Below are 144,179 nucleotides of genomic sequence, written 5' to 3' on the forward strand. Positions count from 1 at the left end.
CTAGACAAGAATACACTAGAGAAATAAGAACATGTTTTTTTTTTTGTTGTTGTTTGTTTGTTTGTTTGTTTTTGCAGGGAATAGATTTCTGTTAAATGAATGGACACATTTCTCTATGTTTTGGGAGCTCTTCCACTATCTTTGAGTGCCAATAGAAGCAATGCTTGTCTCTGCAAAGTAAATCAAATGTGCTTTATCAAATTAGTCCAAGGAGATTAACCAGCAGTAGAATGAGTGGGAGGTGACATTAGGCTGAGTTGTAGTTTGCAAGTTAACACTTTCTTTCTGTTATTTTTTACAGGGGTAAATGGCCAATTGATTTTGGAATATTTATGACAATCTTCATTCCCAACTATGGAGAGCCCTATCAAGTCTGAAAGGGGAAAGAAGTAAGATTGGAGTTAAAGGGGAAGGAGAAGAAATGCATCACCCCAGAGAGAAACCTGAAGGAATTACACTGAGAAAATTACAGAAAGGTATGTTTGCTTATTGAGAAAAAAATGTTTTATTTTCTCCTTGGAAGGGACAAATGTGTGAGAAGGGATATACTCCAATCCATATGAAGTAAGTGCTTACAGATGCAATTTAGAAGTACAGAATGTTAAAGGTGGCAGGGTGCTTAGACATGGTATGGTTTATCTATGCTTAGTAGACAAGGTAACCGAGGTCCTCAGAGAAGTGATCTCAAGAGAGAGAGAGACAAAAATTGAATCGTCATTTCCTGGATTTCTTTTAGAAACCTGGAAATCATCCTTGTTTCCTTTTTCTCCATCAGCAGTATTTTAGTTCATTGGTAAGCTCTGCAATTTGTATTTCCCAACCTACTTGTGGCTCCCACATTCTATCCTAAAGCCTCTCAAGTTCAGAATGCCACCCTACACTCCTCTTTCTCTGTACTCCAGCCATACCAGCCTCTTTTCAATTCCTTAAACCTGCCTGCCTCTGTCTCACCACAGGTCCTTTGCATATGCTGTTTCCTCCACTTCCTTGTTCACTGGCCATACATTCTCTGCTGATTCTCGCACCCAGTGCATCTTAAACGTCTCTTCTCCATAGAGGCTAGCCCTAAAACATTTTATATTTACTTTCCTACTTGGTCCTATCAACATATACTTAATGTTTTTAACTTATTATAACATCCAAGTGTTTCAGTCTGCTCTGCTACAATAGTTTGCTAAATAGCAAAATAATTATTATGACCATATAATTTGTTGTGCAAACCCAGATATGTCAGAGGTAGAAAATGGTACTATTAATAATTATGCCATGACTATAGACTTAAGATAAAACAAGCTGGTTCTGTAGCTAGGTAGCTGTAATGATACTTTGGTATGGAAGTAGGTTTTTTTCATATTTGATTTGTTTTCTTAGGCAAAGAGAGACAGAATAATCGCAATGGAATTTAAAACTTCATTATAAAGGGAAAAAATTACAAGCTTCTCTGTTGCATAGAAATGCTTCAGTTCTATTTTAGGGCTAAAAGGCTTTAGGGAAAGGTAAAGGCACTAAAAAAAATGCCTGCATCTGGTTCTCTTACTCCAAACTGCCAGGTTTGGTGGTGCATACCTGTAATCCTAGCAGGCTGAGGAAGGAGTATCAAGAGGTCAAAGATGGTCTCAGCAAAAAAAAAATAGGGCTGGAGATGTGGCTTAGTGGTCAGGTGTCCCGAGTTTATTCCCTGGTACCCCCCCGCAAATAAAAAAATACTCCAAAGTACCTTGTTTAGGACACCCAAGTTATCAACAAAGTACAAATTATGATTGCTCTTGTTACAAATTTATATAGGGTTTGAGTGATATGCACTAATTTTTTTATTTTTCTTATAATTCTTGCTATTGTGCTGTCCAGTTTTGTAGGATAAAAGGTTCTTTAGGAAGCAATAAATTGAGCCATAGCAACAATGTGCAAATCATACATAAATACATAATACAGTGCTATAATTTGTATCTGGAATGTCTTGCAAAGGCCCATATGTTAAAGACACGTTCCCTACCCTGGTGCTGTTGAGAAGTAGTGAAAAACTTACGAGGTGAGGCCTAGTGGGTGGCCTGACAATCATGAACTGGAATCACCGTAACTATGAGCCAAATAAACCTTTTCTCTTTATAAGCTGATTATCTTAGGTATTTGTTATATTAACAGAAAGCTTACAAACCCAACATGTAAGATAATTTTACCTATATTTGTTTATCTTTCTGTGAGATTAAGGAATTTTAAAACATTTTTAAGTTCTTAGAATTTGGAGCTCATCTAGTCTAAATTTTTGAGTATTTGGGGGTCACATCTCATAGTAGAAAATGCATTTGTTCATATATGTAAACATACATATATATAGTTAGACAGACATGCACATATACAAAATCATATCAATTGGAATTGTTTGACCCCCAAGTTCACCCATTCTATGTATGAGGGCTCTCTAAAGGAGACAAGATGAGCTTTTATTATGTATGTTGAGCTTGATGTTACCAGAGACTATGCTAATGGACATTTCTTTCAGGCAATCAAAGAATTTGAGTTAGGACAATATGCATTACTATCCAATCTAGGAATTAATGAGATCTGAGTGGGGGTGGATCAGAGAAGGGAAAGAGCAGACACATAAGGACTGGTACTAGGGGAATACAACCGTCTAGAGTGGAGGTAGACAGTGAAGCCAGCAAAGAGGCAAGAAGACACAAAGAGGTGGCAGGAAGCCAGGGCAAAGTGGCCCATGAAGAAAATATTCTGGAGAGGAGAAATGGGCCATATCCAGTGTCTCTTCATCTAGTACCTACGAGTATAGCAGCTTCAGAAAAGCAGGGTCTTTTTTTGTTGTTGTTGTTCACTATTTAATCACTGAAATCAAGAGTATAGCATATAGTACAGACTTCTTCTCTTGTCTCTGCCTTCCTGTCTTTGTCTCTTTCTCATAATGCATGTTTTAATCTTTCTTTTTTTTTTTAATGGAAGAAAAAAAATTGAGTGCCACTTTGAATTTGACACCAGGCTAGATACTTAGGAAGTAGGAATGAATAAGAAATGTCGCTGCCTTTAAGGTCTTCTCGATCAAGTGGAAAATGAAAATGTCAAGGAGGGTGTGCAAGTTATTAAGCTACAGCCCTGCAGCTCCAAATGCTTTCTCCTGCTCTCGGCTTTATGATGCCTAGGTTGGAAGTTTGAAAACCACGTTTCTGCCTTTCCTGTAAGGTCATGGCTTTTGGGGTGCCTTGGAAGATGTCCAAGAGGGAAAGAAAAAGAAGGGCTCTTTTAATTTCTTGTCTGCTTCTTGCTCACTTCCAACAGCATCTGTGTCTGTTCCCTACCCCCTGCAGCACACTCCTGTCAACCTTGCTTCTCCTCCCTGCCTTACTCTAGCCTTGCTCCTCCACTCCAGTAGTGGGTAAGTTTATTTTCCCAGCAGCAGGTCAAATCCAAATCATGTTTCTTACAAATTTGCAGATTCAGCTTTCTCCTGCATCTCTCTGCATGAACTAGAGTCCCATCCTCAGGGTCTGGGCTGCAACCTGATGGGACTCATCTTTTCAGCTCAGAGAAGTCAATACAAGCTGAGTGGTGCCTTTTGCTCAGCAGTCTGGGTTGGAGAGTTGGAGCTCCAGAGACCTCTGCTATAAAATTCTAAGAAATTAAATGTCCAAACTCTTTCTTGTTTGCCCAGGTCTCTGGGTGATAGTTGGTTCCTGCAGTTGTGACTGCCAAAATATTTCATTGCTTCTTCTTTTTTTCCTGCCTCAGTTATTTAGTAGCAGGTACATCCTTACTTATATCTGCATGTTGAAATAATTGGATTGTGGTCTCTGCCTTGATTGGACCCTGATTACAGAAACTGGTATCCGAAGTGGTCCCAGGAAATAGACAATCACAGATATATTGGAGAGCCCGGGAGTAAAACAGGTCCAAAGCCAAATATAAAATTTATACAAAGGGAAAGGGCAGTGAGTTTTTTCATTTCTGTATGAGTCTCTTTAATTTATGTGTCTGAAAAAGCAGTGCTAATGGTCATTGCTGTAGAGCTATACCGAAGAACAAATTAATCCTACAACAATCACAGTGGCACGATTGCATTATTAGCAATAAGTAATACATATCAGATGATTTTTTGACTAATGAATACATGGTAAATTTTCCACTGCCTAAGTAGAATCTAATTATTGGGTTTAATTAGAATGTAACAATTGTTCCATTTATGTGATATTATTTATAATGCTGTCTATTTCAGCCTCATTATTTGCAGAATCATTATTTTAGAATAGGAATTGTATAATTATTTACACAATTGCACTGTGTGTGTGACATGAAAAGGTTTGACATACGTAGTGATTAGTGATCTCCCTAAGAAGGAGGAATTATAATTTGTCCCTCTATATAAATCCTTGAAAATCTCTCCTCACTTACCAGCTATCCCACCAAGAATTTCTATATCTTCACTATACATAAAGGGATTATTCTGTGGATCTTACCTATAGGTTTTCAAATGCTCATTCAATTTTTGCAGCATCTGCATATGGCACATGTTTTTGGCTTCTGCTATAGTAAACATGATTGGTATCTGGGTAGTCACCTTGGTACTTTGTCTACACAAAGAAAATAGTAATATTCCATAGTGTATTTCCTAGGAAGTACTGAAGAATCAATTTCATATGCAAAGAAATTCTGTTTTCTCTTTCTTCTACTGTGTGTGTGTGTGTGTGTGTGTATGTGTGTGAGTGTATGAGTTCACGCACACTAAAGATCAAATTCAGGGACCTGAACATGCATTTTTTAGTTGTGGATGGACACAATACCTTTATTTTATTTATTTATTTTTATGCAGTGCTGATGATCGAATCCACTGCTTCACACATGCCAGGCAAGTACTCTACCACTGAGCTACACCCCAGCCCCTGTTGCTTCTACTCTTGACTAGTTGCATGACCTTGGACATAAAAATTAACCTCCAGTTTTCAGTGTGATAATTTCTTCGAATGAGAAATGAACATTACCTCTTGGTTCCCTTGAAGGATGTATTCAGAGCATTAGAATACTATGCATAAAACCTCACCCAGAATACTTGATTATTATGGGATGGTATCTTCACTCATATGACAGAAAAACACAGCATTTTATGTATTCACACATTTCTTCCTGCCTTCATTATGATCTGTGACACTCAGGAAACTTAAATCAAGATAAATATTAGAGCAGAAACATGAGAAATTGAGACTGAAAAGACAGTAGAGAAGATCAGTCAACCCAAAGTGGGTTTCTAGAAAAAAATAGATTAAATTGGCAAATTTTAGTTAAGCTAACCAAGATGAAAAGACAGGGGAGTCCAATAAGTGAAATTAAAATTAAATAATGAATCTCCACTAGGAAAACAGTAGGGAAAATGATTCTTGATGTCCACACAGACAGAATAGAACACTGACAGTAGATTCATTTCCTAGGGCTGTTGTCACAAAGTGCCACAATTGAGATGGCACAAATAAACAGAAATTGTTGTTGTCAAACAACATGTTGGACATCGTTGTCCAACCATCTTGTCCCATGCTTCTGGAGGCTAGAAGTTAGAATTAAAGGTGTTGCCAGGGCCATATTTCCTTTACAATCTCTAGGAGAGGATCCTTCCTTACCTCTCCTGGAGTGGGATGCCGCATTTCATGGATACATCTGCCTGATTTCTCACTTCATTATCTCATGGTAACCCCCTTGTGTCTCTTCTCCTTTTCTCATAAGTCTATCAGTCCTATTGGATTAATGGCCCACTATAATCCAGTATGACTTCACTGGATTAGAAGTGAAGTCTAATTTGCTGTTTCTGCTAAACCCTAAGGGGATTAGAACTTGAAACTATCTTTTTTTTTCTTTTTATGGAGCACAGTTTAATCCATAAGAGGTAGTTTCCCTAGGAGGGACAATCTTTGGTAGTCTGAGCTAGATTTTTCAAAGAGTAAAAGCTTTTCTGGATCTACTACAACAGAATATATAATCAAATACCAAGAGGCTATTGTAATCTTCAGATCACTTAGTTTGTATAAGAAAAATATCCAATAGTCTTTGAAGAAAGAGAATATAATCAGCAGCCAAAATCAAAAAAGTTTACATCTGGCATCTAACCAGAGTTATCCAGACAGACAAAAAAAGAAGAAAGTACTGCCTATATGTGGGAAATAATAGAAATAGATCCCTAATAAACATCATGTAATTAATAGGCAAGGTCCTTAGAGAATTTATTATAAACATTACAAATATGTACACAGATAAAAGGAAATCATATATTAAACAAAATGAAGAATTTTTTAAAAGAATGAAAATGAAAATTCTATTATGAAAAAATATCTGCAATGAAGAGAACACTGAAAGAAATAATAGTAGATTAGATGCTGCAGATGAAAGATTGAGAGCAAAAACATAGCAATACTGACTATGTATATGAGGTGCAGAGTGTTTGAAATGCAGTAGCAGTGAGCTGTGGGCCAATATCCAGTGACCCAACATACACAAAATTGAAGTCCCGGAATAAACATTAAAGAAAAAAAAAAGTGGGTTTCCAGAAATAATGGCTAACATTTTTTTTTTCCCCAAAGTTGATGAAAACTATAATAAACTCACTGGTCCAAAGAGCTCATTGGACCTTAAGTAAAACACAAAAAACAATTCAAAACAATCCAAGTACTATAAACCACTGGTAAACAGCAAATCCTAAAGAGAAGACCAAGAATACATTATATACAGAGGAGTACTTGTAAGACAAGCAAAGTATTCTCATCTGAATCTGTGCAGTCTCAAGTGGATTGATACTTTAAAAGTGCTGAATTAAAAAAAAAAAAAAACCTGAAAACAACAAAGACAGACAGACAAAGAAGCTATCAACTTAGAGATCATAACCTAAGGCTAGGAGTATAGCTCAGTGGTACAGCACTTGCTTGCCATGCATGCATCCCTAGGTTTAATTCCCTTCACACACACACACACACAAAAAAAAAAAAAATTAAAAATCAATCATGGAGATAAAATATAATCATAATTATAAAAATTCCAAAGAAAATGGAAATTGAAAGGAAAGTTAGAAAAAGAATACATATAGGAATATGGTAGAGTTAAAACAAAGTGTATCAACAATTAAATTATACATTTTAATTTAATGTGACCATTCTAATTAAGCTGCAGAAATCGTCAGAGTGGATTAAAAACTAAAATAATCAATATATTTAGTAAGAAAAATAAACTAACTGATTAAAACAATAAAAAAAAATATAGAACATGCCAACACTTATCAAAGGGAGACTGAAATGGCTACATTAATATCAGATGAAGATGTCAGCATTCAACAGATTTGGTGAAATAATGAACAACACTGGAAGAAGTTGCAACCAAACCAAATGACCCTGCACCCAAGCTTCAGAACACAAAGCAGAAACTAATGCAAGCTAAAAAGACAGACAGACAAATCCATCATTACAGGAATTTTCAAGTGTCATTCCAGAGATGTATAGAACAAGTTAGCTTTTTAAATACTTTTCACTTCATTTTGGATAGTTGAAATGATTGTCTTCAATCTCATATTCTTATTATGTAGAAGGAATGTTGAAGACTGGAACAGCACCATCAGCCAAATGCATCCATTAGTATTTACAGAATACTCCACTACAGGAGAATGTGTGTTTAAAAATCAGCTTTGCTGAGGTCTGCTTTGTCTGACTTTGACACAGCCACCCCCAGCATTCATTTTAAGGGGCCTTTCTTTCTTTCTTTCCTTCCTTTCTTCCTTCTTTCTTTCTTTTCATTTTTATCGACATTCAGTTCTTCATATTTAAAGTGCAATTAGTTAAGATAGCACATATGACATTCTCACTTTTTTTTTCTAGTCTTACAAATGGCACCTCTTTTGGGTTATGTGTATTTCATTTCTACTTATGATTGGCTTTTGTCTAACAGTAATATGTTTTCTTTGTTCTGTCTGTAATTAGTTTACATATTTCTCTTCTTCCTTTTTTTGATTAATTAGTTTTCAGTATTCTACATAATCCTTTTACTAATTGTTTCACTTTTTCATATGAATATTTTGTGGTCTCAAGAGTAATTACAATATGATATAAGATAAAACATAGATATAGGGAAGAAAAAAGGAAGCATCAGAAATGATGTAATATTTTACTGTTCGTTTAGATTTAATACAAGATTGAGTCTCATTAAATGGTGGATTTTAATTCTTTATATTCCCCATCTTGTGTGCTATTTTTATCATATATATTACATTTACATACCTGATGTCTCACAAAATAAATGTCATATACTTTTTGCTTTTATTATCATTTGAATTTCTAAGAAAGAATGATAAATCATCCTATATTTATACTTATTTAGCATTTCTTTTTTTAAGAGAGAGAGAGGGATTTTTAAAAATATTTATTTTTTAGTTTTCGGACACAACATCTTTATTTTATTTTTATGTGGTGCTGAGGATCCAACCCAGCGCCCCACGCATGCCAGGCGAATGTGTTACCGCTTGAGCCACATCCCCAGCCCTTATTTAGCATTTCTGATGCTTTCCTTTTTCTTTTCTTAACCTATATCTACGTTTCACTTTCTGTCATTCCTCTTTACCCTGAAGAATTTTCTTTAGTGTTTATTGCACACAAGTGTGCTGGTGATGGGTTCTTTTAACTTGAATTTGTCTTAAAGTTTTGTTTTGTTCCTTTTTTTTTTTTTGTTACCAGGGGTTGAACTCAAGGACACTCGACTACTGAGCCACCTCCCCAGCCCTATTTTGTATCTTATTTAGAGACAGGGTCTCACTGAGTTGCTTACCACCTCAGGTCTCACTGAGGCTGGCTTTGAATTTGAGATCCTCCTGCTTCAGCCTCCCCAGTCTCTGGGATTACAGGTGGGCACCATGTGCTGGGCTTTTGTTCCTATTTTTCAATTATTCTTTTTTTCTACACAGAAAGCCGTGGGTTGATGGTTTTACATTAAAAACATTCTGTTTCATTGTCTTATTTCTTTCACTATTTATAAGAAGCTACTTAACTCTCATATTGGTTTACTTGTATGTAATAAGTATTATTTTTTTCTCTTGTGGCAACTCATGAAAATTTTTTGTTCCATGTTTTTGTTTTGTTTTTGTACATATACACATACACTAGCGATTGAACCCAGGGGTGCTCAACCAATGAGCCCCATCCCCAGCCCTTTTTGTTTTTTATTTTGTGACAGGGTTTCACTAAGTTGTTCAGGGGCTTGCTAACTTGCTGAGGCTGGCTTTGAAGTTGTGATTATTCTTCTTCAGCCTGAGCCACTGGGTGATTTAGGTTTTTATCAATTTGATGGTTATATACTAAGGAGTACTTCTCATTATATTTATTTTATTTGAACTTTACTAAGCTTCTTAGATTTCCAACTTGACATATTCAAATAAATATGAAAAATTTTTTGTCATTGTTTCTGAAAATCCATTTTCCCCATTTATTTGTCGCTTTAGATATCTCCCATATTTTAGGACTCTTCATAATGTCCTAAAAGCCCTGGATTCACTGCCCCCCACCCCCATTCTTTTCTCTCAGTTACTCACTAATCTCTCTTTTTTTGACATTCACTATGTTACTTTCTTAATCTCCACTCTGCCTCTAAATCCATTTTTAATCATTGTAGATAATGTATTTTTTCCTCTTAGATTTTCCATTTCCCTCTTTTTATATTTCCATTTCTTTGATGAAATGGGATTCCTTATATGATTCTTTTAATGCCCGAAGCACATTTGTAAGAAGTGTCTTTAAGTTCTTAAGTGATCATTCTAAAATATGGATAATACCAAGGTCCATTTTGAATGACTTTTGTTCTCAGTGGGTTTCATTTTCTGCTTCTTTACCTGCCTAGTAATTTTGATTGTGTACTGGATGTTTGGTGTGTTGGAGAGACTCTGAATTATATTGTTCTGCTCTGTGTGATGGTGGTGGTAACAGGAATGTTGTGTGGGTGTATGTGCATATTTATTTTCAGGAATTTAAGTTACCAATCACCTAATTAACCTTTATTTTTTATTTTATTATAAAAAATTCTAAGAGTTGTTTACCAAAACAGTACAAGTTAGCAGAACGCAAACTATACTTGCTTCCTGTGGTGGTTGATAGCAGCTGAAATCTGTTTATTCAGTTTTTCATCTGGTATTTCCCATGGAGCACTTGGGAGTATCCCCCACCTTTGAAAAGTTAAAGGTTCTACCTAGAATTTGACATTATAGTTGGAACATGGGCTTTGCACCACTGTGATTCTGTCCTTTAAGGATTTCTTCTTATCAGTTTTTAGTTAGGCAGCCACATTTCATCCTCTGATAATCAAATTAAATTAAGACTGTATTTTTCTAGCATATTATCATTTTTTCATTATATGATTATAGCTCATTATTTTATAGGAGTAGGCATGTAAAAACTGTGGGTGTTTTGACTAGCTTGTTTCATTTAACTCGCTACACATAATCATGCTATTTGAAATGGTGTATTAGACAGTTTATTTTTGCGTGGGATTAAAGTGCTCTTCACTAAGCACTAAGAGGATGCTATAGGAGAATGACCCCATAGAGATGGAGCTCTTCCAGTGGACTTCACTCTTTGGAAGTATTAAATGCTTTCTAGTTTATGTCTACTGTTGTTCACTCTTCGAGTTACATTTGATATTTTGCCCAGAGTTTATCATTGTTATCTGAAGAATACTCTAATATAAGATACACTGGCACTCATGCAACCAGAAGATGGGTTAAGTTTTGCCTCCAAATCTGCAATCCTAGCAAGGAGTTTCATAATTAGTAGATTACCAGCAAATGTATTTTGAGCAAATAGATATGTATTAGTTTAAAATGACCCCACCCAGGACAAAAGCCCAGTGTGGAAGACATAGTGGGATTCCCTTTCTTGACAAGCACTGCTTGTGATTCTTAACAGGCCTCATGACAGGATTATAGGTCACAGATACTCTTTATGGTTTTGAATTTCAAGTAGTTCCACCTTGGAGAATTTGTCCTATTCACACTTTTCAGTTATTTGATGAAGTTGTAGATCATCCCTGTCTTCCCCTCTGCTGTCTGTGAAAAGCGAGTCCAGATTTCCAGTAACCCTGAAACAGACAGAAGCTGCTCTCTTATTAGAAGGATCCCAAGTACCTTTATTTGGCCAGTAGGGCTCTGGACTGTCTTTGCTTTATTTTTCTTGCTTTTTTTCAGTATCAGGAAAATGTTTAAAAATTAACTTGTCTGTCCCTGCTTTGGTTAACTGGAAAGGTTTCATGCTATTTTACTTTCTTTAAATGAATTGACACTTTCATGTGAGCTACGATTTTTAATTTTATCCAAACCTACCCTTCTTAGATGTATAATTTATATTTCCATTTCCACAGCCTAACGGCCTTGCTACCTGTCATCCTTTATCATATTTACATTCACTCAGGGCTCGTGAACAACACAAATTTCTGCCATTGGTCTCTATAATTACTTGTTTCCCTGTTTTCAGTCATTTTGCCTACAATAGCTTCAAAATTTCCAGAGACCAGAGAACATGTTTATCAGCTTGCTTTGTGGATCAATATACAGTTCAATCAAGACACAATTTTTTTAAAAAATTGTGATAAGAAATTCTGAGATGTAAAAACACAGACTTAAAATTAATCATTTCTTATCATCTCTCTCTCCTCGTGAAACCACATGTACCCTGCCAAATGATTGAAATTCTTAAATCAAGTCTTGTATTATAAACTCACTCAAAAACTACCCATAAGGGCTTCTTCTCTGATAAACAGTATTCTAAGTATGGGAGGATCAGTGATGAAAGGTATTTACTCTACTCACATGACTACTCAGTGATAAAAGGCATAGCCTTTCATCTTGAGACCTTCAGGATCAAAGGAAGGCAAGACACCTGGGATAGCAAAGCATGAAGTCAACAGGGGATTTAATATGCTCAACGTAAGGGCCCTCAATTGCTCTACCTAAGAAGACTCAACATGGTTGAGTTGCAGCTTAAACACAGCTCAGAATCTTGAGTCCAAAGCAATTTGATTCTTGGTCAGTCGATCTGATGAACATAAACTTCTACCATGTTTTTTTTTAGCATCTTCAATTACTGTCTAAAGTATGACTGAGTGATTTGTCGTGGGGCAGTGGATGGGAGATGTCAATGTGGTGTTTGGAAGGATTTTATTGTTCTTAGTTCAGTATCTATAGAAGGAAGAGTGATTGTAAGACTAGGCACAAATAAAACCGTAGTGCAGGGCTATTACTTCTGCCCATTTAAACATCTGTTTACTAATTTCCTGTTGACATTCATCAAGTTTTCCTTTTATTGTTAAGAAGCAGCTTTTTTATAGTTTTAGGTCAAATGCTTCAAGGGAGGGGTGAGATTTTTCCACCCTTCAGTGCCTGAGTAGAACATGATATAGGTCTCTTATCTTTGGTACAAGAATGGGCACATGACACAAAGCAAGTGCTGTGGAAATTATATAGTCAAGAAATTATATAGTCAAGAAATTATATGAATGACTTAATATATTTTCCCTTTCTTTCTTTCTTTCTTTCTTTTTTTGTACCAGGGATTGAATCCAGGGGTGCTTAACCACTGAGCCATATCACCAGATTCCTGTGCCCTGCCCCAATGTCTACTGCACACATACCAAATGCTCATTCCCAGGTTTTACATTAGATGCCCAAGATACAAGTAATATGTAAAGGGTCTTAAACTGCTGGGAGCTATCTGTGAACTGTGCATGAACCAAATACACATGGAAGCCATTGGGTAGGAAAGTCTGGTATCTGGGAACTCCCAGCAGCACTCCTGCTGGTTTGAGACCCCCTACTACATATGGCTTCCTTCTTAGCTCTGTCAGGTTCAGCACTGCCCTGGAGATCGGATGACCCAATGGAGCTGTGCAGCCACACAGCCTCTCAGAGATGGGGGTGGCTTGCCAAGATGCCAATCAACCTGTTTGCAGCAAGACTCCTCCCTCTGAAACCTTATCCCTGCCTTTGATGTACTCTCCCTTAAATAAAGAACCAGAGCCATTTTCTAGTTGTTCAGTTCCAGCTCCTTTGTGGACTGGAAGACCTATCAGGTGCTCCATTTCCCCTTTAAATCTAATTTCTGTCTCTGTCTCTTATTTCTTTACTAATTATTTCAGACTTTCTTCTTCTCCAGTGGCTTGCCCCTTCTGAGCAGGAAACTACCCTGGCGGTGTATTGACCAACCCGTGATATTAAATGTGCTTTCCCTTTTTAGGTTACTATAGGTCAAACGTAGGTCTCTACACATGCTTCCTGGGATGTTGGGCAATCTTCAGAAAAAGAAGATCAGCTCTGCCAATCAAGATGGGATGGGACCTGGGAAAAGGATCCTTAATATACCCTGTCTCAGTTGGGAATGAGTGAAAACACTGAGATTATATTTTTAGAAGAGGGTGTATATTAGGTACCTGAGGCTGGCTTGCTTCTTTCTTTAAGAAATACTAATGCTTATATTGTACTCTTTTTAGCATTTTGTTTAACTCAGCCTCCAATATCCATTTTCATATTAAACCTTCCCTCTAATTTTTCTTCTGCCAGACTCATCCCTCTTCTCCTGAACTGGCTGGCATATGGCTTCCTCCCAATTTTGGCTTAAATCCATTCTCTGCACCTATACTGTGCTCCTCCAGCATTGAAACCCATTCCATTCTATCTCATGCTAATGATGAATCACTTTGCATGATAATTTATAAAGTGCATCTATTTTTTCTTATCAAAACAGTGTGTAAGGTCACCAAAGGGCAAAGGAGCAAGCCTTTACACTCCTCATTTTCTGTCCAAAAGGACCTGGTTTGTAGTAAGACCAGAGAATATCAATTCTGGCTTTCTTTCAGCCTCTTATGTTCCTAGCAAATCCTGGGATCAGGCTAAATTCCTGGATATATTTTCTGAAAGAGATTTGGAAGGAGGAACTCTGATCTCCCTCCAGAAAGAGCTTCTTGTACTCCACCATTCCAGAAGATAATGACAAGGCCTCAAAGGCTCTCTATTCCCATTCAGTAGCACCAGCTGCAGGTTTTCCAAGATTGACACCTGTCAGAAGAGAGGTTTCATATAGGAAGCTTGTGGCACTATTAGTGACTGTACTGAGCAATAGACTTTCCCAGGAATGGCTATTTTGTTTGTTTGCTTCCACTAACTATAAAGTTATTATTTGCCCTCTAGCAACCTCAGAGTTGACTTAGCTGTGACACCTGCTAATAATACCCAGAGACATCTTCCCCCCGGGGAAGCTGAATTTGGCATGAAACTGGACACTCATGGAAAGAGCAGTTGGTAAGAGAAATGCTGCTCCTTGTATTTTCCTGAGCTCTTGTTACAAGAGGCAGGGGTCATGACTTTGTACTTTTTGGGATTCGAAGGCCAATTTCAGAAATCATGCTTTTCCTTTGAGGAAAAGCCTCCACTGTCCTTTTATATTTTGAATAAGATAAAAACATTTATTATTTACCTGAATTGACACTTTGATGAGTAAGAATAAGGTAGAAGATTATTTCCCAAGGGATTTTCCTTAAGCACCTAGTTCTGCAAGAGGCTAAAAGATATTATGGCTTCTGTAATCCAACAGACTAGGGAATTTCTGAGTTTTATTACTGTAGCTTTCTCAGGGCCTGCCTTTGATTTGCTTGTGTGCCTGATAAATCTCCAAATGGTCATTGCAGAGTGTAGCATTGGCCAAACTCACTTAATCATCCAAAGGTTTTCATAAAGCAAGACCAATTCAAACATCCTTGCAATTGACATTTATAAGCAAAGCCATTCCAGACATTCAGGGAAGAACAAGAGAAATTATAGTTCCCTTATTAATGAGTGCTCCTATTCTTAGATTGGCCCCATGGACTACAAGCATATGGTTCTTTGGTGTGTGTGTGTGTGTGTGTGTGTGTGTGTGTGTTTGTGTGTGTGTGTTTATCTGTATTAATTCTTTTGTTCATTCATTCAATAAAATAAAAATTCATGGTGTCAGATGATAGCTGTACTGGGATTCACTTTTCCTCTAGACCCATTGTAAGTCCCCTGTTTAATATGTACCATGACTTCTCCCTTGGTTGGCTCATCCCCTTCCATGTCTTAGGGGAAGATCTACATCAGAGCTTTAAAGGGTTAAAGTGACAAATTCCATGGATTCCCGGCACAATGATCATTTCCTTGTTATCATCTGTTGGCTGAGACACTAATAACAAGAGACTATAAGTTTATTAAAATATTAAATTTGTTTTCATTCTTAGCAGCATGCTAAAGTTCTACTTCATATCTGTAGGATGCATAGCAACACTTCTTTTTATAGACTGTACTTTCTGCACATGTAAATTAAGGAACCTCTTATAATATTTCCAGTGTCCCCAAATCTCTCCAGCCCTCAGAATGGAAAGCATCACTCTGAAGCAGTTTTTCTGAATCAGTGAGACCTGTATTTGGTCTGAACTCGGCCTATGACAAGCTATGGTAATCCAAATAAGTTTGGAAATTTCTCTAGCTCCATTTTTTGAGAATAGCTTGAGGTTTGGATAACTTAACATAAATAGGAACACTGCCTCTAGACAGTAGATTCCTCAGCCTCCTCCTTCATTGAAGTCAGACATAACACTATATTTGGAGAACACATTTTGAGGCAAAAATGTCGCTAGTTATACTAGTAGTCTTTATGTATTTCCAAAGCAAATGTAGGGGAAGTAACTCTCATACTTTTTGAAATAAGTAAATTACATGAAGTTAAATAAATTATGTAGAGTAATGTGTGCTACACATGGTTTTAAGTATTTAACATGGCCTAATTCATTTGATCCTAACAAAAATCTTATAAAGTTGCTTTCATATCCCCAATTTTAAGTAGGAGGAACTAAAGCAAATGGTTTACAAAATCTAGTAGCCACATTTTTGGTTTTGTCTATAGTTTTGTTTTTCATATTTTTGTTTATTTTTTTTCTTTTTCTTCCTTTTTTTTTTTTTAAATGCATACCATGTAAAGGGCTCATTTGCCATGTTTTACTCAATCATTGCTGTCAAGGACCCCATGGCATTTGAACATTGAGAGACCCGCTCTTTACCTGGAGCACTAATACTATCATTGGGATTTTAATATTGATATTTAATTTTGCCAACACAGAGCCCTATCAATGTATAGGAACAGCTCTTTATCATTCTGAAGACTGGTCATTTTGCAGGTATATTAAAACTTACTCCTAATTTTTCCTTTAAACCTGAACTGTATTACTCCAGCAAGACTTAGTGTTTTAATAAACTTAGTGTTTAAATAGCTATCAGGAGCACTGAGTTTTCTAGTAAACACCTATGTTAATTAGTCACGAAGTTGAGAGATAATCAAAGGTCATCTTGTGTGCTCTCCTGTGTAGAAGTTATAAAACATATTCAATATCTAAGGCTCTGCCTCTGACTATGCTTCTAAGACTGGGCCAGTTACTGGAGATACAAGAAAAAAAACACAAATATCTCTATCTTTCAGGAGCTTAAGATTTAGGAGAAATCGATAGGTGAACAAATTGTGATCTGGCCTGGCCAATGGAATCATGTGTAAAGAGCCTATCATAATTAAGGATAGTAATGAAATAGTAGGGAAAAGTTAGCAATTTCATTTGATAACTGACAACAGTTTATAATTGCAACTATAAAGAAATTCATTCATGACTGCAGTCATACTACTTTTTTTTAAGAGAGAGAGAGAGAGAGAGAGAGAGAGAGAATTTTCAATATTTATTTTTTAGTTTTCAGCGGACACAACATCTTTGTTTGTATGTGGTGCTGAGGATCGAACCTGGGCCTCAAGCATGCCAGGAGAGCACGCTACCACTTGAGCCACATCCCCAGCCCTTCATACTACTTCTTGATATATCATATGTTGTTTCCAGATTTCTGTTTTCATGAACCTATATAGCCGTTAACTATATGTGCTCTGGCATTTTACAGTATGGGCTTGAGTCTATTTTACAGTATGGGCTTGAGTCTATTTCTAACAGCTAATAACTCTCTGGCCTTGGACCAGATACTTAGCACCTCTAGGGGTTCATATCATCATCTATAAAATCAAATTACATGATGAGATGGATCATAGAAACCTTTGATACATATTACTGACATCTCTTACTATTAGTTCTTGTGAGTAAAATTATCAAATGTGAAATTGATAGCAACATGTTTGTACTCTCAAGTTTAAGGTTTAATTTTTAAAAAATTTATTTGTGTATTACAATTGTATATAATTGTATATAATATTATATATAATTGTATATAATTTTGCGTTAGAAAATGCATTCTAATTAGCCAAGCAGTATCAACAACTGATTTAATCCTTTGCTAAATTATAATTTTATATAATTTTGGGGTTCATTTTGACTAATCATACAAGCATGGCATATAATTTGCTCCACTTCGGTTTTTAAAAATACACAATAACAAAGAAATAGAGTTATTTGGTGATAATTTCTGGCATGCATTTGGACATATCTGGGACACCTCTCCAGCTGATACTGGTCATATTGGTTTGCTTAATGCACCATGCAATTGTGTATCTATCTGCATTGTTCCCTAGTCACTAGTCAGAAACCCTCTGCTAGATAAATGATAGACTGGGTAAAAGAGGAGGCTCATTATTCTGGTGCTCTGTGTGAGTTGGCCTGGAATTAAAACAATTATGAAGAAATCCTGTTCTTTAGTTTGCTCTCTTTCCCATGGTCCTACCCAGACCATGAGCAGTCAGATAAGAGGCAACAATTTTTAGCAACTGATTTGCTTGTCCCTGGTGGCTTTGCTGTACATCAAGGTACACAGATTTGGGGTACTGTTTCTCTCTGGATAATTTGGACTTGCATATGTATGCCAGTGCTAGGTCTACTGTAGATGCTCCCCGAAAGTGCCATTGAAAAATTTGAGACTCTAACAATCCAACTGTGGTGATTAGTTTTCTTTAAAATACAATTGGCAGCTTGAATAATGGAGTCAATCAAATTGACCAGATGTTTTGCACTGGGTTAAATGCATTCTAATTAGCCAATCAGTATCAGCAACTGATTTAATCCTTTGCTAAAGAATTTCCATTGAAGATAGAGGGAGAACAATCACGAAATAGTTTAAACAACTTGATTTTCCCTGACAGAGGAAAATTTGTGAGGGGTAGAACCATATTAGATATGTTAAAACCACTCCTAGTCCTAATGTAGTGTCCAGTGACTTCAAACATGATCCCAAAATCACTTTTTGAAAATTTTTTTAAGAGAGAATTTTTAATAAATATTTTTAGTTTTTGGCGGACACAACATCTTTGTTTTTATGTGGTGCTGAGGGTCGAACCCGGGCCGCACGCATGCCAGGCGAGCGCGCTACCGCTTGAGCCTCATCCCCAGCCCTACTTTTTGAAATTTTGATGGAAAAAAGAAAATTTCAAGTGGATGAACGTAATATTTAGAAAACTTTGGTAATGACTGCATTTACTTTCTTAACCTTGTGTTATATATGGATGTGAAAAATAGGGAAGCTATATCTTACTTAAACTTGTGTAGAATGTTTTACTTTTTCTACATGTATTCATATATAATACCTTAGTAAAAATATATTGTAGTAATTGATAACTGTGTTTAAAGCTTTGAACTAAACCTTGTATTTCATCCTCTTGTATTTAACATTCTTGGGCAGTGAAAGGCAGGAATTATCAACCCTTTGTTACAGAAGACAGAGGTGTGGCATTAAAGATGAATGAGCTGCTCATGTCAGCCCTTTTGGTAAAGCTGGAGTTAACCTCAGATCTATCACATCTTAGCAAGTGGTTCTTCCCATTTTTCCATATAACAAATCATCATAAACTGTTGCTCCATTTGGGATTGTAAGTAGATGTAGGATTCTTTAATCCAGAATATCCTTTAATTGCACAAAGTTCATTTATATGGTATGTTCCATAGGTACCTCAAAGATCAGCTTTTATATAAAATTTGAATCGTGCAGGAATTCTTTCAAAACTTCTTACCAGACCTTTGTAACTTTGCAGTCTTGAGCCCCTACAATAAAAATTGAGCTTTTTCCCCTTAGTTTAGGCAGGCATATTAATAAGTAACCAGTTCTATTTTTGATGTACATTTCTTCATAATTTCTAAACAAAACAAAAATCTGCTTCTTACAAAAGTAAGTAGAAAACTAATTCAGAAGACAATAGATAATCTGGGAGAAAATATTTACAAATTAAATCACAAGTAGTGTTAATATGCCTAAACAGAAGTAACTCTCAAAACTGAGAAAAAAATAACAGAAAATATTAAAAATTGAAAAACACATATACTAGCAGAAAATCACTGAAAAATGTATAATTTTTCTTAAACATGAAAATATGCTTAGCTTCATAAGTAAAATACAAATTAAACTGACACTGAGAAGCCTATGGGATTGGCAGCATTTCAGAAGGTACATAATAGGCTGTTGGCGATGCCATGGGGAAAAGAAATATAATACATTGCTAACACATGAAAGAAAACCAAACTCTGTGTTTCTAAACTTCAACCCAGAAATCTATTTTCCAGGAATTTATCTTGAAGGTAATCTCCAGAAATACAAACCAAAATATGCATTGATGGTTCAGCTTGTTGAGGTGTTATTTTTAAATTGAAAACTAATGGAGATATTTACAATACTCTCTCGTAGGAGACTCACTGAATAAATCATTGCATATCTCCATGGACTACTGTTCAGCTGTTTAAAAAATGCAAAAGATCTCTATGATTTGATGTGAAATGATTTATAGGATATATTAGAAAGTGAAAATTATATGTTGAAAAAAGTTTATGTAGCAAACTCCCTGATGTGTAAGAAGGACCAAATTAAAAATTATATATGCTTATTTATACAAAAGGAATTGCAGGAAGGATAAATCAGCAACTAGTGAAATTCATTTCTGGTTGTACAAGTATTAGATGAACAGCATAGGAATGCTAAAGAAATCTCTTATTTCTATCATTATTTATTCATAAGTTAAGGTTTAGTATACACAAAAGTAAAATTAAATCAGAATTGGAAAATAATAGCCATGATTCTAGAATGTGAGTTAATAGTTCTGCCACAATTTCAGAATTACTAAGTCTGCTAAGTCTGTCATAATAATGAACATTAGAGTTGGAGTCTGGTTTATGGGAGTATTTCTCTTACAAAATGCATATCATGAAGTGTATTCACCACATTAAAAATAAGAATAAAAATACATGTGCATAGAATGTAATAGCTTTTCTTTTGGTGGTTGGAATTTATATTATTTTTGTTTAACTATTTTTTATCTTCCTCTATTGTTCACATTTCTATAATAATTGTCCATTAGTTTTATTAATATATATTCAGCAAACTTTGTCTTTATGGAATAATCAAATGCAAACTAAGTACTCTGCTACTTGGCCGTAAATGTATACAACTGTATGGCACATACAGTGTTTATTCATTCCTACCTAAGTCCTTCCCTATTTCCTCCTATGGTGACTTTCCTGCCTTTCAGATCTCAACTTCTTATTTTAACTCATCTTCAAGAGCCTTTACTGATCTGTCTATAGAAGCACTCTGATCAATCACCTCACTGTATTTATGCAGAGCATCACTGAAATCACTATATTAGTCTGATTTTCATGATTATAATGAAATATTTGAGGCAGGAACTTTTTTTATTTATAAAGGTTTTCTTTATAAAAGTTTACAAAGTTTCATAAGGGTTTTTATAAATGTTTATAAAAGTTTTCTTTATAAAGAAAGAAAAGGTTGATCAAGCTTACAGTTTTAGATGCGGAGGGTCCCAATGATTGTGTAAGCTGTGGCACCTCATGGTGGTAGGCAGTGGTGGGAGGAAGACATCACATCCTGAAACAGGAAGCTATAGAGAAATTCAGGGATCAGGCTCAGGTGGTGTTTTGGGTTTTTGTTTTTGTTTTTGTTTTTTGTTTTTTTTTTGGTTTCCAGGAATTGGAATCAGGGGCACTCAGCCACTGAGAAACATCTCCAGCCCTATTTTGCATTTTATTTAGAGAGAGGGTCTCACTGTGTTGCTTATTGCCTCACTTTTGCTGAGTCTGTCTTTGAACTCACTATCCTCCTGCCTCAGCATCCTGAGCCACTGGGATCATGTGCCACCGTGCCCAGTCAGGCTCAGATTTTGTGCCAGCTTGTTCTTGAGAGAACTCACTCCAGCAGACCAATATTCCCTTCTGAGCCCACACCCCCAGTGACCTAATGACCATCCATTAGGCCCCATCTCTTAAAGGTTTCATTAGCTCCCACATCAACAGGCTTTCAACAAATGAAACTTTGAGGTATACACTTGAATGATACTGAAACCAAAGTACTACCTGATATTTATCATTTTGTTTATTTATTAGATTTTTGTCTAACAGAATTTAAACCACATGATAATGGTGAACTTATAACTTTGTGTTTATTACCATATCCCCAGTGCCATATGGCAGTACAAGGTACCTGGTAGAAGCACAATAAGTATTTGGAAGTATTGAGAATTCAATAAGTAAATCAATTAATTGAACTAAAATGGTAATGTAATAAAGTCTCAGTTTATATCTTCTGTCTACCCACCAAAATTTGTATTCAAAGATGATTAGATCATTTCTGTGAGCACCTTTATACTACATATTGACAAATGTTACTTTGCATCATTTGACACCCCTTCCTGTGCTAGAGGGCTTCCTGTGCATTATTATTATTATTATTATTATTATTATTATTATATTTATTTATTTTTGGACAATGATCCTGAACATCCCAAGTAGCCATGTGCTTGATAATTCATTTTACTCGGAGAAAAAAAATGAAACATTTTACAGCTTATAAATCTATTGGGTTAAAACTGGTAAATGGGGAAGAAAAAAAAAAAAAGACTGCAAACCAGTCTGTTAACCAACTCAACAAATCAACCCAGTGGAACATATTTAGTATAATCATAAGAGATTTTTCTCAAACACAATTCACAAGAAGGAAAATATGCAAGGCAGCCAATTTTCCACTTCAGGTCCCTTAACAAAGCTTTCAGAACTGATAACTTATACTTTATTAAACAGACTATAAATTAATAAATACACACATACAACCTTGTGACTAATTGTATTTACTAGCATTTCAGGGTCAAATAAGAGAAAATGTCTGTGAGAAAACCTGATTCTTCTCTTTCCTTCTGCATTTTTATATGCCTGATTACTTCTGCAGTCTTTAAAGAATGGAGATTCATTTTTCAGTCAAGAAATGAGTATGAAAAATCGACTGTAAGCCAAGGGCTCTTGCAGGTGGGATACTGCCCTGAAAAAAAAAATGTTTCCTGTTTCATGGAATTTACATTGTAATGAATAGAGGGAAAGGAATGAATAATTTAATCAACTAACAACAATATGAGAACAATATGAGTCAGTATTGTATACTCAAAACAAAAATAAAGCAGAGAGGGCAGTTAAGAAGTATCAGGAAAGAGGAGTAAACACAGTGGCCCTGAAGTGAAATCATGTCTAGACATTCAAACCAAGAACAGTCCACCTGGAACAGACGAGGCAAGAAGAAGAGTAGTTAAGGATGAAACAGAGAGGTGTTGGGAGCCAAATCACAGGGAACCCATAGCTTTCAAGATAAGCAGAAATGAGAAATAAGTGATTCAGATATCAAACACTGGCCAAAGGAACCAGATGGGAGGTGTAACCATTCTGGGGATGAGCAGGTTTTCTGGTAGGACAATGTTTTGGTGGAAGATGAATATCAGGAGTTTGATTTTTAGATGTACAACTTTTAAAGAAATCTGTAAATAGGCTATATGACTCTGAAACTCAGAGGAATATTTGCTAGAGATGTCACCAAGAGCTATGAGACTGGTGAATGACCACAGAGAAAGCATACAGCTCTATGAAGTAAACCAGAGGCACCCTAAAGTTTAGAGGTCAGAGAGAGAGAGAGAGAGAGAGCAAAGGGTAAGCCAGTACAGTAGGAAGAAAATCAGCAGAGAATATAATATCTTAGAAGTTTATTTATTGAAAATGGAATAATGGAGAGATTTACTTTGTTAAATAGATATGTTATGAAAGAAAAAAAAGTGAAAGTTGACCATTAAATTTAGCAAGATGGATGCCTTTAGTGACCTCGAGAAGAGAAATTTCATTTGAGTCACAGAGACAAAAATCTGATTGAAATAAATTCAGGAGAGGGCTGGGATTCTGGCTCAGTGATAGGGCACTTGCCTAGCACATGTAAGACACTGGGTTCTATCCTCAGCACCTCATAAAAATAAATAAATAAAATAAGGTATACATATAAAGAAGAAGAAAGACCCCTTTTTTAAAAAAAAGAAAGAAATTCAGGAGAGAATATAGAAATGGTGGAAACTCTTTTGAGAAGCTTTACTGAAAAGGAGAACTAGAAAGGAGATAAGTAGCTAAAAATCAAAGAAAGAGATTTTGTAGGCGGGAGAATTTATGGTATATCTGTATGCTCATGAGAATGAGCTAACACACATGAAGAAATGGATAATTCAGTTGGGAAAGTAACAAGGCCAAGTCACACTCTTGAGCAGATGAGGCACTTAGAACAAATGTGACTACACCAGTTTATCTGCAGTCATAAAAGATAAATTATTATTTGAAATCAAATTTTTTATTACATTGACACAGCACCAAATAGAGGAACGGTGTCAACATATGGGTCTTCTAGGCTTACTGCTTCCTTTTTTGAAATAAAATAGGAGGCACAGGCATCCCTTCAAAGTGGAAATTGAAGTATTGTTGAAAACTGAGAAGAGAAAGGTGATTTGAAATTGTTTTACAGGAGAATGAGAATAAATAGATAAAATATCAGCAAACTTTTTCTATGAAAGTCAGGTGGCAAATACATTAAGCTTTGTGGACCTCCAAGTCTCTATCACAGCAACTTAATTCTGCAAGATGGCAAAGGAACCATATATAAACAAATGGTGTGGCTGTGCTCCAATCCAACTTACAGTTTTTAAAATAAAATCAGAGAGTGGGCTTAGTATGGATTTTGGAGCCATGGTGTACTGACTTTGGGAAAACTCTAAGCAATCATATGTTGCTTTGATCTGAATGTTGTGTCCCCCAGATTTCACATGTTAAAATCTTTACTCTAAGGTGGAAGGTAGTAAGAGGTGAGAGAGTTGGGAGGTTGGGTCATGATGGTAGAATATTCATGAGAGGAATTAGTAGGGACCCCTGTGAGCTGGCTAACCCCTCCACCCTGTGAGGACACAGCAGAAAGGAACTGTCCATAAACCCAGAAGGAAACCCTCACCAGATACTGAATGTGCTTTGATTTAGGACTTACTAACTTCTAGAACAAATTTTTGATTGTTTATAAGCCACATAGGGTATGGTACTTTGCACTACAAGCTATGGTGATCATGAATAGGTAAGACCATTTAGTATATTATGTGTTTTCCTCAACACATTTCTCTGGGCTGAATAAGTGAAAAATATGGTTTAACCAGGCTTGAAGGTATCCAGGTTAAGAATGGCCAATGGAGTGAAGGAGAAGAAAATTCAACAATTATTATTATTTTAAATTTCTCTTACCAGGGATTGAACCCAGGGCGCATAACCACTGAACCACATCCCCAGCCCTTTTTATATTTTTTATTGAGACACAGAGTCTCACTAAGTTGCTGAGGCTGACTTTGAACTTGTGATTTTTCTGCCTTAGCTTATTGAGCCACTGGGATTACAGGCATGAAAAATTGAACATTTATGCAAAGAAGTATTATATAGTGATTAATCATAGAATGTAACTAAGCTCATTAAAGGAGAAGAAAGGACGTTAGGAGAGTGAGGAAGAGTAGAAAGTGGTAGGCTCAAAGGATTAGAGTTGTAATTGAAGAAATGTTGGACTGGGCCCAGGAGAGGAAGGGAATTTAAAGGACAGGTATTAGTTGTTGAGGCTAAATTTATATTGATGTAAAGGAGAATGCATTTAACTGATTTTAATATCCAAGAAACATTAGTGAAGGTGAGTCACCATGCATGAGAAAGACAACATCTCTGGAGAAAGAGTTGAAAAAAATGGAGAGGTCAAAGAATTAGAAGAATCATTCACTGAAAGAAGAAACTTTAAAGAGTAACAGTAAATCAGATGTTAAAATCTCTGAGGAATTTTAATGTAGCATGACCAAAAGTAGTATGGAAAATGGTGGGTGAAGTCTAATGGCTAAAGCTTCCCATGCTGGAGAGGTATTTGGGAAAAGGGAGCAACAGGAATGCATTAGCAAGAACAGGGAGGATTCCTGTGTACCACCAGGTTGAAACAGGGATGTACAGGTGGCTAAAATGTCACTGACTGAGAGACACAAGTGGAGTCCTCAAAGGAAAGTCAGACCTCAGAGCAAGAAGGCAAACATAATATTCAGAAGAAAAGCTGAGAATGTAAGAGCTTCTCTTCATAGCTGACCCTTGCTTCTGGAACACTCTGAGAAAGGTTTTGGGATTAGGAGACTGGCATCATAAGGAAGCAGAAGATGTACAGGAACAAACTGGAAGTGAATCCCAGGGATTCTATGAGATTTCTAGAGATGGCCCCAAGTAAGAATGTAAATCACGATGACATTAATTAGTCCTCAGGGGCAGATGGTGGTGAGATGGTGCTTGCTGGAAAGGCAGGAACATGGTAGTCTTGCCTGATGTTCCCAAGCAAGGACAGGAGTACACTTCCCAATCTCTTCCAACATTTAGTTCCCAGTTCTGATTTGTAGGCTTGCATTACAGGATATTTGCCTTCTGCTCAAGATCTTCAAGAAAATTTAAAATGCTAAGAATTATTTACTTCAGTTCTCAAAATAGATCTGATACTTAAAAGCCAACCTTCCTTGCAGACCAGAGTGGGTCTCATTCCTTTTTCTTTCTGGCTAACCCTTGACTATGATATTGCCGTCCCTGTGGAGCTATTGGTAATCTTCAAGTTGAAAGCTACTGCAACTCCACAATGACAATACAGTTCTAAAAGCCATGTTTTTCAAGAATATGGGTTGTGCTGAGCTGCCTTTTCATCCTGTGCCTTTATCTTCAAAGGCTTTGTAGAATTTGTCCTGTTTCACTTTCAAAACATTAAAAGGCACTGGTCTCTGCCCTTCAGGTTTTTCAAAGGTGAGAATACTTTATTTTAACAACAGTTGAATAATAATGCATATTGGGGCAAACTATTTCTAGAGGTGGAAGAATAAATGCAAGATATAATAATACTTCTTGTGTGTTTAGAACTAGTGTGTCATGTCATTTGTTGTCCAATGCAAGCCACCTGAGTATGAAAGAGGAGCAATAATAATTAACCAGGGTTTGGGGGAGCTGGTGTTATGGCTCAGTGATAGAACACTTGCCTAGCACGTGTGGGGCACTAGGTTCAACCCTCAGCCACATAAAAATAAATAAATAAATAGATAGATAAATAAATAAATAAAGGTATGTGTCCATCTATGACTAAAAAAAAACAGAAAGAAAGAAAGAAAGAAAAAGTTTTTAAAATTAACCAGGGCAGCAACTACTGTGTTAGTATGCTACTATTCTGCTTTAACCAAGACATTCCAAAATCAGAAGCTTAAACAAGGTAGAAACTTATTTCTCCAATATAGTATTCCAGAGATGAGATGTTTATGCATGCACAGTGGCCCTGAGTTGTTTTATCTTGTTACATCCAAAGGCTGCTCGCAGTCCAAGAAGTAGTGTCCTTTTTAAAATAAAGAACAAACATTTAAATCATAAGACAAAAATGAAAGTGATAATTTATTCACGTAGACAATGGAGCTTTCTACAAATATTTCCTTCTCATTCTCTTGCTCTCTTCCTTAACATTGGTGGGAGTGTATTTCCCATCCTTATTGAATTCAGGCGTGGTCTTGTGATTTCTTTGGCATTGATATGTGAGCAGCTGTGATGGTCATTTGCAGGTGGAAGTTGGAAATTTAAAAACCAATGCATATTTTTCCACAATTATTTTGCCTGTTACCTTTGGTGGTTCCTTGTAATATTTCAGAGGGTGGCTATACTGATATTCTAGGTCTTGGAGTGAGAATAATGATACAGAGAAATTGCCCACCCACCCATCCAAAATAGGTGTAATGTAAGCAAGAAGCAAACCACTGATGTTCAAGGTTGTGTAATTCCATGGCATAACCCAGCCAGTCTCTAGGGAGACAGTCATCCAGCTGGGGAACACAGGGAGGTAAAGACCCCCAAGACTTATCAAGATCAGTAAGGAACATTATCTATATTGTGGTGATGGTGTCACAGGTTTATAATATGTTGAAACTTATCAAATTATATATTTTAAATATGTAGTTAATTGTTTCTCAAAAATAAGCAAATAGAACTTTAATAAAAAAGGGTGGGACATACCGTCCAACTGGAGGATAGCCAGGAATCTGTAGTTTCTGCCAATATGTATACATTATTTTTTGTATATATATATATATATATATATATATATATATATATATATATATATACACAATGTCATATTTGCATTGGATTTAAAATCAACAGAATCCTAACACGTTTTTTTTTTTTTTGTACCATGTATTGAACCCAGGGGTGCTTAACCACTGAGTCACATCCCAAGCCCTTTTTATATTTTATTTAGAGATGATCTCACTAAGTTGTTTAGGGCCTCACTAAGTTGCTGAGGCTGCTTTGGACTTGCAATCGTCCTGTCTCAGCCTCCCAAACCACTGGAATTACATGTGCCACTGCACCTGACATTAATACCTATTGTTTGCTCCTTGGAACATTGTATCAATGCCTTGAGGTTAATGGGAACCAAGAAATAATCCCCATCTTATCTGTGAATATGCCAAACTTTGAAGAATTATTTTACCTTATCTGGGAACACACACTTACCACAAAGTGCGGCACAAGGGCATTGATACCCCCACAACTTTTTCTTACAGACAAAATAAATTTCATCATAATTGATTGTGTGCTCATTTTGCTTCCTAGAAAGACTTACAGGGTTCTAAGGCAGAATGATAATTTAGAGATCTCTTGGTCAATCCTTCTCATTTTATAATTAGAGAAACCGAGGCACAGAAATGTTTAAACCCGACCACAATTTTAAGCTGGTTGGTTCAAGAATCAGAGCAAAACTATCTCGGACAAGGTTGCCTAATCGTTTTGCTTATTTAATTCTTTCTGAAGTTAAAATACTGAGTGAAAAAAAAATCCACAGGGACTTCCAAGTGTCTGGCTGTAACTGGGTTTTTGTTTTTTACCCACGAGTTTCTCAAATTGAATTCATCAAAGAGACCAGGAGGCAGTTGGAGCACTACAAATGAATGAAAGTGCCTTTTTACAAGGTAGTGCAGACTTAAATAGCACACTTACTTCATGACTTTAAGCACTGAAGTGAAGTATACTTCCCACCCTTGAGATTTCTACTATGAGCTTTCCAATGAAAGACAAATCACCTTGTTATTTTGCATGTTTAAAAATAAACAAACACAAATACACAAATATCAATAGCCATTAGAAACTTCTGGAATATAAAAAAGTGAGATGTGTTTCTTTATGGTTTGGGACACACATTTCCCATCTGATTTTGTATTCTTTCTTTCCAGCATGGGTTTTCAAAACTCACCCTTTAAATATTTGGATGGTACAAACTAATCAATAACAGTGCTTTGAGCCAAAAGAGCTCATGCAAGGAATCAGCATGGGCCCTTTAAGGAAAAGTGCTATTCACAGGCCCAAGAATAGTACTGTGACTTTCCTAGATAATTTTGAGCTTCCAGGAGGAGTGAACCCCACTTATTATGTATGGTAATGAGGAATCTCTGTTCTCAGATAGAGGCCAGGTCTCTACAACCAGAGCCAAATCAAACACTGGGCATAAATGTGAGCCCCAACCTCAAGTTCCATGGGAATCATTTCTGCAGTTCAAATAAGGGTGTACTAGAGGGTGCTTTGAGATCAGGGTCGTCTGCTTATTGTGGGAAACAGGCTCAGAAAAGAGAATGGTCCCCATCCTTTCAGAGACTGGAGAAAGCTCATGTTGCCTTTTGAAGACCATCTCAAGGAAGAAAGATCAAGAGGAATAAAAGAAATAAAGCAGAAAGGCAAAAATCACATGGTTCATAAGAGCTGTAGAATACAAGCAGTGCCAACCATAGGTGTGGCAGGAAAATGAGAAACAGGTCCAAACTAGGGTTTAAGATTTTAAAGAAACTGAACCAAGATTAAAACAAGCTAGAGACATTGGATTCTCTTCAGATCCTATTAAACTTCACCTTTTAAACTGTGCTGTGGATGGTGACCTAATAAGTGATTTTGCTGGGCTAAGTGGTGCACACCTGTAATCTCAGTGGCTTGGGAGGCTGAGTGAAGCAGGAGGGTTCTGAGTTCAAAGCCAGCCTCAGCAACATAGTGAAACCCTGTCTCTAAATAAAATGTAAAAATGGGCTGGGGATATGGCTCAGTGTTTAAGCAACATTGGGTTCAATCACTGGTACCAGCAGTAGTAATAGTAGTAGTAGTAATACTAGTAATAATAATAATAGGAAGAAAAAGTGATTTATATTTCCTTTTCCCCAGGAGATTAAATTTTCTATTTTCTACAGTGTAAATGAATATTTTCATAATATGAAATATAATAAAATTTATTAAATAAAAAGGGACTAAAAGTAAACATACTACTCTGCATCCTATCAGATCATAATGGAATGAAATTAGAAATCAATGATAAAATAAAAAAATAAAAGCTACTCCAACACTTGGAGACTAAATAGCTACTGAATGAACAATGGGTTGCAAAAGACATCAAGAAGGAGATTAAAAATTTCTTAGAGGTAAATAAGAACACAGATACAACAAATCCAAATCTCTGGGACACTATGAAGGCAGTACTAAGAGGAAAGTTCATTGCCTGGAGTTCATTCCTTAAAAGAAGAAAGAGAAAACAAATAAATAACTTAACATACATCTCAAAGCCCTAGAAAAAGAAAAACAAATCTATACCAATAGCAGGAGGAGACAGGAAATAATTAAAATCAGAGCTGAAATCAATGAAATTGAAACAAAAGAAACAATTGAAAAAAATTTGACAAAATAAAAAGTTGGTTCTTTGAAAAAATAAGTAGAACCAACAGACCTTTAGCCATGTTAATGAAAAGAAGGAGAGAGAAAACTCAAATTACTAACCTACATGATGAAAAAAGGAAATATCGCAACAGACACTACAGAAATACAGAAGATAATTAGAAATTATTTTGAAAACTTGTCCTCCAATAAAATAGAAAATATCAAAGGCATTGACAAATTTCTAGTCATATGATTTGCCCAAATTGAATCAGGATGATATACACAATTTAAACAGATCGATTTCAAGTGATGAAATAGAAGATGCCATCAGAAGCCTACCAACCAAGAAAAGCCCAGGACTGGATGGATACACAGCTGAGTTCTACAAGACCTTTAAAGAAGAACTAATATGAATATTCCTCAATTTATTTCAGGAAACAGAAAAAGAGGGAGCGCTTCCAAACTCATTCTATGAGACCAATATCACCCTGATTCCAAAACCAGGCAAAGACACATCAAAGAAAGAAAACTTCAGACCAATATCTATAATGAATATAGATGGAAAAAATTTTGGTAAATCGATACAAAAACATATCAAAAAGATAGTACACCATGATCAAGTGGGGTTCATCCCAGGGATGCAAGGTTGGTTCAGCATACAGAAATCAATAAATGTAATTCATCCCGTCAATAGACATAAATATAAGAACCATATGATTATCTCAATAGATGCAGAAAAAGCATTTAACAAAATATAGCACCCCTTCATGTTAAAAATACTATAAAAACTAGGGATAACAGGAACATATCTCAACATTGTAAAAGCTATCTATGCTAAGCCCAAGGCCAACATCATTTTAAATGGAGAAAAATTGAAAGCATTTCCTCTAGAAACTGGAACAAGACAAGGATGCTCTCTTCCACTACTATTTAACATAGTTCTTGAAACACTGGCCAGAGAAATTAGACAGACCAAAGAAATTTAAGAGATACAGATATGTAAAGAAGAACTCAAATTAGCACTATTTGCCAACGATATGATTCTATACCTAGAAGTTCAAAAAAATTCCACCAGAAAAATTTGAACTAGTAAATGAATTCAGTAAAGTAGCAAGATACAAATCAACACTCTTAAATCAAAGTCATTTCTCTATATCAGTGACAAACCCTCAGAAAGGAAAACTACCCCTTTTACAATAGCCTCAGGAAAAAAAATACTTGGAAATCAACTAAACGAAAGAGGTGAAAGACCTCCACAACGAAAGCTACAGAATGCTAAAGAAAGAAATTAAAGAAGACCTTAGACTATGGAAAGTGCTACCTTGTTCTGTGATAGGCAGAATTAATATTGTCAAAATGACCATACTACCAAAAGCACTAGGCAGATTTAATGCATTTCCAGTCAAAATCCCAATGACATTCCTCATAGAAATAGAAAAATCAGTCATGAAATTCATCTGGAAAAATAAGAGACCAAGAATAGCCAAAGTAATCCTTAGCAAGAAGAGTGAAGCAGGTGGCAATCACTATACCAGACCTTAAACTATGCTACAGAGGAATAGTAACAAAAACAGCATGGTATTGGCACCAAAATAGACTTGTTAACCAATAGTACAGAATAGAGGACACAGAGACTAACCCACATAATTACAGTTATCATATATTAGACAAAGGTGCTGAAAACATACATTGGAGAAAAGATAGCCTCTTCATGAGCTGGGGATGTGGCTCAAGCAGAAGCGCGCTCGCCTGGCATGCGTGTGGCCCGCGTTTGATCCTCAGCACCACATACAAACAAAGATGTTGTGTCCACTGATAACTAAAACATAAATATTAAAAAATTCTCTCTCTCTCTCTCTCTCTCTCTCTCTCTCTCTCTCTCTCTCTTTAAAAAAAAAAAAGATAGCCTCTTCAACAAATGGTACTGGGAAAACTTGAAATCCTATGCAACAAAATGAAATTAAACCCCTACCCCTCACCATGCACAAAACTCAATTCAAAGTGTATCAAGCACCTAAGAATTAAAACAGAGACACTATGTCAATTGGAAGAAAAAGTAAGCCCAAACTCCATCATGTCAGATTAGGCCACAACTTCCTTATAAGACTCTACAGCATAAGAATTAATATCAAGAATCAATAAATGGGATGGATTTAAACTAAAAAAACTTCTCAGCAAAAGAAACGATCAGTGAGGTGAATAGAGAGCCTACAATTTGGGAACAAATTTTTACCACATGCACATCAGATAGAGCACTAATCTCTAGCATATATAAAGAACTCAAAAATTTTAACACCAAAAAAGTAAATAAATAAAAAAACAAATCTATTCAATAAATGGGCCAAGGATCTGAAAAGACACTTCTCAGAAGAAGATAAACAATCTACAAATATATGAAAAAGTATTCAACATTTCTAGTAATTAGAGAAATGCAAATCAAAACTACTCTAAGACTTTATCTCTAGTCAGAATGGCAGCTATTAAGAATACAAACAACAATAAGTGTTGACAAAGATGTGGGGAAAAAAGCACACTCCTACATTGCTGATAGGGCTGCAAATTGGTGCAGCCCATAGGAAAGCAGTATAGAGAATCCTTGGAAAAACTGGAATGGAACCAACATTTGACCCAGCTATCCCACTCCTCAGTCTATACCCAAAGGACTTAAAAACAGCATACTACAGGGACACAGCCACATTAATGTTTATAGCAGCACAGTTCATAATAGCTAAACTGCCAAACTAGATGATCTTCAGTAGATTAATGGATAAAGAAATACACACACACACACACGGAATATTATATATATATACATATTTATACACACACAGACACACACACACACACACACACACACATATATATATATACACACACATACACACACATATACATACACACACAATGGAATAATATTCAGCATTAAAAGAGAATAAAATCATGGCATTTGCAGTTAAATAAATGGAGTTGGAGAATATCATGCTAAGCAAAGTTAGTCAATCCCAAAAAAACAAATGTCGAATGTTTTCTCTGATTTAAGGATGCTGATTCATAATGTGATGGTAGTGGGGGGGCAGGGGGCATGGGAGGATTAGAGGAATTCTAGATATGGCAAAGAGAAAAAAGGGGAGGGAGGGGAAAGAAGGGGAAATGGGGGTAGGAAAGATGGACATCATTACCCCAAGTACATGTATGAAGACACAAATGGTATGACTCTACTTTTGTACAACCAGAGATATGAAAAATTGTGCTCTATATGTGTAATATAAATTGTAATGCATTCTGCTGTCATATATAACAAATTTTTTTAAAAAAATAAAAATAAATAAAAAGGAAACTAAAATATGCTGTGGAAAGGTAAAATTTTAATTGAATTCTAAATCTCACTAATGTGAGATTTTGGCAGAAATTAGATTGTAAACCAAAAATGAGATGTGTAAGTTAAAATACTGATGCCATATTTTTCTCTAATTTGACAGGTATTTATTTGAAAAATATTTAGATATTTACAAGTTGAATCCAGTTTAGCTCTACATTAAGGATATTATAGGAAAGTTATATGAAAAAAGTCATCCATCCTCGAAAATTTGGTGTAAGTGGTAGCTCTGTAGGTTCTGTCTTCATTTAGCTCACTGATCTCAATGCATTTGAAGTTTATGATCTAGTAATACTGAGAATATGTGGTAGATATTAAGGAATATTGTATTAGGGTAATAGGGTAATAACATCCCTAAGACCAAAAGAAGTTTAGGTTCTTGCCGGCAAGATAAAACAAGTACATATTTGAAAGTGTTGCTACAGGGCACATTGATAGTTTTAAAATACATTACCACTGTTTCTTCAGAGATACTTATTGTTTCAAAAGCTTTGTAAAAAGTACTGTCCAGCAGAAATATTGTATTTATGATAATTTTTAAATAACTACAATATGACCAAAATTTATAGAAAATTTTCTTATAATGTATACATGCAAAATGATTAACACAAATTAAATAAGGCAGGTGTAAAGGACTCTTTATTTTAAACATTTCCATTCTTGCAACTCAACTTCGTTCAGACACATTGACTTCTACCCATTATTTCTTTGAATTAAAAAGGTTAACTGATTTTACTCAAGGTTTTATTTATTTATTTATTTATTTTTGGCACTGGGGATTCAACACCACTAAGCCACATCTCTAGCCATTTTCTACATTTTATTTAGAGATAGAGTATATATCTGAGTTGCTTAAGGTCTTGCTAAATGGCTGAGGCTGGTTTTGAATTTGTGGTCCTCCTGACTCAGCCTCCCGAACCTCTAGGATTACAGATATCTGCCATCGTGCCCAGCTAGGTTTTAAATTCATGAATATGCCCCTTTTTCCCCCTAAGGCCTCAGTCACTACCCTTCCTTACAAAAGGACATTATTAAGTCATCACAATGCATTTTGATCTTGCAGTACCTTAGGGGAAATGGATATTTTATTAACCCATAAAATTATAAGACCTGAATACCTATAACAACACATAATGTTGTTATGTCTTTTAAACTTTCAAATCTGTAAGCACTTAGGTAATTAGTAAAGTCACATAGTCACATTAGGTGTGATTATGTTGTGTATCTCTTAAGTCGCTCCTCCCACCATCTTCCCCCAACCTGGCATATACCACAGAGGGATAAAAAGTGCCATTATACATATCACTGCTCGAGAATACAATGTTTTCTGTTTATGAGATTGCAATATATTTTATTACTTGTGGGTTTTGAAATATAATTCTTAAGCAGAGATATTTTTTTTTAAATCACAGTCTTTAATATTAGTGAAATATATAGTTGTAAGAGCCAATATAAAGGAGGCATATAATTTTCTGTTTGTGGGTGATGATGGTAATATAAACAAATACCTTGGATCTGATAAGATTGACATCTCCATAAAGGGACAGAATAACGACTTGATATTATATTGTAAAACCCAAAGGGCATTTAATTTGTTGATTACATTGCCTTCTTCATCCAAGATATGCTAGAGAGTTATGGCATGGAGAATTTTAACTTCATTTGAAGAATTTCATCTTGAAATCTGACTAAGCTAACTGAAATATTGAGTCATAACTAATTTTTAAGAGTTTTATTGAGGTATATGAAGAACTCCATATATTTAGCTTGTACCTTTTGATGATTGAACATAGGCAAACACTCCCTATTGTATTCTCTGATTTTATAAAGCTATTTTAGGTACCTTATATAATGGAAACCTGAAGAAGTTTTCTTTCATAAGTGGCTTATTGTTCTTAGCATATGATGTTCTTCAGGTTCATCCATGTTGTTAGAAATGGCAGGATTTTCTTATTTCCTGAGGCTGAATAATATGGTATGCATACACCAGGTTTTTTTGTTTTTGTTTTTGTTTTTTTAGAGAGAGAGAGAATTTTAATATTTATTTTTTAGTTTTCGGCAGACACAACATCTTTGTTTGTATGTGGTGCTGAGGATCGAACCCGGGCCGCACGCATGCCAGGCGAGCGTGCTACCACTTGAGCCACATCCCCAGCCCCTATACCAGGTTTTTGATCCCTTCATTTGTTGGTGTACACGGATTACTTCTCTAACATTGGCTATTGTGAATAACACTGCTGTAACTTGGGAGTGCATTTATCTCATTGGATGTACTACTGTTCACCCAGCTGTGGGATTGCTGAGTCATACAGGAGCCACACTTTCAATTTTTTGAGGAACCTCAATCCTGTTTCACTGGTTGCTGAACCATTTTGCATTCCTTATAGGGCACAATATTCTAATTTCTCCACATCCTCACCAACACTTTACTTTCATTTCTCTCATAGTATGTATACTAAGAGTTGTGAAGTGATTTCTTGTGGTCTTTACTTATTTGCATATTTCTTTTAATTAATGACATTAAACATCTTCTCATATACCTGTTGACCATTTGGTGTGTCTTTTAGGATAAACGTCTTGTCAAGTAGGTTATTCATTTTTTATTAGGTTATTGGGTTTTACTCTTGAGTTGTATAAGTTTCTTACATATTTTCTAACTTAACCTTTTATCTGATATATGGCTTACAAATGTTTTTCTTTTTAATTTCATATGTTGACTTTTTGTTCTGCTGATTTTTCTTTACTGTGCAGGAGTTTTTGACTTTGATGAAGTCCTCCTCTTTTTCTTTTTGCTTCAGTTGTCAATGTTTCAGTGTCAGATCCAGAAAATCATTGCCAAGACCAATATCAGGATTTCCCCCTATATTTTTCTTCTAGGACATTCACACTTTAAGGTCTTCTGTTAAAGCTTTTAATTATCCCGTTCGATTTTGGTATATGGTGTTTGAAATTGTATTTTGGTGTATGAAATTATAAGGATACAATTTCATTCTTTTACAAGTGGACATCCAGTTTTTCCAGCACCGATTTCTGCAGAGACTGTCTTTCCCCCCTGTGTGTTCTCAGAACCCTTATCAAAGATAGGATATGCCTGTATTTATTTCTGAGCTGTCCACTGTGTTCCATCCATCTGTGTCTATCTTTATGTCGGTACCATGCTTATAACATGACTGAAGCTTGGTTATCTATTATAAAATCAGGAACTGTGATGCCTCTAGTTTTATTTTTGTTTTCCAAGTTTGCTTTGCCTCTTCTGGTTCTTTCACAGTACCATATGAATTTTAGGATTGAATTTTTTTTTTTATTTCTGTAAGGAGTGATGTTGGAATTTTGATGTGAAAATCCTTGAATCTGAAGATAGTCATGAGTAGTATGGACATTTGAGCAAGATTAAGCCTTCTAGCCAGGCATGGTGGCACACGCCTGTTATCCCAGTGGCTCTGGAGGCTGAGGCAGGAGGATCTTGAGTTCAAAGTCAGTGTCAGCAAAAGTAAGGCACTAAGCAACTCAGTAAGACCCTGTCTCTAAATAAAATACAAAATAAGACTGGGGATGTGGCTCAGTGGTCAAGGGCCCCTGAGTTCAATTCCCAGTAACCCCTACCACACAAAATAAAAGATGAAGCCTTCCAGATTAAGAAAAGGAAATGTCTTTCATTTATTTCTATCTCTTTAAATTTCTTTCATTAATGTTTTATAGTTTTAGTGTACAGGGCTTTCATTCCCCTAGGTTGTTTATTAATAAGTGTTGTTATGCTTATTTTAAATGTACTTGTTTTCTTAGTTTCCTTTGCAAATGGTTCATTGCTAGGGTATAGAAGCAAAACCTGACTTTTAAACTTATATACTTGGGGCAATTTCTTCCTATAAGATTAACTGGTATTTAGAAATTATATCATTTCTTGAGATCATTTTATTTAAATGGAAATATTTTTTCTAACCTTATGAGAAATAGGCACAATTGTCAAGTGGGCTAATGGTACCTACATATCTCCATTTTCCATGGTCAACAGATGATATATATATATATCACACAGAGGTTCTTGAAGTGTAGGAATAATATTATCACTATATTGTATTAGCCATTATCATCTGCATCCTCAAATTTAATATCATTGTTTTGATGCACAAAAGATATTATTATCAAGATAAGCATGAAAAATTAACTGTCACACTTAATATCCTATATTCAAGGGGAAATTTTTAAAAGCATATTTTTATTTTTTAAAAATTAGCCGTTGCCATTGCTTCACACATCAATCACCTAATAATAGTTTACTTTTATCTAGAATCTAGAATATATTCAAGAAAAATTTTTATTACTTTCTCTTTCCATCTCATTATTCTTATATAATATCAAATATGAGATCAGCATAGCATAGATTTTTACAATGTAAAAATCTTTATATATCACTAGGACAATAATACCCATCACACTATAGTTAATGATTAGTATAGCATATACTGTAGAATATAATTAATATATAGTATACTATAGCATAAGATTAATGTGTGGTCAGTTACATTATTTACAGTATATGTAATTCCCTTTAATAATAACCAGTTGTAGAAAAATATGACAATTTGATCGCATTTATTGTTGCATGTCAAAAGCAGAATTGATGGCATTCTGGCTTTTCATGTAGTATTGTACAGCATGTTTTGTCATAACAATTTTTCCCCAACCCTGAATCTATTCTTATATTTTACACTTTTAATTTGAATGGAAGTAGAAAAATGATCAGTTTCATTATTTTTAGCCTCTTTCACAGTGTTAAGTGATTTTTTTTTTGTCTTCCTTAAAACGAGTTTATTGTCTCATAGTTCCAGAAGTTCAAGACCAAGGTGCCAACAGGACTGGTACCTTCTAAAGGCTGCAAAGGACACTGTATTCTATACTTCTCTTCTTTCTTCTGTTGGTTGCTGGCAATCTTTGGTATTCCTTGGCTTGTAGATGCATCACCCAGATCACTGCTGTTATCTTCACATAATATTCTTCACTGTGTCTGTATCCAAATTTCCTCTTTTATGAAGGTCTATCCTAATGATCTCATCTAAAATAATTACACTGCAATGCCTCTATTTCCAAATAAAGGTACTAAGAGTTAGCACTTCAACAAATGAATTTAGAGAGAAGGAACACAATTGAACTTATAAAACAGGTACTCTGTCCACAGTAGCTCATTTAGTCTTCAAAACAATTCCATAAGAGTGACTTCATGTTTTCTTCCTGCCGATGAGGAAGCAATGATGTGGGCAAAGGGCCTGCAGAACAAGGATGTGGGTGGCATTTGAACCTGTGTCCCATCTACCCATGTCAGTGTCCTTCCCATTACACAGTATAAACCCCAACTCTTCAGGTCATGTGAAATCCTACATGTCTGGTCCACCTCCTGCCACTGACAAGTGTTCCCAAGGAGGAACATAAGGACCCTGAGAATAAGAAAAGCAAGATTGCCTGCCCCAAGGACAGAGAATATAGCATCTTAATTTCTAATTCCTTATTGTATGACTTTTTAAATTGAATCACTTATTTATCTGTTTTCCCATTTTTTTTTAAAGAGAGAGAGAGAGAGAGAGAGAGAGAGAGAGAGAGAGAGAGAGAGAGAGAGAATTTTTTTTAATATATTTTTTTTTTAGTTTTTGGCGGACACAACATCTTTGTTTGTATGTGGTGCTGAGGATCGAACCTGAGTGCGCTACCGCTTGAGCAACATTCCCAGCCCTTTCCCATGGTTTTAAAATGAGGACTTTTATGAAAGTTTTTCAAAGTAAAATGAAAACCTCTGTCCTTTTTAATGAAAGAGCTGATTCACACATGCTCTCTTCTATGTTAATGCTTTTGAATAGGGGAAGTTGTGTATCTTAACACTTCCCTTTAATTGAAGACATGCTGAAATTGTGACAGTTGTGTAAACTTATCTTCTTCTAATACCTTTTAAAACCACAGCTTGATCTCCAGGAAAAGTAATAATAGGAAGCTCATTTAACACACTCAATAATGTCAGAGGAGTAAGGAATTTTATTAGGTAAATAAGGGTGCTTTGGTTTTTTTAGAGTATTTTTTGTTTCAAAAGGAAAGACTATTAAGGAAGATTTTGTTTCCTTTTCTCCACCAACGCTTTCCAGTTATTCTAATTTTCTGTAGATGAAGTTCATTATTCTGATCAATTTCAGAAGTCTTCTTGGCCTTGTTCCTCTACAGGCACCTTGTGTGGCAAAGGTGACCATTATGTGCAGGATACTTCTGGGCAGCACATACATTCTTCTTTATCTTGCCCAGGCTTTATTTTGTATTATGATTTGCTCAATAACTTCTGATCTTAAAGCTGGTTTCTTATATAATGAAATTGCACAAAATTGCTTTCTCTGAGAAATAATGTTATCTTAAACTGAGCACAGGAACATCTTTGTACATGTCTTTGATGTTTTTATGTAGTTCTTTCAAGGGGAACTAATGCCAGCAACTTCCAGAATTTTAGCATCTAACTGGTCTTGTTGCTATGGGGTCATCACTTTTAAAAAATTTTTGCTTTTGTTTTCCTTTTTCTTCCCGCCCCCCACAGTTTTGCATTTGCTTGATAGTTGGAACATTGTTTAGCAGCCCCAGAGATGTTCAGTTGACCCTTGGTAGCAATTCCCACCACACACTTCTTCCCTCTCTTCCTAATCGGCTAATTAATATATATCTATTAGTGCAAGCCAGCTGCTATAGATCATGAAAGGGATGTAGAACATTGTCTGTTCCTTAGAAGAAATGCATAATTCAATTGAAGAGATAAGGTACCAAGGAGCTTAAAGGGATTTTTGGCAAAAAAAAAAACAGGTAAGATTTCCTTATTGTTTTCTGGTCCTAAACCCAATAATACTTCCTTCAGATGAGTCCATGGACGATAGCTGAGACATTCAGAAAGGCTTTTGGCAAAGCTGTGATACATCTCTCAGTGTTCAGATAGTATCCCTTTTTATGGGTGAAGTCTCTCTGTCTCTGGCCATCAAGTATTTACATATACCATGAAAGCAGGGATCCCTGACCCTTTGTGGAAAAAAATTAGATATAATATTTTATTTTGTTTTATTCAGATGGAGATTGTAAAAAAATATGAAATTTATATTTAAAATGTTATTACTCAAAGCATTATATACATCTAAAATAAAACACTTTATTCATAAACCTCCATGTATTCTATAGTAATATGCAGAAAACATAAATAGTCTACATTTATATATAATGATGAATATAATTCATTTTATAGAATAGAGAAATATTTGGAGTTTGTAGACTGTGAATGTCATATATGTACAACCTATAACATTCTATAATATTTATAGTTTATATTGTTCCTCATGTATTATGGAATATAATATTATATTCTATAGTATACATATACAATATATGTACATATATTTGAATTCCCAGTATTTGAAATCCAGCAAATTTTAAAATTTGCTGAAGGTTAAAGTCACTTAAATGCATTGTTTAAAAAAATTACCAGGCTCTAATCCAGTCCTATAAATCCCAATTTTCAGAAAGAAATCAAGGTTATCTACATATTTAGTTAATTACCCCATATGATCTTTCTCAGGAAGAGTGATGGCTGTGATGACAGTCTGGTCAGCACAGCTTGCATGGCAGACAAGAGATTTGCAAGACAGCTTTCACCAGCTTTCCCAGCTATCTTCTGTGACTTTCCTTTCTGTGTTATGCTGCAGCACCAGACTCCCACAGTGTCTGTGCTTTCAACTTTCCACATGGTCTTTCCTCTTCTTAGAATGGTCTGCCCTTTCCTATTCTTCTGTAATTGAATTCCTTGCAATCTTTTAGGTCCAACTAAAATATCAGCCTCTCTGGGAGACTTCTGAGTTTCAACTACAAAGTTCATATTAATGACAATGGCCTGTAACTTTTTTTTCCCCTAGTTCTTTGAAGAATGGCATTGGCATTTTGATGGGGATTGCATTGACTGGGTGTATTCTTTTGGTATAATGAATTCTGCCTATCCATGAACATGGGAGGTTTGTTCTCAGTTTCTCCACCACGGCACCTGTGTTGCCACATATCTGTTTTTGCTTCCTTCCCTCACACCCTGACCATAATACATCACTTTGCCTGCCCCTCACTCTTATTTCTTATCCTCAAAGCCTAAGTTGTTGGCTTCCTCTTTTCTTTTTTCTTTTTTTATTTTCTGCACCCAAATTGTCATCTAGAGTATAATATTTTTTTAAGAGAGAGAGAGAGAGAGAATTTTTAATATTTATTTTTTAGTTTTTGGTGGACACAACATCTTTATTTAATTTTATGTGGTGCTGAGGATCGAACCCAGCACCCTGTGCATGCCAGGCAAGCGCGCTACCGCTTGAGCCATAACCCCAGTGGTAGAGCGCTTGCCTAGCATGTGTGAGGCACTGAGTACAATTCTCAGCACCACATATAAATAAGTAAAATAAAGATCCATTGATTACTAAATAAATAAATAATTAATTAATTAAAAGAAAAGAAAGAAAGAAACACTGTCCCTTATCTTTTCTTACACAAAGATTTGGCCTTTTTATGTCCTAAATATATGGTTCATGCTTATAATATACCAGATCTTGTAAAGAACCTGGTGAAAGATGACTATTTCATGACTCCATTCCAGAAATACTTGCATATTTGTGCATAATGGATATCCAAAGAGCTTGCCAGGCATGAGGATGGGAGAAGACTGAAAGGGAACAATGTTATTTGACTACAATAACCTTCTTCCCTGCGGTGGTATTTTACTCTGGTTCATGATGCTTGACCTCCACTGTGCCCATTCACTCTGCGTCTTAAAAACGTCTCAAGGCAGTGTCTCTCACAACTGTGTGAAGCTGTTCTTTCTTTCTCCCCTCACATTTCCTATGCAACCATGTTCATTTTAAATGTTTATATAGGTGTCTCAAATCTAAAGGAACTTCAACATCCTTTTGCAATAGACTTTTTTTTTTTTTTTTTTGGTACTGGGGATCAAACCCAGAGGCACTTAACCACTGAGCCACATCCCCACTCTTTTTTCTTTTGTATTTTCTTATTTTGTTTAGAGATAGGGTGAGTGGCTTAGGGCGTCGATAAATTGCTGGGACTGGCTTTGAACTCATAATCCACCTGTACCTCAGGCTCCTGAGCCATGCCATACACTTTTATTACCAGCCTCTGACTTCTCCAATAACTCTGATTCTCCAATTTTACCCCATTTGCAACTATTATAAACATTCATAAGGACCTCAGTATATTTAAGTTCTTAACTTCCTTAGCCCCAAACCCATTAAAACCTGAAATCCAGAATGGAGGTTGCATCAAAGCTTAGATTTGCACGAAGACAATTGATATCAATGCATCCCATAGCAGCTTACTTAATGTCCCTTATAATTTTAGTTTCCTCCCCTATAAATGGAAACAATAATTGCATCTAGTTCTCATAAGCTGTTATAAGGGTTATATGAAATGTTATTGTCACATAGTCTGCTGTGATGGATGGGCATATTGAAACTAAATCAGAATATTTTTCAATAGATAGACAGAAAGACAGACATAGAGATAGATGTGTGTGTATTTGTGTTTGTGTTCAATACATACTTGTTTGTACTAGAATAAAAGTGTTTGACGTTTTTATTTTTTTGATATTGTTGTTGAAGCCCACCAGCCCTGTTTACTCTATCCTTAAGAGCACACCTTGTAAAGGGTGTTTAGATGTTTCTCCTATAAAGGAAAGTATCTCTATTGTGTTATTGTCAGACTTAATTTGTATCCTCAAGGTAAATGATGTTTGAGCAGTGAGTGAGAAAAATTACTACCTTTAGAAATAAAGCCATAGAATGGAGAAATCACTTCCATCCAGATGTGTGGGGATATGTTCATCATTATGTGAGTTTTGTTTTGAAAAATACTAAGTGTGCCACCTCTGAAATCTTATGTATCTGGACATTTATGGTAAGAAATGAAATCTTCTAAGCTGTTTCAATTCCTTTAAATGAAAAGTTTCAATGGGGTTTTTTAAACATTTTTTAGGTGTTGATGAAACTTTATTTTATTCATTTATTTATATGTGGTTACCTTTCAACTGGTTTGAAAATACAATTGATTGACCTTAAGGGAGATGGAATTAACAAGCCTACTTCTTTAAAAAAAATTCAAACCTTATATTAATTGTGAGTAAGGTTGGAAAATGAGTCCCATGATTTAATGACAGCAATAAACAAAATCCCTCCCAGCGATAGGCCCATATGTCACTGTGAGGCAGTTTTCTGGTATTTCTGGTCTGACAGTCATTGGGATCAACCATTACAGTGAACAGGATATTAACCAGGGCTTCTCATAGCTTTAGGGCATAGGACTGAAGCAAGACTGTGTGTGTGTGTGTGTGTGTGTGTGTGTGTGAGAGAGAGAGAGAGAGAGAGAGAGAGAGAGAGAGAGAGAGCCAGCCTGCATGACATACTATCCAGTTGCTGTCATTGAAAATATTTTTGTTGGTTAACTATACCTTATTCAAAATGCTTGGATTAGAAGTGTTTTAAATACAGTCTTTTCGGGGGGAGACTTTGGATTATTTTTATACACATAATGAGATATCTTGGGAATGAGATCCACGCTGAAGCATTTAACTTGCATTCAATGTTGAAGATTCATTTTTGTTTCATGTACAACATATACTCATAGGGGCTCAGGTGTAACTCAGAGGATAGTCCACTTTCCTAGCACATACCAGGTCCTGGGTTCATCCCCAGAAATCAAAAAAAAAAAAAAAAATCCAACTTATACACATAGCCTGTAAGTAATTTGACACATTTTTAGTGTACCTGAATTTTTAAAAATTTGTTCTAATTAATTATACATGACAGCAGAATGTATTTCGACTCATTGTACACCAGTGGAGCACAACTTTTAATTTCTATGGTGGTGCACCATGAGAGTCGCACCATTTGTGCAATCACATGTATACATAGGGTAATTATGTCCATCTCATTCCACTATCTTCCCCCCCATCCATTCCCCTCCTCTCACTTCCCTCTGCCCAATCCAAAGTTCCTCAATTCTTCCCTTTATAAATCAGCATCCGCTTATCAGAGAAAATATTTAGCCTTTGTTTTTTGGGGATTGGCTTAGTTTGCTTAGCATGATATTCTCCAACTCTATCCATTTACCTACAAATGGCATAATTTCATTACTCTTTAATGCTGAGTAATATCCCATTGTGAATATATACCACAGTTTCTTTTTTAAAAAAAAAATATATTTTTTTAGGTGTAGATGGACACAACACAATGCCTTTATTTTTATTTTTTATGTGGTGCTGAGGATCGAACCTGGGTCCCACCCATGCTAGGGGAGCCCTCTACCGCTGAGCCACAATCCCAGCCCAACCACAGTTTCTTTATCTGTTCATCTATTGAAGGGCAGCTAGGTTGGTTCCACAGTTTAGCTATCATGAATTGAGCTGCTATAAACATTGATGTGGCTGTGTCACGTAGTATGCTGACTTTACATCCTTTGGATATAGATGGAGGAGTGGGATAGCAGGTCAGATGGTGGCTCCATTCCAAGTTTTGTAAGGAATCTCCATACTGCTTTCCAGAGTGGTTGCACCCATTTGCAGGCCCATCAGCCATGAATGAGTAGTGTGCCTGCATTTGAAGTATTACCCATTGCATGTTAAGTGTGGAATTTTCCACTTGTGGCTTTATATCAATGTTCGGATTTTGGAACATTTCTGACTTTGAATTTTCGTGTTAGGGATGCTCAGCCTGTACTAACAATACATAGTATCAACTTTGTGAGAAAAATTATCACTAATAACTATAGGGGTGGTAGTTAAACTGTTCCTTTACTCATCTACTCATTATTAATTACCATTTTGGTTTCATTATACTGATTAATAATTGTTAAGATTATTAGTGCATTATCTATTCTACCTGTAGATAAATATACAAGGATGGCAGGTCTGTACTCAAACAACTTTATGCTCATCAGTGTGAAAAACCAAAAGTGTTCAAAAGCAGCTTGTTGACAGAGTTGCTACTAACTGTTCTGAAGGTGACACTGAGACAGTTTATGACCTCGCTTGCAGGAGAAGTTAATTGTGAGGGAAGGAAAATGGATTTGCATTCTTATGCTTATTGCCCAAGTTTTCACTAAGCTCCCTACCTCTCCCTGTGCATCAGTTCCCTAGAGCTGCTGTAACGAAGCACCATGGACCAGTTGGCTTAAATAACATGAGGGTATCTCTGAACGTTTTGGAGGACAGAGCCATGTTTCCATGAGGGCTCCAGCAAAGCCTCCCTCCTGGTTTCTGGTGGCCCGTGGCAGTCCTCGACCTTCCTTCCTTTCAGCTGCAAGACTCCAGGTCATCATGTGTCCTTCTTACACATGTGTCTCTGTATCCAAATCTCCTCCTTCTTTCTCTTAGAAAGACACCCATCATTAGGTCATCAAATAGGGTCCACCAAAATCTATTGTGACCACATCTTAACTATTACATCTGCAAAGACTTTGTGTCCAAATAAGGTCACATTGAAAGTACTGAGGATCAGGTGTTTAGTGTATCTTCTGGGGGAAACAGTTCAGCACCATCTCTCTCTCTCCTCTCTCTCTCTCTCTCTCCTCTCTCTCTCTCTCCTTTCTCCTCTCTCTCTCTCTCCTTTCTCTCTCTCTCCTCTCTCCTCTCCCCTCTCCCCTCTCCTTTCTTCTCTCTCCTCTCTTCTCTCTCTGATTGTTGCCTTATTTTTATCTAGTACCAGAGGGACCCTTGAGTTTTCTGGAACTTCTCTGTTTTCAGACCCCTCTATTGTAGCAAAAGACTATGGACCAAGTGGTAGGTAAGACTCCATCTGGGAAAGGGCCTGGCCAGAGCTGGGCACAGATGGGTTATATGGTACGATCCAGCCTTCACAACGTGCTCCCTTGTGCTCTGCTATTCTCTGTGCTGTAAAACCTAAGTGATAGCAATTGTCTTTTTTTTTTTTTTTCTGTCTCACTCTCTTTTTCCTAATGAGCTTCCTGATAGCCATTCTGTGATATACCCTTTTTCATGATTGCTGTGCCTCCCCCATTGTCAAACATGGTTGTCTTTCTCTGCCCCCCCCCATACCTCTTATTCATCTCTGTCTATTATATGATATCTCTCTAGCTTAGTACATCATCATTTTATCTCCTCTTTGTTTCCCTCCATTGCCACCCAATCATTGTATGCTTTGTTTCAACTGCTGTGTGAGGCTGGAGCTGTCAGTAATGCTAAATTCATTTGTAGATTATCTTTCCAGGGTAGACTCATGGGAACTTGCTCCTTTGTCCTCATTATCTGTGGTACTACCTTATTATTAATGGCTCTCTTAATAACTGAGCTAAGGGGCCCAAAGAGATAATCTAAGAGAACCAGAGTAAATGATGGACATTGGTTTTTTTAAAAAACAGATATTTATTTTTCCCTACAAAGGGGAACATGGAGTTCTTTCACTAGAAAATTTGAATGCACTTTTACTTACCTAGTGGTCTGGGACATGTCTGCTACCTGGAAGAGGTGTCAGTCAAGCTGAGACAGTTTCTGCCTCTCATATTATAATTATTGTAGAAATTTTCACAATACTCTTGCTCCTTAACATATATTTTTCTATCTCTTTCATGAGAATCCTGATTTTTTTTTTTTTTTTTTGGTACTGGGATTGAACCCAGAAGTGCTTAACCAATGAGCCACATCCCATCCCTTTTTATTCATTTATTTATTTTAAATTTTGAGATAGGTCCTTGACAAGTTACTTAGGGCTTCCTTAAGTTGCTGAGGCTAGCTTTGAACTTGCAATCCTCCTGCCTCAGCCTCCAGAGCCATTAGGATTATAGGAATGTACCACTGCACCCAGCTGAAAAGCATATATATTTTTTAAAGATTAGCAGGCATAAGATAAATTTCTTAAAGGCATTTTAAATACATTTTGTTGTATTTTAAAACTCTGAACCGGAGGCTTAAATAATGCTCAGAACTTATTTTGCAAGCTTCCCCCTTCTTTACTTTTTGCTCACTTGTTCCAGGAAAGTGTTACTATTTCCTTTTTCTTAAGAGCCTCAGTTTCTTATTTTTCCTGGCTTTCTTTTTTTGGGTTTTTTTTTTTTTTTGTTTGTTTGTTTGTTGTTTTTTTAGTACCAGAGGTTGAACCCAGGATTGCTTAACCACTGAGCCACATCCCCAGCCTTGTTTACTTTGAAGCAGGGTGTCACTAAGTTGCTTAGAGCCTCACTAAGTTCCTGAGGCTGGCTTTGAACTTGTGATCCTCCTGCCTCAGCTTCAGGAGCCACTGGAATTAAAGGCGGGTGCCACCACACCTGATGTACCTGGTCTTCTTTTAAGGAGTGATTTTGCTACAGAAATGCTCTTAGCCATCAATAGAGTCTCTTTTTTAAAATTTTTGTTTTAGTTGTGGTTGGACACAATAACTTTATTCTATTTATTTATTTTCATGTGGTGCTGAGGCTTGAACCCAGCGCTTCTCATGTGCTAGGCGAGCACACTACTGCTGAGCCACAACCCCAGCCCCATCATCAATAGAGTCTTATTCCCCAGCTTACATATTATTCACAGTCTTCTGGGGGCATTCTTCACATTTTTCTGAGATTCTCATGGCTCTTCTCTGCACTTCTTTTATGCCTGTTGGGTGTCCTCTTGTGTGTAACAAAGAAAGATGTGTTTTGTTTTTTTAACCATTGCTCTATTTACCCAATGTAGCCAACTTTTTATTTTTTTAAACAGGAATTAAACCCAATAATGCTTAACCACTGAGCTACATCCCCAGCCCTTTTTATTTAGAGACAGGGTTTCACTTTGGAGCTTAGAGCCTGGCTAAGTTGCTGAGACTGGCTTTGGTTCTCCTTCCTCAGTCTTCCCAGCTGGTGGGATTACAGGTTTGTGTCACTGTGCTGGCTAGCCATTCTTTCAGTGACTCTCTTAAAGCAAGTCTCTGCAAAGGCTTTATAGCTTGACTTCAGCAGCAGGAATGTTTTCCACTACCCTGAATTTTCCAAGTCAACTTGACCAGCTTGATCTCACGGACTCTGTAATTTCTTCTGTCTACATAATGACTAGCCATGAATTTGCTTGAGTACTGCTAACTCTATGACCAACGGTGTTGAGTGTAGTGTTTTTATAATAACAAGGGAGTGGTAAATCGAGGTTTTTGGAGTCCCACGGACTTGGGGGTGAATCCCCATATTGTCACTGAATGGCTGTGTCACCTTCCTAAGTTGATGAACTACTCTGATGTTTAGATCTTCACCTGTGAGATGAAAATAACAGTTCCTCAGTCATGGGGTATCTGAGAGGATTACAAGTCACTCTTTCTGACTGTGTATGAGGAATGTTCTATAATTGCTGGCTATTGTTCTACTTTTCCCGTAGAACACAGTTTCTATTTGTTTAAACAAATAAAAAGGTACTCTTATTGTGTGTCTGTCATTTCTTCTGACCTTTCATAACTCATCTATTTTGACTTCCAAACATCCACAGTTCCTTCTTATCTAAGATCTATGTATATCTGTTCTTTACCTGTATATTTTATATAACAGTTTACCGTTCTTCCTTTATGATACAGTTTTTGAAAACTACAAAATAACAAAATAATTAAGATCATTTATGATTTTATCATCTGTCTGTACCTGTTTAGGATTATATGTACATGCACATTTTGTGGTATATGTGTGTATAAATAATTATATTTACAATTATATTAATGTAAAATTCTTTCTCTTTACCACCATACAGTCCTGCCTTCTTCATCTCTATAATACTATATTTTTACATAATTTGATATGAATCTGGCAATTCATGTTACTTTATTATTGTCACATTTAATTTTATTTCAAAAATTTTAATATTCGTCTTTTATATGCATAGTCAATGCCTGTTACTTAGGTAGCTTTTCCTTTTTCTCTTTTCTCATATTTATACTACTTTCCTGTAACCCTTAACTAGTTACTATTAGAAAAATCAATCACAAATAGCTGATTTATTTTACTTTAGAATTTTCAGAATATTTCTTTACTCTGTTATCTGGTTCACTGACATGTTGTGAAATTGGTTAAAATAGCCCAGTTTGATGGTTGAAGATGTACAAGTCTCAAGGGTTAAACACTGGGGAAGGTGAATTTTAAGCTACACTGCACGCCACAGGACCCTGTACCAAGCACTGTCCTGTACAGAGGAAGAGCTATGCAAAACTGGGGTTTTATCTTTCTACTATCTCTTGTACACTGCCATGAGATTGGCATATCATCTTTTTATTATCTCTCACTTTGTTTTCAAAATTATATTCATTAAATATTCAAGGCCTTTCCTATTCTTCTTGTTCTTCTCCAAATTAATTTGTCCCGCAAGCAAGACATATTCTGAACACATTCTTGTTTTCCTAAATTCAAGCAACTATGTTTTCTCTTTATAGACCTTATCTGCATTCTTTTCCAAATTTTTCAGAGGAGTAGGTAGTGAAGCCACCTACTAGTTCAAATCTCAAGATTTAGAGGTTTACTGCCTTGTTCAGATCTCAATTATGAGAACCTTAGCTGTGTAACTTTTGTCTGGTCCTCAGTCCCTGGGTGTGTCAAATCAAAGTGGTTAATAATACCTACATCCTGTGATTGTAGAAATGATTAATGGACCCAAGATTTTAAGGTACTTAATAGTTTTAAACATTAATGTTCAAACATTAATAGTGTTTGGGCCATTATGAATGCTGAGGAATGTTAATTAAGATTGCTATTATGATAAGAATAAGGTAGAAGATAATTAGATAGCTTTGTCAGATAATATTGCAAATGATGATAAAGACCATTTCCTGCACAAACTAATGTGCTTTTCACTGATCAGTTTTATACCAGCTAGCTTATAGGGAATAATAATTTTTCTGGATAGCATAAATGTGAATACTTTTATCATATTTTTCTAGTGTTTCTTTAAATGCATCTGAATTGATAATTTAACATGCAGATACAATGAAACATAAGTAATAATAAATATGTTGATATTGTCAATGCATAAGGCATATATCCTACACATACTATTTATATAGCAAAACATTTATTTTGTAATTTTTATCCCTTTATGATGTCTGATAAAACTATTTTTAACAGACAAGTGAAGCTAAAATATTAAAATGTCTAATTGTTTTAGACAATGGAAATGTTTAGAACTGTCATGGGTTTGTTTAAAGAGACGTCTAGTAGATCTTGGCATTTGGGTTGTTTGAGCCCTGAAATATGTGATGTGTTTGATATATGGATTTATATATGTTATGTAAGTCTGTTATCTATAAACATGACCAGTCTAGAGTGAGTGATCTCTAAATTTATTTCCAGCTATGACATTTTAGGTACCTTAGAATGAATAATGAATAATAACTCAGAACCTCATATTTACATTGTGGGCAAGTATGATGTGAATTATGGGGTGTTGTCTTCAATTCTGAACCTGGATGGCAGTCTGCTCTTGGGGAAAGCATGAGTCTACCTGATTTTGCACAGTAGTATCTAGCAATTATCATCTTTTCTGTTCCACTTAAAACTCTGCAATAACTCTCTACTATTTTTAGGAATTAAGATCCTTAAAACAACTACCAGACATAGCATAATCTGGCCTCAGTGATATCTCCTCTTTTATCTCTACAGAGTCTCCACATTTTACCTTTGTGTGCTCAGAACTGCTTCTTATTTATTTCAGGTTCCTGCTATCACTGTAACCTTTTACCTGGAATTCTCCTCTTCCCTTCTGACTCACTGTTTCCACTAACTTATTTTTTAAGCATCTACTGTAATATAGGTAACAGACATTCCTTAGCTGAGCACATAGTGTTTTATGTATTAGAGACAAGATTGCACAGAAGGAATCCAGTTTAGACATCTCTTTGAAAGCAAGGACATGTCAACGTCCAGGGTCATGTTTCACCCTGGCATCTGGAACCATGAAAGGATGAATATTCCCAGTAGATGGACCCTGGAGCACTAAAACATGTAAAAATATGACCATACACACTTGGAATCCAGCTTAGTTGGGTATATTGTTTGTTTATTTGTGCAGCATTATTAGTTGCAACTTCTAGCTAAAATTTTACTCCCTTCAAAAATGCCTTTCCCTGAATCCTCAGAATAGTCACCCTTGGCATGTACCTTAAACAATACCCTATAAAGATCCTTCACCATATTTCACATAATGATAAAAGTCGTCTGCATTTTGCATTCGGGAATATAAAGTTTTAATGCATATGTTCCCTTCTAGATCTGAAGTTTTGGGAGGGTCGACACTTGGTTTTTTTCCTTCACTTAATACCAAACACTTTGCCTGATCTCTGCACCATTCTTCTTTTCTTTTTCCCCAGGTTCTGAGGATTGAACTCAAGGGTACTTACTCAACCACTGTCTACCCCATTCTTGCCAGTAATGTTTAGGTGTGCTGTGTATACCAGACATCAGTCCACTGTCTCCATAGCTGGCTGATAATAAGTGATTGAATAAATTGACAGTGACCTCTGTGTGGCATCTCTAGCAGTAAAGGGACAAACTTGGAATAACGATTTCAAAAGAAATCAGCGCCACAGAAGGAATGGTTGATTTCACGAACTAGTGCAGTTTAGCTACTGGAAGGTGTGTTTCTGTGTGGTCTATTTCTGTTAGAGATCTGCCTACAATGCTGTTTCTGGATTGTAGTGTTGAATGGTGGAGAATACAGTATATGCAAGTATCTACACAATCTGGCATTAATCACACATTTTCCTCTAGACTAAATTTAGCACGTCTGTATTGAAGAACACACAGTTATGTTAACAGAGATTCCCAAAGGAGCTTGCCCACCTCTAGTACATGATATTTCTGCTTTTAACAGCCTATTCAATCAGCTCTCTGTATCTAATGGTTCCATATTCATGGACTCAACCAACTGCAAATTGAAAATATTTGGAAGAAAAATTGTAAACATGTACAGATTTTTCTTATTATTATGATGATGATTTTAATATTTTTAGTTATAAATGGATATAATATTTTATTTCATTTGTTTTATTTTTTTTATGTGGTGCTGAGGATCAACCCCAGTGCCTAACATATCTGTGCAAGCACTCCACCACTAAGCCACAACCCTAGCCCTTTATTATTTTTTAAACAGCAGAGCATAACAAATATAGACACACCATTTTTATTGTATTAGGAATAATAACTAAACTAGAGATGATTTAAAGTATGCAGGAGGCTATGGCTAGGTTATATGCAAATATTTTACCATTTTTTGTATGGGACTTGAGTATCCACAGATCTTGGTATCTGTAAGAGGTCTTGATGGTTCCCCATGGAAGCTGAAGGTCACTCGTACTTCCAGCTCCTTCCTTCCACAAGCTAGATTTCCAAAAGCTATTAGATTTAACAGGATGGGAAAAGAGAAAAGCTGCTGTAATCATATATACAGTCAGAGGGTTCCTTGGTTCATTCTTTTGAAGGAAAATGAAAGAAAGAAGAAAAGGAAATGATGATCAGAAGTGTGTATTGAATAGTGAACAAGTAAAGCCTGCTCATTGGGATTCACAGGTTGAAGATTCAAACGCATGTTACTAGATAGGCACAGTGGCACACACCTGTAATCCCAGCAGCTCTGCAGACCAAGGCAGGAGGATCTCAAGTTCAAGGTCAGTCTCAGCAACTTAGCAAAGCCCTAAACAAGTTAGCAAGACTCTGTATCAAAATTAAAAAAAAAAAAAAAAAACTGCTTGGGCTAGGGATGTGGCTCAGGGTTAAGTGTCCTTGGGTTCAATTCCTGGTACCAAAAAAAAAAAAAAAGAATGCACATTACTATTAACACACCCATGCTTACTACTGGAGGCACTGAATTAACTTTTTTGAGCATCATTTTCTATCTCTTCCTAATAATAATTACTTTTGCTTGTTGGATATTCAGTGTGCTTATCATAGTATAGACGAATCATTAGTATTTAACTGTAGAACTGTGCTCCAAGGACATCAGCATGCCCAGTTTATAGATTAATAAGCCAAGGCTCAGACAAGGTTAACAAACTGGGGTTTGACACCAAGTCTACCTCAAATTCATGCATGTGCCTATTCTATACAGCCTCACAAATCCATCCTACTGGAGGTACTCAAAATAAAGTAAACAGAGTAGGAAGATAAGTCAATGGTTTATACTCTACCCAATGCCAAATTAAATGCATTACTACAACACTCCCATTAATTTTTAGAATATAAAGTAACTTTTTCTCTCCCTAAGGTGTATAAAGAATACCATTAACATTTTTAGTTTATCCAATACCCAGTTGTATTTCTCTTTTAGTAATATAGCATTTCAAGTATTGAATTTTGTAAATATCTCAAAATCTTTTCTTGTATGGAAGACTCCTATTTTAGAACACAGAATACTTCTATTTTTTTTTGGGGGGGGTAGATGGCTATGGACCTACTCCCCCCCAAGTTTCATATGCACACAGATTTCATTTATGTTTTTGGAATGTTGAGTAAATAGAAATGTTTAAAGTAATGAAGAAAACAAAAAAAAAAAAATGAAATCTTGCAACATATTGAACATGTAATATGTGCAAGGAGAAGAAACAATCTGTGAGGTGAATAGAGACCCTACATCTTGGGAGCAAATCTTTAGCCCTCACACATCAGATAGAGCATTAATATCTAGGGTAAATAAAGAACTCAAAAAGCTAAACATCAAAAAAACAAATAACCCAATCAAATAAATGGGCTAAGGACCTGAACAGACACTTCTCAGAAGATGATGTATAATCAATCAATCAATATATGAAAAAATGTTCATCATTGCTAGCAATTAGAGAAATAAAAATCAAAACCACCCTAAGATATCATCTCACTCCAGTCAGAATGGCAGCTATAATGAATACAAACAACAATAATTGTTGGAGAGGATGTGGGGAAAAAGGAACACTCATACATTGATGGTGGGACTGCAAATTGGTACAACTAATATGGAAAGCAATATGGAGATTCCTTGGAAAATTGGGAATGAACCACCATTTGACCCAGCTATCCCACTCCTTGGTCTATACCCAAAGGACTTAAAAACAGCATACTATAGGGACATAGTCACATCAATGTTTATAGCAGCACAGTTCACAATAGCTAAACTGTGGAACCAACCTAGATGCCCTTCAATAGATGAATGGATAAAAAATGTGGCATATATACACAATGGAATATTACTCACCAGTAAAAGAGAATAAAATCATGGCATTTGCAGGTAAATGGATGCAGTTGGAGAAGATAATGCTAAGTGAATTTAGTCAATCCCAAATAACCAAATGCCTAATGTTTTCTCTGATATAAGGAGGCTGATTCATAATGGGATAGGGAGAGGGAGCATGGGAGGAATAGAGGAACTCTAGATAGGGCGGAGCGGTTGGAGGGGAAGGGAGGGGGCATGGGGTTAGAAATGATGATGGAATGTGATGGTCATTATTATCCAAAGTATATGTATGAAGACACGAATTGGTGTGAATTTACTTTGTATACAACTAGAGATATGAAAAGTTGCGCTCTATCTGTGTAATAAGAATTGTAATGCAAAAAAAAAATAATAGAATAAATTTGCTGAATTTATTCCTACTGTATCAAAGTTCAGCTTAGGAGTATATGAGATTCCATGTTTTTCTAACTATAAATCAGAAGATGAATAAGGAGTACTCTTTTGACAAGGCTTCTTTACCTAGGACTGATGATCTTCAAGGATCTCTACATCCCAGGAATATTGTTTCATTTTTATATGCTTTTACATTTTTCAGGCAAGAGGTTCTGTCCCTTTCACCAGATGGTCAAATATAGCCACAAAATTGCAAACTAGAAATGAAACAAGAAGAAATGAAATTATTATGTAATTACATTAAAATTGTCACCAAAAACTAATGGCATTGCAGAGTGCTTCCAATACACATGCAAAAAAATGATGAGTGTTGGAAGATAGGGAAATGCTTACCAATCTGATAATTACCTATTATGCACATGTATCACATTATCACACTCGATCACACAGATATGTAAAATTGTGTTAATTAAAAATAAGAAAAATTTGAAGGATGAAAATACTCACCTCCATAAAATAGAATTTACAGATTTCAAGTGTATCACTATGTTAACAGTGGTACCCATACAGAGGTGATTTTGATTCTTTTTTGGGGGAGGGAGGGTAGGTACTGGGTATTGAAGTCAGGGGCACTTGACAACTGAGGTACATCTTCAGCCCTATTTTGTATTTTATTTAGAGACAGGGTCTCAGTGAGTTGCTTAACGCCTCGCTGTTGCTGAGTCTGGCTTTGAACTCAAGATCCTCCTGCCTCAGCCTCTAGAGTTACTGGGATTATAGGCTTGATTTTAATTCTTTTTATACTTTTTTGTTAAAGTTTTAATTTTTTAATTATTATTTTTAAATTTTTATAAAATAATCCCATTTTAACATTATATTAAAAAATCAGTATCTTCATTTAAAGATGTTTAAATGAATGATATAGAATATATCTAATATGGTAGGTGCCCACCCCCATGCTTTTGTCACCACCAAGTTCCCTTGAGGGTAAGGGACTTTTCATTTTTCTTGGAAATTTTATTCACATTTAAAACATGTCTTCAGATTTATATATTCTGAACAGGTATTTTGCTGCTGTAGGGAATGCAGATATTCATCATAACTTATGGTTTAGATTAAAGTCTGATATTTTCCAGTTGGGGAAAAGTGGTCTTTATATCCTCAAAGCTCTTTGCTGATGGGGAATGTTTATTGTACAACTTTTACAGACAATCTGGTATGTATGATCCAAATTAGATTTCAAAAGCTGTCTCACTTCAAATTGATAGTTATTTAAGGACACTGGGGGCAGAAGATTCTGGTTGCCTGTCGTGTATCATTTCCATGAGATTTTGCACATTTTTATGGGTTTCATTTCATTTAAACCTGTGGGAAATTTTGAGAATAAATTGTATACATACACTGCATCTTCCTAATGTACTACAAATTATTTAACATCTGCCTACTCACTTTTATAACACCAAATTTTGACATTTACTTCATTTTGGAGGGACATTTTAGAGAGATATTACAGAATCGTTATTGGACTGACCATATAGGAAATAATCTTCTTTAATATCAAAATGAATATTTGATTATAAAGTAATAACTTTATAATAATTGCAACCACAGTTCTTTACAGCTGAATGAGACTTCGGGGTCTCACTGAGTTGATTAACACCTCACTGTTACTGAGTCTGGCTTTGAACTCAAGATCATCCTGCCTCAGCCTCCCAAGTTACTGGGTTAATAGGCTTGAATTTAATTCTTGTTAAACTTTTTTGTTAAAGTTTTAAAATTTTTTAGTTATTATCTTTAAAGTTTTATAAAATAATCACATTTTAATATTATATTTAAAAATCAGTGTTTCATTTAAAGGTGTTTAAATGAATGATATTGAATGTACTTCCCTATCTTAAGGCCCAAATTGTCTAAATATTTCAAACATCTCCTTGAACACCATGTGTATCTTGGAACCTATTTTCTTAATTGACAGGGTTTTCCAAATCACATTGGTTATAGTTTAGGCAAACTCCTTTCATGAACATTTCTCTTTTAAAAAGCTAATGGTAAACTTTAAATTTTTAATTTTAACATTTATGTTTACAATATTCAAATTTATTCAATTTATTCATTTTAAATCAACAGATAAAATTGTATGTACTTATTGTACACAGTATGACATTGTGAAGCACATATATATCATGGTATTGATTTTTTTTCCCTGACTTCTAGGATCATGTGGGAAATGTCTTCTTCTCTCACTTTACAGATTGAATGGACTTGTGGCAAGCTACAACTAGTTTAAGCAAAAAATATAATTTGCTAACTCAAGGCAGAATTGACCAGGTGAACCTGGGGCCTAAAGTATGGGCCATAGAGTTTGGACTTTGTACCTGGAAACATCTCTCAGTATAGGGTCTTTTCTGTGGGAAAATTAGTTATTTTTGACATAATTTTAGCTGTTTAGTATAATACTATCAGACTTAATTTGGCATTGTTCTTCAAAGCTTCCTCTTAGTTATGTCAGCTATAGCTTTTGTTTATAAATTTCATTTTAGAACCAAATTCTAAAATTTATTTTCTTTAGGCTTCATTTTATCTGATGTAGACCGTGATAATCTCTGCTTGATACTATCTGGATTTTCATGCTACCATCCAATGAATTAGCCATTCCTCTCTGATTCAGATCATCGGTAAATTTTATGAATATGTCAAATATGTGAATATACAATATTTATATTCACATACATACATATTGATTGGGTACAATGGTATACACCTGTAATTCTAGTGACTCAAGAAGCAGAGGCAGGAGGATCACAAGTTAGAGGCTAGCCTCAGCAGTATTGTTAGATCCTCAGCAACTTAGCAAGATCCTGTCTTAAAATAAAAAAAAACTAGAGGATGTAGCTCAGTGGTAAAGTGGGTTCAACCTCTAGTACTAAACAAAACAAAAACAAAAACAAAACATAAACAAATAGTAAAATATATATATATATATATATATATATATATATATATATATATATATATAAAATTGAATAGTTTATCTGATGCATATGCACTCGAATACAGTTTGAAGTAAACTGTAGCTTCATTCAAATGATTACTAAGTCAGTGGAATAGAGCATGCAGTAAACTGCCATAAGAATTTCCTCTTGTAACACCAAATGGACTTTAAGGTATTCATTGCAAATCAGCCTTATGTTTTACCCGGGCTTTGTTTTGCCAACCTAGGGTGAAACATAAGATTTGTTTTATCAATTCCTGGCTCATATACATGGGCATACACACACACACACGTGTGTGTACAATTGTACATGTATGTGTTTATGTATGCAATCCAGACATGTAACACTTAACCGTAGCTATCTCTGGTCTTGGACGTGTTTTTTTTTTTTTCTATAATTGCTTTATTTTACTTTAAAATTGAAGATATGAAATATTTTATGCTGGGTTTTTACCATAGTTTGTAAGCCTCTCTCTCTCTCTCTCTCTCTCTCTCTCTCTCTCTCTCTCTCTCTGTACTGGGGTTGAACCCAGGGCTTGGGTACCTGCTAGTTAACTGCTCTACCCTTGACCTATATCCCAGCCCTCCAAATTTCTTCTGTGATACAACTTAAGCTACCTGATTTCTTCCAGGATCTTCTGGAAAATGATGTTAGAGCCCTAGTCTATGACTTGGGTAGTCTACCTCCTCTTCTCTTTAGGCATCAGAATCATTCTTCTAGAATCTACTTGACCTTCCATAGAAGTTAAACTAGTGAATGCTGTGCCCAGATCCTACCTTCAGGACTAATGACATTCCCCACAGCTGCTGCACTTGCTGCTGATAAAAACCCTCATTTGTCAGCCCTATCTAGAAAATTCCTCCAGTGGAAGACAGCTGCCTTGCACAAAGCCATGCTTCTTTCCTGGGGTCAGCCTGACCCCAGCAACTACTCCATACAGTAGTGTAAAGACACCTTCTTGGGACAGGACAATAGTGTCGGGGGCCACAGCAGCTTCCGAGCTCTCCATGAAATCACCTGAAGTCTCTGTTGTAAGTGGCTGAAGTTGCATTTCTCTCTTGGACATTCCTGCTTCCTTCTATTTTTCTTTCTATACCTGTGTTGATCCCAGAAGCACTTCTTAATATACTTTCATGTTGCTTTCCATCTCATTCTGCTTCTCAGGAAACTCAATTTGCAGCTGTGACCTTGATCCAAGTTAAGATTTCTCATTTCTGAATTCCTGGCAGTGACTTAATTCATGGGGTCCAGACAACATCAAACCCATTTCCACCTTTTAATCTCTCTAGTCCTAGTTGAAATTTAGTTTTTTTCCTTGTTTTTTCTTTAAGATTTTCTAGATATACCTGTACATACAAAAAAATATTTTAGATCATGTTTTCTTTTACTGGATAGCCAGAGAGGAATGTTATTGAAAAAATATGAAACGCTTAGGCTTAACATCTCAACCTTCAGAATTTTAGTGAAATGTCACCATACTGCATGGTCAAAATAATGAGAAAGCATAGGAGAGACAGTGTTCTTCCCAGAATGTTTTAGGTTTTAGTAATATTGCTCATGGTTAATACCAGGCTTTCTTTCTCTGAAAATAAATATCATTTATTCAGCTAATAGAAGTATTTTGAAACTATTAATAGTAAGAGAAATTTCAATAACTGTTTATAAAATAGAATTATTCTTTTCTTTTCTTTTTTGTGTTACCAAGGATTGAACCCAGGGGCACTTAACTACCGAGCCAGCCCATTTTATATTTTATTTAGAGACAGGGTCTCACTAAGTTGCTGAGACTGGCTTTGAACTCAGGATCCTCCTCCCTTAGCCTCCCAAGTCACTGGGATTACAGGCATGCACCACCTTGCCTGGCTATAATTTTCTTAGATAACAGTGCCACTAGAAAGGTAAATGAGAGTAAAAGATTTTATCCGAAGCAAAGTCCAAATTTAAAAATATATAATACAAAAGTATAAAGATTTATAGCAAAGAAAACTACTATAAAGTTTCACTGAGGCACAAGGAAATGTAATATTTTAGATATAAATATGAATATAAATTCTGAATGAAAGTGCAAAAAAACAACAACAACAAAAAAGGAATGTACTCTCATGTTGATACCCACATAATAAGAAAAGCTCAAGGCCTTTAACCACTGTTGAAAGAATAACTGATATTTTTTGGAAGGGATGATACTAATATATTCTAATAAATAGCCGCTATATAAGAATGTAAACTCTGTGCTGTATTAGACAAAGAATAAAATATGTAGGTATGTTAAAGAGGATTACATAGAAAAATCATGTTTGAACTGCGAAATGGAACCAAGTAGAAAATGATGCCAATGGAAATATATTCGGCACATTAGCTGGAACTTTTCTGTATATTATCCAAGATTATATTATGCTTCTCCATTGCCTGGAAATGTCTGGGAGGTCTTGTCATTTGTTGTAAATCATTAATTCTTTTTTTAATATTTATTTTTTAGTTGTAGTTGAACATAATACCTTTATTTCATTTATTTATTTTTTATGTGGTGCTGAGGATCAAACCCAGGGTCTTGCACATGCGAGGTGAGCACTCTACCGCTGAGCCACAACCCTAGCCCATTTTTTAAAAATATTTATTTTTTAGTTGTAGTATAAATCCTTTTTATTTCCAAGTGTTTTCTTCCTCAGAAGTTTTTCATCTGCTACTTTATTTTTAATACAACTGTGTGAAGTAAAAGTTCCCTGAAACAATACTAATCTCAAAGGAGATCTCCATCAGTGAAAAGAACATCATATTTTACTTAAGTGCATGGGTGCTTGGTGAGATAATTTGTAGAAATATGGGCATTGGTTGAAAACGTTTCATTTATCTTTTATTTTACTTGTAGGAAAAGACCTTTGCTACATATGGGTATAATGGTTGTGAAAATAATGTAGATAATTTTGTATTTCATCCTCAAGTTAAAAAAAAAGTAGAAAAAAAATGGTAAGTCTCTAAAAATGACTTGAGACAGGGACATTTTTACCATTGATTATCAGAAAGATAAGTGCACGTGAATGTAGCATAATCTCTGAAATATTAGAGATATGGCTTAGAGAGGAATATTTAGTGGAAATAAAGTGTTTGACTTTCCACTGTTACTGAGGGGTAGGGGCAATGTTCACCTTCTAAAATGCTCATTTTAGACAAATTACCTCCAATTCAGATGTGAAAATTAATGGTAATATGTATTCTAATGATTTTTTTTATCTGTACATATGTATGTCAACAAGTTTTGCAACCCGAAAATAAGAAAACAAACTGCATCTATTATAAAGATAAAGCACATAAAATTAACACACTTGCAAGCCGTTTCTGGGGTTTCCTTCAGATTTTGTTTGTTTGTTTTTGTAGTAGGGATTGAACCCAGGTGGACTTTACTATTGAGCCCTGTTCCCAGCTCATTTATTATTACTATTTTTTTTTTTTTTTTGAGATAGGGTCTCATTAAGTTGCGTAGGGCCAGCCTCCAATTTGTGATCTTCCTGCCTCAGTTTCCTGATTTGCCTCATGATCATAGGAGTGCACCACCATGCCCAGCCCTGGAAATTTTTAAAGTCAGTGTGTCTCTATTAAAATGTTCTTAGCAAGAGAGAAACAAATGGAACAAGAAGAGTGGAGTGAGAAATAGCCCTAATCAATGCTTATCAGAAAGGGAGTTAGAGAGTACAAGCCAGTAATTTCTTCCCTCTGCAGCTTCCAGGACAAGTTTTTCAGTAGTTTCTAAATTCACACTTATGGAAATAGCAGAAACTTCATTATTATAAATTTTGATGTATTCAATTGGATAAATTAGGAAGAAATAAACATAATTGAAGTAGTTTTTCTCTCTACCCCTTAAAACAAGTGTGCATACTTTTTTAGATTCTTTGGTTGCTGTAATTGAATCTCACAGTCTGAGTAATTTATAAAGATATAAGTTTATTCAGGTCACCATTGTAAAGGCTGGAAACTTCAGGTCTGAGATGCCACTTCTAGTGAGGTCTTTCTTACTGTTTGGGACTCTGCAGAGTTCCAGGGTGGCATAGGAAATCACATGACAAGAGAGAGCAAGCTAGAAAAGGTGGTTTCCTTTTCTTTATATAAAGTTACTAATGCAATCATAGAACCCCACCTTCATGTCCTCATTTAATGTTAATTACTCCCCAAAGACCCTACCTCCAAATAACACATGATGTTAGCATTTAAATTTTAACATGAGTTTGCAGGGGGCATACATGTGGATCACAGCTCCTCTTCATACAGAAAAATTTTTTAAAAAAATCTCTTCCTTAGAAAAGGACAGGAGTAAATTAATTTTGGGCTTATTACATATTAAAGATCAGTAATTTTAAACCATCATTTTTGCTTATATGTTGAACATATATTAATGTTGTGGAGTGGAATAGATCAGTATACATATAGGAGCATGCAATTTTTCTTGCACTATGTTGATATTTTATGTTTTCATAGGTTTTACTGCAAGGCAAAATTCTTTTGATGATCCATATAGGTGTTCATTATAAAGGAGCAAAGGACATAATTTAGCATATACTATGGAGCTACAAATATAAATGGAACAAAATTCTTTTGTGTTCATGTGTCTGTGAGAATGAAGAATAAATGAAACAATGATGCTTTGGGCAGACTAATTATCCCTTTTGTCTCAAGCATGCCCAAAATGTTTTCAAAAACACAGAATTTACATTGTTTGAGTCAATAAATCATTCAGTATGAATGCCTTGCTCTACTTTTCACACAACATAATTAGCAAACTAAGTAGGATATACAGCAGATCCAGGTGTAGAGATGATGTTTAATTAAAAGTGGGACCACTTCCAGTGATTTGATTTGTTTTGAGTTGTAATTTTGAGCCTTTGCCCTGGTGAGCGTTGATCTGGATTTCCAAAGTGGAATTGCTTTAGGAGGGGTTAATTTTGCTGCTCCGAAAATGAATCACATTAGTCTTCTTTTTTTTTTTTTCCAACAAATGGTCTGTATTTTCTTTATGTTTGTTTTCTGTTTTAGTTTTTTGTTTGTGTGGCCTGAGCAGCATGACTTGCTGTGAATCTTGCATTTTGCTTTGGTTACACGTACTATATCTGTAGGTCATTCCTTCATTAAATAATCATTTATTACTGTATGTGAAGCACTGTGCTAGATATAGGAGACACATGGAAAAAGCATATATGTGGTGCCTTTCTCCATGAAACATATAATGAAATGAGGGAGGGATAAATGACATAAGTAAAGGGATAGTTAAATACAAAACTAATCCACGATAAGTAATACTGGAGTCATTTCAGATAGCATAAAGAGAAAATATCTTTGGGGACATTAAGGTGCTACTGACTACAAATGTAACCATGCTAGAGTGGAGGTGGGAGGTTTTTCTGTAGTAAAAGTGCATTATGCTATGAATCAGGAAAGAGTTTGGCATGTTCTGTCAATTTCCAAAGGTCATCGTGGAGAAAAGCCATTGATTGAACCTAGAGAGGATGGCCCTATATTAAATTGGTGATGTCGGTGTTAGTCAGAAGGCCTCTTAGATCATGGTTAGAAGTTGGGATTTTACTCTAAGGGAAAGGGAAAGCATGAACTTTTGTTGTAACTGTGGGGAGGCATGTGCTGAGTTATGGTTTTGCAGGGAAAAGGTACTAGTTATATTTCAGGCGGAATATGGGGATGGTTTAGATGGGACAGTTGTTATGGACATAGAGAGGACTGACAGCATTTGAGCTGTCATCAAAGAAGTCATTTCAACTAAACTTGGTCCTAGTTGAGGTCATGATAGCCAGCAGGTAGCTGTTGTTCTACACAGCATAGCCTCTCAACAGTAGCACTACTGACATTTCATAAAAGACAGATGATTGATGTGGAGGGTTGTTCTGTGCACTGCAGCATCCTTGGTCTTCAGGCATTAACACTAGATGCCAGTAGGTTGCCCCATCACCTGCAGCACATGCATACACACTCACCTCTACCTAGGCAATCAAAAATGGGTCCACGCATTGCTAAATGTCCTCTTGAGGGCAAAATCTCCCCTAGCTAAGAACCACTTCTTCATGGCACTAGGTCAGTATTTGCTTTATTGCACAGCAGTAAGCTGAGAATGAAAATAAATATCAAACTGAAACCACAGCAAGCTACAAGGATACTTCAGGCTGAGCAGAGTATGTTCTTATGCCTCTGCAGCCTATGGGGCAATCTTTTCCATGTAGGTTTCAATGTTAATAGAGTTGAACTATAGATTTTGAACAATGGCACACATAAAAAAATAATCGCCTAATGATCTTGTTTCTTTTATTTATTCAAAAAATACTTATAAAGTTCTCACTCTGTGCCAGCATGTTTTATATATTGAGGAGATGGCAGTAAATATTGACCAAAATATCTGCTGTTCTAGAACGGTAATGGGGAAAAATTGATAAAACAGTTAAATGCTCAGGAAGGATTTAGCCAGAAAAATTCTCCTTTAGTGGAATTGGGGGTTGGAATTACAGGAATTAGAACTTTTAATAAGCACATGAGCTGTAAGTGTTTTTGTAACACAATATTGAGAAAAATTGAGTTTAAATGGAAACCTTTGAAGGATCAGAAAGAGATTCATGAATCATTCTTTCAAATGTATTTCTATCTATTTATACACACACATGTACACATACATATGCCTATACATCTAATATATATATACCTTAATGTATCCATGTAAATCTATTATTTTATTTATTGTATTTTATTTTTTGTGGTGCTGAAGATCAAACCCAAGGCGTCAGAAATGCCAGGCAAGCAGCAAGCACTCTACCACAGAGCTATAGCTCCACCCAGATCTATAATTTTATGATAGACAATTTGCTAGATACCTTGGTTGATGGAAATTTATATAACATAGTATGTCTATTTCTAATAACTTTTAGCTTATAGAGACATGTAATTGTGTTTGCATCTGTTAGCATATCTGAACATTCTAAAATATAAACTAAGTTTGATTCTATCTGTAATCATTATTTTTAAAATCAGTGTAGGTAATTGCCAAATATAAATCATATGCTCAGGAGAGACCAATGTATTGTATAATATGTACAATATATGAAATTCAATGTGCAGACTTGCAGTTACTCATCTTCCAGTACATTTCCAGAGACTGTGGAACAAAAACTAGTTCTTAGGATCGGCATATATATCTTATGCTTGGAGAAAGTGATCTGGATAGAGGGGAAGAGTAAGAAGAAAGAGAGGTAAAGACAGAGAAATGTGGAGCAATTTCAAGTAAGAATGCCATATTCCTTATCCCAAAACCACTAGAAATCTTGTTCTTTCAGTTTTAAGTTTTTTCTTTCCAGGAAATGCTTACTTACTTAGAAGGCATTTTTAAATGATAATATATGAATAAAGAACACCAGCTTCGGTTTTTGAAAATACAGTGTAACCTGGTCTCTCCAACTTTAACAATTTCTACAGTGATTGATTCTCAAGAGAATAGTCAATTCTGTGGGGGCACTGTGCTGGAGCAGAGATGCCCAAGTATGGATATTCCCTAGGAAGTTTAAATAATGGTCACAATCATATGTGGACTTTTTGCTAAATTACTTTGAACATCTCATGGACCCATCTTTCTAGTTATATCAAAAAGAGCCAATTTGGTGGTGTTTGATAATCTCATTTTATTTGAAAGAATTCAGAGGCTTCAGGCTCAGAGCCAAGTGCAGGAACTGCTATTCAACTATAAATCCATCGTCTTTTGTGTTCATTCATTGTTACCTTCTGTTTAGGGTATGTTTTTTTTGTTGTTATGGAAAACCTGATGTATTGTTAAAAACCCATTTACTCAAGTAAAAAATTATATCATGTTAATGATAAACCAATAAATTGTAATTATAGATTATGCCTGGACATGACCAAATCATGTTGGTGGTTAAAAAAGAACTTAAAGTTTAGCCTTATATTTACTGTTTGGTAATATGTAGTGAATAGTTGTATTTGTTTTGTTTGTTTTTTCTGCTTTTTTCTTGTTAAGCAACATTGTCTGGGAGGCTCTGAGGAGATAAATGACTCATCCTAGTGATGTAGACTTTTAATCCTCAGTTCAGTTTTCTTTAAAAATATTTTCAATTTCAATAAGGAGGAGGAAGAAGAGAAGGAAGAGGGGAGGAAGAAGAAAAGGAAGAGAAGGAGTAGAAAAGGAAAAAGAGGAAAAATAACAGGAATAAAAAGAATAAATTATGTATTTTATATAGTTAGGTCTAACATTTGATCATGGATAAGATTAAAACAATTCTAAAGGTATTATGAATCCAAGTTTCTCGATTCATAATAACTGGTTGTGCATGTGTGTGTGTGTGTGTGTGTGTGTGTGTGTGTGTATTTAATACTATCACCTTGTACATTAATTTAATTTTAACTTTTGAATATGTATTAGAATATGGACATTATTCTTATATATTTACTTATTCATTTATTTAATTTGATGTGCTGGGGCTGAACTCAGGGCCTCAGGTATGGTAAGCAAGTACTCTACAACCGAGCTGATTCCTGGTCATAACCTGTTTTGAATGTCAGTGGTCCTGAAGATAAAAACTGTAAGATGACCTTCAATTTGTCAGGACAAGGTTGTAGCTTACAGATGTGGGAACTTGTTCATGGTAAGTTAGCTAAGAGCGGGAAGAGGAGCTTGGACCAAAATCAGACAAGTTCTCAGTGCCTATACTTTTAACCTCCACAATTTATGAAGAATTTTCTGATAATTTGTCATCTCACCTGCTCAATTACAACAATGCTGTGAAGTAAGCTGTATCAGAAATGCTTCCCCAGGAGAAAGGTGCTTATGACATTTGTTCTCAGTCAGTTTCTACCCTAGGAGTGGAGCTACAGTGGTGGCTTTAAATGATGTGGCCTGCAGGTTTTCAATCAGACGTTTTCTGTGTTTAACTCAAGACTCAAAAATTAGATGGCAGATATTAACTGAATCTCTGAGAAATTTGCTGCTTGGCTGTTCAGGTCCCAGTTTGAGGTCTCTATTCTTCATCTCCAGCTCAGCCCTTCAGATCTAAGGCCACTCTTGGGAGGCTTTTGCTGGGTTGCAGTGTCCAGGAAGAAAGAAATGGACTTGAGCTTATTTACACTGGTGCCTCTGAGAGTCTGTGCATCTTTCCTCCTTCAACCTAGGAAAATGCCAGGAGGCCTTCACACAATTCCTGTCCATGACCTCCTTTGGTTTAAAATAATATCAATATTTTTTAAATATGATTTATGAACAATTTTTTATTAGTTCTCTCAATATAACCTCAAAAAACAAGTTTTGTGGGGTTTGTTTTGGTTTTGGTACCAGGAATTGAACCCCAGGGCACTTAACCACTGAGTCACATCCCCAGCCCATTTTACATCTTATATTTTATTTTGAGACAGGGTCTTATTAAGTTGTGTAGGGCCTCACTAAGTTGCTGAGACTATCCTCAAACTTGAGATTGTCCTGCCTCAGCCTCCTGAGTCACTGAGATTATAGGCGTGTGCCACTATGCCTGGAAGACAACTATTTTTTTATAATTCTTAGAATTGACACAATATAAATAATATTAAAAATGTGTACAATCCCATACCCAGAATTGCCATTCTTTAGCGTTTTACTTATTTATTTATATTTTTTACAAATAGAAACTTTGACATAAATCTAAATTCCTCTAAACAAATTTTATTCCCTTCCCCAACATTATTTTCAGAGACAATAATTTTCACAAATTTAAAGACTTTAAAATAACCAATATTGTTTAAAGAATCACTGTATAATACTTAAAATATGTAGTGATGACTATTAATCTTGTTTTTATAAGTGTTTATATAAACTTTATTGAACTGTACTCACTAGTGTGTATCTTGAATTTTTCATTCAGTGTTATTTTGAAATATTCTCCTAATGAGGATATATAAGAATGTTTTTATATATAAACATAATATATACTTTATGCTACACAAACATGTGAGAATATATTTATGTATCTATATATTTTTATATATAACATATATGGAGAGTCATTTAGTTAGTTCATTCCTTTTAACTGCTAAGTAAAATTCGTATTTCAAATTAACTGTTTTATTTTTTTCATTCATTTTTTGATGGATAGTCCAGTTCTTTTCATTTATTCCTACTTTGCAGTTGAGGATGTTAAGGCTTAATAACATAGTTAATCTAAAATTAATCAACTGGTAAAAAGTGAGATTAGGATTTAAATTCAGATCTCTCTGATTCCAAAGACAAGTAAGTCTTACTTCTATATATCTGGATCCCTATATTAATATTTTTCAGTTATTGATGGGCCTTTATTTATTTTTAATTTATATGGGGTGCTGAGGATAGAACTCAGTGCCTCATAAGTGCTAGGCAAGTGCTCTACCACCGAGCCACAACCCCAGGCCCTTCCCATATCCTCTTAAGTCTTATATCTTAAGGAACAAGATGTAGACACCCAAGCTGGCAATTTAAAAGCATCTGTGTCTATTAGACTTTATGCCATCTCTTACACTTTGAGAATTAGAGCATAAATGAGGGTAAAGGGAAATCAGGAAAAAATGTTTAAAAAATGAGATGTTTTAGAGGATTTCTAAGTGACCAGGAATATTTGATATTGACATAAATATCATGCATATGTATATGTATGTGTATACACACATGCATACATAAGTATATATTTAAAAGATATAACAGAATTCCCAAACTACCGTTAATGCTAGCCCTTTGCAGATATTATTACTGAATATTATACTAATCCCAAGAGAGAAATAGAGATGCTTGCCACTTTACAGATAAGAAACCAAAGCTGAGGTTGGCCCACACACTAAATAAGTCTAGAAACGGGGATTCTAATCCTGAAAGGCCCCAACCTTTTGTTCTTACCACCATACAGTACTCAGAAGCAAGGAATTAGAATTAAAGTTGCTAAGAACAGAGCTCTGGTAATCCTTTTCATGTGGCTTTGTGATAAATAATATACTAATTGTGTTGATGCATAAAATGTTGCTTTATTTGAACAAAATAATGCATCTTTTCCAACATCCCTTAATTTGCAATTTTGCTTTGTGTTTTTGCTTTTGAAGAATTAACATTTTGAATTAACATATTTATATTTAAAACTAAAACACCACACCATCTACCCTCGACTTGATTTTGGAGTTCTCCAATTCTATTGGCTTATTATTTCCTTCTTAACCTGAAAATCACAGTGCATATCTATAAGGAGAGATAAAATCAGTTCCAAGCACCAAACATTTATTTAATAAATGATTTTGGAATGAAATTGCCTACAATACAGTCAAATCCCAAGTAGTTATCACATTTTTATTGCTATTGTGAAAAATGTTTTTATATAAATACCTGAACAATCCCAAAGTATAGGCTTCAATCAATCGTGCAGCTAATAAAAGACAATTATTGGGCTGAAATAGGCATTTTGTTTAGCCCTTCCATGTATTGTGACTTTACAACCAAAGTTAGGAGGGAGTGTGTCCATCTCCTGAAGTGCCTTGTGGATACCTGGTGTTTCTCCGAAGGCCAATGTCTAATGACCTGGAAAATTAGAAAGGAATGGATATACTGGTGTCCTGGGATTGAAGGAGCTGCAGGCCAGAAAAGCAGACAAACTAAAGAACTGATGAATCTATTGAGGAGACCTGGGCTGGCCTCACAGGGTCACTTCCTAGACCTTCCAAAAAGACACAAAATTTAAAAGTAAAAACTAAAAAAGAGCCTCTGGCTTTCTTATTCTACAATATTATATTCAGTTTTTAACTCTGAAACTTCAAAACAGTAACAGATACTTAAAATAGAGGTGTTAGAGTGGGGGAAATTCTAGATTAAGAATTGTCACCAGAAAACCACACTCTGTCTAGCAAATCCCACTGGTCTGTGAGTCATAGGAGATCACTGATGTGCTGATCACACGATTTTGTTCGTCCCTAATGAGGAAAATGTACTTTATCTTAATTTTTGTGAATTTGTATTTTTTACTTGTGATTAATTATGAACTCATCTCATTGGCACAGTGGTAGGCCCTATGGTGGTCACTGATTGGAAATAGACACAGATACAAAGGCATCTAATTACTGTCCATAATTACTGTGTGTGTGTAACATATTCTTGTTTAAGAGTCCCCTATAGCTGAGAAAGAATATAAGTCAGGGTTCTCCAGAGAAACCAAACCAAGAGGAGGGAGACGGATTGGTTGAAATTGGCTCATGTTATTATGGACGCTGTGAAGTCCCATAGCCTTCCATCTACAAGCTGGGGTACTAGAAAACCCAATAGCGGGACTTGCCCTGAGTCCAAAAGCCTGAGAAACAGAGGAGTCAGTGGTGTAACTACTAGACCAAGGCTGAGGCCCATGAACCAGGAGCTTTGAGGAATGAGGGCAAAAGAAGATGGAAATCCTACTCTGGGAGAGACCATATTTGTCTTTATTCCTCTTTTTGTTCTATTTGGGTCCTCAACATATTGAATGATGCCCATGTTGGTAAGGATTGATCACCTGTGCTCAGTCAACTGATTCAAATGCTAATCTTTTTCCAGAAATACCCTCATAGTCACAATAATAATGTTTTACGGGGATCTGAGTATCCCTTACTTAACTCAGTCAAGTTGATCCATAGATTAGCCATCACAGAGAGTAAATAATAGGAGTTAAGGGTTAGCTTCTTTTTCAAGTGTTTGAAATATACAGTCAAATTCTAAACTTCAGCTAAAATATATTGTCATTGCTAATAGGTTAGCGAGACAACACTAATCCATCTGCTAAATGTGTGCTACGATGTAAGTGGTCCTTGTTTGGTGAGAAAGCTCCCAGAGTAGAGTTTTGTGGAAGACCTGGATTGGCGTAAAGGGTAAGAAGGAGTGGGCAGATGCCGTCAAGTTCAAGATGAGATCCACCCTCTGCCTCTGGTTTCCTTGATTGCTAAGCACCTGGAAAGGTCTTCCTGATCTCTCTAAAAATATGCAGTAATTCTACTAGTAGCTAATGGCTATAAATAGTGGCCTCCTCTGGAGATCCCAATACTCTGTCCAGCTCTCAACCCTTCCACTTGCAAATTCCCATTAACATTTGCATATGGACCCACCTGGGACCAATCCTGTTCCAATCATCAACTCTGTGCCACTACCCTGATGGTCATACCCATCCAATAATCCTTTCCCAGGGTCTTATGATCCTTTAACCTATTTTATTCTTTCATATTGCATGTATTCTGGTATTGTGCCAGCATTAGAGCTCTCTCCATTGTTTCCCCAAACCATGTGTGATGTCAGCTTCCAGAAGGGTCAATTTCCATCTTGATTCTAAGATCCAGGACTTCAAATTTAACTTCAACGCCCTTCTTCAAACACTTCTAATCTGCCAACTTCTTAGACCTCAGACAGACTCCTCCAATGTAATATTTGTATTTTGGTTACTGTTCTAAGAGCCTTACAAGATGGCTTCATTTAATTCACAATAGCCTGGTGAAGTTGGAACTCTTCTCAATATTCTCAGTTTTTAAAAATCAGTGGCATTGAGACATGCAGAAGTTAAGTAACTTGCTCCATCATCTTAACTTGCAATGCTAGAAAATGACAGAGTCAGAATTCAAGTCCAAGTAGTGTGGTTGGAGAAACCAAACTCTTGGTCCCCTTACTGTCCTATTCTTCTCTTTGGTTACTGGGTCTCTAGTGAAACTTCACCTAATGTCTTTGATGAAGATGACCTGCCTCTAGTTCTCAGAGCCTCTTGCTTATTCTGCTTCCATCTGCCTTATACTTCTGGTTCTTTTCTGATTTCCCATCCCCTTAGGACAGATTGAGATTTTTCGGTTTTTTTTTTTTTTTTTTTTCCCCTATGGCCCCATATGATTTCACTCAGGTCTCATCCTATCCTGTCCTGTGGCTTTTTTTTTTTTTTTTTTTTTTTGATGGTACTGGGGATTAAACCCCGGGGTGCTTAACCACTGAGCCACATCCCCACCCTTTTTATGTTTTATTTAGAGACAAGGTCTCACTGAGTTGCTTAGTGTCTCGCTAAGTTGCTGAGGCTGGCTTTGAACGCAAGATCTTCCTGCCTCCACCTCCCAAGCCACTGGGATTATAGGCATGCACCACTGTTCCCAGCTCTGTGGCTTGGCTTATAGAGATCCACTCTTCCCCCGACCTATCATTACCTCAAATTGACCAAATTAATTTTTATGTAACAATGTACTGCTATAATTTGGATAAGTATCTCCCAAAGGCCCTTGTGTTAAAGGGTTATTGCCAACCCACAGCACTATTAGACGTGGTAAAACCTTTGGGAGAGTAGCCTTGTGGAAGGAAGTTGAACTTGTTGGGATGTGCCTTTAAAGGAGATACTAGGACTCCTGCACCTGCTCTCTTTCTCTGTGCTTCCTGGCTGCCATGTGGTGAGCAGCTTCCTATGCCCTGCACTCTTGCCATGAGGTGTTGCCTTACCACAGATCCAAAAGCAACAGAGCCAACCACTAAGATGGTGAGCTAAAATAAGTCTTTACTCTTTTAAATTAATTATCTGCAACATTTTATTGCTGTAATGAAACTAACACTCATGCACATTGCTTAAATTCTCTTCTGTGATCCCTTTCATTTGACAATGTGTCTTGACATTGCAGGTTTCCATGCACTATATTAATGGTAGCAGACACAAGATAACTGATACATGTTGTGCAGAGCCATATAGGTTGTGAGGAGATTTCAAGTTTGTGAGTCACATATATAGGCAGAGAGAACAAAAATAATAAAACTACATATTCAATGCAATAAGTCCTTTTATAACTTTTTATTAAGTATGCTATTGAGACGGTAAAGATATGTAAAGAAGCCATAAATTGGCCACATTAGAATGTAAAAAATGAGGGTTTCAGTGAGTATGTGATTCACTTGCCATTACTGTTTTTGAAACATCTGAGTGTCTAATTTCCAAATTTAGACTCTTTGGCCCGCTTCAGTTACAACCTTTAATCTCTAATGCCAAATATCTTATATATGTCAGTTTAGAAGCTGCATGATATTTGTAGCACTCGTTTTGTCACTCACCATGACCTCAAGAGTGAGGACCTGAGATGCCTGCTGTACACACATTTATTATTCCAAGTCGCCCCAATGAAAATATTCTATGTCATCATTTATTTGGGCTTTATATGGAAATGTAATGACCTTTCCAAATTGGCAATTTGCAGTAAGAAGGCATGTTTCATGGGAAGAAATAAAAAGCCAAATTTGGATGATTTTAAATAGCCCTTTTTATATCTGAAACTACATTGTTATTGATTAGTTTACATTATTGAATAATATATACACATTTATTGTCTGTTTCTGTTGAGTGGAATATCAGCTTAAAGAGCATCTAAATTACTCCTGAAACTCCCTAGAACATCAAAACAAAAGACAGCACTCAGTATGTATACAATATACACGTCTTGGTTTTAAAAATGGTATATTGTGCAGCTTGGCAGGCTGAGATTGGAGGATCATGAGTTCAAAGCTAGCCTCAGCAAAAGCGAGGTGCTAAGCAACTCAGTGAGACTCTGTCTCTAAATATAAAAATAGGGCTGGAGATGTGGCCCAGTGGTCAAGTACCTCTGAGTTCAATCCTTGGCACCCGCTGCCCAAATACTATATTATACAGTTAAAAGTTCGTTAGAAGTTATCTCACATTAAGTATTTTTACAATAAAATAAATAAGATAAATAAAAAAATAAATACTGTATATAATGAACATGTTAATCTTAAGCAGGGATGTTTCTCTGTGTGTTTGGTATCCTTTCAAATAACACATACTGAAAATGTTTATTCTGAAAACTTCAAAACGTCTCTCATCTTTCCTACGATAAAGGCTGTGCTTCCCAAAAGGGCTTTTTTTATGTTTAATACCTGCCACCCTTCAAAGAAAATAAACAAAAGTATGAATATAAAGAACACATTCAAGCAATAAGTTATTATACCTGGATGTCAGGTTTATTAATGCTAAATTCAAATCAACTACTAGGAATAACACAAGAAAGAAATTCACGTTAAGAAACATGTGACTGATGGTTGAAAGAAAACAGAAGCTATAATCAAGTTTTTATTCTTTCCTGATCCACACCAAAGTCTATGCAGTGCTGGCTTTGGCTCTATTACACAGTGCCTTAATTCACAAAGTCTGACATCACGCATTATCTTCTTTAAAAGAAAATGTCTTTTGCCGAACTTCAGCTTCCCATGGGCTGAGCTTGGAAAGGGGCAGCTGGAGGACTCTGATTACTCTGAGAACTGTGTTGTCACCCACACCTGTGTCCTAGGTACACAGCTCTGCCACTATAGCTGTCCTCTTGCTCTGGTGGGGAAGATAACGCCACTTCATTAACCTTGAAGTAGCAGCTCAGGGCAGATACCTTCCATCCCTCTTGGCCAACAATACTCAACTCCCTTTACATTCAGATTTTTAAACACCTGGATGCTATCCCCTTTGTTACATGTGGCTTCCTTTACATGAATTCATGCTTTGTTGTCTTCACTTTCTTTTTTTTAGAAAGAGAGAGAGAGACAGAGAGAGAATTTTTTATAAATTTATTTTTCAGTTTTTTGGTGGACACAACATCTTTATTTTACTTTATGTGGTGCTGAGGATCAAACCCAGCGCCCCGCACATGCCAGGGAAGTGCATTGCCTCTTGAGCCACATCTCCAACCCTGTTGTCTTCACTTTCTACTGTTCTTACAAAAAGTACTGAGAACTGGGACATCCAGCTCCTGACCCTACACTTCCCAGCTTTGGAAGGGCTAGTACATTACTGCTATGCTCATTTCTGTGGATGGTTGATGGTAACAAGGTGTTCTTACTGCTTAGAAAATACACAAAGAACTTTACCAAGTGGGCTTCTTCAGGTGGTAGAAAGATGTTCTTACTACTAAGGAAACATGCCAAGAATTTTACCAAGCTGACTTCTTCACAATTTGCACCCCAGTTTTTGATTGGAATGGTCACAGTGTTGAGAAGAATCAAAGAATAGCCAGATACTGGTGGCACATGCCTCAGCAATTGAGCAAGTCCCTGTCTCAAAATAAAACATGCAAAGCACTAAGGATGTAGTTCAGTGGTAGAACACCCTTGGTTCAATCCCTAGTACCACAGGGAACATGAAGGGTAAGAAACACAGACTCTGAGGTTTGGTTGGCCTTGGGTACAGGTCCTGACTCGACCATGAAGTAATCATGTATGCTTGAGAAACTAGCTTAATATAATGAGTTTCTTCATCTAGAAAATGGAGAGTAATGTCTACATCACAGGGTTTCTACAAGAAGTAAATCAGACCCCTCTAAAAAGTTTAGACCTGACATAGTATCTACTATCATTTGTGAATAATTAGATAGTTGTCTTTTTATTAATATCAGATAGTATTTATATACAATACCACATACATAAAAAGGTACCCTGGTATAATGAGAGCTGAATGTCTGTCATCCTAATGATGAAGTGTCCAGCATTTAATGTGTGATGTGGGCAGGTTTTAATTTGGGGAAGGAGAGAGGAGAGGAGCAGAGGTTTGGCTGTTGTAAGTAAACAATATAATGAGATTTAAATGTGAGTTTTATTTGAATGGAATTTTTGCCATTTTTACTTCCAAGTAGCATTTGATAATAAACCATATTTATTTTTATGCATTGATTCTTATTTTGTTTTCATCCAGAAAGGATTAATGAGGACTAAAGTGCAACAGTTATTTCTATATCCTGGTATATAGCATTTTCTATTTCAAAGTGTTTAATGCAGAGCTTTAAATTCTGAGTATCAGAGAATAATATAGTACATTCAGCAATGCTCATAATGAATAGATTCCCTGTTTTGGTTTGATTCATCAAAGCCATTTTATTAAGTCCTCTGCATTTGTAATCTATGTAAATCTTATTTATTCCCAGTAAATATATTTCTCTAGTAATATAAACAAATATAATTAAATGGTAAGAATTAGTAAGACTATGTAACACGACTAAGGTATCTGTTCCTTCGTGGGGAGGCTGATTTCATAAGGAATTAAAGGAGGAACCTTTTCAGAATGGATCTTATTGAAATGTCTGAAGATACTTTTTTTTTTTTTTAAAGGAGCTCTTTTTTTGCATAAGTGGTCTTTGCCTTTTTTATTTTTATTTCCATGTCTGATTTTTCTCATTGTCATTAGTGGGGTGGCATCTGGAAAATAAGAAAAACCCAGGAGTAAATGTGAACGGAATGGGTCACATGTGTAGATAGACCACTAAGCCGGAGTCAAGGATTCTAGATTCTTCTCTTGACATTCCAGTAATACCAGTTGATCCTGATTGAGTGTAGCAGAATTGAGCTTTGGTGAGCCCTGTTTATTTATTATTTCATTTAACAGAAACAGTTCAATTCTCCTGTGATCCTTCAGGCAACCTAACTATTGTAAGCCTCCTACCAGTGGCTGAGCCTATCTGCCCTGACTTTCTTTACATGATGAAATGAGGTCAAATAGCGCTCAGCAAATGCTTATTCTAATACAGGATGAGCATTTCTTACTTGAAATATTTCAGATTATTCAGATTTTAGAATATTAGCATAGTTATAGTGGTCTTATGGATGGGCTCCAAGTCTAAATGTGAAATTCATTTATGTTTCATAAACACTTTACACACATGGCCCAAAGGTAATTTTATACACTATTTTTAGTTTGCCTGTATTTGGACAATGACCCATCACATGTTGAACCTCAAAAAGTTTTGGATTTTGGAGCATTTCAGGTTATAGATATCCAAATTAAGGATGTTGAACCTGTAATTAAATGAGATAATGTATACTAAGCTTCCTTAAAAGCCAGACGTAATTGCTGGCACTTATTAAGTACTTATTTTGTGCCAGAAACAATGTTGTTCCCTTTTATCTCACTTAATACTTCTCAAAGCCCAGTGAGGTTATTATTACAATATTACTGATTCACAGATGCAGAACTAGGTTCAAAGAGTGAGTCACTTGCCTGTGGTTGAGGTCTACAAAGAGGAGGGCAAGCAAGCATGGAGACGCAAATCCACCCACCTCGATCTCAAACTCCTAACTACTACTCTTCATTTCTGTTACAGTTGATAGTAATTAAGGGAGGTTTGTTATGCACACAACCAATTCCTTGAGAATATAGCTTACATATTTAATGAGGCTCCAAGTTTTAGGAGGAAAGCTTTAAGAAACTATCTTCTTAAGCTATACTCTTATTCTTAAGAATAAAAATGCTATGCTCTTTTTCTTAATTCTCCAAAGATATCACAACATCTACTCAGTCTATTAGAAAAGAAGCCAATAAATTCTAAAAACAAATATAGTCAGCTAAATAATTATATTACACATATAATAATTATTATTATTTTAAATGGACACAATATCTTTATTTATTCGTATTTATGTGGTGCTGAGGATCGAACCCAGTGCCTCACACATGTGAGGCAAATGCTCTACCACTGAGCTACAACCCCATCTCATATACATATAATTATATATGTGTTTATTATATATGTATATATGACATTGTAACATTATATTTAATATATAATACACATGTCTGTATTTCAGTTTTGGCTATTAGTGCATTGTGTTAATTATGTGCTTCCACATAGCAAGGTACTGCAAAACTAATTGTTTAAAGAAATACACATTTACTCTCTCACCATCTTGGTGGAAAAAGAGCCCAGGCACAGCTTATCTGGATCCTCTGGCCCACTGTGACAAGGTTGCAGTTAAGATGTGGACAGCGGTGGCAGTCTTCTTAAATCTCAGCTGAGGTGAATCTCCTGCTGGGCTTCTTGACATGATTGTTGGTGGGAGCCAGTTCTCTGCCCATTGCTGGCCCTGGGTTCCTTGGCTTATGAGCCTCTTTCTTCATGGACCAGCTCACAACATGGCAGCTCAAGTTAAAAAAAAAAAAGTGAGCACGTGAGAGATCAAGAATGGGTGAACATATCTGTCCTCAGAAGTGACATCCATCATTAGTCCCTGGATCCATCATTAGTCCCTGGATCCAGCCCTCACTTGAGCAAAAGGATGAGGTAGAGGTAGGGATCACTAGGAAACATCTCAGAAAGCAACCCACCACCCAGAGTAGCTCAATTGGATGTTGGTAGAGTTTTGCTACTTTCTTGACAGAGTTTCAGCTGGCGTAAGTTCAGATTCAATAGTGGATCAACTCTTGGATACATTAAATCTCCATTTATGTATTGGTACGTATGTTGAATATCAGATGATTTTATGTGAATTAGTCTCTGAGTCTTCTATCCTATTCTCTTGGTCCTCATGTTTGTTTTAATGCCAATACCAAACAAAACAAAACAAAACAAACAAACAAATAAAAAAAAAAACCACACACACAAACCAAACAAACAAAAAAAGCCCCTCGGGGCTGGGGTTGTACCTCAGTGGTAGGGTGCTTGCCTAGCATGCACAAGTTCCTGGGTTCAATCCCCAACACCACACACACACATACACACACAAAAAAAGTTAAATAACCCAATTAAAAAATGGGCAAGAGAGATAAAACAACTAAACAGATACTTTTTAAAAGAAGAAATACAAAAGGCCAACAATTATATGAAAAAAAAATGTTCATCATCCCTAGTGATCAGGGAAATGCAAATCTCAACTACATTAACATTTCATTTTACTCAGATTTTGTACTATAGCTCTGTAGTATGATTTGAGATCAGGTATTGTGATGCTTTCTGTATTGCTTTTCTTGCTCAGGATTGCTTTGGCTGTTCTGGGTCTCTTATTTTTCCAAGTGAATTATAGTACTGTTTTTCTCACATTCTCTTTTTCTGACATTCTTGAGACATTTCAATAAGATCCATTCTGAAAATGTTTCTCCATGAACATGGGAGGTCTTTCCATCTTTTTGTGTCTTCTTCAGTTTCTTTCTTCATTGTTTTGTAGTTGTCACTGTCAAGGTCTTTCACCTCCTTGGTTATATTTATTTCCAATTTGTTTTTCTTTTTTGAAGTTTTTTTTTTTGTGTGTGTGTGTGTGAAAGGGATAGCATTCCTAATTTCTTTGCTAGTATGTTAATTGTTGGAGTATAGAAAAATAATTGATTTGTAATCATAGATCTTGTATTCTACTAATTTGCTGAATTTGTTTATAAGCTCTTCAAGTTATCTGGTGGAGTTGTTTTGGGTTTTCTAGAGATAGGATCATGTCAACATCAAACAGGGAAATTGTATCCCTGTCTTTTGTCCTGTACAAAAGTCAACTCAAAGTAGATCTGTGACTTAGGTATTAGATCACATACTTTGCAACAGCTAAAAGAAAGTATAGTATCAGTTCTCCTACATATTGGCACGGGCACCAACTTCCTTAAAAAGACTCCCAAAGCACAAGAAACAAAACTGAGAATATAAATGGGATGGTATCAAATTAAAGTTTTGTACTGCAAAGAAAACAAGAGCATGAAGAGAGTCTACAGAATAGGAGATCTTTTTGAGCCGCTTTCTGACAGGGGAATCCAGAATATATAAAGAACTAAAAAAAAAAACACCTCATAACAAAACCAAAATAACCCAATTCATAAATGGGCAAAAGAGTTAAACAGACCCTTCAAATATATGGGACAAATATGTAGAAAAAAGAAGTTCAACATCCCTAGCAATAAGGAAAATGCAAATCAAAACTACATGAAGATTTTTGTCTCACTTCAGTTAGAATGGCAAGCTTCAAGAATACAAATAATAATAAATGCTGGCGAGGAAGGAGAGAAAATGATACCCTCATATGTTATTGGTAGTACTGCAAATTAGCACAAACCCTTTTGAAGGCAGTGTGGAGAATCCTTAAAAAGATTAGCAATGGAACCACCATATAACCCAACTATTCCACTCCTCAAAAGAACTAAAATCAGCATACTATAGTAATAGAGGCACATCAAAGTTCCAGCAGTGCAATTCACAACAGCCACATTATGGAACCCGCCCAGGTGCCCATTAACAGATAAATGGATAAAGAAAATGTGGTATGTATACATAATGGAGTTTTACTCAGCCAAAAAGAAGAGTGAAATTATGTAATTCCCTGGTAATTGGATGAAGCTGAAGAACATCATGCTAAGTGAAATAAGCTAGATCCAGAAAGTCAAGCATCGAATGAATATTTTCTCTCACACATGGAAACTAGACTAAAATAATGAAAGAAAAGGAGGGAATCCCATGAAAATAGAAGGGAGATCAATAGGGGAGAGGAAGGGGATTAAGGCGAAGGAGGAGGATGGGAGGAGGAGGAATGGTGGGATGAAATTGACCAAATTATGCTATGCACATATATGAACATACCACAGTGAATTTTACCTTTTTTGTATATCTATGAAGATCTAATTTTCAGAAAGCAATAAGTAAATACAAGGAAGATGAATAGAGCAGAGGAAGGGGAACAGGGACAGAGAAAAAGGGAGGGAAAGAGGAAGTACTGGGGACTGAAGTGGAGCCAATTATACTCCAAACATGTATGATTATATCAAAATAATCCTAATATTATGTATGATTATAACATACAAATGTTAAGTATAACATTTTTTAAAGATACAGCCATTTTAATTACCTTTAAATAAATATTTGTACAGTGAACTGACAAATCTGATGAAAGAATGAAAAAATGAAAGTACAAAGATTATTGACAACCCTGGTTCAGGTTTCAATGTCTCATGGATGAAAACCTCCTCAGGAACTTGTTGAATGACTCTTCCTAAATGAAAAGTAATATGTACACTTATATAATCTTATATGTTTCTACCATGGGCACTGCATTTTAATAGATCTTGTATTCTACTAATTTGTTAAATTTGTTTATAAGCTCTTCAAGTTATCTGGTTAAGTTTTGTGGTGAAACCTTTGGGGTGTAATAAGGAAACATGAACTAGTGGGAGCTACACTTTAAGGTTGATTCTCAACTGGAATAAGTGGGAGTAAAGTAATGTGCAGATACTCATATACCACAGGGAAAAATACATACCTGAGTCTGAATGCCTGGATGAGGATTCAGTTATATGCACTGAAAATTTAGAAATATTTAAAAAAGGAGAAAAAATGGAGTTCAGCATTTTAAAAACACTTAACAAAACTTCTTAACAGAAAGTATCCAAAGCCAGTGTTATGATTTGGATACTTTTTTTCTTTTTTGATACTTGGGATTGAATCCAGAGGCACTTAACCACTGAGTCACATACCCAGTCCTACTTTTTGTTGTTGTTGTTTTGAAACAGGATCTTGCTAAGTTGCTTGGGGGCCTCACTAAGTTGCTGAGGCTGACCTTGAACTTGCATTCCTCCTACTTCAGCCTCACAAGCAGCTGGGATTATAGTCATGCACCACCTTGCCTGTCTGGATAGATTTTGATCACCAAGGTTTACGTCTAGAAGCTTGGTCCCCAGTGTGGTCATGCTGAGGTGGTGGAACCTTTCAAAGGTGGGGCTTATTGGGAGGATAGTGCTATATGAAGGTATAAGGCAGAGTTTTCAGAGTTAGCTCTCCAAAGAGCAAAAGAACTAAAATGGTCTTGGCTTTCTGTCTCACCATCTGATCCCTCTTTCAAGTGTTCCTGACATGGTGCCACCTGCTATGTTGTAACCCAGCCTAGAGGGCCTTCTCCAGAGGCTGAACAGATGAGGTTCTGTTATAACAATGAATATAACCAGTAAATATAGAGTTATTGTACGTTCTTTTTTGTAGCTGAGTGCTCTTTCTCTTTTTCTTCCTAACTTTCTATCTTCATGAATGTTACAAGAAAATGTGAACTGCAGAAAGATTTGGGAGAAAAGACCAAAGTCAGAGCTAGCATGAGACACAGGGGAGGACTTGCTTCCTGATGCCTACTCCTTCCCTTTCTCTGTTCCCTCTTCCTTGGCTAATTTTTCTACCCTCAGCACCTCACCTCCTGTGTTGGATTTCACAGCTGCTGGCCCAAGGAGGATAGTGTTCTGGGAAGACATGTAGCAATGGTGAGCCATGGAGATGCTCCCATGTTACAGTAGAGACCATAGCTGTTGATTACTCTTTCTGTTACAAACAACCAATGCCTTTGATTCTTCATCTCTTAAATACTTGTTTTCATAAATACACTGTCTTGTTTAAATGTAAACCAATTTTTCAGGATTCCTGATGATAAGTTGACTATAGATCATAAGCACCGAGTAAAGGTGGCACATTTGGAAATGCATTTGCCTTGTTACAGTGAAGTGCCAGATTGCATGTATGGACACTTTTTCTCCATGAAAAGGAGCTTTATAGAATGTTCAGACAGCAAATTCAGACTTCAGTGTAAGATTTAAAAAATATTTTCTCTCCCATTCTGAGTTTAATAGTAGATTCTGTTTCTTGAGTGACAGAGGGTGACATATTTGATAGTCTTAGCTACATTGGTGCCAAGAAGGGAAACATATATTGTGGGTTCCAAAAATGTTATCATTTGTCTGATTATTGATCTGTAACTATGCAGTCAAATGAAAGGTCACCTATTAAGTATGATGCAGGAAGTAGATGATTTTGTTTGCTTATACAGAAAGGGAATATTAACTGGGAAGTCTGTATCCAAGACAAGGCTTAGAACCTCAGAAGATTCTATATCCTTAGTTTCTAAAGGAAATCCTGTGGAATATGTTTTACAACATATTTAATGTATTTCATTTAGAATGTTTTAGAAAAGCTTAAAAAGAAAGTGTCCTTTTTTGTATAATGAGAAATGACTTTAGTCATGGTAGCACATAAACATTGACACTACTTTATTTTACTAGGATCTCCTTTGCTTTTGCACAGCGTTTGTCCTTTAGCTGGCCCCCTCTGTGGCTTCAAGATGGGTACAATAGTTAAAGATTTCCCATCCAGGCATAGGAAAGTCCACAGGAATAGAGAGTTCAATTCTTACTTGTAATTATTTGTAAGATTAAAGGATATTTCCAAGAAATCCCCAGTCAATATCCATTAACATCTTATTAGATGGAAATATATCACTTGCCCAAGTGAAATCAATCATGGGCATCATCAGGCAGGAACTACACCCAGGACTGGGGATGATGTTGACCTTGTCTGGACAATGTCATGTAGAACACTGTGCATCCCTGAACAAAATTAAGACTAGAAAGAAATCTAATCTAGTGGGAGTGCAAAGAGATGTTGGTTAGATGACTAATAGGGTTTACTGTAAGATCAGTCTTTTAAAAAAAGTAATTCTGGTGCTAAGGATCTAACCCAGTGCCTCACACATACTAAGTAAGCACTCTGCCACTGAGCTACAGCCCCAGCCTCTCTCTGTGTGAATTTTAAGATATTTTTTTTATTCTCCTGAGTATTATGATTATTTATGGTAGGACATAATGTATAGCATCCCCCTTCTGTTTAATTTATTTGGAGGTTTTTTTTTTTTTTTGGTCATTTCTGATTGTTCTTTCCTTGTGTTATAAGCTCATATGAAAATTAAGATTACTGTTATAAACTCATATAAATATTAGCATTTTAAAAGCAATGAATAGTATCACATACCTGAAGGTTAAGGTGGTATTCATTTTGGTTTCCCAGAATAGGAATCCATATGAGAAATTGCCACTTAGAGCTTGGCGAGGAGGAACGTTTCAGTTGTGATGATAAGAATCAAGAGGACAGGGGTTGTGTCTCAGTGGTAGAGCGCTTGTTTTGCATGTGTGAGGCACTGGGTTCTATTCTCAGCTCCACATACAAATAAGTAAAATAAAGGTCTATTGTCAACTTAAAAAAAAAAAAAGTTAAAAAAAATGTCAAGAAAGTTGTTTGCCCACTTCCCAGCCTGCCTTGCAGCTAATTCAGAGATATGGGTTTTATTTAAGAGGCATAAGCATTTCCTTCTCTCTCCCTCCACCCTTTCTTCTTCTCCTTTGTTTCCTGCCACTTTCCTCTCCATCTCCTTCCCCTCCTCTTCTTCCTCCTCTTCTTCAGTCCTCTTCCTCCTCTTTATCTCTCTGTCACAATAGCAGTTTTCTCACCAAATATGAACTGATGTATGACCCAGGGTGGTTTCGTGGCTTCTTAATCTTTGCATAGCTGTCTAGATCTCCTACTAGTTCTGTGAGCCAGCCAATGTGTTTTTAAGAAATTGTTCTGCTTATTTCAGGGAGAGCCAGTTGCTACTGATGGCATCTGAGAACCTGGACTAATACAAGTACTGAGGCAGAGAGTGTGGCCAATACACAGCAGAAATCACACTGTAAAATAAGAAGAAAAGATGTTAATAAACATGGCCAAATGGAGGTTCGTGACTATAGAAGGTAAGGATTTATTCCAGAGAATTGGGTCAGCAGGGAAGACAGAGTAGTTCTGAATTGTCAGGGAAATGTTTATATTAATGAGAATCTGTGCTCCAGAGGACCTCAGGATTTCCCATCAGTTTACATTTTTGCATAATACAGCTCAACAAACAGATATTGCCAAAGTATAACAGGATGACAGGGAGAAATATTTTCACCCAAGTGCTGAGAATGGTGGCTAATGGAAGCTAAAATAACTAAAATTATTATATAGGACATTCATTCCAAAAACAAGATTTGACTCATGAAAATCTGTTTAGGAATGCATACATTTTATACATGGAAAAAAAATGGATAAGCTTGAGTAACATATTTAAATAAACACTCAATGCAAATATGTACAATCTTTTTTTTCAAAGAAGTTCATATAATTTAACCATGCTATTGTGTTTGCAAAGTTAAGAACTTTTCTTCCCTTTGTAGGAAATATTATTAGCTACCACCATACTTACTTAAATTAAACTTGGGAAATTTTATTCATTTTTTAGTAAAAAAATTTGGAAAAAAGTAAAAATGTACCATGCACATGTCCATATATAAAAATATGAAAGACTTAAGAAGTTTTTAGGAAATGGCAAATAATTTTCAGCATGGAGCCTAATCTGTTATGGTTTAGCTAATTTATAATAGCAAGATAACATCAGATCAAATACACAATTTTTTGTCAATTTACTAAGATTGACCTTATCAAAACAAAGTTTTACTGTTTTTCTAAGCACTTTGCATTGGACAAAAATGAATTTCCTCTCCAGTTCCTCATTAGATGAAATGAAAAATATTCTTCTAAAACATGGGCTTGTGTGTGATTATCCAACAAAATAAAATTATTACTGGTCTGCAGGAGATAATGACTTAGAGATCATAACTGTTCAATCGGATGACTTCTGTGAATATCTCCTCATTGCATTTGAGCCCTATCATGATTCCCTTTCTTGGCCAGTATTACATTCAAAGGAGCTAATTTCTCACAGGCCGCAGTCTGTTTCTTCTTACCAGACTTCAAGTGCTCATCTTACTCTTTACTTATAAATAAATAAATACACACACACACACACACACACACACACCAGGAAATTAGGTCAGAACATCAGATTTTAACAGAAAGTCAAATTAATTTCAATCAGAGCCATCTTCATGTTTTACCGATCTTCTATAAAAAAAATCATAGATTTAAAAACTGATTTCTGTAATATATATAGACATATCTCAATGCAAGTAACTCTTACTTCTCCCACTGCATTTCTTAGTTTCTTTTTTCTTTTTCTGGATTGAACTCCCAAGGACATTTAATCACTGAGCCACATCCACAGCCTTTTTTTAGTTTTTATTTTGAGACAGGGTCTCACTAACTTGCTTGGGTCCTTGCTAAGCTGGCATCGAACTTGCAATCTTCCTACCATAGCCTCTCAAGTTGCTGGGATTACAGGCATGTCCCACCACATTCAGCTCTTAGGTTATTTTCAATTTCCACTGTATATTATCATCTCCATATAACCTAAGTCCCCTTCTTCACTAATATCTCCATTTCCATTTATCACAGCAAACATTAATAAATGGGTGAAAAAACTAAACAGATACTTCTGAAGGGAAGAAATGCAAATTGATGAGAAAGATATGAACAGATGTTCATCATCTCTAAGTATCTGGGAAATGCAAATCAAAACTACAGTGAGATTTCATTTTACTTCAGTCAAAATGACAATGATGAAGAATACAAATAATAATAATTGCTGGTAAGGATGTGGCAAAACTGGATAGTCACACATTGGTTTGACTTCATGTTAGTATAACTACTCTGGAAAGCAGTATGGAGGTTCTTCAAAAAACTAGGAATGGAACCACTGTATGATCCAGTGTGTAGCCCACTCCTTGGTATTTATCCAAAAGAACTAAAAGCAGCATAGTACAGTGATACAGCCACGTAAATGTTTATAGCTGCCCAATTTACAATAGCCAAGTTATGGAACCATCCCAAGTGCCCATCAGTAAATGAATGGGTAAAGAAAATGTGGTATATATACACAACGGAATATTATTCAACCATAACAAAGATGAAATTAAGGCATTTGCTTCTAAATGGATGAATATCATTCTATGTGAAATAAGCCAGACTTACAAAATCAAGGATCAATCTTTTCTCTCATATATGGACATTAGACCTATATAAGGTAGAAAAAATAGTGGGGTTCAGTGAATTTTATGAAAATAGAAGGGATATATATATCAGTGGACTAGAGGAAGGGAATGGGGTGAGGTAGGGGTTAGGAGGAGGGAAAAGAAAAAAGAAGAATGGTGGAATGAAATTGACCACACTGTGTTATGTGCATTTATGAATACATCACAGTGAATTTCACCTTTATGTCTATAAAGCATGGATTTTAAAAAAAACTATAAATAAATAGAAAAACAGTAGAATAGAGACAGGTTAATGTGGAGGGAGTAAGGAAGGGAAAGGAGAAGTACTGGGCACTAAAGTAAAGCAAATTATATTCCATGCTTTTATGATTATGTCAAAATGAATCCCAATGTTATGTCTAACTATAATGCACTAATAAAATAGTGGTGTGCTAACACATCATTATCTATTAATACAACCTGCTGCTTGGTATATAGTGAGGGCTCAATCAACATTTATTGAATGTGTCACTCAATAGTTGAGAGCATTAAATATGTTACTATTTTATATTTTCTTCTGTATCCCAAGAAAATAATTCTAGCAGTAGAAGTATTTTCATGGACTCTTCTTGTGACTTTAAATTTTGCTTTTACATGGTAATGTTTCAGGAATTCTAATTTAGAATATTATTTTATGCCACCCACTTAATTTTAGCTTGTTATACTAGGTTTCATGTTCCTTCTCACATGTGGGCCTAAGGAAGCAGGGATTGAACTTTTGTTGGCAGCTCTCTCTTTTTTTGAGTCTGTCTCATTCCCCCACACCCCACCACACACTATTTAGGTACTTGGCCATATTAAATTTCAGGCCTTCCCACCAAAAGCAGGGCATACTTCCCTGTCACTGGCATGGCCACATGGCTTCCTGTAGCCAATGGGATATTAGTAACCATGCTGCAAGCAGATGTTTGAAATATGCTTGCACAGTTGTGAACACCCTGCTCTCTTTATTGGCCTGGGGGAGGAAAAATATTTCTATAGCACAGCCATCATAGCTGACTAGGTTGTAAACCAAGGCAACTCCTGCCCCACAATCTGAAGCAGAAATATCTCCTGCAGACTATGTTCTTGTGAGCAAGAAAGAAATGCAAATAGTTGCATGCCAAGGAGATTTTCTAGGCGCTTGTTATGTGGCAATAATGACTAATAGAGAAATGATTGGAGAATACTGAATTGCAGCATTACTAGCTCAGTCTGCTCCCAAGGAAATTGGTGATATAGACAATAATGATGAAAATCCCCACTTATTAGTGCCTGTCAGTTGCCAGCAATAACTGGTTGCTTTGCACATTGTAGTCCCATTTCATCCTCTGAAATCAAAAACTTTATGGAGTGGGTAATATTAGCCCTGTTTCATTCCCAGAAATTTAGGATTCAGAAGTGGTCTTTATCTTGCCAAAGGTCACAAAGTAAAGACGTTGAAATTCCAAAGTAAAGATGTTGCAATTCAGTACCTTTGTACCATTTACCCCTACATTTTAATGGGACAGAATTTAGGTTGCCTTCCAGATTATGGTAGTAAGGAATGGATAGGAATGAATGGAGTGATTTTCATTTATTGAATAATCACAGCCTAAAATAAATAAATGAATAAAGTTATTAGATTCACTACAATTTTTATTTGGCAAAATATTCACTAAGCTTTATGGTATTGGATTCATGTGCAAAATAATTGAAAAGAAAAGCAGGAATCCTATAACAAACAAAAGTTTCAGAACTATTGTGATGCCTATTTTGAACCTCAGCATTGTAGAATTCTACTATCCTCAGAGTGCAAACCACAGAGCAAGAAGAACCTCTGGAGGATTGTTGGAAAATGCAGATCAGGCTAGCAGGGGATGGTGTCACATGTCTGTAATACTAGAGGCTCAGAAGGCTGAGGCAGGTGGCTAGCAAGTTTAAAGCCAGTGTCAGTAACTTATGGAGGCCCTAAGCCACTTAGCGAGACCCTGTCTCAAAATATAAAATAAAAAGGGCAGGGGATGTGGCTCAGTGGCTAAGTTTCCTTGGGTTCAATTCTAGGTATAACAACAACAAAAGTGCAAATCTGTTGATATACCTTACACTTAAGTTGATAGAGATAGAATGACTGTGATCTGAATGTCTGTGACCCACCATCAACAATCCATATGTTAACTCTCATGACTAATGTGATATCTTAGGAGGTAGAGACTTTAAGGAGATGATTAGATTATAAAGCCTGATCCCTTATAAATGGAATCAATTCTCTTATAAAAGAGACCCAAGGGAGCTTCTTAGTCCCTTCCACCCTATTGAGATGACCACCATCTATGAACCAGAAAGGAGGCCCTCCCCAGATATGGAATATGATGGCACCATAATCTTGGACCTCTTAGTTTTCAGAGGTGTGAGAAATGAATCTGTCATTTTAGCCACCCAGTTGAATGGTAGTTTACTATAGTAGCCCAAACAGACTAAACTGGTAATAATTTAAAATTAGGAAGGGCTTTAGAGTTAGATAAATGTTTGAGGAAATGCTGTATCTCTTTCTAAAAGTGTGTCCCAGGTATAAGGAACATTCTATGCAAAGGTGTTAAGGCAGGAGTGCATTTGATGTGTTCCAGGAACATCAGGCAAGGCAATAGGGGAAGATCCAGTTGGAGGAGAATGAAAGGAGATGATATCAGAAAGTGAGAAACAGCCTTCTAGGTTATAGTAAGAACTTCAGCTTTATTCTGAATGAAATGGAGAGTTGCAGAATTTTACATGAGAGAAAACTGGGGTGGAGGACACAAAAATAAAAGCTGGGATACAATTGACAAAGCTATTGTGAGCATGCAAGTAAGAGATGATGACAGCTCAAGACCAGGAATTTGGCAGCGGCAATGAGAAGAGGTAGTTGAATATTAAAAAAATAATAATAATGATAATTAATAAATAAGTATGTTTTAAAGATAACACCAATAATATTTCCAAATAAATTTTTAGTGGAATAAGATGAATAGTTGAAAGTAACTGCAAAATTGTCAGCCTGGGCAATTAGAAGAATGGAGTTATTCTTAAATATGATGGGGAATATGACAGATGGATCAGGGTTTGAGGGGGGATACTGAAAGTTTAGTTTCCATATGTTTATTTTACATTACAATCAGATTCAAGAAAGGCAAATTTAATGGCCTGTAGTTGGAGCAGAATGAAGTTAGGGTTAAAGGTATAGATTTGGTGGTCATTTGCATGCTCATGAATAATCATGAAATGCATAAAGGAGTGAGTATAGAGAGAAAAGATATTCAAGGCATCAGGCCAAGGCACTCACAAGTGAGATTAGAGAAATGTGGGGCTCTGTTGAAACCACAATAATTTCCTCTAAGCAAGAGGACAAAGTCCAAGAGTTATACACAATGAGTCAAAAATTTGAGCCAGGTCACCCTTTCCTTAAACCTTTTTGGTGACATTTTTTACATAATTGATTGACATGGCAATTAACACCACACACACGCGCACACACACACCAAGCCACCATACATATACATACTTGATTTTCGTTCATGTATCTAGAGCTTTGACAAATCCCTATGAACAGAGTTGTGCAAAATTAGGGAGAAATGCAAGCTATACAAAAATTAGTACATCAGATTAGTCCACAATTAGAGCCCCACCTCCTTCTTACAGTTTTGTTAAAGAAAAAACGAAACATAAAAAAAAACAACCTGATATTCTTCCCTGGGAAAAGAATTATCTGGTTAACTGCTCACCCAAATCTCCATTTTAATTTGCTTTTGGTACATATGGTGTGATTTGAGAACTTCCGAAGATAAAAGTGAAAAAAAAAAGCAAAGTTTTTACTATATTTTCTTCCCCTCTTAAGCACTTCATTTGTTTCCACATGAGTTGCTGAAAGTCATATAATATTTTAAGTATATGAGTTTTCAAATTGGCTCACAGGGATTCAAACTAGAAAATCTAACATTTATTAAAGACAGATTGATTGTGTTATAAAACTCGTATGACCCAAAACTCAATTAAACTCCATTAAAGTAAGTTTTCCATGTTACTCATCTCGGCATACTATAAATCAATCAATAACTTTCATTTTTTCCCAAATAAACATCTTGCACATGCTTATAAATTTTTTTCCAGGTGTTTTTCCCTAACTATATTTTCTCTCTTTTTTTTCCTTCTTTCTTTTTTTTTTTTTTTAAATTTTATTCCTTCCCACCAACAAGGCATTTCTTGGCAGCCAGAAGTACCAGCAGGAAAGAAGGGAGTCTTGGGTGTGGAAAGATTTCTCAGAAGTAGCTGGGATGTCACTAAAGTCTTGACTTCAGGTTCAGCTGACCATGAGCAGCCAAGTCGCCTCTTCAGCCATCCCTTCTTCTCCTGGTAAGAAACTAGAAGGCTGGCCTGCAGGGCACCTTTCTCCAAAAGTGTCATTCACATCAGATGTTGGGGATGCCTGCCACTTGAGTACAAGTACTTGGGGCAGCAAGTGTTTATAGGAGGGATTCAAGTTTATTTGAGTCTGGGTCTGAAAAAGAGAGAGGGGCTAGCACTTCGAAACTCTCTTCCTTAAATAGGGGGTCTTACATAAATGTAGTACCATTAGAGTGTTTGGTTTGTTTTTAAGGAACTAGAAGTTACATGTATCTCACACACACACACACACACACACACACACACACACACAGCATTTAAAAGTGGCTGTGTCACATAGCTCCTTAAAAGTGAAAACATTCTCTAAATCCAGGAGGTAATGGGTTAGTCAGACAATTCATCTGACTATTCATCTCCCTAGTCCACATCATCCTGAGTAATCAATAATTGGGTTAATTTCCCTTAACAAATTGTTCTTTTAAAGATTTGGCTTTAATCTGGCCAAACACGTATTCAATACTGACAGTTTTGCAGTGGCTGAGAGGCAAATGTATGCTTAATGCCTCTTTCTGATAGAGAAGAACCAAAGAAATCAATGTTCATGAATACGTTCAATGTATGTATCTTCGTAACATTTCTTATTTTTTAATTTTTTTGGTAGTGGTAGATGGAAATTGGGCCTTTATTTTATTTTATCAAACCCAGTCCCCCAAGCATGTGAGCCAAAGCGCTCTGCCACTGAGCTACAGCTCCAGCCCCTACATTTATTTCTTTTATATGATTAAAAAAAATCATATTGATTCAGTTGTTTCAGACATATACATAGTGCTGGGCTGCTCTATAAAGCCTTTGTAATTCTGGTTCCAGGATTTGAAATGTAATTTAAATTATTTTAAAGTATTTCAAATGTCTATAAAATTAATTTAAGCTATATATATACTATTTAAATATTAATCTGACATTAATATTTAACATTTGACATTAAATATTATAGTTTAAAGCTATTAAAATATTAATTTAAAAATATTTATCAAATTTACAATTAATATTTATTAAAATACTATTTTGGAATTTTGCATCTTATGATCCTTAGACCAGAAGATAAGTTCTTTATAAAAAGAGTTTTTCTGAATTTTATCACCCAGACACTGTTTATATTCACATTGATTTTTTAAACAAGATTTTAAAACAAGAGAAAAATCTGCATTTAATCCAAAATAGGAAATGATTGGAGTAGATAGTGGTTGATTTTTTTTTTTAATTCTAAAGTTTTTAAAGAGAAACAATTGAAGGTGTACAGGAAATGGCACCTCCATCATGATATACATGATAGGAATCCCCAACTGGAAGATTTGCTAAAAGTTCAGATATCATATGTGACATTGATCCATCTATTAATTGTAAATATAACCATACAGCATTCAGAAGCATAAAGATACAGTTTAGCTCTTATTAAGAAACAAGAGCTTAAAGCTTATATTTTCCTTCTAATTGTTTTTATTCTATTACCAACAGATAATTTTGTCAGAAAATAAACAATGGTTCTGTTTTGGAGGCTTTCAGATCTTTGTTTAGATTTTGCACAATCTGCATGACCAAGTCACCTTCCAGTACAGCATAGTTTGTCCCAATGTTTGTTGTGACCCTGGTGACATCTATCAAAGGAAATTGCTTATTTCCTTGGCTTTGTTTTCTTTGCTCCATTGACTCTGTGTGGTACATCCAGTTTCAACAGAACAACCTGAAATAAAGCACAGGAAGTGGCACCTCCATCATGATATACAGCAACAATCACTAACTTTCTTTTGTGCCTTTGGCAAACCATGATTGTTGTTCTGCTCAAAAAATGCAGGTCACTGGCCTTTTGGCAAACTCTCTTCATCGCTAGTCTAAATACTTCCTTTGATCACAAAGAAGGGCAAAAGAAGATGTATGAGTTTGGTTATAAACTGGCAGGTTATTTATTCAGACAATGGGAAAAGAAGCCGGGGAAATTTTGATGAGAACAAAAGAACTTGAAGAAAAAGGGAGTCCCCTGAGGGAGAAAACCTTTGCATTATGAGTTAATGACCATGTCAGAACTGTAATGAAAGGTCAGGGAGTATGAGATCACTTTGTGATCATCACACAATGGAGTCTTAAGATGGTCAATGAGGAGTGCATGTAGTCTCTAGCTTGATCTGATGGACATGAATACTTATCTTGCTTTCTTCATTTTATTTCCCCTTCAAATCATCAGATATTACAGGGCTGGGGCCTTCTAGGAAACTGAGCCTAAATGCCCCCTTCAAACCCCTATTTCAGACAAGCTGCTCAGAGTTACAGGCATGAATGTATTAGAGGGACAGGAAAAGGGAAAGGGGACACTCTCAGGGGAGAGAGTGGGTCCTATCAGAGTGGAGAGGGACAGCATGCCCCTCCTGCCCTCCAGTTTTATTGGGGGTCCCAGCAAAGTTTCCAGAGAATCCCCTATAAGTCCACCTCTTGACATTCAAGTCACCACTGCCATGACAACTTTAGGTCACTTTGGTTCATGCTGACTGGTTCTAATTGGAGCCTGGTCTTATAGATAGTATGGTTAGGAGGAATTATTTTTATCTCCCTGATTGTTCAGGGATCTGGTCTGTGTTAGGGTCACAAAAGTGCTCCCCCTCCACACACACTTCAGGGTAACTTGTGTTCATATTGAAATTCTAGGGCCTGCATTTTTTTTTTTTTTTTTTTGCAGACAATTTGATGAGGTAATTTGATGAGAAATGTAATTAACATATCCTGTGGACTTTAGTTGGGCAGGGCTCAAGATAAATTGCTCTTTAAAAGTAAAAGCATGTGGGGCTGGGTTGTGGCTCAGAAGTAGAGTGCTCACCTACCATGTGTGAGACACTGGGTTCCATCCTCAGCACCTCATAAAAATAAAATAAAGATATTGTATCCATCTATAACTAAAAAGTAATTTTTTTTAAGTGAAAGCCTGCAGGGGTCAGTACAGTGGGCTGTTTATAGAATTATTCCCTTAACCCTGTGTTCACCCTGCTCAGGTCTGTCTGATCAAGCATCATCTCTCATATGTGTTTTCCTCTTACATCTGGCATAAGAACACACATGGAGTGCACTATAAGGCTCAACCTTGACACTAGGACTTGGTGATTCAAATCTGATTCTTGCGTCTGGGATCTTAGTGACCAGGGATCAATTGTTAAATACCTGTTGAGATTGTGGTTTTTCTAATGAGTAAGAGATTGTGATCCCCAATGCATTTCATTGTAATGCCTAATTTGCATGAACTTCACTGGGAAAATACCAGATTATCGGCTGACTTTTACCAAGTGCTTTGCACATCAAAAGGGCTTAATAAACTGATGTTTGTAGTTGTTGATAATGGAGAAGTGGTGTGTTCTCTCTTTCCTCCATATTTATGGCAGTTCATGTAATAAAGTTTTCATATGCTCTTTTATTTTTTAGTTTCAAAAGATAATCTTGGCCAAGAAGTTACAAGTTTTTCTCTCTTTCTCTAACATTTCCAAATGTAAGATGAGTTCTCTGCTTACAAATTTAATTGGAAGTATGACATCCATTAAGTTACATTTCATTGAGTGTGTTAGTGGTTAATATTTACATTTACTCTGCTTATCTACTAGTATTCATTTAGGATTGCCTATCTATGAACTATAGTATTGGGGACCGCAGATCAAGTCAAGATGGCGCCTGGCAGTTTGCCAGGAGGAGTGGTTTGTGAAGCAATGCCACGGAGCCATTAAGTTGGTGGAGATTCCTTTATGGCTGATTGCTGTAACTGGATGATGCTAATTGAGTCAAGCTGTGTGCAATCAGTTAGGTATATATACCTCTGCTGTTTTGCAATAAGGTGGCTCCTGCTACCTTGGGTTCTCGCTCAGTTCCCGCTGAGTTTTCCCTACAATAAAGCAGTTCCCCCTTCAACCTTCAAGTTGCTTGTCACCTCCTGGTTATTTTTCCCAGCCGGACTGCGTCACTATAGAAATTCTCTCACGTCTTCCTTCTTCCTTCATCATGATAAACTTTTCCAGATACTTTCTATGATTTTAGGAATAGTATAGGGAAAGAATAATTTCATCATTAAGTTTTCTAGCTTCTGTATGAGGGATAAGCTTAATTCAGAGGTAACATAGTGAATCAGTTAGCCATCACTACATAACAGACTACCCTCCAGTTTAAGCATCTTAAATACCAACCTCTTCTTATTAGTATTTCTTAAACTAGCAACCACATACTATCTGGCAAGTTCCGCTGACCTGAGAAACTGACTAATCTCAGACTCCTTTATGTCTGTGGTTAACTGGAGGGTTGGATGCTTACTGCGATAACTCATTCTCCTTCGTGTGTGTCTCATGTTCCTGCAGCAAGCAGCCAAAGCATTGTTTAAAAAAATATTTTTTTAGTTGTTGGTGGACCTTTATTTTACTTATTTACATGTGGTGCTGAGATTTAAATCTAGTGCCTCATGCATACTAGGCAAGCACTCTACCACTGAGCCACAACCCCAGCTTGGCCAAAACATTTTATAATGGTGGTAGCCAGGGTTGCAAAAAGATACACAAAACTGTTGTAGCATTGTTTTTAAGGCTTTTCTTTCACTGATTTCATCAAATCAAGACTGAACTCACACTCATTACAGGAGGGCACTTACCAAGGGCAGACTACAGGGAGGTATAGGAAATTGGGGACATTATAAAGAATTGGATTCACTGGTTAACAGTAACTGCACTTTGGCTATAGGTTGAAGCCATGTTTTCCCATCCAGTGTCATCTGTACCAAAGCAGACTTTGGCTCTGTCTCTAGTATCTCCTTCCCACATGATTCAGAACCCTCCTCCAACAGATGATGACCTTGAAGGCATTTTGCATAACAAGAAAGAACCATGCTTTGTTTCCTTTTTTGAATTATCTGGCTAGGCTACCTATGCTGGCACAATTTATAGGGACAGATATCCATCCATCAAATCTATTTTGTTGTGTTGATTAAATTATAGAAAATATAAAGAAACCAAAAAGCTCTGAAAGAGCAGAATTTTCCAAGCACATGGATTTCACTAACTTAAAATACTGAGAAAAAAATATATAGTATAAATTATTAAATTAATTATTATGAACAACTCAAAGGACTGGAATAAAAAATAATGTTGGAGCCTGATTCAGTTACATATTCACAACATATAAGCCACATGATCTCTCAACTCTCATTTGGAAAATTGCAACAATAATCTTTTCTGTAGAAGATTCAAATGGCTTAAAACCCTGTGCCCTCCAAATACATCCCAATTTTATTAGTGTCTTGGAATTTTATTTTAGGATGGAACTTCAGGGAACAGTGTTTTGATACTTAGCACTCTGTGTGGAACCTAACAGCTCCGAGGACATTTGATACCTAGTTTGGCTGATTGTTGTAAATATGATTTATTGGTCACTATTTTAATACTAAGATAATTATCATTTATGTTTTCTTTTCCTGAACATATTCTACAAAATAAAATATTTTGGTGAAGATTCAGAAATTTTCGGACTATAAAAATGTTAGAAGATATTCTTATAGGACAGGAGGGAGTTCAAATCTGTGGTCAGATAAGTACCACCTGTTACTAAGTACCACCTGTTACTAAAATAGAATTGGTTTCTTTTATACATTTTTTTGTTCAAAGATTTTTAATGTGGGCTTCATTAGAATTTTTTGGTGTTACTTTATTTTTTTTTTTAATTTATGGATCCATTTAAGACGTGCAAACTAAGAGGAAATCTTAGCACAACAGTCCTCCTGAGGGTACTACGTAAGAAACTAACCAGTTTTACCTTAGTGAAGAACAAGATTGGAGTCTGTTGGAATGTTACAAATTCAAAGGCACCTCTACCCTTGGTTGGCTTTGTGTATTTGTGCAAGATATTTAGCTTCCTGTCTGGCAAAAGGAAGTGATTTCCTATGTTTTATGTGCATATTATATAATTAAATGTAGTCATATACACACAATTTGTAACAGTAATTGTTTCATAGATATTGGACAACCAATGATACATATGATTGACATTATTTTTGCTATGTTATTGATTTTGGAGGAATACTTTGCCAAATAATTTGCCTTTGGCTCTATGAATTCACTCACAGGATTCAAACAGATTTGATAATTTTCTTCCTTCTATGTATCATTCTGATGAGTTTTATGGGAAGTCAAATGGACATTTTGAGAAATGAAAAAGAAGAGGGGAATAATGCAGGAATCCAAAGCTTTATGAGAAATACACAAAATTTAATACAATATGAGTTTTTTCCTTCTTAAAACATTGAAAGTGATTAATAATTATTTTTGAATGTAGACTATAACAAGCTACTTTCTACCTTTGAAAGGTACTTTCTATGTTCTTGCTTTTTTTTTAGGCTCAAAAATGGAAAACAGCCCTCTCTGGTTTTTGGGGAATCTTTTCTCTAAACCTTGAATAGTTTCTTTGTATATGGTAACATACTTTGAAATTTAACTTTACCCATTTTCTCCATAAGTCAATATTTTTAGAATGATATGGGTTTTCCCATGTCAATTGGAAAATTGATAGATTTTAAAAAAATAAATAGGCCTCAGTTTATGACTAGAAACAACTTAAGCGTGAAGTTAATATCAGTAAATGCATAGTTAAAAGGTTTCACAATTAATATAGAAGATTATAAATATAAAATGGAGCCACTGGAGTAATAACTATAAAAGCAGAGAGTAACAGAAAATAACTCTAAAGAAAAATAAATGAATTAAATAGGCAAATGCATATGAAATGTGAAATGGGAATTTTTAATTTGCAGAATTACATCTGCTTGTCTTCTAAAATAAAAGTTAGATTTCGCTGGTGCATGCCTATAATCCCAGGAGCCCAAGGCAGGAGGATTGTGAGTTCAAAGCCAGACTCAGCAACTTAGCAAGGCTGTAAGCCACTTAGCAAGACCCTATATCAAAATAAAATATAAAAAAGATCTGGGGATGTGGCTTGGTGGTTAAGCACCCGTGGGTTCAATACCTGGTAGGAGAAAAAAAAAAAAGGAATGCAGAGGAAAGAGGAAGCAAGGCCAGCAGCTCCTCAGACTTGTAAAGTGGGAAGGCTTCTCCTCAGTGAGGTGAGAACCAAGGAACCTCACTGAAACATAATACAGAAATGTAAAAGGAATTCATAGATCTACAGAAATTCTGAAACCTGAGCATAGAAATAACACCTCAGAGCTGCCAGCCTGGCTGCCAGTAGACTAGCACAGGGAGTTGGGACAAGAGATGGTGGCCATAGGAGGAAAGAAATTAAAACATGGAGGAACATTGGCCTGGGGACCTGGGGTTTACAGAGGAAGACTTATTTTAATGGACACAGAGTTGGTGGGAAGCTCTTGGTGAAAACAAACCTGAAGTGGTCTGTGGAGAAAAAAGCCATCCATGGGAGCCAATGTGGGCATGGCTGGGATCCTTCTGTGAGCAAGAATGTGCTGGCAGGCCAGGAAAAGGGTCCCAGGCAGTTCGCACTGCTTGGACAGAGAAGGGCACTGGGAACTCATAAAGGAAGTTATCAGCAGCCTTGGGAAACATTCCCAGAGGGTTCCTGACCAGAGAGACTAAAACAGGCACAGTACAGTTCACCTGGACCACTAGCCTCTGGATCCAAGGGACAAAAATCCCATAAAAGCACTATCGGAGCTGGTGTGAAGATGCTCACTACAGCCAGGCAAGCGTGTCTGCAGCCCAGGGCAGACACCCAGGTCACAGTTCCTTAACAGTCCCAGTCTGCCCCCTCCTGTATTGAAAGACTGGAAGCTGAGAGCTACTACGCCCAGTTGTCAGCTAGACAAGGAGCACAAGAGCAGTGGCCAAAGCAACACAGCCAAAAATAAATATGAAGATTGAAAGTCCATCTCTACCAGCAGATTTGACCAGCACAGTGGAAATAAGCCCTTTACCTCTCATTAGGATTTTTTTTCTTTTTAATTTTTTTCTCCATGTTTCCATATTTTCATGCTTTTTAAATTTTAATTTTTTTAAACATCATTTTATCATTCTTCATTTTTTTGTTTTCAATATACATGATTGTGTGTGTGTGTGTGTGTGTGTGTGTGTGTGAGTATGTATATGGTTGTATATGCTTTTCCTGCATGGATAGGTTTGGAAACACACACACACACACATATAATTTATATATATATATATATATATATATATATATATATATATATATATATATATATTCATGTAACTTTACTTACACATTAATAGCTCTCTCCTGCATGTATTCATTATTTAGCCTAGGTTAGACTAAGGTTGGGTACAATTACACCAGAGTTTGAGTTCTTTCAAGCTTACATTTTTCATATCCGGGTTCTGGGCCCTCCCATTTCCTTTTCTTTACTCTCTTCCCCCAGTAATAGCAAACATCTCCAATGCCTTCTCCTCTCTTTCCTTTTTTATTACTTCAGTTAACTTATTATGCCTTTTTAACAGCTGACACCTGCTCCCTATTACTTGCCTCTCCTCTGATGACTTTTTCAAACACTTTGAACTTTCTTTTGTCCCCTGACCCTATTATTCTTAAGAAACTGTAATCTGGGCTGGAGTTGTGGCTCAGAGGTAGAGTGCTCACCTAGCATGCATGAGGCACTGTGTTTGATCCTCAGCATCACATAAAAATGAAATAAAGATATTGTGTTCACCTTTAACTAAAAAAATAGACATATAAAAAAAGAAACTGTAATCCCACCAGATAATAGAAATAATATATTTTATGTAATTTCTAACTCATTCAATTGTTGCAATTATTAATAGAGTGACAACATAGTAGACAACTGCTGTTAAACACCTGATCTAGTTCATGGCTTATTATTATTGGTACTGTTGTTAAATGCTGTCTCCACCATTTCTATATAGGTGGCAGTTAGTGTTATAGATGTCAAGATAGACACCAAACATATATTATAAGGCTGTACATACGTTGCTAGCATTAGTGCCACTTCCGACTCCCTCTTTCTGTAAAAGGGGTGGTAAAGAGATCAGAACACTGCAAGATAACAGATAGAGATCCTGCAGCTGAGAAATTCTCACATCTCCACCAAGCAATGGTGAATCTCACCCTATGCACAATCTCAGCCCACCTGAGCCCTGACATTACTCCAACACAAAGAACTGAGGAGACAAAAACCTCAAACGAACAGCCAGGACTGAAAGAGGAACAATCAGAGAGGGAACTTAGGTCCCACACCTTGACATCAACTGACTTATCAAGAACAGAGAGAAGTCTCAGAACAAATAATATAATTACACACAAAGGACACACATAAAGATGAGGAAGGGGAATTCATCTCAACTGATGTGCAAATCTAAACCTCTGAAAACATGAGGAAAAAGGCAACCAAATCTTTCCCCCAAATTCACAATCCCCCATCAAAGGATCTCACTGATATTGAAGTGGACGAAATACCAGAGCAAGATTATAAAAAAAAATTATCATTAAAATGCTCAGTGAACTACAAGAAAATCAATCTAATGGATAAATTAATAGAGTGAATACAGAAGATGAAGGACCACATCAATAAAGAAATAGAAAGAGTCAAAAGAAACCAATCAGAACTCCTAGAAATGAAAGACGCAATCAATCAGATTAAAATTCACTTGAAAGCATCACTAATAGATTAGATAGTGTAGAAAATAGAACTTTAGGCCTTAAAAACAGGGTATATGAACTTGAGCACACAGGATGCAATCAATGGAAAAATATATAGAACATGATCAGAATATACAAGAAATCTGGGACAACATCAGAAGACGAAACCAAATAATCATTGGTAGAAGAAAACATGGAGATACAAGCTAAAAGCTTTAGGAACATTTTCAATTATTTACAGAAAACATTTCTCATATCAGAAATGAGATAAACTTCCACATACAGGAGGCATTACAGGACCCCAAATAAACTTATTCAAATGAGAAGCTCTCCAAGACACATCATAATCAAATGCCCAACATAGAAAATAAAGAAAGAATCACATGATTTTTTTAAGAGAGAGAGAGAGAGAGAATTTTTTAATATTTATCTTTTAGTTTTCGGTGGATACCACGTCTTTATTTTATTTTTATGTGGTGCTGAGGATCGAACCCAGAGCCCCGCGCATGCCAGGCAAGCACGCTACCGCTTGAGCCACATCCCCAGCCCCACATGATTCTCTCAAGAAATGCAGAATAGGCCTTTGATAATGCCAGCCCCCATTCATGTTAAAACCCTGGAGAAGCTAGGGTTTGAAGGAATTTACCTCATTATCATAAAAGCCATTTATGTCAAACCCAAAGCCAATACATACTGAATGGAGGAAAAACTAAAAGAATTTCCTTAAAGATCAGGAACAAGCCAAGTCTATACACTCTCACCACTCTTATTTATAGTCCTTGAAACATTAGCCAGAGTGATCATGCAAGAAAAGGAAATGAAATGATACCAATAGGAAAAGAAGAAGTCAAATGACTTCTGGAGCTTATAAATGAGTCCAGCAAATAGCAGGATACAGATCAAAACACAAAAGTTAATAGCTTTCCTGTACTCCAACAGTGATTCAGCTGAGGGAGAAATCCAGAAAATCATTCCATGCACAATAACTTAAAAAAACATACTGAGGAATTTATCTATCCAAGGGAGTAAAGGAGTTCTACAATAAAAACTATAGAAAACCAAAGAAAGAAATAGAAAAGACTTTAGAAGATGGAAAGACATCCCCGTTCTTGGATAGACAGAATTAATATTGTCCAAGTGGCCATACTATCAAAAGCAATATACCAGTTTATACAGTCAACATGAAAATACCAATGACATTCTTCCCATAACTCGAAAAAAAAAATTAAATTCATTTTGAATAATCAATGACCCAGAATAGCCAAAGAAATACTAGCAAGAAGAACAGAGCAGGGGGTATCATAATACCTGATCTGAAATTTTACTACAGAGTTGTATTAACAAAAACATCTTGGTATTGGCTGCAAAACAGACATGAAGACCAATGTACCAAAGGCTTAGGAATTAGACCAGAAACCTTGGAACTGCTAGAAGAAAACATAGGGCCAACACTCCATCATATTAGTGCTGGCATCAATTTCCTTAACAAGACCCCCAAAGTTCAGGAAATAAAATGAAGAATCCATAAGTGGGATGCCATCAAAATAAAAGCTTCTGAATATCAAAGGAAATGATTTTGTGCCAAAATTGCATATCTAGTGTGGCACTTGGCATATATCTTGCCTTCAAACTTGCCTGATCCTCAGTTGTATCAGTACAACTCAAGGTGAATTTCTTTATATTTAATTCCTATGGTTCTGTTAAAAGGAGGTATTAGCACAGTCTATAAGAATAGAATTCTCTCTGGGGCTCTCTGTTGTGGCTCAGCGGTAGAGCGCTCGTCTCGCACGTGTGGAGTCCTGGGTTCAATCCTCAGCACCACATAAAAACAAATGAAATAGAGGCATTATGTTCAACTACAACTAAAAAATAAATAAATATTAAAAACAAAAGAATAATAAAAAAAAAAAAAGAATAGAATTATCTGTCTGAGATACACGAGTTGGGTCCAGTTCAAACCCAGATTTGTAATCTGATGCTGAGAAAATTTTAAATTCTCAACCCAAACTTTATCTCCTAAAGAAAGGAGGTATTATTTATTTTATAAAGCCTCTTTGAAGATAAAATCAAAACAGAACATAAAATATTTTCCAAAGTACTGGCAGAAGATAGGTGCTCAATTTAGAGTAGTAGCTAGACTTATTTTTCTGTTTGATGATGAGAAGAAACCATAGTGCTTAGGGAGGGTGTCTGTGTAAGATGAATTCTTAAAATGAGAAGACATTTCTTCCGGGGGGAGCATGGGGCTTGCATGGCAGCTAGAGGAAACAGGCAGCCTACGGACCTCCTGAATTTAGAGAAGGTTGGCTGGAGCAGAAAATGAGAAATGAAGGAGAAACGCATCAGGAGGTGAGAGAGAGAAGCAGAGACTGGCTCTCAAAAATGAAATCAGGCCAAAGAGATGGAACCACATGCCCATACCAGCAGAAAGAGCCATTGAAGGGTGGGTGATCAGACATTGACTTTAGAAAGTTCACTGGATATTAGAGAGGGAAATCAGGGAGGGAATTCTGACATTTGTTTCAATTATGGCTTCACAGAATCCTGGACTGATGTACTGACAGTTGGTACGCTTCTTGAATTCAAGAAGGCTGAAAAAATGTGGCCCCACTTAGTAAATGAATGTGAAAAGCAATTCACCAAGATTATAATCTGAAAACTCTGTTAAAACCACTCCTCCCGCTGAGTAGCTGACACTGGTTATTTGGCCTTTGATCCTGAATATGTCTTTTTTGTCAACCCAAAGTTGAAAGGAAAGGAAATTAATCTTTTTCAGCCTTTCTCTTTATCTTTGAGTTTCCACATGAAATGAAATATGAATTGGCTCTCTATATAATTTTCACCATTTTCTTCCAGTTAATTTCCATGGATAAGCAAATTAATTCTATACCATTTCTTCATGTCAACCATATTGGCATGGTTCACAGGTAATTGTAGGGTGTCATTTCTGCCTTACAGCACCACTGGGAATATTGGATTTGTAAATGTTAGCATGTTATTTCACAGAAGGATACAGTTTCCTTTCTTCTTTCTTTTTTTTTTCTCCATTTTGAAGAATTCTCACTGACCTAATTTTATTTATTTCCCATTTTCATTGGAAATGTTATTATCTACATGATATCTTGCAACTCTCTGAAGAGGGTTTATAGGATGTAGTGCAGCAAAGCTAATCCAAGCAGCATCTTGCAGACTCCCTGGTAGAGGAGACAGGCTTGAGTGCAGAGGTCATGGTAAACAGAGTTTGCAAGGCAGAGGACTGGAGAGGAAAGCAAGTGAGACCTCAGAGAGTATGCAGAGGATCTCACACTACTATCGCTAAGTGTTTATTGCACATGAAACAACTATATAAGACTAAGGAAAGAACTGCCCAGAAATATTAAAAGGGAATGATGTTTATAGTGGGCTGAAACTCGTTCCTTTTTCTCCCAACTCAAGTGAAGAGTACAAAAATACATGAAATAGTATAAATAACTCCAATAAGTTTTGTCTCAGCAGTAGAAAATAATTAACCAGACAAAATGTTGTTCTAGTCACAACACTATCAACCTGCATTCAAGTAACTTAAAGACTTTCCAGGGCAAAGTTCAAGAACATTTGTAGGAATGCAACCATATCAAGTGCCTTATAAAATCTACATTTTTCTGCTATCCATTAAAACATATTTTGCACATAAAAAGGCAGGAAAATATAGCCTATAATGAGAAGAAATATCAAGACATATCACGGATGATGGAATTAATATGCAAGAGCACTAGAAGAGCTATTAAAACTGGACTCTATTCAGGAAAGTAAAGAGATCAAACACATTATATAAGGATATGGAAGGTATAAAAAAGTACATTAATATCCAGAGATGAAAATGACAATATTTTATGAAAAAAAAGTTGAATGAGATTAAAGGCAAATTATATATTCTAAGAAAAGGTTTTGAAGATGTCATAAAAACCATCTAAAATGAAACATTGATAGAAAATAATAAAACAGCATTAGGAATGTATGCAACAACTTATGTTCATTTGGAGTCACCAAATGCAGAGACAGATACAGAATAAATATCTGAAGGAAGAGGGGCTGAAATGGATCCAAAATTGTTGAAATATATTCAAGAATCGCAGTGAACCCCATGTAGCAGAAATGTGAAAGAAACAGCAACAAGGCACATCATAATCAAATTACTTAAAATGATGAAATGAAGTCTTAAGAGCAGCCATTGTAAAAAGGTTTCTCATCACATGCACCATATGCCAGAAGTCAATGGAGCAGCAGTTTTACTCAAGAAAATAAAAAAAGTTAACCCGGAATTCTATATTGAGGAAAATATCTATCAAAGACAAAAATGAAATAGTTATTTTCAGAAATCCAAGAGCCAAAAGCATCCGTCACCAGTGGGCCTACAATACAAGTAATGTTAGAAGAAACCCAGTAGGAAGAAGGCAGATGATCCAGATGGAAATCAGATCTCAGGAAGAGTAATAGGAAGGAGGATCACATGAATAAATATAGACTTTATTGTTGTTGTTGTTAAAGTTTCTTTAAAATGGACTATTTAAAGCAAGAATGATAAGAATGTGTTGTGGACATGTGTTGATAACATGTAGAAGTAAAACCCTTGATGGGAATAACAAAACAGGCTTGCAAAGAAGAGATGGAATTCTGCTGCAAAGTTTGTTTTTATTTTATTTTATATTTTTAAATATTTTATGTTGTAGATGAACATGACATCTTTATTTTATTTATTTATCTTATGTGGTGCTGAGGATTGAACCTAGTGCCTCCACACATGCTAGGCAAGATGCTTTACCACTGAGCTGCAGCCCCAGCCCTATTTTTTTTTTTTTTTATGTGAAGTGAGGTAACGTGATTAAAAGTAAACACTGAGCCTCAGTTTTTGAGGCAGTGGATCTATTTTATATATTATTATAATGGTGGATAGGTGGCATTATGCATTGTTTAAAACCTGTAGCACCTCAGGATACAGAGAATGAATTCTAACAAACTGTGGGTTTTGACTAGTAATAATATATGAATACTGGTCCATTGATGGTAACAGCTGTACCCAAATCATGCAAAATAGTAATAGGTGTACTGTGGTGGGGGGGGTAGCAATGAGGGCAGGAGAGAAAATATCTGGGAACTCTGCTTTCTGCATGATATTCCTGTGAACATAAAATTAATCTTAAAATAAAGATTGTTCTAAAAACTTTTCTAAAAATAAATTCTAAAAATAAATTTTTAAAAAGTAGTAGACTATAGGACTGGGGATGTGGCTCAAGCAGTAACGCACTTACCTGGCATGTGAGGGTTGCTAGGTTCGATCCTCAGCACCACATAAAATAAAAATGTTGTGACCACTGAAAACAGAGAAATAAATATTAAATCTCTCTCTCTCTCTCTTCTCTCTCTCTCTCTCTGTCTCTCTAAAAAAAGTAGACTATAATAAAGACAGACCCAAAAACTTTTTACTATGATTTGTGATGGCCAAAATTTAGTACATCCTCAATGTCTATCAGTAGGTACTTGGATTGAGAATGGAAACTGTGTGTGTGTGTGTGTATACGTTTATACATAAATGTATATAGATATAAATACATTCAACATTACTCAGGAAAGAAAAAACGTTCTGCAGATCCATACAAGTCTATAATGCTCACCTGGGGAGGGGACAGCAAGGAATTTGCTGAGAGGGTGACCAAGGGAGGTTGAGGAACCCTTCTATGGGTGATGCTTGTATTCATTTTTTAAAAAAATTGTGATGATAGTCTCACTGCTAAGAAGTATGCCAGTATTTCAAATTTTACACTGCAAAGTTCCAACTGCATCCAGAAATAAGAAGATAACACATTATTAACAACTGAGAATTATCATAGGCATGAAAGTTTGGTGCAACATTCGGAAATGACTCAGTATAATATAGCACTTTAACAAGAAAAAAGAAGAAAATCAATTTATCCTAACAGTAGGTTCAGAAAAAAAGCATTTGACCAATTCTTTTATGATATAAGTAAATAAAACTTTCAACTACCTAGGAATAGAAGTGAATTGCATTGGCCAGGGGGAAAAAGGCAACTACGTAAAATAGAGAGCTAATATACTTAATTTTTTTATTAAACATTTTAACAGATGCATAAGAACATAAAATTATGTATTAATGGGTTCATGTGATGTTTTGATTCACATAAACATTGATGTTTTAATCAGGTTAAACATATTTACATCCTCAGACATTTATTATGTCTTTAAATGTTAAAACCTTACAAAATCCTTTCCTCCGGCTTTCTGAAGCATACGTTATTATTATCTCTGTGTTGTGCAATAGCACACTGGAGTTTCTTGATTCTAACTGTTACTTGGTACCCACGGATCAACCTTTCCCATTCTTTCCTCCCCCTTACCTTCCCTGGGCTCTTGTAGCCACTATTCTACTCTCATCTACTATGAGACCAGCTGTTTTAGATTCCACATGTCCGTGAAATCATGCAGTATTTGTCTTTCTCTCCTAGCTTTTACTTAACCTAGCCATCTCCAGTTCCATGGTACTCAATTCTGAATGACTGAAAGCCTTGCCCCAATGACTGGGGAAAAGATAACCATATTTGTTCTATTTAGCATTGTGCTGGAGGTCTTAGCCAGTGTAACAATGCAAGAAAAAACAAAGACATACAGATTGAAAGGGGTTAAATATCTTTATTTATAAAAAGTTGTATATACAGGAAATCAAAGCTCCGAGAACAAATGAATTTATACAGATTTAGTTAATGAACAAAATTTTCTTATATATATCTGTGTATTGACAAGAAACAATAAGAAAACAAAATCTCAAATAATGTCATTTAGGATAACTTTGAAACAAAGTTAAATAGAGTAGTTGAATTTGTGTTATAGAAGATAAAAATTTCATGTTTTTTTTTAAGCAGATATTACTTGTTGCCTCCTGGAGGGATATTTTTTATTTCTTCATACATTTAAAATAAATTCATTGTTCTATATGAATTTGAGCAATTTGGATTGAGCTAAATTTACATCTTTTGATATGTTATAAAGATGACTCAGAGTGCTCAAGTATGCCAGCATTTTGACCTTTAACGTGCCATTTCGATTATCTTTTCCTGTCTTAGTGTTGTAAACTACTTATCTTTTCATTTCTTGCGTTCAACAACATCTAGTACATAGTAGGTTCTTAATCAGTAGTTGAATGGGTTGAATGGCTGTGCATTTAGTATTGTGCTAGTTGGTTGCTCAAACTCAGGGGTAACGACTTTGGGTTCAACTCATTGAGAAACAAAAATCACTGAGTTTCAAGTAACAAAGCAGACACCAAAACCACAGACTATATGCCATTTTATTAATATATGGAGAGTACTTCATACAGATCATATTATGACCCTAATGCAAAAAGAGTTTTTAGTTTTCTTTCTCGGATATTGATGTTCATTTTCAAGTGAGCGACTATTTCACTTTCTTACTTTCAAATGTGCACCTTGTGAAAAAACAGATTGTAGAAGAACATGCCACTGGCTTTAGTTACTTCCTCTACATTTTTTAAAAAAATATTGTTTCAGTTGTAGATGAACACAATATCTATATTTATTTTTATATGGTGCTAAGGATTGAACCCAGTGCCTCACGCATGCAAGGCAAGCTCTCAGCCACTGAGCTACAACCCAGTGCCTTTTCCTTTACATTTCACCAAAATATTTTTCTTGTTTTCTCTTGTCTCCATTTTCCTTTAAAATACTTTCTTTATCACTGAGTATTTGACTCCTCTCGTGTATGGTAATAAAAGTTCTGTTTTTTTTTTTTTTTTTTTTACTTTAAATGGACTTTTTTAAGGAAGAAGTTTTGATGGTGATTTTGTTATTATTTATCTTTCCAACTCTATAAAAAATGGGGATATTTTTACTACAGCTTCTGGCTACATTTAACATAATTGCCAGCAAAAATTTGTAGTGGGCTGGGGATGTGGCTCAAGCGGTAGCGCGGTAGCGCGCTCGCCTGGCATGCGTGCGGCCCGAGTTCGATCCTCAGCACCACATACAAACAAAGATGTTGTGTCTGCCGAAAACTAAAAAATAAATATTAAAATTCTCTCTTTCTCTTTAAAAAACAATTTGATAGTGCCTTTACTTGTTTTCTTCTGTAAATATGGTTATATCAGATTTATTCTGTATTTTGGGACTTACTACTGGATATAGGCCTTGTTGGGTCGGGGATGTAGCTCAGTGGTAGAGCAGTTGCCTAGAGTGCATGAGGCCCTGGGTTCCATCCCTAGAACCAACACCAGAAAAAAAAAAGATGTTGGCCCCTTTATTTATATATGATTATTGGAGCTGTGTCAATAAATTAAAAAAGGTAATATAAGAAATGTATCATATAATGATATGATATATATAGTAATAATATATAATATATAGTAATAATAAAGATCAATCTTTATTTTTACATATGGAGCTTTAGTGAATTATATTACATAAGAATTAAAAAAGAACCTACAGAGATATAAATATAAGTCTGCTGGGTCCCTCCAAACAGAATGTACAATGACACAGTGGCTTCCATCTACCAGCCAAACCACTTGGGAAGAGTATTTCAAATGACTTATTTGTTTTCCTGAACTCTCTATACCCGTCTAGACCTTTATCATTTGAAGAAACAAAATAAAGCTTTTGTCTGGTGTAGAACTTTCAAAAAGCCACATTAGTTTTCAGCAAATTTTGAAGACTATGAATGTGGATTTAATTGTTTGCAGTTAATTTTCTGATTTGTTTTTGGTTTTGTTTTTAATGATCTGAGTAAAATATAGGTCATGTAACATGGTGCAAATCAAAGTGTGATTGGTGGCCTGTAGCTAGGAAGCAGACTCTTTGTTCTTGGTCAATGCAGAAATTGAGACATAAGTTTTTAGAATCTGTCATACAAGGTGACTTTGCTGCAATTCCCAAGTAACAGCTTAATTGACTCAAGTTACTGAACAGAGAGTACAGACCCATTTGAATGATGAGTTGGATGAGATGTTGGTCACATGCACAAGACCACATGTACAAATGTGTGATGATCTGGAAATAAGAAAACATGATCCTGGACCACAGATGGTTTGAGAAGCACTGATATTGCTCACAAAGCTCATTTTGTAGAGTCCTGGGCAGAGGAGTATCAAAAGAGATATGTAGCCATCTCCATGGAAACTGCAGCTCAAACACAACTAAAGATCTATGTGACTGCTAAAAAGGAACAATGGAATCATATGAATAGATGACAAGCAGAATAAAGCAGCCAGTGGTTTCAAGCATGCACCATAAATAAAAATTATCTGGGTAAGCACTTGAATTGCAGGTGTTGATTTTTGATCAAGCTGCTTCACACGTGGGCAGCTCCAGGCAGTGAGTTCCAGGGTTAGAAGAGCAGAAGGCACTCTCGATGAACCAGATGTCAGATTGTACATATGTTTCCTTTCTGTATAGAATAATTCTGTTTTGTTGTTCTGTAGATGTTACAAGTTTGGCAACAAGATGCTCAGGATAACATCTTCATATTACTACTCTGAAAACTAAATTACCATGTTCTATTTTTGCCTTTAACTATTTCTAATAATAAGATACAGAGGTTCTGAATATAAAAAAAGGAAAGACAGTGACTGACCCATATGCTGCTAATCACAGGCATGTGATGTTGAACTTGAACAGGCAGACCGGCGATGGCCTGCCACTGTGAGCTTTATTTTCCATTCTCTTCCACAGCTATTATTTTTTTTCCCAGTAGGAGAGGAGAAGGATCACCCTGCTGAGACCTTGGTTTCATATACGCAGTATTCATTGTTATTGGGCCATTGTGCTTATATAAGGTCAACTGAATACCGCAGAAACACAAGGGACATGGTGACAAAATCAATAATGCCGATTTACTCTTTGTCGAATAGTGAAACAATTCTATCATTTTGTTAATAGGATAGTTATTTTTCTTTCCCCCAAATCAATTCAATGCAACTGAAGTGTGTATTTCGTGTTTTACTTAGGAACCAAATTAATCCAATGGTAATTGTTTTGCTCTCTAGGAAATGCACATAGACCAGCACATTTTTTTCTGTTTGTTCTCTTATTTTATTTTATTTTTTTAGCCAATGCAAGGGACTTCATAACTTCCTAATTAAAAATTTAATTTTCTTAATTTTTCCTTATTTCTCTTGTTTCTCCTCCTTTTATTCAATTATCAGATGCACTCAGATGGATAAAATTTCTCTTGCACTATTTGCAGTGTGAAACCATGTCATACTGGGAAATTTGGTAAGGTCTCAACTCTACATGTCTTTTTGAAAGAATAAGCATTTTGATTCTGAATACCTCACATCGCCCATTCTTGATTATTTATAAATAGGTGATCTAACATAAGTCTTGTTTTTTACAACAAGTAAACAATGGGAATGAGTAAGATTTTTGGCTTTATTCCACAAAGTGTGCAAAGAGAAACTTGGAGAATCCAGGAGTTGCAATGAGACTAGTATCTCTCTCTGAGCAGTTTCTCAAATAGGAACTTCATTGAAATACTTTTTAAAAGGAATAACTGAATGTTATTGTTTTAAAGGCTACAATGAAAATATAATTGATGAACTAACAGGAAAGCAAGAGTCTGAGAAACCTGAGAAAGGTGGACATATTACAATCCCTTTTCTGTCTGCTCAGTCACTCTGCAGAAATGATGGAAAACCCACTGTACTGTTAATCCTGATCTGAGTCAATTCTGTGTAGAACTTGCCTGAATCTCAACCTGGGTAAGTTGGAAGAATTACTCAAATATCTATGCTGTTTGCCCCAGTGTATATTTAAATCAATATAATTATTACTTCTTTGTTATGAGGAAAGTGTCAGTCACAAAGTTCAATGAGACAATCTATCCATATTTCATACTGGCATTGGGAATATTTTGATGCATGTCCAACATGGACAAAGGATCTAGGAAGCAGGAAAGGGGTTGGATAGTATAAAAAGCAAGATAACATAGTCTCCTTCAAGATTGTGCTAATGTTGCAACAGAAAGAATATAAACTTTCTGTGGCTTAAAACCCGTGAGATTAGATTAACTTCCTATTTGTGCAAAGTCTGAGGGACATGATGGTGGGGCACAGAGATGTTCAGGCCCCACAGAATGTTCAGGGGCTCAGGTGTTCTGTTATCTTTAATATGTTACTTTGAAGATCACCCTGGACAGCAACATCCAACCTTAAAATGAAGGAATGGGAAGAGCTGAGAAGGCACTTTTTTTTTTTTCCGATTACCATATTGGCCCTGACATATATCACTTTCCTCATAGTCCATTGATAAGAATAAGTCACATGACTGCAACAGAAAGCAAGAATTTTGTAAAGGTGAGTGACTGTGTCAAGTTGAGGGTTTAAATTAGTTGCCAGATGAACTATAGAAAAAAATCAATCGCATCATTCTGAATTATGCCTGGACAGAAATGGCAAACTCTGAGATGATCACTAGTGAACTGGCAAAAGCCAGCACCTGCTCAGTCTGGCTTGATTGCATTTCTATGGTCTTTATTTTATTTTAATATATACCTATTGTATAATACTATTGTGCCAAATACACTGAGATGCTCAGCAGTATAACTGATATACTGGCACAGTTTTATTTGAGCGGATGAGGTTTGACATCCCAGCTTGCAGAGGGCGAGAAAGTTCCTTATGTTTCTGGTATGAAAGGATATATCCAAACACTTTAATCTGATGGAGCTATGGTGATTATTTTGGAAGATGCATTGGATATTGAGATTACCAAAACTTCTGCCCTGTATTTTGAGGAGCTTTAGTCTGTAGGACTATAATAACATGCTAGAAGTTTGTTTTTAAATGTTTTAATCTTTTAAAGATTCTTTTGGTTTTGTTCTGTAATCTTTAAAGTTCTGTGGTCCTTCCCCTCTGTTTTTAGCTAACTGATCTATGAAAACATCTGCAAGAAACACACTTCTAAGAAATTTATATTAAGTTTTTAAGTTTTGTTTAATTTTAAACATTTTTTAAAAATGTTTTAATACATAAAAACATCAAAATTGTGCCTGTTGATGGGGCGTTATGTAATGTTTCAAAACACGTATTCATTGCATAATGTGAAAGTCTAGTTAGACATGTTTGTCTCCTCAAACATTTATCATTGCTGTATGGTGAAAACTTTTAGGATCCTTTTCTTCTAGCTTTTTGAGGTACTCAGTACATCATTGTTATCAGTAGTCACCCTACTGTGTAGTAGCACACCTGAGCTTGTTGCTGCTATCTAACTGTAGCTTAGTACCCATCAATCAACCTCTCCCCATCCCCTCCCTCTGATCCCCACAGGGTGTCCTGAACAATCAGGTGGAGTGTTTGTAGAGGCAGCTCTTCCCCTCAGTGCTGAAATTCCTGAGGATAAAGTGGCTTTGTAGGAGTTTTGGTAATGTGAGGTTAGACAAAGCAAACATGAGCTGTAATTATGTTCTGTATCTGGAGAAATAGTTTTGTAAATGATATTTTATCAACATAAATTTTGTACTCATTACCTTCCGAAGGTAATTGTTTCTCACTGTAGTGTGTAACTAGATATGAAATTTATGTTAAGAATAAACATTAATTACCCATAAAATAACCTGGGAAAGCCAATGCATTTAAAATAGTTGAAAGAGAATAAAAAGTACTAAAGAAAAACACAAATAATTTTTATGTATGTCAAAGTGAGGCAGGTTGTTGGTCATAATTTGGGTTAACTTACTCCTAAACCATCAGGAGCCCATTGAGTGCTTCACAGTCTCAATAGTGGTAATTGTGTTTCCCTAAGCAATGATCCTGTTGTTACCTGATCCATGTCCAGCTGCTCAGGACAACAGATCAATAAAGTAGAGGAGTAGGTATTGAAGCAAGAAAGCTGACCAAGAAGATGGAGGAAGTTATTTAAAGTCCATCTTTCTCCTTGGAACCAGAGAGTGGTTTTTAAAGGGAAGATTGAAGAAAGAACAAAGGGATGAAAATAGGATAGGGGGGCTGGGGATGTGGCTCGGTGGCACACTTGCCTGGCATACGTGGGGCACTGGGTTCGATCCTCAGCACCATATAAAAATAAAATAAAGACGTTGTGTCCACTGAAAACTAAAAAATAAATATTAAAAAATTCTCTCTCTCTCTCTCTCTCTCTCTCTCTCTCTCTCTCTCTCTCTCTCTCTCTCTCTCTCTCTCCTTCCCTCCCCCCTCTCTCTTAAAAAAAAAGAAAAGAAAATAGGATAGTGAAATTATTTTTGATTTGGAGGCCACAGGTGTCATAAGGGTAGGCTTTCTCCAGGTGACACTATTCAGAGCTCCTGAGTTCCTGTAACTGTTTCTCAGTAGTATAGTTGGCCTTCTGAAGCTTGACATTAACAGACCATAGGCTTCCTGCTGCTGGGAGCAAGAATGTATGTGGCTTAAAGGTTGTTTGTGTCCATTCTGTGTTCTGTGATATTACTGGTGAGCCATTTAGTTTTAGCAAACCGCCATCATCTAGGGCTCACAAACTTTTTCAAGATGGAATAAATGCTGCCAGAGCATTGCTTGAGGAAATAGAAACATAAACTCAATTCTACATTTGCAAATGCAATCTTACATTTGTATGTGGTGGGGGAAAGGCACGGGATCAAAACCAGGGCTGCTTTCATGCCAGGCAAGTGCTCTACCAGAGAAATATACCACTACCCCCTCAATCAGACTCCACACAAAACTGTTCTCAGTGAACATAGAGTTTGTGTGAAGGACTGGGTTAAAGGGATGCTTGTAGCAAGGTGCATGTGGTGGGTCATGTGGATATTGGGAACTGTAAGAGCACTTGAAATTTCCTTGATTTACCTCTTTTCATTTTTAAGTGTTAAAAGGTAACTTGTTGAAGAATTTTTACTTGTTAATCAGAACTTTTAAAATTCTTTCTTTAAAAGAAGAAAGTGAGTGACATAGTTTATCCAAAGTGGCTGATTTTGCAACTCTTAAAAGATTTACTCTCAGAGGAATAATTCATGTATGTTGGAATAATCTATCTGAAATACTGAGATTTCAGAAATTATGTGAATTTAAAATGAAAGGTATTTGATTCCCCCTCCCCTGCCCTCTCATAATGAGAACCCTTTTCTGTCTCACACAGAGTAAATGACACATCAGCAAGAGCTGTAGAGTTTTTTCACTTAATATCATAGCCCTTTAGTTTCATTTTAGCCTCTGAGCAACAAAGTATCCCTGGTACTCCAGGAACCTGGACAATTTCTTCCCATTGATCAGTATCTGAAATTAAAAGGTTTTTTTAATTTAAAGAAACTTTAATTAAAAGTTTCTTTAATTCTTATTAAGGGCTTATATACGTTTTCTTTTTTGTCCATGAGTAGTAACATGGAATATCCTCCATCAATGGAATTAATAGTTTACATTGCATAAAAGAAAAAGAAATGTTTGGAAAGGTGGAACAGCTATTTCAGAGATTAAGGGAAAAAATGATGAGCACCATCTCTATGCTTTGGCAGTGATGTCATTTTAAGTGGGTGAATTTTTTGCTGTGGGGAGCTATCTTGCACCTGCATTGGATATTTAGCAATGACCTTGGCCTCTACCAAATAGATTCCAATAGTACTGTCCCCTAATTGTGGCAACCAAAAATGTATACTCCAACCCCCACTATGAACCATTGAAGTAAAACAACAAACATCATAAGTAATAACTATTGGAGACTCTGGAGCCAGTTAAATCCAAAAGTAATGGGACTCTTAGATTTTTTCTGATCAAAAAAGTCTGTAATTCCCTTCTGTAACTCAAGTAATGCAAGTTTTCAAATCATGGTAGGAGACTACCTGTTTATAGGTAGGTTCAATGGATTTTGGTCTAATATGTCTCTCCAAGCATGGCTCTCCTCAATGCCACCCTACTTTTCCAGGCATATGATTGACTTTTTGTCATTCATAGAAGCCTGTTTTGTAAACTTGTGTTGTGCAATGCCACTTGTATTACATTTAGTGGTTGGGGTTGTGGAATCATGAGTCCTTCACAAAAGGGGGAGTTTTGTAGTATTATAAGGATTTGATTAGCCCATATAATGCTGTATGGCTTATACCCTGATTGGAAGTCTCACTACTAAATCTGTAGTGTCCATGGGGATTCATGGTAGGCCAAAATTACATAGAAGAGGTTCTAGTAGTGTCACTCCCACCCTCTGTTTTTCCTGCTCCTAAGCTTCCAGGAAGGGAGGCAGGAGCTTCAGAATAAGGAGGATAAAAACCTAGGTTGTGAAACCTTGAAGGATTCTTTCAGATAATTGTATAGCTCATTCTGCCTTGTGAGCAACCCTTTATATAGAGCACTCCCTTTCTTCTATAAATCACATTCTCATCACTCACAGTCAATATGTCGAGCAGACCCTTGCTCTTTCCATTTGGAGTAACAAATAGGAAGAAGAGCCTTAGAGTACTTGATCATCCTGACTAGAGAGCTTGGGGTAGCAATGGCTCAATACTCAAGGAATCCATGGAGAAGCAATCTCACGTCTTTTGGGGGGACAATTTGGAAACAGAAGCTATCTTTCACTGGGGTTGGGAAGATAATAGTATGATGCTCAGAAGGACTTGGAACTAAGACAGAGAGATGGATCAGATTCTATATGAAATTGAGACTCTGGAGCCAGATGAGTCTAAAAGTTAAGTGAAGTTATCTAATCAAAAAAAAAAAAAAAGCCAAATGTTTTCTCTGATATAAGGAGGCTGACTCATAGTGGAGTAAAGAGGGGAAGCATGGGAGGAATAGATGAATTCTAGATAGGACAGAGGCGTGGGAGGGAAAGATAGGGGTTAGGGGATTAGCAAGGATGGTGGAATGTGATAGACATAATTATCCAAAGTGCATGTATGAAGACACAAATTGATGTCAACATACTTTATATACAACCAGAGATATGAAAAATTATGCTGTATATGTGTAATAAGAATTATAATGCATTCTGTTGTCATTTTTTAAAATCAATAAAAAAAGTTTATAATTCTCTTTTATAACTCAAGCAATGCAAGTTTGATTGATTACTTGGTTTCCAACCCAGAGTCCCTACCAATAAAGATATAACTTGTCTCATACCCACCATTTCCTTGTGCAGATGGTGAGACTGAGTCCTAACAAGTGTAAATGATTTATACAAGATTATACTTAGCAAATAAGACCTTCTATAATTCAAGCTGAATCTGTAGTCTACTTTGGCTTTTTTTTTTTTCCTTAAATGTCCTGCCGTAAAGTAAAACAATATTTTATTGTTTGTTTTTATAAGAATCAAATACTGGGGCTGGGGCTGGGGCTCAGTGGCAGAGCATTTGCCTAGCATTTGTGAGGCACTGGGTTTGAACCTCAGCATCACATAAAAATGAACAAATAAAATTCTGTCCATCTACAACTACAAAAATAAAAAAAGAGACAAGCTTTTTTTTTTTTTAAAAAAAAGAAAGACTCAAATACTGGTGTTAATTATTTTTTATTTACTAATTATCTAAACTGATTTGAAGTACAGGCCCTGTTAAAACTCTGGCCTGCAATATTTGTCAATCACCTCATTCAGATTTAAATTTTTATGTTTAGATATAAATATGCAAAGTAGTGGTATAACTAAAGTATAAATTATTTATCCCACTGCTTCTTATTGATTCATGATCTTAAATTTGATGCTGACTTTCCTATTTATTGAGCTATTTAAATGATTATTGTATTTTTAAAATTTTTCTGTCAGAGGATAGAGTCACAGTCATAATTTTGCTTTTGATTAGAGTAAAAAACTGAGTTTTTAAAGACATAATTGCTCTTTCCTTTATATTTGCCATGAACTCTATAAATTATAGTTTACATGACACTTGCATCATTTTTCTTCTGACAAATGTAAAGCACAATTATAAACAGAATATAATAGTGTCAGTATGTTGATACAGATGTTAAAGTAAATTCATCAACATCTACTCCATATGTCTGTAATCAAGCTTTCTCTTCCTTTCTCTTCTAAAAAATAGGAGAATTTTATATTAGGGAAACTTTTACCAGTATCTTTATATTCCTGTGGGCTGTTGTATAAGAAATTGACCTGTGTTGACATTGAATTTAGTAGTTATTAAGCTAGAGTTTGGGTTACTGTGGGTTGCTAGCCATGTAACAAATTTATAATACAGTCTAAGTTCTTTCTTTAGGAAATACTTTACTGATCAATAATGGGCATGATTTCATGGGATTTGTTGGGTCTGTTTAAACCTCTTACCCAAAACATTCATCATTAAGAGTAGAGAAATTTTTCTGTGAAACACTGTAATCTAAAATCAGATGAGGATGTGCATACCCATGTTTTAAACCATTCTGATGGTCTGAAAAACCTGATTTTTGTCAAAGAGAAAACAGCTTTACTGAAGTAAGGCGGGAGGAACAGATGGACTGTGGAGAACTTGGTGGTTTGATACTACATTGATATTATTCCTCCTGGAAGTTAGAAATCATGAGGTTTTGGATGGCATGACCATATCATGGAAGAAATTGTATCTTCCGTCCTTTGGAAAGAGCAACATAGTAAGAAATCCTGAATATCATTTCTGATTCTGTGTTAGCTTTGTTCTTCTCAAGATGTGCTTAGCTCTCCTTGGTACTTTTTATTTCTGTATAAATTTTAAAACCATTTGTTCTTAGAGACAAGGCATTCCTAAGTGACTAAGGGAAGAAAGAAGCTCTGGCACCTGTAGATTGTGGGGGCCCAGGAAACTGAAGAGAATTCCTGTCAAAGAAACAGTATGCAGGTGAAACCAGCAGTGCCTGTGGGCTGCAGGCTGCTATGTTGATTGAACATGAAGGATCTTCAACTTTACAAAGATGATCCTCACTGACAAGGAAGGAATTAGCTTCTAGCCTGATGATTTTGTTGAATCAGGTCTGGCTAAACATTTGCCCATGTATTTCAATGCTAGGGTCACCATTGGTTACTTAACTAACACCAATGATCTCTGTCATATCATTCTGATGAAGACTTGGGCTTCATTATACATTATGGTAGCCATGACGCTTTGTCCAGTGCGGTGAAGTATCACCACCTGCATCATGCTGCCCAGAAACTGTTCATTCCCATTGAAATCATGGCAGTAGTTCCAACTGCTGCTTCTGGCCTACAGGAAATAGCCACCGTGAATAGTAGTGGTTCCTTACTGATAGAGATCTGGGGAAGAAAGTACCTCTTGATCCTCATAGAGCTGTAAGAAGAGGGTAGGTGAGTATCCTGGTTTAGATATTAGGTGTTTCCCAGAAGCTTATGTGTGAGACAATGCAACAAAGTTCACAGGTAAAATGATTGGGTTATAAGAATTAACCTAATCAGCACATTAATCCCCTGATATGGATTAACTGGGTGGTAACTGTAGGTAGGTAGGGTGTGGCTGAAGGAGGTGGGTCATTGGGGGTATGCCTTTAGACTGTATATTTTGTAATGGTAAGTGGAGATTCTTTCTCTCTCTGCTTCCTGGTGCCATGTTCTTAGCTGCTTTCCTCTGCCACACTCTTCTGCCACCATGTTCTGCCTTACCTTGAGCCCCAAGGAATGGAGCCAGCCTTCTGTGAACTGAGACCTCTGAAACCCTGAGCCTCCAAATAATCTTTTCCCCCTCTAATTGTTCTTATCAGGTCTTTGAGTCACAGAAGCAAAAAAGCTAAACCATGAGTGAATCTTATATAGTAAATCCACTTAAGTATTTTGAACTCTGTCTCTGGATTCTAAAGAAGTTTTGGCATTTCAGGTTCTTTCAGTATGTGCCACCCATGGACCACACTATTGACAGAGGTACTTCCAGTTACTCAAGGTGGCACATCAGATAAAATATAAACTCTCCTTCTTGTGCATTGATATTAATAAATTAATGAACATCATATCCCTTCCCCCTTGATCCAACATCTTTAGGTATCATTCCCATACATATTCTGTGGGTTTAGGTTGCTATAAATTGGCAACATCTTTCAGTTATTTTGTGATGTATGGCACCTCTTTATGGCTCACAATTTGTTCCTAATCCCCTGGGAATTTCTGGAAGTTGAGTAAGATTACATGAAAGGTCGTGCAAGGAGGGAGTAAAAATTTGAAAGGGTTCAGCTACCTTCTGCAGTGGAACTACCCCAGGAAGGCCATTACACATTCTTCAGGCAGAGATTAACCTGTTTATTCAGGGATGGCAGGGCTGCTTCTGCTGGCAAAGAAGGTTATTTGCTTTTAGGGGCTCAGGTCCTTGGTTTCATCAGAATCTGCCCAGTGTCATCATTCCAATTTTCAAGACCATATACTTCATTCTGCTCCTTGTCCTCACTTTGGCCTAAGAGACCCCGTGGTGTCAAGATTTATTGTAATTGAACCATTTGTAACACTCCATTTTAGTTATGATTTTAAGAAAATTTGGCCCCAAAGCTACAGTAAATAAAAATTTATTTTAGGGTAATCAGAGTTGTACTTTTAGTTCTTTATCTGAACCCTGAGCTGGATATAAAAACTTACAGGCTCATCATGTTGTCTCTCTAGGTCCTTTGAATCACTCAGAAATATGCAACCTACTGTACTACAATTCTTAACTTCAATAAAATATTCTCCAGTGATAAATACTGCACCTTTTTAAAGCACTCGATTATAGGTGATGATTTAAGTTTACCATTTTATGCCGTGAGCTACCAATCTCTCCTTTTCTACTTGCAATGGGGTTCTTAATGCCTAATCTTTAATCAGATCAAATAAATAATTCCAGGTTCCCATTCTTAAGGTCTGTAGCTGTTAAAAGTCCTTTTTTGTGTGCGTTACAATATATGAATTGGACATTTTTCAATAAGTAAAGCAAAACTACTATAAGTATTATGGAATAAGGAATGTATTATAGAAGCTTGACCTTATAAAATGTCCAAGCACAGGAGTTTAAGGATCAGACACAAATCACACTATTCAGCCTTGGAGGACCTGAGCCAATCAGAGCTTGCAAGAAAATTTAGAAGCTGTACATACCTAATTATTGGGGTGTAAGTTTATGAAATGCTGTGGATTCTGTGGCTAGATCTTTCCTGGGGGAGCAAACAGTTGATTTTGATCAGTAGGTCTAGCAGCAGAAAGGGGAAGAGTGAAGGAAAGGGAAGATCTGCTGGATATCACCCTGTTAATTCTGCGTTTGTCTTTAAAGCCTTGTTATGGTTTGGATATGAGGTGTTCCCCAAAAGCTCCCATGTTGATGCAAGGATATTCAGAGGTGAAATGATTCTATTGTGAGAGCTGTAACCTAATCAGTCCTTCCAAGTTTAAATTATTTTTTAATTTTTTTATTTATATATGATAGCAAAATGCATTACAATTCTTATTACATATATAGAGCACATTTTTTCATATCTCTGGTTGTATACAAAGTATATTCACACCAATTCGTGTCTTTATACCCTTTGGATAGTAATGGTCATCACATTCCACCATCATTTCTAACCCCATGCCCCTTCCCTTCCCCTCCAACCCCTCTGCCCTATCTAGAATTCATCTATTCCTCCCATGCTCCCGTTCCCTATCCCACTATGAATCAGCCTCCTTATATCAAATAAAACACTCAGCATTTTGTTTTTGGGGATTAGCTAACTTCACTTAGCATTATCTTCTCTAACTCCATCCATTTACCTGCAAATGCCATGATTTTATTCTCTTTTATTGCTGAGTAATATTCCATTGTGTATATATGCCACATTTTTTTTATCAATTCATCTATTGAAGGGCATCTGGGTTGCTTCCACAGTTTAGCTATTGTGAATTGTGCTACTATAAACATTGATGTGGCTGTGTCCCTGTAGTATGCTGTTTTAAAGTCCTTTGGGTATAGACCAAGGAGAGGGACAGCTGGGTCAAATGGTGGTTCCATTCCCATTTTCCAAGAAATCTCCAAACCACTTCCCATATTGGCTGCACCAATTTGTAGTCACACCAGCAATGCATGAGTGTACTTTTATCTGTAGGAAGGAGGTGCATGGCTGGAGGACGTGGTTCACTGGAGTATACCCTGGAAAAGTGCATTTTCCCTTCCTCTCTCTCCATCTGCTTCCCACCCACCATGAGCTCAGTAACTTTCCTCCGCCATGCCCTTTAGCCATGGTATTCTACCTCACCTAGGGTCCAGAATGATGTCTTTGGCTGAGCATGGACTGAACCTCTAAAACCATAAGCCAAAATAACCTTTCCCTTCTCTAAGTTGCTTTTGTTGGATATTTTGGACACAGTGACACAAACATAGTTAACACAATCCTCTAACCAGTAACAACCTTCGGTGTCTAACGTAACCTTTGGCTCCCTTAAATTTTACCTATCTGTAACTTGGATCCTCCCTGGAGAAACTGACTCCAGGAAATGTAGTTCCCCAAATCCAACAGACAATCTAGAGCTTTTCTTTTAACAAGAGAATCAACTGAATAGAATGGTTTAAAAAGGAGTCTCTTGAATACAGCTCCATGGGGGTTGAATGTCAATCTTTTGCTCAGTAAGTATATAATCTTGGACGTGTTTGAAGACCTGTGTTGTTCAGTTTCCTTATCCAAAATGTAGGGATGAAAGTAGAATGTACCAAGACCTGTATTTCCAGCCTCGTCATGTGAAATGCTTAAAAGTCACCATTCCCATCCTTCCAAGCTCAAAGATGAGCAAACTGAAAATTAATGACTTTTCTTATATCTCTCAGATAATTGAGGTCATAGAGCAAATCTCCTTCCTGATAACTGAGGAGAGCGGTGAACCCAGAAAGTCATAGCCAAGATAAACTTACCCTGAGGCAAAAGCCCCTGGAGCAAGGAATTGGTAGGAACACTTAATGGTAATTGATAATTGTTGGGGCAGGAGTATGAACTTACTTGAAAGATAAAACCTTCTGGGGACCAGTCTTACAGCCTGGCATGCGTTCATGGGTTTCCCTTCCAGAAACTGTATCTGCTTCTGAAATACCTGCATGTGGCCTCCATAGCAAAGGACTCCCTTTTAGGAAAAGCTACTTCACCGGAGCCTTATTTGACAGGGGAGAAGTGATGGCAATTAGAGATTCCCAGGTCCCTCTATCCCTCATGTTGCATTTAATGGGGGAAATATATAGGCAGTTCTTTTGAAGATCACATTCCAGGGACAAAAATGCAGTAACACATTGAAATTTAATCATAAGATTATAGGATACTTCTCCTTTCAAATACCACATCATGAACACATTATCAGGGCATTTATTTATTAATAGCTAATAACAAATCATTGCTAGTCATAATATATTATTATTATTATGTAATAAAACATGTTATTATTCAATGACAGTAGATAAAAACAGAGAGCAGCTAGTATTGTGAAGAAGGGTTCTAGGGACACTCAGACAACAGAGGAGAAAAAAAAGGAAACTGAAGCATTATTTTTTATTTAGCAAAGGTTAAATTGAATTGCATCTGACTTCCTTTTAGTCAGATATTAAAACAAAAAAATAATAATAAAAAAAAATAAATAAAAAAACTTTGGGACTGAGAATTTAGTTAGCAAAAGAACACTTGCCTATCATATGCATGGCTCTGGGCTCCATCCTCAGTATTACAAAAACAAACAAATAATGCCTAATTGCCTCATTTCCTATTACTCAATGCATCATTACCAGCTTTCAACTGAAAGTTAAAAGTCATGACAGACACCAAGAAAACCACAGTCTGAATGGGCTGAGCAACCATCAGAATGAGACTCGGATTGTGGTGCAGATATTGAAATGATCAGATAGGGACTTTGCAATCACTGATTAATATGTCGAGGGCTCTAGTAGAAAATTAGACAGTGTGCTAAAATAGGCAAATACTATAACCTGAGTGACAAAACTTTAATAAAGCATCAATAAGCCATGCTAGAAATCAAAATCCCTGTAACAGAAATAAATAATGCCTTTGATGGGCTTACCAGTAGAGTAGAGGTGACCATTGAAGGAATCAGTGAGCATGAGGCTATGTCAATATAAACTCTCCCAACTGAAGTACATTAAGAAAAAGAAATGGAAAGAAAAGAAAGATTGTACCCAATGACTGTGAGGAAATTAAACTGTTTTAAGATATGTGTAATAGGATGACCAGAAATAGAATAAACAAAAGGAAATAAAAGAAATCCCTTCAAATATGAAGACATAGATAATATACAAGTAAAGCTACAGGCTTTAATAAATAATAATTTTTAATTATCTAATTTAATCATTATTATTATTGTTGTTGTTTTGGTACCAGGGATTGAACCCAGGGGCACTTCCAAAGTCCTAAGAGAAGTAAGTCTATATTCCAAAATTATGCATAGACCATATTTTTTCATGCTTTAACTTTGGACATGATTGAGTAACATCAAACTTTGTTGGTGTTTCCTTCCACTCTCTGAGTACCTTATGGTAATTTTTGCAAACCACATCTGCATATCTTTTGGGGGGGCATCTGCAACCCTTTTATGGGGCCACATCTGCAACCCTTTTTTATATTTCACTTAAAGATAGGGTCTTCCTGAGTTGCTTAGGGCCTCACTAAGTTGTTGAGGCTGGCTTTGAACTCACAATCCTCCTGCCTCAGCCTCCCAAGCCACTGTGGTAACAGGTATACTCCACCATGCCAGGCAGTTTATCATTATTGGTCCACAGAGTAACAAACACACTGATACAAGATGTTGATAATAGGGTGTGTTGGGCTGGGGTTGTGGCTCAGTGGTAAAGCGCTTATCTAGCATGTGGGAGGCATTGGGTTTGATTCTCAGCACCACATATAAATAAGTAAATAAAGGTCCATGAACAACTATTTTTTAAAAAAAATAGGGTGTATTAATAATAGGGTAAGTGTGGGAGGTTGGTCTATGAGAACTCCCTCTACTATCTGCTTTTTTTTTCCTACAAAAATAAAACTCTTTTAAAAAACAAAGTTTTTAAGAGTTTGATTAAATTCTACTGATGAACAAAGAAATCATTTTAAAAAACTCTTATGAGTGTTAATATATTGGTAGAGTTTTGAACACTTTTTCTAAGCTTAACACTCAAAATTACTTTCTTCTTCTTATTGCTATTAGTAGTGATACACATTAGCAGAACTTTAAACAGAACCCTTGAAAAAGACTGATTTATACATTCATAAATTTAGAATTTGAAAATTGAGACAATGTCATTGTTTGCCCTGAAGGGGAAAAATGTTTTCCTATACAATTAAATAAAATAGGGAAACATCTTTCATTTTCTGATACAAAAAGATAATTTCTGTGAAGTTTTATTATATCAATTATTTTGTAGTACAACTACAAAGAAATATTCATTTGAAAATCACATTGTTTTATGTATTACATTTTTACATTTGCCCAGATACTGAAAAACAAAATAAACATAACCAAAATATATTTCCATGAAGATCCTTTGTAAAAGATATTTTTTTATTGAAGTATCTTTCTTGTATATGGACTTAAAATAAAAGACTAGAAGATGAAGGATTTTTCTCCCTTCACTTCTAATAAAAACTCTAAGGAAACAGTTATCTATTATTCATAAATCATCTTTTCTTGTTTATTTTTCCTGACCTGAAATATGTGTAGAATATCTTTGTATCTAGTAGTGATTTGGGAGAAATGAATGATGTACAATTTATTAAGGGATGATAGAACTTTCAAAATCATCATATGTGGAGATTTTTAAATGTTTCTGAAGTTTGCTGTTCCTTTTTCTTGCTTTAAAATTTAGGGAGTATTAATTTTAAAGGGAAGAATCCATCATTTAGACAGGCTTCACTTCTATGCCAAGGAAGTTCATTTGTAACATAGGTACAAGGCTTTAATTTGAGCAATTTATAAACTAATTATTTCATGGGGAATCCATCAATCTGATTAATGACTTGTTGGTAGGTAGGTCAAATGTTTCACTGGGTCACTGAACATTTCATTATTGCTCGGACCACATGAGCAATTCTTGACAAAGAGAATTATTAATATCTTAAAACTATTTTACAGAAGTGAAAAAGAATAACCTACTGTCTTTTCATAGTGAACAGATCCAAATATATCATCTGTCAACATGTCGAGGAATTCCTACTTCTATAACACCTGTAGTATATACATGTTGGGACAATGAGTGGCTTTTATTTCAGAAACTGGAATCATTCAGCTTATAGAATGCAAATTTTTGGAAATTGTTGATTTAATTCATAATTCTCCCCCTTTTCCTTCTTATTTTACATAAACTTCGTTCAACCTGTTTATCTAATCTTCAACTCACAGACTGGTTAGCAAAAATTACCATAAGGCACCCAGATAATGGAAGGAAAAACCAATGAAGTTTGATGTTACTCAATCATGTCCAAAGTTAAAGCATGAAAAAATATGGTCTATGAATAATTTTGACCTATAGACTTACTTCTCTTAGGAATTTTGAAGGATGCAGACTTTTAAGAAGGGTTAAGTTATTATTCTAGGGTCTTGATCTGTGTGAGCTCCCATCTGAGTAGCAAACTGGTCCTACATGAAACCTAAGGTCCTAAATGAAACCTAACGTACTACATGAAACCTACAAATCAAAGAATTGCAGTCAGAATCTTTCCCATAGATACAATTTTGCTATAATGAAGGATTTTTCTTTCTTTTTTCTTTACCTGAAAATCGCATTTCGCATCAACCTCAAAGAGTCAAAAGTTGTAAAAACAATTAGCTAAAATGAAGTAGGACACTGCCTGCTCCTGTGTGTCAACGTCGGCTCTTCAGGTAGTCTGGGTCCCATTGTACTTCTTTTGTGTTAGTGATGGACAACCATTGTCTCATCCTCCCGCTTTTGGTCATAAACTGAGGCCAACATTTCTGTTTGATTCAAAACTATGCTACAGCCAGGCGAGGTGGTGCTTGCCTCTAATCCCAGTAACTTGGGAGGCTGAGTCAGGAGGATTGTGAGTTCAAAGTCAGCCTGAGCAATAGTAAGGCACTTAGCAACTCAGTGTCTAAATAAATAAACTGTCTCTAAATAAAATACAAAATGGGGGATGTGGCTATTAATAGTGATTGAGTGTCCCTGAGTTCAATCCCCAATCCTCGGTACCAAAAAACAAAAAAAAACAAAAAACTATGCTACAATGCTACAATTGCATCATAGATTAAGACTGAGTTCTGCATTCCCAGATGATCTGAACACTTAGCTATCATGAAATCCTGGTCATTACTTTCACTCAAATCATTAACTTTGGTAGAGAACGAAGAGCTACGTGGATTCTATGTCCATTTGCAATTGGGTCTGTGCTGGAAAATTTTACAAGGTCACAGACAGTAGAGTGTGATAAATGTATACAAGTCTTACCTGTGCCACTTGCTGGCACATCTAAATAATAATCACATCTGAACAATACTTTCACAGCAACACAGATTGGTACTTGAGCAAATATCTGGGTACCATAACTTTGCCAAGATGACAGATATAATTTGCCATCACAGGGGTAATAATATTAACAATATTAACCCAAAGTACTCCTGAGAATTAGATAATGACTCTTAGGTAAATGACACAGTGCTTACTATATAGTAGTTTCTCAGTACATGGTAGTTATTCTTGTTACTGTTATCAGGTATTTCCATGAAATCTGTGAGTTTATAGTCATCCTCATCTAAAAGTTTCAAGGGAACTTATTAGATCCTGATAGTGTTTTTGATAAAGATTAACTTTTGTTTGAAAAGAGCATTATCTGTTGCATAACTTTGCAAAATCTTTTGACGAACATGTCAAGAAGGCATTGTTTTATATGTGCTTAGAGCATAATAAATTTGGGAAGTCAAAAAAAATTATGAGCAATACTGTAGAACAATGAACACCCAATAAAACTTTAAAGGGAGAAATATATATTTCGACTCTTTGACTAATGCAGTATCATATGAAAATTGTCACGTTTTGGCTATTGAAAACTGTATAAATGAAAAGTGCTTTTGGAGATGGATGTAGGATATTATGAAATTTCATCATCCCTGAAGCCCCATTATTAAAGTTTCCAGACCCTGTTGGAATAATGCGATAAGTAACGAGGTCCTACTCACTCCATCGCTGGGGGATGAAAACAAATCTTTGTTGAGAAAGGCAGAGCAGAAATATGATATAAGGATACAGTTATTTGATTGAGAAACAGAACACAAATCATTTAGTAACACAGGGCCATTACTCTAACTCCTTCTCCACAGAGGACAGGTTGGCTACAGCAGGAGGGTGGAGTGCCTGGGGCTGCTTTCATCCCACTCCAGGACTGTGACATCACAGACCAGTTTGTAATATCAAACAGGCCCACAGACACCTTTTGACCCGAACTATTCATTCCAAACAAAAATTTCCACTACCACACACACACAAAAATGCATTTATATAAGCAGAATATGTACCTTATATTTTCCTGCAGATCTTACCTGGTATGCAAGTAGATTTTCTAGAGACTTGCTATCATTCTGTGGGCCCACAGGAATTGTTGACCCAGAGATTTGTAGTCCTTTGTGGAGAAGAAACACTAGGAGAGTTGGCATGAACAAAACTAAAGGGTTATAAGTCAGATTCTCCTACCATACTGAGCAAGGGAAATGGATGGAAGATTTAGAGCTTAGTCTTTACCATTTGTATGCTTTTCTGGGGTGCTCCCTAGTAGAGTATAATAACAAAGTATAATAAAACTCTCATGAACAAAGGAAAAAGTCTATTCCTTTGTTGTAAGAGAGATTCATGTTCTAAAGGGGGGTGTTATTCCATTGATTCCATTATCAGCTATAAAGAGTCTCTCTTTCCCCCTCTCTTTCCTCCCTTCTTTTCCTTTCTTCTCCTCTTCCTTCTTCTACTCATCTGTCCTCCCCAAATCTGTCAGGGATTCTGGGGTCAAATGCATGTTTTATTGGCCATTTGTGGTACATATATTGGAAGGCTTTTCATTTGTTTGTTACTGGGGATTGAATTCAGGGGCACTTAACCACTGGGCCACATTCCCAGCACTTTTTATTTTTATTTCTATTTTTCATTTTAAGACAGTCTCAGTAAATGCTTAGGGCCTTACTAAGTTGCCGAGGGTGGCTTCAAATTTGCAATCCTCCTACCTCAGCCTCCCAAGCCACTGGGAAGGATAAATATTTAGCTTGCTGATGCATTTTATATCCTTACAGATATTGCTCCACTGAACAGTGTTTTAAACAATTTTTTAAAAACACTATGCAGACATTCTTCATTGTTTTTTCATCAGCTCTTAGAATGATGTTTGTTGTACTGAAATAGAAAATGATTTTAGTGATTTAAAAATTTTTAAAGTTTAGGCTTCAACAACATTCCCCAAATATAAATGGAAATATTATGGAGAGAATGTATACGTATTCCAGGGCAATTGTTCTGAAAGCAGGTGATTAATGCTTGCAGCAAACAGGGACACATTGTTGGACACGTGTGCTGAGCCAGACTGAATAGTGAGTACAGAGGTGAGCAGGAAAGGAAACTCTGGAGTGAGGTTCCCCAGGAGTGTTCATTCTCTGGAGATGGAACAATTTGAAATCATGAGACTGAGAATCAAAACCCATTTTGAATGAAGTCCTAATTTTTTAAGCTTTTCCTTTCTTTCCTCCTGTTGCCTTGGGCTGGATGATGATGCACTTTAAAAAGATAGCATCTATAATGTAAAGAACTAATTTAAAAATATGCCCAGCTTTTCTATCCCAAGCTATGTGACAACTGTAGCATTTAGAACCATTACCATTACTCTATCTTTTATAAAAATTTGTGTGCTATGTGATTTTGCATATGGTAAAAAAAGCATGAAAAACTTAAATAAAACTTAAGATTATCACAGTCCTCCTTTAAAAACCAAACCAAAAAAAAAAAAATCACAACGAAAAGCTTTTTAAAACATGCTACCAGAAAAAAAATTAAATATCAGGATAACTCACACCAAGATGTATTTCATGGATTCTTGTGTGATGGTTACTGAAAATTGCTTTTTCACAGAGTTGTTGACTTTGCCTCTGTTTTCCCTGCCCTAAATACGTATGGGTCCCTATAGTGAAAGTGAATTGGGTAAAAGTCAAAGATATGGAGCTCATACTGCATACCAGGTGATCTTGGGCAAGTCTCAGAGTCTCTAACCTTAGCTTTCTTACCTATAAAGTCCCAGCTCTCTTCCATTAGAACAATCAGAATATAAAACACTGTATCAGGCTCAAAGCATTGTCAAAAACTGTTCTTGTCATTCTAACTATAGTGAAGGCTTGCAGAGTGGTATTGGGTGCAAAGACACCAGCATGGTCCCTGCACATCAGAAGTTTACAGTCCAGTAAAAGAGGTAGAGAAATAATCCTAGTACTGAACTGGATGTCCTGCATATCAGGTGACTGACCGAGGTGATTATGAGAGCAAAGAATTTTAGAGGAAGAAGATGACTCTTGTTTGGAAAGCTTGTGACAGCTCTTATGGAAGATGATGGTGTTAACCGACACTAGGAATATCAACCAGTATTTATTGTGTCACTGTGTACCAGTTATGTTACTAAGCCATTTATGTTGATTGTCTTATTTAAATATTAAGTATTTGATTAGGATATTTACTCTTATTTTACAGGCAGGAAAATGAGATTCAGAGAGCTGAAGAGTCTTGCCATGTTCACAAAGTATCTGAGTTAGGATTTAAAGCCAGGACTGCTTGTCTCCAGTACTCATTTGATTCCAATCACCATGATGTGGGAATAGTTAATAGGAATGAGTTCTTGGACAGGGCTGAAAAGGAAAATGGTGCAGATTTCAGTACTGGTGCTTGTCTCAATTTTTCTCTCCCTCTTGAGTATAATCCATGACCTTTGTTATGTGTTTTTGTAGTTTCTGTCACATAAATGGTTGGATATGCTCCCCACCATGCCCCCCCCCCCCTCAATTCTGATATCAGCTTTATGGTTTGCTTGAATCAATAACATTAGGGCTACTTCTGAGCCCAGGCTGCAAGGGGCCTTGAATATTTTTGTGTTTCTGCTACCTCTGCCATCCTTCCTGATGAAGGCATAAGGGACTCTTCTGTGCATCTGAGAAGAATGAGAGACACATGAAGCTGAACTGCCCCACAGACAAGCTGATTTTAGGAGAAAGAACTTTTGATTCTGTGCAGTGAAAAACAGAATCTAAATTGAATGAGAACAAAAATACAGGCAAAGTTTTCAGGTGGTACAGGTTGTAGGTGGGGGTAGAAAGGTCTTTACCTTAGGTGAAGGAGGTAGCCCCAATGTACAGAGAAATCAAAATTGCCTGGGAAGAAACGAATGTTTCTTATATCTAATCTAATCTAATCTAATATAAAATATATATATTATATATTTTTTAGTTGGAGGTGGACACAATACCTTTATTTTATTTTTATGTGGTGCCAAGGATGGAACCCATCGCCTCCTGCATGTCAGGCGAGTGTTCTACCACTAAGCCATAGCCCCAGCCCTGTCCCTGACTTTTATAGAGTAGTTGTGGCAGAAAAGGTTTAGTATTTTTATAATAATTACTTTAAGGAGTTTCTTACTTAAAGAACAGACTCTTAGGGTATCTCTTAGAATTACCCGATACCTGGAATTTAACTGTTGAATTGATAAAGAATAGGAGAGTAAGAGCTTGGGGTGGTGATACGTGCCTGTAATCACAGAGATTTAGGAGGCTGCGGCAGGAAGATCACAAGTTCAAAGACAGACTCAACAACTTAGCGAGGTCCTAAGCAACATAGTGAGACCCTTTCTCAAAATAAAAAATAAATTAGGCTGTATATGTGGCTCAGTGGTTAAAGGTCCCTGTGTTAAATCCCTGGTGCCAAAAAATAAAAAATTAAATAGAAGGGTGAGAAAAGTGCATCCCATATGTTGTAATGGGGAGAGGATAGGAAAAGACTTCTATTAGCAATGGACCATTTTGTCCTCTTCTTGTCTGTGTCTCAAAGCATGGCAAAAGTACAACTCTCAGCCACGTAAGAACCATAAACTTCACCAGATAAGAACATTTGAGGGACTGAGGTTATAGCTCAGTGGTAGAGCACTTGCCTAGCACATGATCCTCAGCACCACATAAAAATAAAGGAATAAAATAAAGGAATTGTGTCAATCTACAAATAAAAGAAAATTTTAAATAAAATAAGACCATTTTATCTACATATTAAAGAGTTATAATAGTAAACTATTTTTTCTCACAGAAGTTGGGCATAGTTTATTATGCAGCAATAGCTAACTGTTCATATAAACATCATATAACATGATGTTTTCATATTATTAACATAATATATATTCATTTATTATAAGAAAGGAAAATTACTATGAGGAGGGAAGTTAATAAAACATGAAATTCCACCACCAGAAAGCAAACATTCTGATATAAAGTTTGTAATTCTTATACACCATATTCTGTGTACCTGGCATTCTTTATAATTTTAAAACATCTAATAAAGAAAGCCTATGTGGTAGTTTATAATTATTAGCTGTATTTTAAATGTGGGAAAATTGGGTCATAGAAAGTTAAGTAACTACTAACAGAGATTAAAACATGGACTCAAATACCCAGAAAGCATGGTTCCAACCACATCACTCTTTTTTCTTTTTTTTGGTTACTGGTGATTAAATCCAGGGGTCTTAATGATTGAGTCACATCTGCGGGACTTTTATTTTTTATTTTGAGACAGTGTCTCACTAAATTGTTTAGGACCTTGCTAAGTTTCTGAAGCTGGCCTTGAACCCATGATCCTCCTGCTTCTGCCTCCTGAGCTGCTGGGATTACAGGCCTGTGCCACCGCACCCGGCCCATAACACATCCTCTCTGCCCGGCTCAGTTGCTGTCTTTCTTATTAGTCTGTATTGCTTCTCCTTGACTTCCACTAATCACCTGACCTGATGGAATGTAGGTGGAGGAAAATGGATCACATTCCAGGGAGAAAACAGAATAGCAAAGACAGAGAGGGAGAATCTCTCCAGCTGTACAAAGAAGTGTGAGTTTATGGTCTGGCAGGAGCCATGATCGTTGAACTCTCATTTACCTCTGGGTATCTCATTGTTTAAAATTAAATAAATTTTTATGGTTTAGCAGTTACTTCATTTTTGCTCAAGATACCATCTTCTTTTAGCCCAAATATTTGAAAATGAGACTTAATTTTTTTTAAAGTTATGCAGCTTGGAATGACAACCATGTGGAACTAGAAACACTCATATATGCAAGTGTCAGTATGTTTCTGCACGCTACCTGCTTCTAGATTTGTTTGTGCTGGCTGAACACTGATCAGAGACAGCCTATTGTACAGGTGGTGAAACTACATATTAGGACAGCATCTCATTCCTTGACAGTCTGTGAGAATGAATTTCATGAATATCTCATTCTTTTCTACATTGCTGTGAGCAAGAAAAAGCCAAATGGTGAGGATCTTTTTTTTTTTTTTTTTAAAAAAAGATAATTATCATTTGTAGAGTAGGAAAATAATTCACTGCCACACATTGGTGTCTGTAATGGTTAGCTCCTCCTTGGCGTCTATGTGTTGTAGACAACAATTTTATGCTTTTGTGAAAAAGGAACTGACTCTCCTTGTTGTTAAAAGTCAAGCCTTTCCCCTTTGAGCTATACAGGGATAACCATGGGCATCCTAATGTAAACAGCTTTTCATACTCACCTCCTAGGACTCACAAGCTAAAGCTATGCCATCAAAGAAAAAATAAAATAAAACTTTTTTAGAGCATTAACTCTGATAAAGAGCCAGAAAGAGGAGAGGAAATTAAATGTGCTCAGATTTGGTTATAACGTAATTGCTTTTGGCAGCCTGTCTTCTAGGCCAAGGAAAGACTTGTATATGAATACTACATTGGTCCATTGATCCTGCAAATAGTATAACGATATATAAACAGAGTCAACTGTCCCCCTTCACAGACCCTCAGGTTGTTAAAGGAAATCAGGAATTATGGTTATCCTAGAATTTTTCATCTGTGAGCATCCCATCACACCTTTTTTTTTTTTTTTTTTTTTTTTTTTGGTACCAGGGATTGAACTCGGGAGCACTGGACAACTGAGCCACATCCCCAGCCCTATTTTGTATTTTATTTAGAGACAGGGTCTCACTGAGTTACTTAGTGCCTCGCTTTTGCTGAGGCCGGCTTTCAACTCAGCCTCCTGAGCCGCTGGTATTACAGGCATGCACCACAGCACCTGGCTACCATTACATCTTTGAAAGTAATTCATCTGCCACCCAAGACTGTTCAGAAATAAGTTCTCTCTAATGTTCCACAATTTGAATTCAATGAATAGTTATGAAGTATCCACTCTAGAGTGGGAAATTTTCTAATTCTTCTTTATGAAAAACTTATGGCCAGATGCTAAGTCAACCATACACCATCCAAATTATATAACTTGGTCATTGCTATGGTTGAACCACAGACTTGGGAGCCCAATGATATTGTACACTTGCAGCCTGAGGTCCCTAAATTAGCAGTGTGCCAGCATCTTCAGGACATGGTTAGAAATGCTACTGACCCAATTAACCAGAGCCCCAGCTGATCTGGACGCACATTAAAGTGTGATAAGTACTGCTTTGTAGCAGTACCGATGTCCTGACTGTGCTCCAGTTCATTAAACCCAATCTGAGAATGGGTCCCAGGCCTCAGTGTTGTTAACTCCTTCTCCCCCCAGGAATTCTAGTATCCATGCTGCCAATTCAGAGTCAGTCCTTTTAAAAGAAAGGGTTAATTGAGCATCTGCACCTTTTTCATAATGTGTATTATTTAATTTGAAGAGAAGGATGCCTAACAACAGATCTCCTCTACATTCTTTGCTAAGTCTGCCGTCTGGAATTAGTGTGATAGGAGCTGAATCTTCATTCACACTCTTAAACCAATCCCAGAGTCCATTCCTCTGCCACATGGTGCCCTCTGGTCCAAATGGAAGGGGCAGACAAGTACAGGATGTCTCACAGATGCATTCTTTGTTCTTCTTCCTACTGTTATATGCTATTGTGTGATCCCTGGAGCCAACATAGACAGCTCATGACCATGAGGACTGAGGGCACCTGGATCAAGAAAGTAGAAAATAAGTTAGCACCTGAATTTTATGGTGAGCCTGTTATATTAACCAATTCTAATAACTTCTCTGATCTGTTTTCTGATATACTCTGTTTTATTCTTATTACAGCATTTTAACTGTGTTTTCTCTTGATTTTGGCTGAAAGCCTCCTACCATCTAATTATTTGTTCTCATAGATGAATAATAGTAATAGTGATTAATTATAATATGGCATACAATGCCCTGGAATAAAAAATATAAGCCACAGACTTTTTATACAGAGAGGAAGCTCCAACTCTGTCCAATCTAACTGCTCAGGTAGTCCCTGGACAACACTAAAAGATGTCTTGCCTCCAGGAGAAGAGACAGAAAATTTGCTGACTTGGTATTTCTGCAAGCATCTTCTCATTTTCTGTCTCCAACTTGACAAATAGGGAAGGACCAGAGTAATAGATTGTTTCTGCTTGAAGGGGCACACAATGCACATTTTGGAGATACTTATTCTTAAGCACAGGCATGCATGTACCTGAGAAGAGCAGTGAGCATTGCTCATTTATAAATGGAAGAGTAATGAGCAGCCCATCAACTTATCCTTGCGTTTTCTTTTGCTGATCATCACTGCTGTGCAATCCAAATCTAGACTTACAATAATAAGGGGTTAGTATACTTAAAATTAATAATATTCTTAGACTTTCCAGTTGATTCTAATTAAATCAGAAAAAAATGCTTATAGCATGATTCAAAAGTAACTTGTAATCATGTCTCAAAGGACAGATATTTTGGTCTACTTCATTCTCACCAGTATCTCAGTGTCTAAAATAACAGGCATATAATAAGCATTTAATAAATATTGCCTGAAAAAAGTGAATGAATGAATAAATTCTGTAGCCTCAAATGTATCTCAGTTTCCTACTTAGTATCTGAAAAAGAATATAGGATTCAAACTATTGGTTGAATAAGTTCATGAAAAATGGATCATAGATTACATTTTAGGGCAGATATTCAGAGGATAATGGGTATATTGGCCCAGAAGGCAACAAGCTTACTCACTGAGAGATCCTAAAGTATTTTTCATTGACTCTGAGATTAAAATTTAAAGTTATCACTTTTCAGGTTGACAGATCACATTTTACTTTTGTGATAGAAATGAATTTTAACTTTAATATTTATATTTAGAGTGTACTGCATTTCCTTCTTTAAACTTAGAGTTTATTTTCTAAAGTTCAGGAAATATTTATTTAGTGTCTGCTTCAAAGAGGCATTGGCTCAATGTCAAGGGAAAAATAAAAAGGAGCTGGATCCTAAATTAGCAATGTAGTACTAGGCTAGGCTTGTTGGCTTCTATTAGTCAGCTTTTTCATCACTGTGACCAAAAGACCTGATAAGAAAAATTAGAGGATGAAAAGTTTATTCTGGCCCACAGTTTAAGAGGTCTCAGTCCACAGATAGCTGACTCCATTGCTGTAGGTCCGAGATGAGGCAGAACATTATGGTGGAGGGGTGATGGGAAGGGAAAGCACCTCTGGAAGCAGAGAAAGAGAGATCCACTCACCAAGGACAAAATATCAATCCCAAAAGCATTCCTTCAGTGACCCACCTCCTCAGGCCACACACCACCAGCCTACAGTTACTACCCAGTGAATCTATATCAGTGGGTTAGCCCACTGGTTAAGTCACAGCTCTCATAATCTAATCATTTTACCTCTGAATGTTTTTGTACTGTCTCACATATGAGCTTTTGGGGGACACCACATATCCAGACTTTAACAATGTCATAGTAATAATAGTCTCCCTGAAGACCAGCTAAGTGAATGGCAAAAAGTGCTCAATATATATTTGTTGAACTGAAAACTGTCAACCCAGGTTACAAGATAATGCTCAGTGAACTTCTCTAAGGGAAATACAACCTGCTATGTGTGATTTCCAGAGGAAGCATTCCCTTCATGCAGAGATCAGCTTAATAGGCACAATGGCGTGAGTTGTCTTTAAAGAAAAGTGAGTAGTTCAGTTGTCTGGCATATAGTTTGTTTAGAGGATATGTCTTCAAAGATAAGAATTGCCAAATGGATTTCCTTGAATGCCCAGGTACAGACTTTATGTAAGTCAGTGATTCCAAAACTTTCCAGCACATTGTCACCTAATGATCCTTAAACACCCCAGATGACTCAGATATTCTGTTATAATTGGTGTGCGGTGTGACAAGGGCATTGAACTTGTTAAAAGCTTCCCGGGTCACTATTCCATGCAGCAAAGTTTGGGAACTGATGCTCTCAGAAGTCAAGAGAGTTAAGAGGATGAGAGAAAAGCAAGTTTGGAGCTGTTCATCACATCTGAAGAGTCATTTGGGGCTTAGAAGTTTAAGGTGCTAAAAGGAAAGTTTGTTGGAGGATTCATCAAGTAGCTCTGAAATCTAGGAACAAAGTCTGTTTCTTACTTAGATTTAAAATGTATCCATCTAGAAAAAAACAGCTACACTGAATGAATGAACTCCTGTTCATCTTAAAAATTTCAGCTAAAATTTCTTTTCTTTGGGCAAGCCCACCTGAACTGCCAAAAAGGACAGACACCTATGTTTGATGATCTCAAAGCCATCTCAAGTTCTTTGTCAAGGTGTGCCCTATGGAGGTTTTTGTTGTTGTCCCGCATGTTGAGCCCATATGCAAATGAGCTCATAAGTGATTGACATGGAATTTGTGTCCCTGTAATGCAAAGAAGAGCGGTAACTCCGCTGAATGTTAGCAAGCTTGTAGGATTATTGAACTGGCTGCTCCACATGGCTCTGACAAGCCAGCTGTGCTGCTCTGGAGACATTTATGGTTCTCCCTGTCTTTGGGCAATGTGCCCCATCATCATATCTCAGTTTCTTTTTATTAGTGCTTTACAGTTGTACATAATGGTGGGATTTGTTGTTACATATCCGTACATGCACACAATATAACAATGCAATCTGGCCAATATCATTCCCCAGTATTTCCCCCATAACTCAGTTTTAAGAGAACCCAAGGGATATGGATAAAACAGAACTTGTATTAGGACTCTGTAGGAGACAGTATATATATACACGTGTGTGTGTGTGTGTGTGTGTGTGTGTGTATGAGAGAGAGAAAACTATGTACATAGATACAGAGAGTGCTTAGAGGCTAAGGATTAAATAAAATTTAAAGTAAAATATAAAGCATTTTTCTCTCAAAAACTTTGTAACCTTACTTTTAAAAAGATAACTGATGAAATAAACATATTTCAAATTTATGTTAAAAACAAACTCTTATTTTCCACTTCAAGTTTCTTCAAGCTTCTGTAATTTTTTTCTGAAGTGCAGTTTCCTCCTGTCCAGTCCTTGACTTGCAATGATTTCCTCCTTGTTTATTTTCTTTATTTTTATTAGTTTCCTCCTTTTTTTAAGGCCAGTGCCACTCTATTTCTTAAACTGTCATTGCTATTGGCTATGGCATTTCTTTTCTTTTAAAGCTCAAACTACAAAGCAGGCATGAACTGAGTTTGCTTAAGGTGAATATTTTACAATTTGTAGACACAGATGCAAATTTGAGGTGATTGTGTCGTTATTTATATAAGTTTAAAAAATATAGTCATTAAAAAATGTGAAGACCCTTCTTAGCTCACTGGCCAAAAAGCATAGGCTGGATATGACTTATGAACAGGTAATTTGCCAGCCTGATGTGTGGTCTGGTTCCCTCTTTTACAAAATAGAATATTATGGGAGTATTATGTGGCCTTCTTACCTCACAGGATTCATCTGGAGATAAAATTGGTTGCAGGATAGAAAAGTACCCTAAAGCTGGGCGCAAGGGTGCACACCTGTAATCCCAGTGGCCTGGGAGGTTAAAGCCAGCCTCAGCAAAAGCAAGGCACTAAGCAACTCAGTGAGACCCTGTCTCTAATTAAAATACAAAATAGGGCTGGGGATGTGGCTCAGTGGTTGAGTGCCCTGAGCTCAATCCCTGGTACCCCAAGAAAGAAAAGAAAAAGTACCCCATAAACTCCAGAGTCTTCCTACACAGTGAAGGGTGTGTAACAGTGAGATAATGCATCTATTATGGTTTCAACTAAGAGGACTTTAGAAGAAAGAAAGAGACCTGCTTCTTGGGGCAGATGGTGAAATTACAACAGAAAAAAAAAAAAACAGGGAAAGCAGAGGTACTCAACTTGCTTTCTTTCTTCTGTATTCAGAAGATTGTCTCATAAGAAACAAGAATAGATTCTGACAGGAAAGAATTGAAGTTGAAAACAAGCGTGATAATCCTCCCCATTAACTCATAGCATCCATTTGCCTGATATCTCTCTGGTTATCTTTTTCCACAAAGTTGAAGAAGTGCATACTAAGTGAGAATGCATTTAGATGTTTCTAAAACTTCATGAATAACAGGAAAGACAATAAATAAATAAATGTATATTTTCGAGGACAAAAGTCTGTGGTGATATGCCACAGGGCTCTGCCTTCAAACTAACCTTATTTAAAATATTTATTTGTAATCTTAAAAGGTCTCAATCATAATTTATTTTCTTGTATGGCTGTCCTGAATATTAGAGGGGCTAAATGACCTCCCTGCACCTCTAAAATTCAATAGTTTATTTATTGTTCAAAACCAGAAACTTCCTTGCTTCTGAACTCAAATCTAGTCTGATATTGACATTTGATCATTTGAAAGTCCTATGAATTGCTATTATTTATTGTGTACAATAAATAAACAGCCCTAAGGCAAACTTAAAATGTACCTCCTGTCCTAAATCCACATTCACTTTGTTGGCAGTCCTTCATTTCCAACATGGCAGGCTTGTCATGATTGTTTTAGATCAGAATTCTGTTATTAATAGAGGGATCCAGAAAAGGAAATGATTATGTAAGATAAGAAAATGACTTAATAATGGGAGACAACTTAGTATGGGAATTTACTTCCAAAAGAATTAGATTGTTGGTGGCTAATTCCATGGTAGATATATAATCAGTGGATTGGAACTGAAGTATTTGAGAATCAATTTTAACTCAATAGAGAATTTTTTTAATCAATGGGAACTTTCCAAGAAAATATGAAATATCATTATAGTTCTTCTCTAACACAGTAAAAATATTCTTAGATGTGACCTAGGACATTTAGTCTCCAATATCATTTCCCTGACATGGATCTCCTTTATTCCATGTCAACATTATAAGCTAATCAATAGAGTCTCCTAACTCACAGAATCCTATGTGAAACCTTGCTTTCTCCTAGAGGTTCAAATAGAAAATGGGGATCCATGGAAGGTCTGGTTCATTGTTGATGTAGTTAACTTTTCTGTTGCTGTGACCAAAAGACTTGATAAGGACAAAATATAGAAGTAAAAGATTGTTTTGGCTTATGGTTTCAGGGGTTCAGTCTGAGGTCAGCTGACTCCATAGCTCTGGGACCAGGCAGAACATCATGGCAGAAAGGAAGGGCAGAGGAAAGCAGCTGATGGCTTGGAGGAAGAAAGCAGCCATGACAACCAGAAAACAGAAATCTCCCTTCACCAGGGTCAAAATATAAATCCCAAAGGCACATCCCAGTGACTCACTTTCTCCCACCATACCCCACCTGCCCATTTACCACCCAGTTAATCCATATCATTAGATTAATCCATTGAGTATTATGGTCCTCCCAATCTGACCATTTCACCCCTGAACATCCCTACATTGTCTCACATTTTGGGGGATACCTTATACTCAAACCATAACAATTGTGTTGGCCCAAGAGCTTTCTGTTAGAATTTTAACCAGAATTCAGGTCAGGATTAAAGAGCACAATCCTTTGCTCTTCTGGTATACCCCGTTTATAACTGGGTATAAATAAGGCCAGCTACTATTAAGGAAACCTTTGCCTGAAGATGGACAATATTGAGAGGGAGAAGTTGGTAGCATTAGAATGGATGAGGAATCTGCTGTCCTACCCCTAATTAAGAAAAGGTAAAGTAGTCTGGCATTGCATTTGCATATAAGGAAAGCAAAGCAAACAGAAACTGGCCCCAAATTAATCTCCTCTTAAGATTCAAAGTGCAAAGAAGAATATAAAACAGAGAAAAAAATATAATTTGCTCTTGCAGGCTTCTATAGTCCTCAAGAGATTTAGAAGGGCGACACCCTTCACTTATCTTTGCTCTCACATTTGCAAAACATCTTCCTTTGTGCTCTTTCTTTGTAGTTTGAGACTGAAGACTCTGTTGCTGGTGATGGGTGAGCTAATTTTTACTTATCTTGGGCTTCCCTAGTGACTATCTATGTTAATCCTAAAATTCAGAAACAAATAAGATGATGTTAACTAGCACCTGGAGTCCTCTCTGTAGCAGAGAGGGGTGAATGGCATGGAGCACAGCAGGTGTTCTCCAGGGGAAGATCTCATGGTCATCCAGTAACCTCACACCATTTCAGTTCCTGGTGAAGCCTGAACCAGCATCAGTCCCACGCTTGCTTGTTACTGATTTTGCAAAAAAAGAAGTTAACAATTGAGAGTGAAGGTTTAGAGACATAAATCAGATTGACAGTGATTTTTTTGTCTGTTGGAGTTTGGATATGGAATGTCCCCCAAAGGTGCTCTTGTTTGGTAGTCTTGTTCCCCATCTTGGTGGCACTGTTGGTAGGTGGTGGAAACTTTGTGGAGGTGGGACCTTGTGGGGAGATGTGGGCCACTGAGGGCATGCCTCTGTAGGTATATTCTGCCCCCAGTCTCCCCTCCCTCCCCTTCCCTGCCATCCCCTAATGTCTTCTCCCTCCCCTCCTTCCTTGCTTCTTGACTGCTGTAAGGTAAGCAGTTTTGCTCCACTAAACCTTCTCTGCCAAGATGTTTGTGCCTCACCACAGGCCCAGAAGCAATGGATTCAGCCAACCAGGGATTGAAACTTCAGAAACTGTGAACCAAAATAAATATTTCTGCCATTTAAATTGTTTTTCTCAGGTATTTTGTCACAGCAATGAAAAGCTAATGAATGCAATGTCTAATTAGTATAATAGAAAAGAAACAGGGCCTGTGCTTATATGTCTTTGTTATTTCATTTTCCTTGTAATTTATTTGTAATGTGTTGTAACAACTTGCCTTTCAAAGATGGAGGTTTTCTACAATCTTTGAAGTCAGAGCCTTTGAGATGTTCTTCCTTAAGTAGCTGTCACAGAACTTAAGTTCAATATTTTCTTACTTATCCACCAAATTTTTAGCAAAGATTTATTCACTCAAGCCATAAATACATACATATTTTTGTAGACTGAAAATTCCCACTAGAAAAATTACTGTAACAACTACAATCCACAATCCTAATTGTTGCTGTAAATATTATAATTTGGGTCGTGTTCAAACACTTAATGAACAGATGCTTCTCTTATTTAATAATCCCAAAGAGTCTGAGGAAATTATTACCATTCCTACTTTTCAGAGGAAGAAACAGACACTCCGAAAGTAAGATAATTTCTATGAATAATCTTCAAAAAGTTAGCATATTTAGATTAATTAATTAGTTGGTTCTCCTATAGCTATAATCGGAGTACGTTTTAAACAATTTCAGGACTCTGAAAATAAAACAGTAGTACTAGCTTAAATGTGAATTCAAGTGTCCAAAGCAATTAGAATTAGTGAAAACCAGAATGCTGAAATGTATTATAAACTGTTAAAATAATTAATTGGGGGTCCACTAGACAGAAGAGGTTCTAGCACCCTGAGTTTTTACCTGAGCAATCCAGAAGCCAACTCAGCATGATCATTCATATTCTAGGGAAACAAAACTTAAACTTCACCAATCAGAAAACCCACACTTCCTTCTGGGGGCTTCCAAGTGTTACCACTGTTAACTGGTGATGAGTCCTTCCTTCCCCAATGCTGAAGTATAACACCAGAGAAGCACACCAAGGCAAGTTTAGAGTGGAAGGTAGAAGCTTTATTAAAGGGCAGCAGAAAAGACTTCTCCCTGGAAGAAGAAGGGGACCCGAAAGGCGAAAGCCTTGGAAGGGCGAGGGTCTTCCCTTTTTTATAGCTAAGGTCGTCTTTCAGCTTTCCCACACTCATGTCTTTTGTTTCCCTTTATCTTTCAGTGATAGAATGCAGGTGGGAAGGCCCAATAGGTGGGAGATAGGTGGGCTGAAGGAGTAATCTGGGCAGGAAGGGCCTGGGGTGGTTTTGGAATATCACTTCCCTGTTTGCTGGGAGCTGCTTCATTAACAGTTCCTAGGGACATTAACATTTCAATTTCCCCAAGTGCTGCTCTGGTTTCCTGGACTCTATTCTCTATAATAGCCTCCATTTTATTTATCTTACTTGATATTAGACCTGATTTACCTAACTACACTAACTACCTATCTTTAAATCTGGCTTCACAGGGATACTGTTCCACTTTCCCATTATCCCACAGTCAAATCTTTTCTTGGCCTTGCTTCCACATAATTTATATTGAAAGGATAAAAGAAATTGAAATTAAAATGTAAAGGACCAGGTTTTGTAAAGTTTCTGAACTGCACTCAGAACCTGAAATTCCTGTGGCAGTTAAGACAATTCCCGGAACTGCCCATTAGATATGTGTCGAAATCCCCACCCCCGACCACTTAGTTGCTTAACAACCTGGACCCTGTGCAGCTGGCACATAGGCACCTCAGGGCCCAAACCAATCAGTTTGAATATATACCCCGCCTTAGGACTAACCTATCACCCCCCCCACCTGTTCCCCGCCAATGAATGTGCTAATCATGTTTGAGAGTTGTTGTTTGATTTTCCCTGGCCTCAAGATGATTTGCTCTGATGTATGCAAAGCCCCCGCCCTCCCCAAAAAGTGTACTTAAGCACTGCTTAACCCCTGCTCGGGGCTCTTGGCGACTCTCCCTTCTTGAGTGAGCACGGAGCCCCAGCGCGCTGGATTTTCAATAAACCCCCTTTTTCTGTTGCATGAGCCGGTCTCTTGGTGGTCTCTTCCTCCGTCGTTCGCGGGTCCCTTACAATATATATTTTTTTGGGGGGTGGGTAGGGTACCAGGGATTGATCAAACACAGGAGCACTTAACCATGGAACCATATCCCCAGCCCTTTTTTGTAGTTTTTTTTAGAGATAAGGTCTTTCCGAGTTGCTTAGGGCCTAGCTAAGTTTGAGACTGGCTTTGAACTCATGATCCTCCTGCCTTAGCCAACCAAGCCTCTGGGATTACAGGTATGCACCACGGTGCCTGGCAAGTTATAAATTTTTTTTTTCACTTTTCCCTCTTCTGTGGATCTGTGAATGGCTTAGATTCTAGTACTGCCCAATTCATGAATCACTGTTTGTTCCACTGTTGATTTGAATATTAACCCTGTGTAAGCTTGTCTTTCGGCAACACATAACTGGTGAGTGCCCTAAAAGACTGCAGGACAAAACTCTAATATTTAGGGAGTCTTTTCTACTAAACAAAAATAATGGTGTTTTTTTCTTGAACAAAAATTATTTTCAATGTGTTAGTGTTATGCTCAAATTCAGGACCCCCAAAAGACCACCAGAAACCAAGATTGATTTAAGCAGCAAAAAAGCATTTATTGAGAGCTACCTCGGTCCTCCAAGTGCACACAGCAACTGGTGATGTTGAGAGGCCCCGAGCTCAGGGTTTGCAGCAGTTTTATACACTCTTTGGGGAAGGCAGGGACTTCACATACATCATAGCATCTCTTAGCAAATCATCACACACTGCGGGGAAAATCAA

Source organism: Marmota flaviventris, chromosome 20, assembly GCF_047511675.1.
Source record: "Marmota flaviventris isolate mMarFla1 chromosome 20, mMarFla1.hap1, whole genome shotgun sequence".
NCBI lineage: Eukaryota > Metazoa > Chordata > Mammalia > Rodentia > Sciuridae > Marmota > Marmota flaviventris.